Source organism: Geotrypetes seraphini, chromosome 1 (genome assembly GCF_902459505.1).
Source record: "Geotrypetes seraphini chromosome 1, aGeoSer1.1, whole genome shotgun sequence".
NCBI classification, from domain to species: Eukaryota; Metazoa; Chordata; class Amphibia; order Gymnophiona; family Dermophiidae; genus Geotrypetes; species Geotrypetes seraphini.
Window position 1 is genome coordinate 228,718,802 of NC_047084.1, and position 123,526 is coordinate 228,842,327.

Here is a 123,526-nt window from a genome sequence, read left to right on the forward strand (position 1 = left end):
AGAGCATGTAATTTTCTGATATTCATGTGGAATGCAATTGAAAATCTGTCAGCTAAATAAAGTGGAGTACAAGATTGGATTACAAAAGGAGGGGAAGACAGGATGGTTATGAGTAGAGAAGATATTACAGTGCAGGTAAGAGGAGAGCAAGCAGGAGCAACTGCAACAGTAAAGTGAAGGATATGAAAATAGAATTAGGTCATAGCACACACCAACGATCTCAAAAGTATCACTAATATACTGCACTTTCACCTATTTGTGATTTGGAGCAGAAGCCGTCACCAGGTTATCAAGAACTGCAAAATGAAACTGCAAAACACACGGTCTGTGTGTCTGTATATGGTCGTTTGGAGGAGGATGGGCTGGAGAGGGCTTCAATGGCTGGGAGGATGTAGATGGGCTGAAGTAGGTTTTGACAACGATTTCAGCAGTTGGAACCCAAGCACAGTATCGGGTAGAGCTTTGGATTCTTGCCCAGAAATAGCTAACAAGAAAAAATTTAAAAAATTTAAATTGAATCAGGTTGGGCAGACTGGATGGACCATTTGGGTCTTTATCTTCCGTCATCTACTATGTTACTATGATGATTTATGTTACATGAAGGTCTGGGACACCTGAGCTGGGACAGGAGGGATACGAGGGGGAGCATGTCAGCATGTTGAGAATGTACATCATTGATCATAAGGGTTGCTCTGGGAAGAAAGTTATGGAGAGGGAAGAAAGGACAATGCAGGTAGTATAGGCAAGAAGGGAGCAAGCAAGAGCAACAGAAACAGTAAAGTGAAGGATATGTGCATGGAATAAGGTCAGAGCGGATACCAAAGCCCGCAAAGTATCACCAATATACTGCACTCTCACCCATTCCCAACCCAACAGCAGGATCCCGTGCCACAACCTCTCTCCAGCAACTTTCTGTTCCTGTGAAGGTGGGGCGCTGCAGAATGAAGACTTCTGGGGCAGGCTGACAACATCAGGCTCACATTGTAGTCACTGCTGGCTGCCCAAAGATTTAAAATTACAGCGTCCAGGAGGAGGTAGACGGGGGAGTCGGGAAAGCCATAACTGTCTCTTCTGACCTCCAATCATCAATTTATGGGGAGATCATGGCCCCCTATGGCCACCCCCATTCCGACTTCTTTGTGTATGTGTGCACTTTTTATTCTTATTCTCGCTACGTTGAGGATTCTGCTTGTTGAGCACTTCAATAATAGGTGTTATTTGTTTGGCTATTCTTTTCGTGAATTACATTACATGACCCCTGATGCAGGCAGACAAACCAAAACATGGACTGTGCTGGGTCCTTTGATAAATCTGCTTTTTGATTACTCAGGGAGTGTGTGGCACAGGGGTTAGAACTTCAGCCTCAGCAACCTGAGGCTGTGGGTTCAAATCCCTTGCTGCTCCTTGTGAACCTGGGCAAGTCATTTAATCCCATCATTGCCCCAGGTACACTAGATAGAGTTTGAACCCACTGGGACAAAAAGGGAAATACTATAAAGTACCTGAATGTAAACCACTTAGGATATAAGTGGTATATAAATAAATCTTGAAGGCCTCTTGTGTTTCAGGCTTCCTCCAGGACAGGTTGGGAATTCACAGCTCTAGGTTTTTCAAATAATTTTACAGCTCTAGAACAAAATAGCTCAGTATTAACTTGTATAAAGTACGAGTATTAATAATCAATTTTCTCTAATTTTTTTTTCTAAATTATTAACTGCCTTAATAGAAAGAGCACTTTGCTTTGAATCAGGCTAAAAAACTATGATATTGAGTTGAATAAGTGTTAACTAAAGTACTGCAAGGACGGGAGAATATCTGAAAAGGTCATTTTAGCAGATTAATTACAGTGCTAATCATCAAAGCAACATGTTCAAAGGATTTTCTATAGAAACAAAGAAAGGGAAGATCTAAGGTACCCTCCTTCCTGAGGGAGAGCTGAGAACAGTTGAAGACTCTATGGGTAAGAGAATATTGTTTTAATGGGATATTTGATTATTTAAAGCATCAGAAAACAAAACAAAACAGGGAATGTGGATGTATTACATTTTAATTTGTTTATTTTATTAGGTAGTAATTTGTTTAAAGTGTTTGAAATCAATTTATGGAAGGGTGACTTTTTTTCATTCTCACCTTGCTCCCACTCATCCCAGGCATGTCTTTTAATTTATAGTCAGTTGTCCCAATTAAGAGGGAAAAGAGAAATAATTTCACCACTGGGTATTTTAAGGGTTACCACATGGCTCCAGAAAAAAAGAGGATGGATTGGAAGTAAAACCGAGATATCTCAATCTGTCCTTCTTATTTCCATTGCTTTCAATGGAAGTAAAACCCGGATGTCTTATTCCGTACTCTTTTTTTATGGAGCCATATGTTAACACTAGGTATTTTCATCAGAACATGATTTACCCATAGCAACAGATTATTGACAGTGTATTTAGCAGCTGAAGAGCCAAGAGCAGGACCACAGAAGATAAAAACAAATAAGAATGAATGTGTGGTAGTTCTTGAACAATTTTTCAGACTACTCTGTTCATGAGGAGCTTCTTAAACTAAAGGTGAACAAATGAGGCTAGATGGAATAAGAATATAAGAACATAAGATTAGTTTCAGAAAAGGCGGCAAGAACAAGCGGTCAAAGGACCCGGTTTGGATCTCAACAGAAGTAAAGAGGGCAATAAATGACAAAAAAGTATCCTTCCGGCGATGGAAAAAGGACCCAACGGAGGAAAATCACCAGGCGCACAGGAAATGCCAAAAGGAATGCCACCGAGAGGTTAGAAAAGCAAAAGGGAAATATGAAGAGGGGCTGGCCAGGGAGGCGAAAAACTTCAAGGCATTCTTCAGTTACGTAAAGGGGAAGCGACCAGCAAGAGAGGAGGTGGGGCCGTTGGACGATGGGGATAGGAAGGGAGTGATTAAGGAGGATAAACAGGTAGCTGAGAGGTTGAACACGTTCTTCTCGTCGGTTCACGAGAGAAGACACATCTAATATACCGGACTCAGAGGAACTCATGAGCGGGGAACAGGCTGAAAAATTGGAACACATAGAGGTAAGTATGGAGGATGTCCTCAAACAGATAGACAGGTTAAAATGCGGCAAATCGCCGGGCCCGGACGGGATCCACCCAAGGGTTCTGAAGGAACTAAGACAAGAAATAGCGGGCACAATCCAGCATGTTTGCAACCTATCCTTGAAAACTGGAGAGGTACCAGAGGACTGGAAATTGGCGAATGTCACACCTATCTTCAAGAAGGGATCGAGGGGTGACCCCGGGAACTACAGGCCGGTGAGCCTGACTTCAATTACAGGGAAGATGGTGGAAGCTATGATCAAGGACAGTATTTGCGAGCACATCGAGAGAAATGGCCTACTGAGAACAAGCCAGCATGGATTCTGTAAGGGAAGGTCATGCTTAACGAACCTTCTGTACTTCTTCGAGGGAATAAGCAGTCGGGTGGACAATGGGGAACCTATAGACATCATTTACCTCGATTTTCAAAAGGCTTTCGACAAGGTGCCACACGAAAGGCTGCTTAGGAAGCTGTGGAACCACGGGGTTGGAGGGGATGTGCACAGATGGATCAAGCACTGGTTGTCGGGTAGACTGCAAAGGGTCGGAGTGAAGGGCCAATATTCTGACTGGCAGGGAGTCACGAGCGGTGTGCCACAGGGATCGGTGCTGGGGCCGTTACTCTTCAACATATTTATCAATGACCTGGAAAAGGAGGCAAAGTGCGAGGTTATAAAATTTGCAGACGATACCAAACTGTGCGGTAGAGTTAGGTCCAGGGAGGAGTGTGAGGACCTGCAAAGGGACCTGGACAAGCTGGAAGACTGGGCAAACAAATGGCAAATGCGCTTTAACGTGGAAAAATGCAAGGTCATGCATATAGGGAAAAAGAACCCGTTGTTCAACTACAAATTGGGGGGGGGGCATTGTTGGGAGACAGCAGACTTGAGAGAGACTTGGGTGTGCTGGTGGATGCATCACTGAAGCCATCTGCACAGTGCGCAGCAGCCTTGAAAAAAGCCAACAGGATGCTGGGCATCATAAAGAGGGGCATAACAACCAGGACGCGGGAAGTCATCATGCCATTGTATCGAGCGATGGTGCGTCCACATCTGGAATACTGCGTTCAGCATTGGTCGCCGCACCTCAAGAAGGACATGGCGGTACTTGAGAGAGTCCAAAGGAGAGCAACGAAACTGGTAAAGGGGCTGGAACACTGCCCATACGCCGAGAGATTAGATAGGCTGGGGCTCTTCTCTCTGGAAAAAAGGAGGCTCAGGGGAGATATGATAGAGACCTTCAAGATCATGAGGGGCATAGAGAGGGTGGATAGGGACAGATTCTTCAGACTGAAGGGGACAACAAGTACGAGGGGGCATTCGGAGAAACTGAAGGGAGATAGGTTCAAAACAAATGCAAGGAAGTTTTTTTTCACCCAAAGGGTCGTGGACACATGGAATGCGCTACCGGAGGAAGTGATCAGGCAGAGTACGGTACAGGGATTCAAACAGGGATTGGACGGATTCCTGAGGGATAAAGGGATCGTGGGATACTGAGAGAGATGCTGGGATGTAACACAGGTATAGAAAGCTAACCAGGTAATAAGTATAGAAACCCAACAGGTCGTACATGTGCAAGACCGGAGGGTTAGGACTACGATGGGAAGATAGGACTTAAATGAGAAACCAAGGTGGCAAGGGAGCCCCTTCTGGTGATGCAGACAGGTCGTGACCTGTTTGGGCCGCCGCGGGAGCGGACTGCCGGGCAGGATGGACCTATGGTCTGACCCGGCGGAGGCACTGCTTATGTTCTTATGTTCTTACTGGGTCAGACCAATGGTCCATCAAGCCCAGTAGCCCGTTCTCACAGTGGCCAATCCAGGTCATTGCTATATGGCTAAAACCCAAAGAGTAGCAACATTCCATGCTACAAATCCAGGGCAAGCAATGGCTTCCCCATGTCTTTCTCAATAACAGACTATGGACTTTTCCTCCAGGAATTTGTTCAAACCTTTCTTAAAACCAGCTGCGCTATCCGCTGTTCCAGAGCAACGCGTTCCAGAGCTTAATTATTCTCTGAGTGAAAAAAATATTTCCTTCTATTGGTTTTAAAAGCATTTCCCTGCAGTTTCATTGAGTGTGACCTAGTCTTTGTAATTTTGATGCAGTGAAAAATCGATCCACTTATACCCGTTCTACTCTACTCAGGATTTTGTAGACTTCAATCGTACCTCCCCTCAGCCTTCTCTTTTCCAAGCTGAAGAGCCCTAACCTTTGTAGTCTTTCCTCATATGAGAGGAATTCCATCCCCTTTATCATCTTGGCAGCTCCTCTGGATAACCTTTTCACTACTTCTCTAGAGTCTAAAATGGTCCAGGTGGACTGGAAAAGAGCAGATGTGATTCCTCTCCACAAAAGCAGAAGTATGAAAGAGGTTGTGAACCATAGACCAGTAAGTCTGTGTTAAATAAATTAATGGAAACAGAGAACAGTGAAGTTTCTGGAATCCAATAGATTTCACAATCCAAGGCAGCATGGTTTCATTAGAGGCAGGTCTTGCCAGACAAATCTGAATAATTTCTTTGACTGGGTGATCAGAGAGTTGAACTGATGTAAAGTACTAGATGTAGTGTACTTAGATTTTATAAAAGACTTATACACAGGTCTGCAGAGACAACTAATAAATAAACTGAGCACCTTTGATTTGGGCCCTAAACTGACTGGGTTAGAAACTGGCTGAGTGAAAGGTGACAGAGGGTAGTGATAAATAGTACTCACTCTGAGGAAAGGAATGTTATCAGTGGTGTGCTACAAGGTTTGGTTCTTGGGCCAGTTCTTTTTAACATTTTTTGAAAGCAATATTGCTAAGTGGCTATATGGTAAGGTTTGCCTCTTTGCAGATGAGTTAGGCTGAAGCCAGCATTCCTCCCTGGTTGCCTAGCTCCTGAAGGAGCTCTTACTTTTCTCAGCTTTTTGGAAAGCTCCCAGGTGCCTTTGCAAGATCTCTATGAAAATGAGCTCCACACACCACTGCTCAGGCTCTCTCTGCTGGTCCATAACAGGAACTTCACCCTGTCACATTCAGTCATTCCTGTGCCTAGAATTAAATCGACCAAGATAGAGTGCTTACAGTTTATGTTTCAACAATTTTTTTTTATTATTGATGACTGCACAACAGAACATAAACAGGAACTGCATGGTACAGCACTGGCCATCCAAAAGTACAGGAGACATGTAACACTGGCTGAGGCCATCTGAATATTGTGAGTAGGTAGCTTTTCTGTTTTCTGGAAGGAGGATGGAATTAGTTAAGTAAGGGCAGGGGATTATATTGCTGGGGTTATGATGTGTGTGTGTTAAGTTATTGTGAAGAAGGATGAGATGTAAGAATGGATTGGAGGAAGTAGGATGTGAAAGGAGAAGGGATTGGCTGTGAGAGGTAGCCAGTGGTTGGTGAAGCTGTGTGGAGAATTTGATGGGTTGAGGCATTTTGTGCAGGGAGGGTGAAGGATGTGTGTATGAGAGATCCAAGGAAGGAAAATTCAGATGTATGAGGAGGTGCTGAAAAGTTCTCAGTCCAAGAAAAGAATGATCTGAAACAATGTCACAACATAGAATTTTGTTTCTGTAAATTGCCACTTTACAAACTAAGAGGGGATATGATTGAGACTTTCAAAATACTGAAAGGAATCGACAACTAGAGCAGGAAAAAAATTATTTGCAATATCCAATGTGACACGAACAAGAGGACATGGACTGAAGCTAAGGGGGGACAAGTCCAGGACAAATATCAGGAAGTTCTGCTTCACGCAATGAGTGGTAGAGACCTGCAATGCTATCCCAGAGGAGATTATTGTGGAATCCACCATTCTAGGATTTAAAAGCAAACTAGATGCACATCTCCTTACGAGAGGCATAGAGGGATATGGGTGATTAAAATTACACCTGGCTGGACCTCCGCGTGTGTGGATCGCCGGACTTGATGGACCGAAGGTCTGATCTGGAGATAGCAGTTCTTATGTACTTATGTTCTTTTCAGCCACAGTGGCAAAATAACACTCAAAATTTAGGAAGTTGGTTGACTGGGCTGAGGACTTTTCAGCACCCCTTTGTATATCTTAAATTTTGATAAATTTACTATATACTTCTCCATTGTTTCTTATTTGGATCCCTTTTCATGAACTACAGTGGACAGTAATCTGAATGGTAATATAGTTTTATGTTTGATACCTCTGATCCATAGAGTTTCATGGTAAAGGTTTTATGGGGTAGGTCACCAGATCGTTCCCCAACCCAGTGAGAAGATAGGATTTTACCTAAACATCAAAAACACCAAAATCATGACTAACACCAACAAGAAAGTCCACATAAAGATCAACAATGAAGAAGTAGAAGTGGTTGACAGCTTCATTTTCCTTGGGTCCCTCATTGATCACAATGGCGGTTTGACAGCAGAGATTAAGCATCAATTAGCACTGGGGCATGCAGCCATGGTGAGCATGGACCAACTATGAAAGTGCAAGGATATCTCAGTCACCATCAAACAAAGACTGATCACTGCCATTGTGTTCCCAATTGCGACATATGGCTGTGAGACATGAACACTCATGAAAGCAGATAGAAGAATAATTGATGCCTTTGAGCTATGGTGCTGGAAAAGACTTCTATGAATCCTATAGACAGCTAGGATCACCAACAAAGATGTTCTTGATCATATAAACCCAGAGTAGTCCCTGTAAGGCATGATTTGCTCTTCCGTGTCCCTGATGACGTCATCAGAGAAACGGAAGAACAAATGAAGGCAGTAGAGGCCGCGAAGCAGCGTGTTTACAGTGCTGCGGCGGCTGCTGGAGGCAAGAGGTTTGTCGACCGTGGGAAGGGAAGGGGGTGGCGGCGGCGGCAAGGGACTAGGGGCGCTGGCCAGACCGCGAGAAGAGAAAATCGCGTGAGCCACGAAGAGACAGGGAGGAACTAGGAAGAAGGAAGAGGAAGAGGGAAAGGGGCCTGCTTTGGGGTAAGAGTGTGCTTGGAGGCACACAGCTTTGCTTTGGGGGGGAGACAGAAGGGGCACCATGGAGAGACAGGGAGGAACTGGAGCTGGAGAGGGAAAGGGGTCTGCTTTGGGGAAGGGCTGTGCTTGGAGGCAGACAGCTTTGCTTGGGGGGGAGACAGAAGGGGGAACACAGAGAGACAGGGAGGAACTGGAGCGGGAGAGGGAAAGGGGCCTGCTTTGGGGGAGGGGTGTGCTTGGAGGCAGACAGCTTTGCTTGGGGGGGGAGAAAAAATGGGGGGCCACGGAGAGACAGTCAGGGAGGAATTGGAGGGGTAGAGGGAAAGGGGTCTGCTTTGGGGGGGAGGGGTGTGCTGGGAGGCAGACAGCTTTGCTTGGGAGGGGAGACAGAAGGGGGGCCATGGAGACACAGTCAGGGAGGAACGGGAGGGCCAGAGGGAAAGGGGTCTGCTTTGGGGGAGGGGTGTGCTGGGAGGTAGATAGCTTTGCTTGGGGGGGAGAAAAAATGGGGGGCCACGGAGAGACAGTCAGGGAGGAATTGGAGGGGTAGAAAGAAAGGGGTCTGCTTTAGGGGGGAGGGGTGTGCTGGGAGGCAGACAGATTTGCTTGGGAGGGGAGACAGAAGGGGGACCACGGAGACACTGTCAGGGAGGAATTGGAGGGGTAGAGGGAAAGGGGGCTGCTTCGGGGGGGAGGGGTGTGCTCGGAGGCAGACAGCTTTGCTTGGGAGGGGAGACAGAAGGGGGACCACGGAGACACTGTCAGGGAGGAATTGGAGGGGTAGAGGGAAAGGGGGCTGCTTCGGGGGGGAGGGGTGTGCTGGGAGGCAGATCATTTTGCTTAGGGGGAAGACAGAAGGGGGGCTACGGAGAGACAGTTAGGGAGGAACTGGAGGGGGAGAGGGAAAGGGGGCTGCTTTCTAGCACCCGTTAATGTAACGGGCTTAAAGACTAGTAAAAAATAAGAATGTCCCTTCATCATTGACATGCTGTTTTTCTCCCTTGATTAAAGGTACATATGCTATATAACCTATGCTGACTTAACTATATTTTTGCATAGTTGGGTTTAGAAAAGGGTTAGACAAGTCTCTGGAAGACAGATTGATAATCAGTTATTAGTGAGACGTGTAAAGATTATCACATCTTCAATTTAAAAATAAACAACAGGGAAGGAATCAGAAGTATTCTGAGCTAGATATTTGCCCTGTGTGACACCTCCCCCCCCCCCCCCCCCCACTCCCAGTACTCCGACCCTACTCACTGCGTGCACTAAGCAGGGAAGACAATTTTGGCATCCCACCTCTCTTGGGCTGTGTGCAGCTGGATGACCGTAAAAGGGATCTTTTTTTCCATAAAATGATCTGTATTGGCCACTAATCAGAGAAAAGATACTGAGCTCTATGGATCATTAGGTAAATCCAGAAACACATGTTTTCTGTTCTTATGTTATTACTTTGTAATGTTTTGCTTTTATCACTTAATGTCCTGATTCACTACAGTTTTCCTACAATTTGTGTCTCTGAGGAAAAAGCTCAATGAGTCGAAAACTAAATGTACCATTTTGGCAAAACTGACAAACTGATATGCTAATAAAGTTCATTGAGTGTTTCATCCTGACTAAGATAAGTTGCAGTAATTAATGGTAACAATTGTTCATTTGATGCTTTTCACACTTGCTTCTAATTCATATTGTAGTTTTTCTTGCATGGCTTCCCAGGGCTAGAGATGAATGAATTTCTTTCTCATGCTTCAGCTGAGTTTTGTGTTGACAAGGAACATAAGAACATAAGCAGTGCTTCTGCCGGGTCAGACCAGAGGTCCATCATGCCCACAGTCTGCTCACGCGGTAGCCCATCAGGTCCAGGACGTGTATAGTACTCCTCTATCTATACCTTTCTATCCCCTTTTCCTTCAGGAAATTGTCTAATCCCTTCTTGAACCCCAATACCGTACTTTGTCCTATCACACCCTCTTGAAGCACATTCCAGGTATCCACCACCCTTTGGGTAAAGAAGAACCTTCTAGCATTGGTTCTGAATCTGTCCCCTCTTAACTTTTCTGAATGCCCTCTCGTTCTTGTAGTTTTCGAAAGTTTGAAGAATCTGTCCCTCTCCACTTTCTCTATGTCCTTCATGATCTTGTAAGTCTCTGCTTTTCCAGGGAAAAGAGCCCCAGTTTCTCTAATCTATCAGCATATGAAAAGTTTTCCATACCTTTTATCAATCGTGTCGCTCTTTTCTGAACCCTCTCGAGTATCGCCATATCCTTCTTAAGGTACGGTGACCAATATTTGACGCAGTACTCCAGATGCGGGTGCATCATCATCCGATACAACGGCAGGATACTTTTCTTGATAGTACCTAGCATTCTATTCGCCTTCTTAGAGGCCGCTGCGCACTGTGCCAACGGCTTTATTGTCTTGTCCACTATTACCCCCAAGTCCTTTTCTTGGGTACTTTCACCCATTACCAGCCCTCCCATCGTATAGCTGTACCTCGGATTTCTGTTTCCTACATGCAGGACTTTACATTTCTCTACATTAAACTTCATCTGCCATCTTGTCACCCGCTCTCCTAGTTTGTTCAGGTCCCTTTGTAAATCTTCGCAGTCCGCTTTAGTCCTAACTCCACTAAATAGTTTGACGTCGTCTGCAAATTTTATTACTTCGCACTTCGTCCCTGTTTCTAGATCGTTTATAAATACATTGAACAGCAGTGGTCCAAGTACCAACCCCTGCGGAACACCACTCGTGACCCTCCTCCAGTCCGAGTAGTGACCCTTCACTCCTACCCTTTGCTTTCTACCCGCCAACCAATTTTTAATCCATCTGTGTACGTCTCCTTCCACCCCATGGTTCTTCAGTTTCCGTAGTAGGAGTTCATGGGGTACCTTGTCAAAGGCTTTTTGGAAATCTAAGTACACGATGTGTATGGGATCCCCTTTGTCCATCCGTTTGTTTATTTTTTCGAAGAAGTGCAATAAGTTCGTCAGGCACGTTCTTCCCTTGCAGAAGCCATGTTGGCTTTGTTTCATCAGTTTATTCCTTTCTAGATGCTTATCGATGCTGCCTTTTATCAGCGCTTCCGCCATCTTCCCCGGAACCAAAGTCAAACTCACCGGTCTGTAGTTCCCCGGGTCACCTTTTGACCCTTTTTTAAAGATTGGCATAACATTAGCTATCTTCTAATCCTCCGGGATCACGCCTGTTTTCAGGGATATATTACAAATCTGCTGTAGTAGTTCCACTATTTCCTCTTTTAGTTCTTTCAATACCGTCCGGTACCAGAGATTTGTCAGTTTTTAATCTATCTATCTGCTTGTGTATGTCCTCAAGGCTTACCTTGATGGATGTTAGTTTTTCTGCTTGATCTCCTATGAAGATTTTTTCAGGTTCCGGCACATTGGATGTGTCCTCTTTTGTAAATACTGATGAAAAGAACATGTTTAGTCTATCCGCCACTTCTTTTTCCTCCTTCACCACTCCTTTCCTATCTGTTCTAAATGACCATATTATTTTCCTTCTACTTGGTCTTTCAAATCTGTAAATACATAATAGAAACACCTATATAAAATTCAAGGCATAATTGATAGGTCTATATAGATAAAGATGATCATCTTTTAAACAATATTTTGTATTTTCAGCTGTAAAAGGGGCCTTCAACTTGACTTTTTCTTTACAAGTGGGTGCTGAAAAGTTCTCAGCCCAACCAAGAAGAGAATGACGTGGATGTGGTTCAATCATGAACTGAAACAATGTCAAGACATAGAATTTTGTTTCTGAAAATTAACATTTAAAAAAGAGATTAGAACTTGGAATAAGATAACACCCTTTAAAGTACACTGGCAAAATAATGCTCAGAACTTAAGAAGTTGGTTGGTTGGGCTGAGAACTTTTCAGCACCCCGTCATAGATAGACAAAAAAATATTAATTAAAAGAGAAAACATTTTTAAAAATTTGAAGTATCACTTAGAATTGCAAACCACGTGTTTATCTTTTTTTAAATTTGGTATCCCACAATTTACAACAGATTAATGCAGCTTACAAAACAGAATAAATTTAATTAAAATGAGAAATGGCACCATTATCGATAGGAAAGACCTAAACTAAATATTAAAAGCTGACACATATCTATTCCTGCATGGTCCATACACATTAGCAGTTCTTTTCTAAAATATTAGCAGCAATTGACACATTCCTACCTGGACATTTCAATTCTATTTTACACATTCTTTAAATTGCATGCTTGTCCTTTAAATAAATTTAAGATGATCTTGAATTCTTGTCTTTTCGCTATCTGGTTATATTTAAACTTTTAAAAAGATATTTTCCTTGTTACTTCAAGATTTATTTGTTCGACTTTTTTAAAATGATCAGACATCTTGATTTTTCCTCATTATATATTTTATTTAATGGTCAATACCATTGGCTAGAATGGCTAGAGCTCTCCTATCAATCTAATACATACAGATGGTTCAGCATTTAGCATGCGCTAGGCAGCACACCTTTGTAAATAATATAGTTTGCTTATTACCTTCAGCACTTTAGCCGTCATAGCAATTTTCTGTCTGTGTCACCCTCTGTTCTAGCAGAATCAAATGGCTTTGCTGGCATGAGGTTTTAAAAAAAGGTTCATATTCAGCATTGTTTAAGTGGGCTGAAGAGGCTCTTGCCAGCTTATAAAATACTGTACTGAGGTGTAGATTCAATAAATCCAAAGAAAACTACCGACAGAGCAATGCGTAGCTAAACTACTGTGCCTTATAATTGGCCCTGAAGCAGCGGACAAACTAACAATCTGTGAAACGCTGGCCACGTCGGCTCTGGTCCTAGTTCTGGTAATTTGGATGGCTCTGGTCCTGGTTCCGGCAGTTTGATACGGCACAAATAGAAAATAAGAGAGAAAACAGAATACAAGAAAGAAAACTGAATATAAAAGTACCACAGATAAGTTATCTTCTGTTGGCTCTTTTCAAACCCTTAGAGTGGTTTAAAATCAAACACCTGTTGCAGAGGAGATTAACATTTGTATTAAGCATAAGTCATAAGCCACAAGCTATAAAGTAGAAAAAGATTAAAAATGATATAAAATGATTAAAAAAAAAAAAAAGATTAAAAATGTACTAAGCAGGTTTTTGGCCAATGATTGAATTACGGAGTACCCGTGTGGATTTTAACTATGCTGACAATGCGAGTCAATAATACGACATAGCTTAGTACTCCTAAACTCTGAGGCCTTTTCCTGTATTAAGAATATGATTTAGAACAACAGCTAGAAGAGAATTGATTGTAGACCCCATTTGAGTGGATTACATTGCATTGAGGTTATATTGGTTACTTATACCACTCAGTTAGATATAATCCAAAGATAGGTGCCAAAATGATCCGTGCTAAGTTAATATTCTGTAAAGGGTGTTTTGCATGGAACAGGCTTTATAGATATATTACCTTAGGGCACATTTCCCCCCAATTCTATATATCAGTGGTTCCCAAACCTGTCCAGGGGGAACCCCAGCCAGTCAGGTTTTCAAGATATCCCTAATGAATATGCATGAGAGAGATTTGCATACCTGTCACTTCCATTATATGCAAATCTCTCTCATGCATATTCATTAGGGATATCTTGAAAACCTGACTGGCTGGGGGTCCCCCAGGACAGGTTTGGGAACCACTGCTATATATGGTGCTAAAAACTACGCTTGGATATGTGGGCATGCGCCCAAATTCCACCCTCAATTTAATTGTTTAATGAGCCAATCGGTGTCAATAGTTGGGTGCTAACAATCAATTACTGGTGCTGATTAGCAACAATTTGCAATTCTGCATGCTACCATGCCTAAATGTTCAGCGCAGATCCCAGGCTTACGTGCTAATCGATAAATGGTGCCCTCCTCAAAGCAAATAAAACAGGGAAACAGATCTCCACGTCAGACACGAAAAGGCGAACAGCTGTGATATCCAAAGGTCCAGGTGTGCAACTTTAATAATACTAATAATAATTTTATTCTTTTATACCGCCATTACCAGAAGTTCTAGGCGGTTTACACTTTATTTAAAAACTCACCCTAATAGTGCGATGGCTCGACAAGCACGTGTTTCAGCCTGTCCGGCCTGCCTCAGGAGCCTTGTAAATAATTTTCACTAGTGCATAAAGCAGCACACAAGCAACATAACAGCTTCAGAAAACTGTACTTTTAGAAAAATCTTGCTACTGCAGAGAGTAGTATATACCTTAAACTGCGCAGGGGCAGCCTGCATCGTAACTAAACACTTCTGAGAAACGCTCTCCTGGATAATGTCCTCATAAGTACCATCCATACTTCTGGCACTTACGAGGACATTATCCTCATAAGTACCATCCTCAATGGTTCCAGGAGAGCGTTTCTCAGCCGTGTTTAGTTATGATACAGACTGCCCCGCGCAGTTATTTTATATATTACTCTGTGCAGAAGCAAGATTTTTATAAAAGTGTGGTTTTCTGAAGCTGCTATGTTGATTGTGTGATGCTTTATGCACTAGTGAAAGTTATTCACAAAGCTCCTGAGGCAGGTCGGACAGGCCAAAACACGTGTGCCGAGCCATCGCACTATTAGGTTGAGTTTTGAAATAAAGTTGCTCACCTGGACCTTTGGATATCTCTGCTGTTCGTCTTTTCAGCCCTACTCATAGCACCATTTATAGAGTAGAATTCAGATCCAATTTTTGCAGCCACTATAAATAGCACTCGGGTTTACATATTATGACAGGGTAAATCATGAAGTTAAGGAGATCCCTAGTTCTGACCAGGTTTCTAAAGAAACAGCCCCTATCACTAAGAAAATATCAAGACTTAGAAAGCCCACAGTTAGCCCCAGAGTTTACAGTTCAGGGCAACTGAAACCAGATCAGGTAGGGAGGAAAAGAGTTTCCTCAACCCAGCCCCATTCATCCTTTTATGAGGAGTCTGCTAGGGTACAGCAGAAAACGCAAGGAACACCTTCTGTCCTATCTAAGATTAGGAAGGGGGGTAGGGCAGGAAGAATGACCCAACATACTGGGCATCAGGAATCTAGCCATCCCAACAGGCTAATTAGCAGGTGGGAATGCAGAGGAAAGAGAGCTGTACAACACACATGGAGGAAAGGAAGGTAGGCAGGCGGCCAGTGGCATTTCCTAGAAGCGGCCAAGTAAGAAGGGCTGGAGAAGCTAAGACTGAACCAAATCCTCTGAAGCCCAGGGAAGCGAAGGACCTGGTGCAGGTCAGAGGCTATTCTGCTGACATCCAGAGAGAGGACATGTTCTCTTGCTCAGAGGAGGGAGAAGGAGTTTCAGCTGGAGATGAGCTCATGGAGCTTGGGGATAATTTTTCTGTAAAATTAGAGGAAGGGTCCGAGATAAATTGGGAGCCGGATGAATGAGGAAGATAGGTGCCTCAGGAAGGATACTGTAAGTAATTTGTTGGCTTAAGTTACTGCTGATTATTAGATTGGGAGGAGATGGCGAAAGTTAAGTAATGTAAAATACTAGAGAAGTTACTTTTGTTGCTTGTAAAGTGTAGGAAAGTTTAGTGAGGAATTAGCAGTTCTGAGGAAAGCTGCCCTTTCATGTTTAATAGAGGAAGCTGCTGTGGGAGAGGGGATTAAAATCATTTTTTCCAAAGCTGTGCTAGTAATGCCAGAGCTAGCTCAGGCAAAAACCCAGCTAAAATGGCTAGGGAGCCTGAACAGCTTTAAGGCTGGAGATCTGACATAGTGGGTTAGGAGGGAAAGAAGATGGGTCCCTGCCCTGGGTTTAGAAGGGAGGTGGTTCAAGAGTGACAACATGTCTTTTAGTTTTCCATTTCCTGGGTCTTGTAAGGGCCAGAGAATATTTTAAACCTGTCAGAAGGAGAACTTTGGAAGGGATTTGGCCATCTAGACTAGGGTGAATAGGTTCGCTTCCCACTGAGCCTAAGGTATAGCAGGGTCACTGGTGGACTGCACAGGTCTGCAAAAATTTTTTTTTCAAGAGCTGTTTTGGTTATTCTGCGTAATCTTTATGTTTTTTGGTGGATGAATCCGAAAATGACCTCTATTTTGTCATAGGATATCACGTTTCCTGAAAATTTAAGTAACTATGCTAAATAAGGCAATATCTCAAAATAAATGGAAATAGACTTCTAAAATTAAAGTTTTATTACAATTTTTTTCATGAAAATCCTTTTTTGAACTGAAATGAGCTCATCTACACACACTAAACTCGATTCTTCTTCCCTGTGAGGCTCCTCTTGGTATATTTACGCTTGTGAGTAGCATCTGGAATGTCTCTCTGAAGCATCTAACAGTAGTCTGCCATCATTGTAATGCTCCATTTTCCCTGGTATCTCCATTCCATCTCTTTAATGTCTTGATGGAATCGTTCACCTTGTTCCTCATTCACAGCTCCCAAATTTTCAGGAAAGTGGTCAAGGTGGGACTGGAGGAAATGCACTTTCAAACTCATCAGGCAACTTAAAGCTTGAAATGCTTTCAGCATTCGTCCGATGATCTTTTTGTAGTGAGGATCTTTGTTATTGCCTAAAAATTTCTGTAAGACTTCTTTAAATGCAATCCACCCTTCTTTTTGAGGATCCGTCATGGTATTGACAAACTCTTGATCAACTATAAGCCTTCTAATGTCTGGTCCAACAAACACATCTTCTTTCAATTTTGCCTCCGAAAGGCCTGGAAACTTGGTGACCAAATATTTGAAGCAATCTCCATCTCTTGGAAGTGATTTTATGAACTGCTTCATCAATCCCAATTTCATGTGGAGAGGTGGTAGAAGAACTTTATGGGAAGGTGCCAAAGTTTCTCAGAGGATGTTTTTTCCACCGACTGTTAGCACCCTCAGCTGCCAATTCTTCTTGGTCCAGTGATTTTGGCGGTCTCGACTGTCCCATAGACACTGAAAACAAGGGTATTTGGTATACCCAGCTTGTTGGCTGAGCAGCATGCACAAGCCCTTCAAGTCCCCACACACTTGTCAACCATGGTCTTCATATTTAAGTTTATGAAGAACCAATTCCAAGTTCTCGTAGGTTTCCTTCAAGTGTACAGAATAACCTACAGGTATGGAAGTGTAAAAATCACCTTTGTGGAGTAAAACTGCTTTGAGACTTCTTTTTGAAGAATCTATAAAAAGACGCCATTGCTTTGAATCATATTGGATTTTAAATTGACCCATCAGACCTTCGACATCAATGCAATAAACCAACTTGTCTTCCTGGGCGAAGTAAGGAACGAACTCCATTTCATGATGTCTGAACCATAAAGATGACACTCCTGGCAACAATAAATGCCTGCTTTTCAGCCTTGATCTGAGTAACTCAGCGGCATCTTTGGGAAGATTCAAGTCTCTTACCAAATCATTCATCTCCTCCCGAGAAAACAATTATGGTCTTGTATCATCTTTAAAGTAAGAACTTGATTCATCTGGTTCAGATATTACTTCACCTTCATCGGAGCTAGGTATCTCTTCCAAGGTAGCAGGAGACTTGGGTACTGGTATATCTGTGCCATGGGGGATGGGACGAATTGCTGAGTGAAGATTGGGGTATGAAATAGAATGCTTCCATTTGGAATTAAACCCTTTCACATCGCATGAACAAAAGTAACAGTCGTCACTATGGTTCTTTTGCTCTCGCCATACCATAGGAATCCCATAACGGAAAGATTTTTTCTTACCCTTGAACAAGTTTCGGAGGTCCTTAACACACCGTTTGCACACTTTATAAGGCGCCCAAACTTTATCATGATCTCCAATTTTTAGTCCAAAGTATGCGAAGTATACTTTTTCACAAAGTCTGTAATATTCTGCTGTTGCTTCAACATTGTATATTCACCACAGATGAAACAGAAACTGTTTGGCGAATTAATACACTTTCGTGGAGCCATAACATAATGGTTGAAGAATGACGAGCTAACATGAACTGCGATAAAAAAAGTGTGAACAGCCTAGAACCAAGAACCTGATGATGATTCGTGCACAAGTGTGGACTGCAGGAGAGAGCAGCTCTTTGTCTTTATACGAGTCGTCACAGTGCTGGCCATACTCCCCCTGCACTGACTAGAGCTGCTGCTATCTGCCCTGAGTCTCCCTCCCACTGGATTCTTCATTAACCCCTTCTACCATTAAAAGCACAGACTCAGGGCTGAGGCTTACACATACAGCATGCTGCTCAGTATCTCAGTAGTCAGACATGTCACTCAGGGGGGGAAGTGCAGAGATTGTTTACCTGCAAATAACAACAAAGGGCCAGATGAGAACTAGGGAAATGAGGAAATATAATTTTTTCCCCTAAAACTTGCTTAGCTTATGTATATATTGCTGACCATCAGATTTACAGTGCTATATATTTTTTTCCTAACTCGGACAACCCCTTTAAGGTTTTTTGGCATTTTATATCTTAAATGCACTTAAGTGAATTAATTAATAATTTGGACTTTAAATTTGGTTAAAACCCATAATATAAAAAATTGATAAATTTTTAGACAATTTTGCATTTTGTGGCAAATCATGATGTCTAGGAGTTTTTTCAATATTTTATTCAAAATACATAGAAAATTTTCATACATAGAAATTAGATGAAAATAATCAAACAGCTTTCTGGTCGCAGACTTGTGTTATTGATACAATAGAAGGCAGGGAGATTCCTAAAAGAGGAAGGGGGGTTGCTATTGGGGATGCTTAGAAGAGAGCATTACATAAGAGCTCCCAGAGACACTGGAATAAAAGAGGGACTCAAATCCGCTAAGGCGTGGATTCAAACCCTATGGGCCTAGTGGGAACCCAAGGATAGTGGCCCAAACAGCTAGACTAAGAAAACCAGAAGAGAGGATGGCCTAAGGAGGCTGTCATTTTGGGACTTATTTTTGCCAAGAACATTGCTAAATTTGGGACTGGTTGCTGCCGAGTAGACTAATGTGTTTGAGTAACTGCGCTGACCATGCTTATGGACTTTTATTGGCATACCTGGTTTGCTCTAAAAAAAAAAAAAAAGGCAAATAAACCCAGTGTGGAAGTTTGGACTACATTCAGTGTCTGAGTTTTAATATTGCATTCTAGTTCTATCAGGAAATTCCAGGATAACTTGGCCTGGGGGCATTTTGGTCTAGCAGACCGCCAGGCCCGCTCCCCACTACAATATGCATGTAATCTGGGAGTTAGAGAGAGTGTTGCCATGCTATAGAGTGGGATCTTGCTCCTGGACACAGCACCTCTTAGGTGCTTCACAGAGATGTGTCCCACTTAACTATGCAATATGCTTGAGTTTTTTCAATGAAATGCTTAGAGCTCATCCTAGTAGTTAGCACAGCAGTCCCTGAAACTACAGAACCTGGTTTAAGTCCAACTGAAGCAGCTGTACCAACTTCTATAAGTGCATATTTTTCTTTGTACCACAGACCCATCTGTGGGAGCTGTTCTGTGAGATGCCTCTGTAACAACTTTCTGTACAAAGATTGGCATGCAAGTCCTGAGTGAGGATTTTGTCTATGGGTTCATGCATTTGATAGAAAACCTGTGCACTTAGGCATAGTAAGGTATGGATATTGTTGCTTTTTGGCCTAGCTTCTGGATCTAGTCAAGGTGCAAGACCTGCTTATTTGAGTAGTTGTTTCCAGGGAAATATGGAAGCGATGTGATAGAGGTTCATACATGCCTATTTCCAGCATGTAATGCTAATTTGAGAATACTTGTAAACCCTGCAGGTGATGTGCATCATGCAGGACATAATGGAAGCAATCCTTATCCTTCTCTTCCTCTCTCTCTCTTATGCTCTTCACTGTGGGTAGGAAACCTGTTTAGTAGCCTTAGAATCTTTGTCATAGTCAGCGTTGTGTTCCCAGCAGCAGCACAAGCAACCCAGGGTCCTAGCTTCCCGTGCTGGAGTGCTAAGGGAGAGAAAGAACTTCACACACACACACACACACACACATGCAAGGATCATTTGCAATAATCACAAAAGCTTTCTGGAGGCAGAATCTGGTCAGTTTAAAAGCAACTGAATTCTCAGGCCTGTCTCAAAGTATCTCTGCCAGCTTTATGCCTTTTATTAGGATTTAGATCAAAATTACTCAAGCAGTTATCAAACAACATGTCATCTAACACAATATTTAATTTTTGAAAGGGTGACTATGATAAAATGAGGAAATTGGTTAAAAAGAAGCTAAAAGGATCAGTTGCAAAGATTAGGACTGTAAACCAGGCATGGGTGTTATTTAAAAATACCATTGTGGAAGTCCAGACCGGATGTATTCTATGTATCAGCAAAGGTGGAAAGAAGAGGAAACGAGAGCTGGCATGGTTAAAGGGTGAAGTGACAGAGGCTATTAGAGCCAAAAAACATCCTTTAAAGAATGGAAAAACGATCCAAATGAAGAAAATAAGAAGAAACACAAGCACTGCTAAAGCAGTGATAAAGACAGCTAAGAAAGAATATGAAGAGAAACTTGCAAAAGAGGCAAAAACTCATAACTATTTTTTTAGGTACATCAGAAGCACCTGTGGGGGAATCTGTGGGACCGTTGGATGATCGAGCAAAAGGGGTGCTCAGGGGAGGATAAGGCCATAGCGGAGAGACTGAATGAATTCTTTGCTTCAATCTTTACGGAAGAAGATGTAAGAGATCTACCTGAACTAGAAATGGTTTTCAAGGGTGATGATGCGGAGGAACTGAAAGAAATCTCAGTGTATCTGGAAGATGTACTAATCCAAATCAAGAAGTTAAAAAGTGATAAATCGCCTGTACCAGATGGTGATCATTGATTGTAAGCTAAATTATTGTGCACAAATAGGAGCTGTGGTCAGAAGCTGTTTTCACAAACTCAGAATGATTATATCATTAGCAAAGATCCTGGAACCATCATCTTTAAACATATTGATGCATTCTCTTATAATTTAAAAAATAGATTATTGTAACTCCCTATACAAAGGAATATGTCAGAAAGAAATTAGACACCTTCAATTAATTTAAAAAACAGCTATTAAAATCATTACTAACTCAAAGAAATACAATCACGTCATTCCCCTTTTACAGAAAACCCATTGGCTACCAATTCAGCACAGAATAACCTATAAAATAGCCATGTTAATATTCAATACTCTAAAAGCCAAGGAACCAGCCTATATTGATAAATTTCTCATTCCATAGGACTCTAACAGAACATTAAGATCTACTAATCAACATTTTATTTTTAGAAACATAGAAACATAGAAGATGATGGCAGAAAAGGGCTACAGCCCATCAAGTCTGCCCACTCTGCTTACCCACCCCCTGTCTATGCCCTAATGACCCAATTTCCTTATCTTGACCCTCATAGGGATCCCACATGGGTATCCCATTTATTCTTAAAGTCTGGCACGCTGTCTGCCTCGATCACCTGCACTGGAAGCTTGTTCCAATGATCAACCACTCTCTCTGTGAAGAAATACTTTCTGGTGTCGCCATGAAATTTTCCGCCCCTGAGTTTGAGCGGGTGCCCTCTTGTGGCCAAGAGTCCCTTGAGAAAGAAAATATCATCTTCCACTTCGACACGTCCCGTGAGGTACTTAAATGTTTCGATCATGTCTCCCCTCTCCCTATGTTCCTCGAGAGTGTAGAGCTGCAATTTGTTCAGTCTCTCTTCGTACGAGAGACCCTTGAGCCCCGAGATCATCCTGGTGGCCGTCCGCTGAACCGATTCAATTCTGCGCACATCTTTACTGTAATGTGGCCTCCAGAATTACACACAGTACTCCAGATGAGGTCTCACCATGGTCCTGTACAACGGCATTATGACTTCAGGCTTTCGGCTGACGAAACTTCTATTGATACAACCCAATATCTGCCTTGCCTTAGATGAAGCCTTCTCGACTTGATTGGCAGTTTTCATGTCTGCACTGATGATTACTCCTAAATCTCGTTCTGCTGAAGTCCTAGTTAAAGTTTCTCCGTTCAAGAAGTACGTCCTGCATGGATTTCCGCTTCCGAGGTGCATGACCTTACATTTCTTAGCATTGAAGCCTAGCTGCCAGGTTGAGGACCAACTTTCCAATGTAAGCAGGTCCTGCGCCATATAATTCTGTAAACTGCATTCACTTACTATATTACATAGATTGGTATCATCGGCGAATAGTGTTATTTTACCTTGAAGCCCTTGAGTCAGATCCCCTATGAATATGTTGAAAAGGAGTGGACCCAGGACCGAGCCCTGCGGCACTCCACAGGTCACCTCCGATATTTTAGAGAGGGTACCATTAACCATCACCCTCTGAAGTCTGCCACTCAGCCAATCATTGACCCATGCAGTTAGTATCTCTCCTAACCCCATCGATTCCATCTTTCTTAGCAGCCTGCGGTGTGGGACACTGTCAAAAGCTTTACTGAAGTCCAGGTACACGACGTCCAAAGACTCTCCCAAGTCCAACTTTCTTGTTACCCAGTCAAAGAAGCTGATGAGATTGGATTGGCAGGACCTACCCTTGGTGAATCCATGCTGACTGGGATCCCGAATATTCCCTTCATTCAAGATCGTGTCCAATTTGCTTTTAATTAGTGTTTCCATGAGTTTGCACACTATTGATGTGAGACTCACCGGTCTATAATTCGCAGCCTCTGCCCTGCAACCCTTTTTATGCAGAGGAACGACATTAACTAATTTCCAGTCCAGTGGAACTTTCCCCTTTCTTAGGGAGAGATTGAATAGCTCAGCCAATGGTTTCGCCAGGACATCGCTCATTTCTCTGAGCATTCTTGGGTGCAAATTGTCTGGTCCCATGGCTTTGTTCACCTTGAGTTTTGCCAGTTCACTGTAAACTTCACCTGGTGTGAACTCAAAATTCTGAAACGGGTCTTCTGTGCTTTGTGTTGCCTTCAACTGCGGACCGTGTCGCTGTGCCTCACAGGTGAAGACTGAGCAGAAGTATTCATTCAGTAGTTCGGCTTTATCGGAATCTGCTTCCACGTAACTTCCGTCCGGTCTTCTAAGGCGTACTATCCCGCCTGGGTTCCTTTTTCTGTCATTAATATACCTGAAGAAGGATTTTCCCCCTTTTTAATGTTTTTTGCCAGAATTTCTTCCACTCAAAGTTTTGCCTCCCTAACTGCCATTTTGACCGCTGTAGACCTGGTCCTATATTCTACCTTTGCCTCTCTTTTCTCCGTGCGCTTGTAGGTGAGAAACACTTTTTTCTTCTCCTTAATGAGGTGCGAGATCTCCACGGTGAACCATTGGGGTTTATTGTTTCTTTGTCGTTTATTTACTGATTTTATGAAGCGGCTAGTTGCTTCATGTATGGTTGATTTCAGTGTTAACCACTTAGCTTCTACATCATCGGTCTCCACTTGGTCCTGCAGCGTCTGATGGACGAAATCTCCCATGCGTGCGAAGTCTGTGCCCCGGAAATTGAGTACCTTTGTTTTCGTGTTTGATCTAGGGAAGCCTTTCCTAAGGTTGAACCATACTATGTTGTGGTCACTGGAGGATAGCTTATCTCCTACTGAGACCTCTGAGACGCTTTCCCCGTTGGTGAGTACCAGGTCGAGGATCGCCTGGGCCCTAGTGGGCTCCGTTACCATTTGTTTGAGATGTGCTCCCTTTATGGAGGTTAAGAGCCTCCTGCTACCGCTGGTTGTCACTGAAAATGAGTTCCAGTCTGCATCAGGCATATTGAAGTCCAGCTTCTCCTCGTAGAGTGATATTCTCTATGTCTTCAATTAATTCTGCGTCCATGTCTTCCAGTTGTCTTGGGGGTCTGTATACCACACCTAGATACAGGCATTTTTCTCTGCCTCTTGCCAGGTTTACCCAGAGGGATTCCCCGGTGTACTTGACATCTGTGATCCTGGTGGTTTGATGTCCTCTTTAATGTATAGAGCTACCCCCCCTCCTAACCTGCCCTCTCTGTCCTGACAAAGTAGATTGTAGCCCAGTATAGTGGACCACTTCAAACATAAAATCATCACAATCAGAACCACATTCAACAACGCTCTAAACATCATAGAAGAGGTACTAATAAAACCCACAATAGACGAAGCCATCTCAGCAGATAGGATCTGGTCCAACTTCCCAACGACACAATGGTCAGACCTTGAACGACTGTACAAAAAATACAGCAAATCTTCTTGTGATTTGAACAACTGCCCTCCCTATCTACTAGCTACAGCGTCCACTAAATTCAAAGCTTGTCTCACGCTATGGCTGCAAACCACCCTCAGGGAAGGTCAGTTCCCTCCGGAACTTGGCGAAATCATAATCACTCCCATACTAAAAGACCCGAAAGGCCCAATAGACAACCCAACAAATTATAGAACAATCGCTTCTATCCCTCTATACGTCAAACTTATAGAGGGTCTAGTAGCTCAATATCTCGCCAATTACCTAGAAGACCAGCACATTCTGCATCCAACTCAATCTGGATTCAGAGCTAATCACAGTACAGAAACACTACTGGTATCTTTACTAGATATAGCCCGACAGCACCTCAGCAAAGGAAACAAGTTACTAATCATCCAGCTCGATCTTTCAGCAGCATTCGACTTAGTGGACCATACCATACTACTCCAGATACTAGATGCCATAGGAATATCAGGTATAGTTCACAACTGGTTCCAAGGATTCCTTAAAACAAGATCATACAGAGTCAAGTCAAAAGATCTTTTATCCGACCCTTGGACAAACCCCTGCGGAGTACCACAAGGATCCCCTCTATCGCCCATACTATTCAACCTCTTCATAGCTTCCTTAGGCACAGCCCTAGACGCCCTAAATATAACATCTTTCAGCTACGCGGATGACATAACCATCCTCCTCCCCTTCGACATCCAAAACCCCATCTCCAATGGATGCCTGATAATAACACTGGAAACTGTAGAAAAATGGATGATGAACCATAAGCTGAAACTGAATGCGGAGAAAACCAAATTCCTACTACTAGAGAAGGAACAAAAACCATCCCTAACAGAACTGGAAGTAAACGCAATCAAATATCCAATACAGAGCACTCTCAAAATTCTGGGAATTCAATTAGACAGATGCTGCACAATGCAAACACAAATACACAAAATCATACAAAAAGCATTCTTCACCATGCGAAACCTAAGAAAAATAAGAAAATTCTTTACCAAAGAACACTACAAGATCATTATACAATCCCTCACACTTAGTTCCTTAGATTACTGCAACAGCCTCTACCTACCATGCCCAAACAACATGATAAAACAACTACAGACCGTTCAGAACACAGCCATCAGACTCATCTACTCTCTTAGCAAATTTGACCACATCACCCCCGCCTATGTAGACTCTCACTGGCTTCCGATAAAAGCAAGAACCCAATTCAAACTCTATTGCCTACTATTTAAAGTAACCCATGGTACCGCCCCCAGTTACCTAAACAACTGCCTTTACCGCTACCGAACACCCAGATCAAGGATAACTCAGAACCTATTCACCTTCCCCCCTCATAAAGATACCAGACGTAAGAAACTTTACGACAGCCTTCTAGCGACACAGGCAGAGAAAATTGACCCCACCATCACCAATCTGATGATCAATACAACAGACATCAAAGTGTTTTGAAAAGAAATCAAAACATTTCTATTCAAAAAACACGTCCTTACTTACTAATCTCCTCCCTAATCGCACATGCTCTCTCCCCCGTGAATAACACATCAGTCAACTCCTCGAACCTCACCTGCCAAAAATATTAGATTCCCAAATAAGCATCACCCATCGGTATCCAACAATCCTATCCCTTCAAAGTAAGGTAACTTTCTTCTGTTACCCGAATATATTGTTATTCTCCACTGTATCCTGTAATTACTGAATCTAGCTAAGTAATTCTATCGGAAAAATTCCAGATATCCTCTAATTTGTAATTCTCTACCACAACATGTAACTTACTTGTTTCGTTGTTATGTAATTTTCTCAGTAATGTCCAGATCTCTTCTAATTGTAATCCGCTTAGAACCGCAAGGCACAGGCAGAATAGAAATCACTAATGTAATGTAATGTAATATCCCACCCATGTGAGTCCGTGAACCAAGTTTCAGATATTGCCACCACATCTAGGTCGGCATTCCTTATTTCAGCCTCCAATTCTAGAATTTTGTTACCTAAACTGTGTGCATTGACATACATGGCCCTCCATATCTTGTGTTTGCTAAGTTCCTTTGAGGCGTACCCTACCCGAGTCGGTGTGACTCCTAAAGAACTGTTTGCAATGTGGGTACTTACCTTGGATATGGAAGCGGAGTTTCGACTCACCTCGTCTGGATAATTCCTTTCTGCACTAATATGTGAATGGGTACCCTCCCCCGACTTACCTAGTTTAAAGCCCTGTGAAGCAGGCGGGCTAGTCGGTGTCTGAAGACGTTCTTACCCCTACTGGTTAGATGGAGACCGTCTGGTCCCTGAAGTCCTTGTAGCGCTTCCCCATGGTTTAGGAATCCGAAGTTCATATCCCGGCACCATCCCTGTAGCCACTCGTTCGTCCTCAGGATACGTTCATCTCTGGCTCTTCCCTTGCCTCTAACTGGGAGGATCGATGAGAAAACCACCTGCGCTCCTGTCTGCTTCAGCCTCTCACACAGTGCTCCAAAGTCTCTAGTGATGGTCTCCGGTGTGTTCCTGGCAGTGTCGGTTCCTATGTGGACAAGAAGCATAGGAAAGTGGTCTATCCAGACTAGCGGTGACATCTCGTATCCTGGCTCCAGGCAGACAGCAGACCTCCTTAGATTGCATATCCGGTCTGCAAATTGGTCCCTCGGTGCCCCTCAGCATGGAATCCCCGATGACTATTACTCTGCGCTTCTTTGGGGGGAGCCGGTCAGTTGTCCCTGGAGATGGAGCTGTGTGTTGGGCCTACTCCTGTTCCTGCTCCTGTTCCTCATCGGCAGCTCCTTCCTGAAGAATCTGGAATCTGTTCCGCAGGGTGAGTTGAGGGGTTGATGTATAGCTGCCCTGTTTGTATGAAGAAGGAAAAGATGAAGAGATTGAAAGGGGGGGGGGGGGGTGTCTCCTATGTTTGCCCGTGGAGGAGGTCACCAGCTGCCAGGAGTCAGTGCCGCTAGCCATTTCCTATATCCCAATTGTTGGTTTCAAAGCTGATGATTTGGGTGTCTCGAGAATGGACTTGTCATGGGCCTGCTCGGTGATTTGGGACAGCTCCTGGACGACTCCGTCGATGTAGGCCTTGTCCTCTTGGATGCTTCTCAGGTGTATCACCTCCTCCTTGAGGCTCCTTAGTTCCTGCATGAGATCTCCATCCAGCTGCGCGGCCTCCTCTGTCTGTGTAGAGACTGTAGAGTAGCGCTGGGGGATGGTCTCGGTCTGCACAGAGACCTCTGTCCACCGTCCTGGGTCCTCCTCCTTGTGCATGCAGTCCGTGGTCGCTTTCTGGATCCCCATAGCGACTGGAATACTGGTCTTGATTGTAGACTTCGCGCTTCTTGTCCTCCTTGCCATTGCTGAGTTGTAATTGAGGACTGCCTGTCAGTAAGGTAGAAAATTAGGAAAATTAGAAAAATCTGTCTGTGAGCAGGTGTGAGATTTTGAAAGATTAGGGTGTCTGAGAGTTGGAAGATTGGGGTATCTAGTGCTTGAAAGATAAGGGTGTCTGAGAGACTGAGAGTTTGAGATGTCTGAGAGGGTTGCTGTCTGTGAGTTAGTATGAGAGCCTGTACGATTAGGGTGTGTTTGAGAGGTCCTCTTGTTGCCCTAAGGTATCGTTGTCTTGTGTAGTTTGGCTCTTCTTAAGGCTCTTCGCAAAGGCGCTCTCGCTAAGGCTCTCGCCTTCGCCGCGCGCAGTTGGCTTGTCCCCTTTTATGGGGGGAGTTTGGCTGGTGACATCAGGAGTGGGCAGAGTTAGCTCTCGCCTCTTCCCCTGCTAGCACCACCTTCTCTGCTCCTCTCTCTGCTTCTTCCTGCTAGCATACTCTTTGCTCACTGTTCTGCCATGTGCTCAGGACTCTTCTACCATGTGCTCAGGACTAGGCACAGCTCCTACAGTCTCCCTTCAGCTGGCCTTGCACTGTGCCTTCACTAAAGATTATAAACACTCGCCAGACAACAATATTCTCAATAATTGCACCTATGATTTGGAATGCATTGCCAATTTATATCAGAGAAGAACAAAGTCTAGATAAATTCAAAGGAGCCTTAAAATGTTTCCTTTTCAAAGACTCCTTTGAATACTGATTTTTCCTTCTCTACTTACAAGGGATCCAGCTATAAAGAAAACATTCCCCTTTTTCCTTATTGTTTGTACCATTCATGTTCTCTTTCCTATAACTTATTGTAGTTCAACCCTCTTACCTCTAGTTTAATGTATTTGATACTACGAGCTTAATGGTATGTGATTCTATGTATTTTAGAATTTGTCCTTCCCTTTTTTTTATCATTGTAAATCGCCTAGAATTTTGGATAGGCGTTCAATCAAATTTTAAATAAAACTTGGAAACTTGGATATGTCATCAATCAGACCATTTTCATGTTAACATGAACTAATTACCATACAGGAAAAACCTAAACATAGGCACCAGAATCAGATGCAATCAGATGTGATAATATAAGATGGATAAGAGTCATCAGTAGTATATTACATTCAGTGCATATTTGATCCTGGTTACCCACTCTGCGTCTAAAGGCCACATCCTTTCTTAGTTCTCTATTCACAATCTACATTGCCTAATAACCTTTAGCCCCAAAGTTTCGGCAAATGTCCAGAATGTACATTTAAAAGCAAGCAATTTTACTTTTCTTTTCAGAGCACAGAGGAATGAAACTGTAAGCATAGTATTTCATTCTCAGGGACAGTCAAGCATAACATTCCATCACCAAGGATTTGATTCTACAGCAAAATTTCTGTTCTTAGACTAGCATTTCAAAGTACAGGCAGTCCCCAGACTAAGAACAAGTTATGTTTATAAAGCTGTTATTAAGTCAGATTTGTATGTAATTCAGAACTTGTAGATTTTAAGATTCTTGCTGCTTACCTCTGCTCCCAGCTGACAAAAGGGCCAATTGCCAGTGTTCCCTCTAAGGTGCAGCATGCCCAACCACACACTGTTCTTAATGTGGCCATGCATTATTCCTGAACCTTCCGCAGGAGAAGTATAGGAGACTATGCCACTAGAAATACTGTTCAGTGAAATCAAATGAAGCTGCAACCGTGTTCTTAAGTATGAGTCGTACTTAAGTCGGGCATCTGTAATTCAGGGACTGCCTGTATATGGTGGTGGTTGGTGCTTCTGCTGACTGCAGCTTCTCCTCTTTTCCGTGCTCTGTCTCCGGCTCCTTTTTTTCCCTCCTCATCTCCCTTCTCTTCCTCCAGTGGACCTGTCCCTGCAGCAGCAGGTCTGGTGGGTACTGCAGCTAGTGGATGAGCTAGAAGGGTGGGAAGCATAGATCTTGGTTATAGTCATGCTCTATATCAGGGGTGCCCACACTTTTTGGGCTTGCGAGCTACTTTTTAAATAACCAAGTCAAAATGATCTACCAACAATAAAATTTAAAAACCACAAAGCACACTGTACGCATAGAAAATGTTAATTATCATTCCTATTCCAGGGTTTTTCAGAGGTCAAAGCAGATGACAAATATACCCCTCTCCCTTTTTACTAAACCACGATAGCAGTTTTTAGCGCAGGGAGCTACGCTGAATGCCCAGCGCTGCTCTCGACACTCATAGGCTCCCTGCGCTAAAAACCTCTATTGCGGTTTAGTAAAAGGGGACCTTAGTGTAAAATATAGACAGCAGATATAAATTCAGACACATTTTGATCACTAAATTTAAAATAAAATCATTTTTCCTACCTTATCTGGTGATTTCATGAGTCTCTGGTTGCACTTTCTTCTTCTGACTGTGCATACAATCTTTCTTCCCTTCTTTTAGCCTGTATGCTTCCTCTCCTCCAGACCTCATTCCTTCCCCCAACTTTTCCTTCCTCTTCCCTGCCCTTTCTTTCTCTCTGCCTCTCTTTCTTTTTTTTCTGTTTCTTTTCTTTCCTTCTGTCTCCCTGCCTACCCTTTTTCTTTCTTTCTCCCTGCCCTCCCCCAAGCCACTGCCACTGCCATTGCCATCGGAGACCAGGACCCAAACGCCACCAATAACAGGCCCCAAGCTCTCCCTGATTCGGCCAACCAGCATTCCTCTCCCCGACGTCAATTCTGCCATCGGGAAGAGGAAGGCTGATCAGCCCAAGATCGTGATCAACCTATTGGGGGAAATGCTGCCGGGTCCTGCCTTCGCGGAAACAGAAAGTAGGCAGGACCCGGCAGGAAGAAGAACAAATGCTTCACTAACCTGTCTCCCGCATTAGCCCGTAGTGAACGCTTGCTTCAGGGCTCTCAACATGTGCCGGCTTCCCTTCTTCCCCCCCCCCCCGGACATAACTTCCGGTTTCGGAGGGAAGAGAAGAGAAGCCAGCACGCACACGTTAGAGCCCGGAGCATAAGTTCGCTACGGGCTGAAATCTCCAAGCCGGTTTTTTGGGTTTTTTTTAAAATGTTCAGCAGCGGCAGATGACAGCTGGGCAGACCGCCCAGCTAAAAGGCCCTAGGGAGAACACTGGAGAGGAAGGCTGATCGGCCCGTAGATCAGGATGGCAACACGAGTCTATCACGGAGCCCGGGATGGGCTCCGCGATCGACTCACGTTGCCTTCCTGAACTACTGGTCAATCGCGATCGACGTATTGGGCACCCCTGCTCTACATCATCTGTACATTTTGCCATTTCATATTCTATAGTGGGCATTTTATTTTAGGAGTTGACCATGGTACATGGGAGTTAGATACCAACAACTTTTGCCTATTGGTTATACGTTGCCATCTACTGTATACTTTGTGGCACCATAGATGCCACAGAGATGAAAAAGAAGTGGAGATGGCATTTGACACTGCAGTGTTGTCTGCCTGTGCCTGTAGCTTGCATCCATCCCCTCACCCCCCCCCCCCCCACCACACACACATAGTCTGCAAATTATGCCTTGCTATATCTCATGGTACTGGCTTTCTCATTGTGAGACTCCTAATTACTGTGCTGACCTTAACAGAATATCCACAGATGAATATGTGCATAATAATTGATGTCAATTATTGCTCATAATTGCCCATTATTGATACAAATTCAGCCAATTAATTTGTGTGCACACATCGTCCATGAGCGCCAATGTGCAGGTACAACCTTAGCAATCATATACAACATTTAAGGGTTACTCTGTAAAGGACACACTCACCTATGTGTCCTGTATAGAATATATGCAAAACATGCACACCCCCATTAATGTGAGAGCCAGTTACAGAATTCCCTCATATGTGATTTGTTAGAAAGTCCCTTGAGAATACATAGTTTATATTCAAGTTATTGATCTCAATGTGTATAATAGATCAAGAAGACTATGCTAGCTCCATAAACCTCTGGATCAAAATCTTTGATTGTTCTTTAATATTTATTTATATTTTATATATAATGCTTCTATTCGAAGTGGTTTACATTCAGGTACTCATAAGTATGTCTCTCTATCTGTCCCAGCAGGCTCACAGTCTAACTATGATACCTGGGGCAATGGAGGATTAAAGACTTGCCCAGGGTCACAAGGAGCAGCACAGGGCTTGAACCCACAACCTCAGGGGTTCTAACCACTTGTCCACTCCTTTTCCTTCTGTAGAATGTTGATGTTATCTTCACACACTGGTACAATGCTACTAATAATGCACGCCATTAAATAAGAAAAATGATTGATTCAATGAGCTATGAATATATCCAATGAAGCAGAAAATGTGGTGTGATTGAATGCTGAAGGACTGAAGCCAGTTTGAAATCCATTAATCTTTATTTTTGTTGTAGCACCGCAAGAACAGAATGCTGCTAAAAATCAAAGAGGGAAATCGTACCACTGATATTATATCTTAAATGAAACCCCAAACCTGTTTGCTGATGAAACATGATCATCTTCACAAGTTAATTAAAAGTAATTTTAATTGAATCAAATATAAAGAATGGATTGAACCATGAAATGACTAGCGATTCCCGTGCAGCAAATCTGTTGAAGCTCATTCAATTCCTATGGGCTTCATTGCATTTGCTGCAGGGAGTCGCTAATGCAGCTTTGTAAAAGGAGCCCCTGGTTTGCTCTGTTACATGATCCATGTGGGGACAAGTCTTCTCTTTGCGATTTCTGAAGCAAAGGGAAAACAATTGTGTAAGAATTCCTCTTTTTGGGAACCAAGAATAAGATAGCAAGCCATGGACAAGGAGTTCCTTCCAAAAGAAGGAGCTATTCTTTAGGATGCAGGAGCAGAATGGCGTATTCTATAAAGATGCACGCATAAATTCTACTGTGCAGATCTGAAAAGGAGGTGAGCCATAGGAGGGGCACAGGTGGGTCACAGACATTCTAAGAATTTATGTGCACTGTTACAGAATACAAGGTGCCACTGAACATTTCTCAGCTCAACCAACTTGCAAGTTATTCCACACTTTTCTCGACACTTTTTGTTTCAGTGATATGAAATGTGTCAAGAAAAGTGTGGAATAACTTGTAAGTTTCATGGCTCCACATCATTCTTTTCTTGGAGAGCCGAGAACTTTTAGCAGCCTGTCAAAGATCTCCTCTCTGACCAATTTATATGTTATATGTCACTTTAAAAAAAAAAAGTTATTTATAACGAATTCAATTTTACAATCAAGTATAATAATTACAACTTGAATCAAATCAAAGCTTGATAATAGTAAAAGAAGAAATACATATATATATATATATATATATATATATATATCTCAAATATTTAGCCCACAATATTGAGAGAGATCAACAGGAAACATAAATTTGTTATAAAGAAAAAAAAAGTATCATACGAGTAGCAGCAAGATTCTACATATCTTACAGCCGGTACATGCATTCTGTGGCAAGTCACATATCTTTAGTTATAGTTAAAAACCCTTCTTTTGAATCTAAAAATTCTGACAGCTGTTTTGCTCAAAAAGAGAAAATTCTTATTTTGATAAGTAATATAACATTTTGCAGGAAATTTCAACAAAAATACACCTCCCAAGGCTAGGATTCTTGGTCTAAAAGCCAAGAATTCTTTCCTTTTCTGCAAGGGCTTTGCGCATACGCAGATGTCAGTGTGACATCATCATATTGACATGCACACACTTCTGGGCATCCTCCAGCTGTGGCCCACTGTTTAGTGAGCCACAGCTCTGGATAGTTTGTGAGACACTGATCTAGAGAATGGCAAAGGATATTCACTGCCACCAAATATCCATGGCCATTGCCAGCTAAGGCATTTACCCAATAATGGTCAGTGTTGTCTGGATAAATGATTGGGATATCAAGCCCATAAGGTTTAGCATTCTGAAGTCATTATTTATCCATGTAGGGCAATTTATAGATAGAAATCAGCTATGCACATGTATAAATTGCACCTACAAAGTGGCGACCCAAAGAGCATCTGTTAAAGCAGGATCTTTACCCTGCTGTTCTTGTTGCTCTGTTTTAAACCACTTCTTTTACAAAAGGCTAAAGTTCTTTAAACAAATACTCTGAATAATAGCATTTCAGCTAGACATTACCATTGCCAGAGGGCTACAGAAAGCATAGCTGTATTAGTGGCAAATCCTGTACAGTGGCCAGGATCCTCCTTATCTTGCCATGCGCATTTGGATTAAAAAAAAAAAAAAAAAAATCATTTACATATTGTTGGCACACTGCAAACATGTTGAGATGCAAATTCAGTTTTACAGGGAAGAGAAGCAGTACATACAGTATACACTCCTTCATGTAATTGAGTTTTCCTCCATTCAAAGATTAGAGATCCCCTACTATGAAGGAAGTCATGGCATTTTCTAGCGGGAATCTCATTTTAGACATTTTGGAAGCTTAATGCTCTTCTCTTCGTCTTTTCTGTGCTCGAATGTACACTCATACTCTTCCGTGTTGTTTCTGCATGAGGCTGACAGAAAGAACCATAATGGGAATGCATTTTATTCTGACAGTAATTTCCATGCTACTGCTCTATAAATACATCTAAACAAATCAAATTAGCACAGCAATGACAGCTACTGTAGATTGTATATTCACCTGTCTCAAGCAATGAAACCTGCAAGCACAGAACATGATAGCAAACAAGGATCCTTCCCACTGTGCTCTAAATCACTATTTAAACCATTTATACTAAAATTGTTATAGGCTCAGGGAGATATATAGAGGTTTATAAAATACTGAGTGGAGTGGAACGAGTAGACATGAATTGCTCATTTACTCTTTCCAAAAATACAAGGACTGGAGGCATGCAATGAAGCTACTAAGTAGTATATTTAAAACAAACTGGAGAAAATATTTTTTCACTCAACATGTAATTAAACTCTGGAATTCATTGCCAGATAATTTGGTGGAAGCAATTAGCTTACCAGGGTTTTAAAAAAAGGTTTGGATAATTTTCTAAATGAAAAGTACATAAGCTTGTTTATTTCTAGGATAAACAGCATAAAATCTGTTTCATTCTTTTGGGACCTTGCCAGATACTTGTGACCTGGATTGGCTGCTGTTTGAAACAGAATACTGGGAATCTCCTTGGCAGTTTCTTTTTGAAAAGATGTGTTCAGACCTGTGGGGAGGAGGGTGATTTTTACTTGTTGGGGAAGTTGCATGACAATTGCATGCTGAGAGGCTTGAACTAGGGAGCAATCGTTAAGACAGAACATAGGGCTACATTCACTAACCTCCATTAGGGTTCCCGATCCGTGCAGGCCCAACTAATTTACAAAACAAAAAAATGTAAATGAGGGTGATCGAAGGAACGCCCCCCTCCGACCGCACGGATCGCTAGTGTGCGATCCCAACGCATGTGCAGACCATCTGTAGATGGTCTGTGCATGCGTCTAAGAGCCGTCTAGAGACGTGACTTAAAAAAAAAAAAACAACAACTTTTAGCCCAGTGAGCCCGTGGTTTTAACCCGCTTTAAACCCGTGGGTTAAAACCACGGGCTCACAGTGTGGGGAAGGGCAAGAGATTCGGGGCAAGAGCATGGCGGCGAGTCAGGGTGGCAGGCAGGAGAGATTCGGGGCAAGAGCAGGGCGACGAGTTGGGTTAGCAGGCAGGAGAGATTCGGGGCAAAACACAAGATCGGGGCAGGCAGGAGACAGCAGGAGATCAGGGCAGGCAGGAGATCGCGGCTGAGACAGCGCAGGCGATCGGGGCAGAGAGCAGATTGGAGCAGACAGAAGATCTTGGCTGAGATAGGGCAGCAGATCAGGGCAGAGAAGCAGGGCAGAGAGCAGGGTGGCAGAAGGCAGGGCAGTCGGATAGGACCTCAGCGACTGGTCCTCAGCAGTCGCTTCTTGTGTTGATCAGCCAGCCCAGGTGGTTTGCAAGATTTCTGTAGTGAATCGTGTCCCTGCCTACTTTGCATGCCGTTCCCCTCATTTGCATGCATGGATCAGAATCGGATCGGAGGAGAGGTAAGTGAATCGGGCCGGAGTAAGATTGGGTCTCAAAGGGGTCACAAATCAATCGGTACACGATCGGTTTGTTTAGTGAATCTAGCCCATAGTTCGAGCCCCTGAACAAAACCCTCAGCACAATATAATAGGGAAAGAAACATGATACTAGGGACTGATTATGACCATATAGAGCTGATTTGTCTCCCGGACCCTTTAAAAGAAGTTGCTTAAGAAAAGGAAGTGTGAACTTACTGCACCCTTTAAGTGTGTAAAACACTTAACATGTGAATTCACATGAGCTGATATCGCATAGCCATGCTAAAGGTTACTGTGCTGGCTTGAACCTTAGCATGTGTTAATTCATGCATGGGACAGATAGTTCAGTAAGGATGCTTAAATATTTGGCATGCCCAAATATGGCTCTGCCCAAATGTATTTTATAAAGAATATCCTCATACAAAAGAAAAGGGTATTTGTGAAGTGCAGTTAAACCAAGAAATAACAACAACAACAACAATAACAATAAAAAAAACACTTCACACTTTAAAAAAATCAACCTAACTATAAGAACACCTAAGCATATAGCCAATTTTGCACATATCAGTTATAGGTATAAAAACCTCCAGAAAATTGAGACTGCGGGAGAGAGAGTGACTAACTTCCATTGTTTGAGTTTAAAATGGTTCTTAAAAGAAATTTCAAGGCACCAGAATCGTGCCTCTGGTGGTGCCTCTACCATTTCCTAACACCACTGTAGGTATTGTTAATGCCAGAAGAGATGGTAGACACCGGTAGGTACCTCGGGAGGTGCAATTCACATCAAAGGTAGGCACCAGAAATGTAGGCCTAGAAAACCCTGGCCTCCATTTCCGGTGCCTACCTTTGTCAGATGCACAATTCTCTAAGCACTTGATTGGCATGCAATCGGCAGTCGTTTTAAGGCAGCCGCCAACAATAGTGCTGTACTGTTTAGAGAATCCAGGCCTCAACAAATATTGGTTCTAACTGACTATGGCACATGAAATAGCTGGTGACTGGGCTTGCTGCTAAGCACTATGGGGCTAATAATCAAAAAAAAAAAAAAAAAAAAATCTAAAAAGTGGCCTAAATGGGTACTTGGATGATCAAAAAGCCTGATCGTCCAAGTACCCATAATCAAAGTTGGTTTTAGGCATATCTAAAACCAGCTTAGGCCTTTCCCCTGCCTCTAAACGCATAGAGTGAAAAGAGGCATTTTTAGAGGAGGGGAAATGGCGGGAGGTGGGCCGACCTAGACATAGGCGTACAGCAGGTATAACCAAAAGTTTAGGCAGGTTGCCTAGTCGGCACTTATACGTTTTGACTTAGACCAAGTCAAAACAGGTATAAGTGCTGAAAAAGGGGCCGCTGAACTAATGGTGGCTGGCGCAATGAGCTCAGCGGCCTGGCAACCTACCCACCCCCAACGCAAACATCGGGGCAGGAGAGATGCTTCATCTCCCCTGCCGCAATAGCGATACCACCAAGTGCCGCCAAACGCAGCACTTGGGATCGCTAAAGTGGCAGGAGAGATGACCCATCTCTTCCGGTGCAATCCACCCTTCCTCCCGATCCAATTGTGCCAGGAGAGTGCCCAAGCCCTCCTAGCCCTGCCGATTTGCGACCCCCCACCCCCTCCAATTACAATTTTGCCAGGAGGGAGCCCAAGCCCTCCTAGCCACGCGATCCCTCCCTACAAGATCAGGCAGGAGGGAGCCCAACCCCTCCTGCCCAGTGACCACCCCCCACTAAAATCCTGGCAGGAGGGATCCCAGGCCCTCCTACCTCAATGCAATCCCCAATGACCACCCCCCAAACCCCTGATCAGCCTGCCGAAAACCTCCCCCCACCCGCCGACCCGCGAGACCCCCCACCGACCCCTGACCCCCAACACCCCCCATACCTGAAAAATGTTGGCTGGATGGATAGGTCCCAAGCCCGTCCGTCCTGCAGGCCAGCCATCCCTCAAATGGATGGCCTTAGGGCCTGATTGGCCCAGGTGACTCAAACCCCGCCCACAGGTAGGGCCTGAGGTGCCTGGGCCAACCACCCACAGGAGGGGCCTAAGGCTACTGGGCCAATTCTGGTTAGCCCAGGCGCATCAGGCCCCACCTGTGGGTGGGGTTTTATCCGCCTGGGCCAATCAAGCCCTAAGGCCAGCCATTCGAGGGATGGCTGGCCTGCCGGACGGATGGATTTCGGCGGGTGGGGGGATGTTTTTGGCGGGTTGATCAGGGGTTCGGGGGAGCTGTCATGGGGGGTTGCGTCAGGGCAGGAGGGCCTGGGATCCCTCATGCCCGGATCTTAGTGAGGATAGGGGATAGGGTGGTCACCTGGGAAGGAGGGGTTGGGCTCCCTCCTGCCAATCTTGTACGGGGGGGTCATGTGGCCAGGAGGGCTTGGGCTCCCTCCTGGCCCGATCGTAATCGGCAGGGGGAGGGGTTCGCTGATAGCCGGGGCAAGAGGGCTTGGGCTCTCTCTTGCCTCGATCGTAATAGGCAGGGAGGGGGGGTCGCGGATTGGCAGGGCTAGGAGGGCTTGAGCTCTCTTCTGGCCTGATCGTTGTCGGCAGGGCCAGGAGGGCTTGGGCGGGGGGGGGGGAGTGGATTCTGTAACCGGTGTTGTTTTTGACAGACACCGGTTAAAGAATCCAGCTTTTAGGTGAAGGACTGGCTCCTCCTTTGCCTTAAAGCTCTAGTGTTGAGCGTTTGGGACTTAGGCTGTTTTGGGTTGATTATTTGTTGTTAGTTTAGACGTAGTGGTGGTCTGGGCGTAGAGGCAGGCCATTATTAAAAAAAACCCTCCTTTTGGATGTTTTTTTTGATAATGGACATTTTCCCTGCTTCTACTTTCAATGTTTAAGGCCTTAGGCCAAAAGGGGACTTAGACGTTTTTTTTTTTTATTATGCCCCTCAACTTATTTATTTTTAAATATATATATACTGTCTAATAGCTATGGTTTCCAATATCAATCATTCATAAAAGACATTCCATAAAACATATAGACATAAAATCAACAACCATTATCTTCACATCTATATATGGTGGTTATATGCCTAAAGCAGCATGGGAAATCTCTCATCCACATTACATATAGGCATCAAGAAACAGTTGTGTCTTTAATACATAGTTTCAGGTGTCAGTGCTTGAAGTATAATTGTGCTCTTAAAACTAGAGCTGGTTTTAGAAACAATAAAGTGTCAGTCACACCTATTTTTAATAAAATTATTGCACAATAGTGGGGAAATCTATAAATGACACTTAAAATATTACAAATTAATTTGATAATTGAGTGCAATCAATTATCGGCCCTAATTTGTAACAATTTGAATTTACATATGCATATTGTAAATGCTATTCATGCAGAAATTCTTTGGCACGCAACTAAAAAGGGAGGAGCATGAGGAGGTCAGGAGCATTTATACTTTTCCCTACGAATCCACGGTTTCAGTATGCGCGGATTTCGTTATTTGTAATTTTTTTTTTTTTTTTTACAGAAAACCTATTTTCATTTTTGGCTATTTTTAAGCCGTCCAAGCTTCCTCGGAACCTTACCTGGTGGTCTAGCGGTGAAGCGGAGCAGGTGCGATCTTCCTATGCTCCTGCCATGTGCAGAGCCGTCATCAGAATGGCTGCCATTCTGATGACGGGAGCCCACTTCAGCACTATACCACCAGGTAAGTTTCCGGGAATGCAGATTTGGGTTCGCTGCCCTTTATTACCCCCCCCCCAACCCCCCGGCAAGCGCCTCTTATCTGCAACCTCCCACTGCCGCTTCTTCGCTCCCCCAGCCCAACACCGAAGCGGGGAAAGAGGAGACTGAAGCACCCGCACTGGCCCCCCACAACATGTACGGAGGGAGGCGATCGGAGGAGGCAATCAGAGGTGGAGACCGCCAGGTAAGGTCCGGGGGTGGGTCAGAGCCAGCACAAAGTTATTCGTGATTTTTCACACTTCGCGGTCCGGCTCTGCCCCTAACCCCCGCAAATACCGAGGGAGAAGTGTACTAAAGAAACATGCATTTTTATAGAATTCAGCAGATTCATGCCTAATTTAACCTCCCCCCCCTTTTTCTTTACAAAACCATAGTGCGTTTTTTAGCACTGGCAGCGGCAGTAACAGCTCTGCCCCTCATAGGAATTCTAAGGGCTAGATTCACTAACCTGCCCGAACGTGACCAATCCATGTCCGATCCAGGCAGGTCCGATGGATTCACAAACTGGCAATATTCAAATGGGGGTGATCGGAGGAACGCCCTCCCCATCTGCTGACATGGATCACTAGTGTGCGATCCTGATGCATGCGCAAACCATCTGTACATGGTCTGCGTTTGCGTCTAAAACCCGTCTGAGCCGCAACTTTTTTTTTTTTTTAAGTTTTACTTTACTTTTTGTAGCCCAGCGAGCCCATGGTTTTAACCCGCTTTAAACCCGTGGGTTATAACCACGGGCTCGCAATGCAGGGAAGGGCAGGAGAGATTCGGGGCAGCAGGCAGGAGAGATCTGGGGAAGAGCATGGCGGCAATTTGGGAGAGAGCAGGGCGGCGATTCGGGGCACAGCAGGGAGGAGAGATTTGGGGAAGAGCAGGGCAGCGATTCAGGAGAGAGCAGGATGGCAATTCGGGGCAGCAGAGAGCAGGGCTTCGATGAAGCTGAAGAGTCGGAAAGGACGTTTGCGGCTGGTCCCCTGCAGTTGCTTCTTTGGTTGATCAGCCAGCCCAGTCGGATTGCAAAACTTATTTTGTGAATTGCATCTCTGGCTACTTCGCATGCCGTTCCCCTCATTTGCATGTGCGGATCGAATTCGGATCGGCAGAGAGGTATGTGAATCAGGCCAGAGTAAAATCGGGTCGCAAAGGGGTTGCAAACCGATCAGTAATGTAATGTAATGTAATTTATTTCTTATATACCGCTACATCCGTTAGGTTCTAAGTGGTTTACAGAAAATATACACTAAGATTAGAAATAAGAAAGGTACTTGAAAAATTCCCTTACTGTCCCGAAGGCTCACAATCTAACTAAAGTACCTGGAGGGTAATAGAGAAGTGAAAAGTAGAGTTAGAGGAAAAATAAAATAAACATTTTAACAAGACAGCATTGATCTAAATACTTTGTAAGGTAGAAGAGAGGAGAGAAAGGAATAGAAGCAGAAGGGGGAGCCGTTGAACAGTAGAATTCTGGAGAAATTTAAATGATAGAAATAGAACAAAACAAAGACAAAAGGCAAAACAATAGATAAGATTAAAGATAAATCATAAGCTGGAAAGAAAAATAAAATAAAACTTTGTCTTAAATCCACGGTTTCAGCGTCAGTGATGAAGTGGAGCAAGTAAGTTTAGGAGGAGCGATTGACGTTTCCAGAAAGGGCTTCTTCAGGGAAGAGACTTGGCCGACAGTCCCAGGATGCCTATGTCTCCTCCCCTGCGATGTTCTCCCATCCATGCATTCCCTCCCAGACACACTGCCCGTGCCCCAGCCGCTCCAAGGAGGCTGCCCCAGATGAGGCCCACGGTGAATGCAGGATTCTCTCCTCTGCGGGAAAGCCGCCCGGAGCCGACAGTCGATCTTCTTAGCGGATTGCATGGGGGGAAGAGTTCACACTCTTGGTAGGATCGTGTCTGAGTGCTCTCGGTGGTTGTGGCTGGTCTCGTTGCTGCTTAGGTGTAAAAGCAGTACACGATCGGTTTGCATAGTGAATCTAGCCCTAAGAGCATTGGAGCTGTTACCATCACAGCTGGTGCTAAAAACTATGCTACAGTTTTATAAAAAGGGGGTTAGGCATTGGAATTTACACCAGGTTTCAGCTGATGTAAATCCTCTTACTGAAAAGTTGGACGCAGATCTTGTCCTATTTGCTATTCTATAAACATCGCTCAAATCAGAGCACGATTTATAGAATACTGCTCAGCACACATTTTGTTCAGCGCCCAGATTTTGCCACCATTTACTGAACTTAGTCCTAGATTTTTTTGTAAGGTTTCATACTTCAGAACAATCCAAAAAACTCAACTAATACAAACTTCAAAAACATCACCAGATTCCAAAGTGGTTGCAAAACTTAGAGACATAGATAAACGAAGACAGGTAAAGACCATATGACCGGAGGTTGTTATAGGGAAAACACCCTCCAGGGATTCAAAACAAAGTTAGACAAGTTCCTGCTGAACAAGAGCGTACACAGATAAGGCTGGTCTCAGTTAGGGCACTAGTCTCTGACCTAGGGGCTGCCGCAGGAGCGGACTGCTGGGCACAATGGACTACCGGTCTGACCCAGCAGCGGCAATTCTTATGTTCTTATGACCTATCCAGTCTCCTCTGCCTGGTTAAATTGTGCTGATTATTGATCCCAAAATATTTGGATCTACCTGGCCAAATCTGGTGGCTAAAATTTGGAAAACCCGATAGGTTATTTTTCACTTGTGGCATTAAGCATAATGATCAGAGGACAAAAAAAAGTATGTGCTTACTTTTTCTTTAGAAACAACGAAAAAGGAACCAACGAGGTCTGCAGTCAGGGGTACGAAGACAAACCAAAGAAAACTGCAGCTTACTTTTTCTTTGACATTTTCCTATGGAAAAGTACCCCTCCAAAATGTGTATCTACCTTTTGTGCAGGTATTTTTTCCAAGTGAAAATTTTGGGGTCCTTTTAATAAAATGTGGTATAAAGTGGCCTATTTGCATCCATACATGTCATTTCCACATGCTAAGACCATTTTTACCACAGAGATAAAATGGCTGATTGTCCTATTTCCCTTATTAATAGCCATGTGCTAATTTTCCCATTAGTGAGTGGGCATTAGCACATAAGCCCCTACCTCTACCCATTTTGCAGGCAGTAGGGGTTTACAGGCTAAGCATGCACTAATCAGCACATACCAATGTAGCTATGCTAACCAAATAGCGAACACACCCACTCTCCACCCCAGACCCAACCCCAGGCCTAAAAAAATAAATTTTATTTTTAGCACGTTGGCAGCATGCACTAATCCTACACATTACTGTGGTATACCAGATGGTGCCCTGTGGTAAGGTATTTTTTGTTGTGTTAAGCACACAATAGTGCTTACTGCAGCTTGTTAAAGGAGCCCCTATAAATGTAATTTTCTCCTACTAACCTAACTCTGCTTTTGGATATGTATCTAAAATCCTGTGAGTAAATTTTCACACATTGTTTACATGTATGCATAGGTATGTTTACCTGCAGAGAGGGGAGACAATAAAGAAAAGGAACTTTGGCCTAGATTCACTAAACTCACTGTTTTTGGGCAATCCAGGGCCGAGTCTTGCCGGGCGACCGATTCACTAGAGTCCTCATGTAAATTATTTGATCTGACACGCCCCACAGCGACCCCATGGATTGCTGTAGAGCAATCCAGATCATACGCAGACCATCCTCTTTACCTGTAGATGTGGTCCACGCAAGTTCATGCTCTCTGCACAAGCTTGAGGTTAAAACTAAAGGGGGAGGGGTGGCTGCTCTCGCTGACCCCACGAATGGACTTCAGGAATCATTTCAATTTTTTGTGCAGCCAGAATGGAACAGAACACGCTTTGCAGCCAGACTACGGAACAGCCCCGCTTTAAACCAACGGGTTATAACCATGGGCTCGCACTGTGCTTTTTGCACATGGGAGATGTGTTTTAAGACATTCCAAAAATGTTTTATTTTTTTATTTTGATACTGGGATTTCAGGGCAGCAGAGAGCAGGACAGTCGGCAAGGACGTGAGCGACTGGTCCTCAGCAGTCATCTCATTTTGGATCAACAAACCCAATCACTGTTCCTTCTGTTTAGTGAATTGAGGGCTTCCTACTTATCCATGGCATTTCCCCTCATTGGCATGTGCAGATCGGATCGTAGATTGATCGCACAGCTGTTTAGTGAATCAGGTCAGGGAACAATCGGGTTGGGAAACGATCAGTAAGTTTTGTGAATCTAGCCCTTTGTCTGTGGAGGTTGGATTATTGTTCAATCTCTTACTTTTATTCTTCTCTACTCTGATTAATCAGAACTGCACTAAGAATGTAAAAACTGTGAAACGGTCTTTGTCTGCCATCTTCTGGCAAAAATGTATAAATATGTTCTGGTCAATTTCCAAAAACTAGCACAAACTTAGAAAATAAATTCTAGCTGAATGCTAAAATTGCATTTTCACATTATGGGGATGGTGGTGGAAGAGAACAGTTTGTCTTAAAAATAATATATACTGCATATAAAGCTGTGAACACTTTATACAGTACCGTACATTGAGACTTTATATCAATTTTCAAAAAAGAAAATAAAATCAAATAATACATGCAAATCATAAGAACATAAGCAGTGCCTCTGCTGGGTCAGACCAGAGGTCCATCATGCCCAACAGTCCGCTCACGCGGTGGCCCATCAGATCCAGGACCTGTATAGTAATCCTCTATCTGCACCCTTCAGGAAATTGTCTAATCCCTTCTTGAACTCCAATACCGTAATCTGTCCTATCATGCCTTTTGGAAGTGCATTCCAGGTGTCCACCACCCTCTGGGTAAAGAAGAACCTTCTAGCATTGGTTCTGAATCTGTCCCCTCTTAACTTTTCGGATTGCCCTCTCGTTCTTGTAGTTTTCGAAAGTTTGAAGAACCTGTCCCTCTCCACTTTCTCTATGTCCTTCATGATCTTGTAAGTCTCTGCTTTTCCAGGGAAAAGAGCCCCAGTTTCTCTAATCGTTCAGCATATGAAAAGTTTTCCATACCTTTTATCAAACGTATCGCACTTTTCTGAACCCTCTCGAGTATCGCCATATCCTTCTTAAGGTACGGTAACCAATATTTGACGCAGTACTCCAGATGCAGGTGCATCATCACCCGATACAACGGCAGGATAATTTCTTTCGTTCTGGTTTTAATACCTTTCTTGATAGTACCTAGCATTCTATTCACCTTCTTAGAGGTCGCTGCACACTGTGCCGACGGCTTCATTGTCTTGTCCACTATTACCTCCAAGTTCTTTTCTTGGGTACTTTCACCCATTACCAGCCCTCCCGTCGTACAGCTGTACCTCAGGTTTCTGTTTCCTACATGCAAGACTTTACATTTCTCTACATTAAACTTCATCTGCCATCTCGTCACCCACTCTCCTAGTTTGTTCAGGTCCCTTTGTAAATCTTCGCAGTCCGCTTTAGTCCTAACGCCACTAAATAGTTTGGTGTCATCTTCGAATTTTATTATTTCGCACTTCGTCCCTGTTTCTAGATCATTTATAAATACATTGAACAGCAGTGGTCCGAGTACCGACCCCTGCAGAACACCACTCGTGACCCTCCTCCAGTCCGAGTAGTGACCCTTCACTCCCACCCTTTGCTTTCTACCCGCCTCTCATGCATATTCATTGCAGAAATCTTGAAAACCCAACTGGCATCCAAGCAGAACACATCGACCATAAAAATGAATTACAATGCAGCAGAGGTGGATATGATGATATGAGAAGGGTACAAGCATCACAGGACCATCTTTGATCAACCAGATCAGAGAATACATTTTTATACTAAGCAAAACCTGATAAATTCTATCTTCCACTGCAAGATTTGACAAGAAACTGGAAAGAACTGAAACATACTGCAAAGAAGGCAGCAAGTGGCAGATACCTACCTGGCCAAGGGAACTCGTAACCAAGAAAGCCAGCTGTGGAAACCCTTTATGAGGAGTCCATGCAAGATATCAGCCAACTGGACAAAGCTCAGACTTAGACCACCAGTAAGTATGTCTTACACACACACACCTCTCATCTCCCATTCCTTCACTTCTTGTTCTCTAACCCCTGCAATTAGGCCATTCTCAATACCTAGGGCCTCTTCTATCCAACTGCGCTAGCAGTTTTTAGCACAGAGAGCCACACTGAATGGCCCGCACTGCTCCCGACGCTCATAGCTCGGCTCACCGCACTGCAAACTGCTAGCGCAGTTGATAGAAGAGGCCCCTTGTTTATGTGCATAATATAGATCACATATATCAATCACTGGAACTCGGCCTTGCACCTCATGCTATAATAGGTAACTTCCTTTTCCTCATGTGTAGGCTTTTCAGATGTATCCATAGGCATCTTTTTCACTGGCTTGGTGTGGAAATTAACCAAGTGACTCTTGTAAACAGGAAGATTTCCACAAACTTATATATAGACTAGTGTTTAAGCCCGTTACATTAACCCTTTCAGGACCAAGGGACATATTTGTCCCATAACTTTAAAATCCTATAAATTTTGATTGGGATAGTCTACAGTTCTAAATTTGATATGTACGGATTCCATATGATACTGCCTTTATGTAAACAAACTGGTTCCGACATTCATTCATTAGCGTCGTTGCCAGATTGACGAGAAGATTCACTTGCCACACTGTCCATAAGCCAGAAGTGTGATTTTTTAAAATAAAAATAATGATATTTCACAAAAAAAATCAATTTTTTGGCATCTGCAAGCCCTTTTTACCATACAAATGTCGTCAAAACCACAAAAATTGGCCTACGATCCTTATGGTCCTGAAAGGGTTAACGGGTGCTAGAGTATATGCTAGTGTGTAGTATATGTGCTATATGCGGGGAAAAGACCTCAGTATCCAGTGATCAGTTTGTCATATACTTATGACTCTGAAATACATCAATGCTCTGAAAACTCCATTCAATTCTTGTGAATTTTGTCCACACTCTTCCCTGCCCCCTCCCCCCCCAAAAAAAAAAAGTAAAGGCAGTTATCTTATATCATCTTTAAATGTTGAAAAAAATTAAAAAGTCCTCAACCTCTGTGTTGTAAAATCTTCTAATTGTCAAACTTGTGTTATACATATTAATTAAGCAACAATGACTATTGCTTTGCCATCCTTGATTTCTGCTTTTCCTTTTGCCTTTGTGATCCCACAGTTACATCGCTTCATTGTTTGACAATTAGAAGATTTTACAACATAGAAAGTGAAATTGCACCTGCATAGCTTCTCCAATGAACCATTTGGGATGCAGGTAGGCCCCAGGGGAGGATCTGAATTGGCAGAGGAATTTTCAGCGGGACCTGAGTCAGTAGGGAATGCTCAGGAGAGGGCTGAATGAGGGGAGTCTGATCAAGGGGGGAGTGGGTGGGATGGAGAGGAGCACACTCAACAAAGTCAGTAGATACCCAGAAGCATTGTGGGTGCTGACTGATAACACTATGTAACACAATTTTTGTTCCTGGGTAGTAAGTGTAATCTCCTAATTGCTCATGCCTAAAAGTATACAGAAGACAATGTCTGTTATCTCCATAAAGCTTTGCTTTTATGACCAGGATAGTCAAATTTTGCAATTTACCTATTTAAAATGTGAAAACATTGAATTTTCATCTTTTCATACATAAAAAGAAACATATGAAATGAATCTCAATTAACATGTTCTGTATTTATATTGAAGTTATACATAGATGACCACAGAAGATTTAGAAACGAGTAGTTTTTTGAGATTTGCGATTATATTCTAAGTCACTTTCACAAATCAGCCACCAGATGTACAGTAGTCTCCCATCATGTTCTCAATACATTATTCTTGGTAGCGGTGTTTGAAGTCCAGTATATCCTGCTGGAAGTGCTAACCTTGCTCCTATGCTCTTCTTGAATGTCTCAAGATGAACACGAAGGACTGGAGGCACTAAGGACATAGGAGGAGGCCCTCCCTCTTGTTTTTTCCTTAATTGTTTTCTTTTACTTTGTCTAATGTAGTTCTTGCCTTTTATCCTATGCTCTTGTTTGTCTGTGTTTTTAATAGTTTTTATAGTTATAGTTTGGTGACTTAGTGTCACTTCAAACTTTTATTTTAGCTAAAGTTTGTCCTTTGTTTTTACAAATTTGTACACCACCTAGAAGACTGATTGGGCGGTATAAGAAATTTTAAATAAACTTGAAACTAAGGACATAGGAAGGAGACATTGAGGGCACTAAGGACATAGGAGGCACTGAGGGCACTAAGGACATAGGATGGGACACTAAGGACATAGGAAAGCAGCACTGGGGGCACTAAGGACATAGGATGGGACACTATGTACATAGGAAGGGGGCCACGGAGAGGCAAGCAGGCAAGGTGCAGCAGAGAAATACAGGCAGGCAGGGAGCCAGGGAGACAGAGACAGAAAGAAAGACAGACATACAGGGAGCCAGGGAGAGACACAGACAGAAAGACAGACAGATAGACAGGCCCTGATTCTGAAAAGTGCCGTTCCTATTTTAGGCAGCTGTAGGCGTCCAACCAATCAACCAATCGGGATCTACGTTTTTTAAAAAAATGCTCCCCAGGCAGGCCGCCTATATTGAAGGCGCCTCCGGGAGCCTAGGGAGGACCACAAGACGCCTAAGCTCGCCTAAGGGTCTTAGGCGAACCTAGACAGCCCTACACGTCTCCCTAGTAGAGGAAAAGACGCTTAAAATGAAGGCCAGCAAAATGCTGGCCTACATTGTAAGTAGATGCGGCCGTTATACTTATCGCGGCAAGGGATCTCCCTGCCACAATAAGTGTTGCAGCTGCGGCCGCCTGTCCGATCACCGGCAGGAGGATGCCGAACCCCTCCTGCCGGAACACCACCCCCCAAAACTCCCAATCGCCGGCAGGAGGTTGCCCAACCCCTCCTGCCGGAACACCGCCCCCCCCAAACTTGCAATCGCCGGCAGGAGGGTGCCCAACCTCTCCTGCCGGAACGCTGGACCCCCTCCGGACCCTCCATGCTAACGACCTCCCCCCCCATGACTCCTCTAACCTCCCCCCCAACTAACCTCCCCCCAACTAACCTTTAAATGTCGGTCGGCTGCACGGGTCTTGCTGCCGTCCAGCCGACAGGCCCGCCTCATCAAAATGAGATGGGCCCGCCCCTTCCCGGCCCATCCCCGCTAAGTCTAAGGCCTGATTGGCCCAGGTGTCCAAGGAGAGAGAGACAAAGAAAAAAACCCAAGAATAAAAGACATCTGCTCTAGCACCCGTTAATGGAACGGGCTAAAACACTAGTGTATATATATTTGTGAATTGCACTGTTAATGTTTGGAAAATCAAAAAAGAATTTTTTTAAAAAGGTAAAGGGGGTATGATTAAAAAGGTACAAGGGAGGCATGATTAAAGGTACAGGGGGATAATTTAAAAAAGGTAATGGGGGAATATGGGGGGATGATTTAAGCTACTAGGGGGCATGTGGGGAGATGAGAGATGATTTAAGGTACAGGGGAGTACGTGGGGGGATGGTGGCTGCCTGCTTGCCTGTCACTAGGCCACTAGGCTTGCATGCCTGCCTGCCAGTCACTATCCCCGCCCGCCTGTGCCCTGTCCCACTAGACCACCAGAGGGGGGACGACAGGGTACAGAGCCTGGCAGGGAGTGGGGACAGGGTACAGAGCCTGGCAAGGAGAATTTGGTTCAGAATGGGTTTTTTTTTCTTGTTTCCCCTCCTCTAAATCTATGGTGCATTTTATGGTCAGGTGCGTCTTATGGAGCGAAAAATATATGTGTATGAGATTATTGCAACATATTTCATATATGATATATTTTCAAATAACAATAAAATGTTTAATTTTACATATTTTAAAAAATGAAACATTGTAAGAAATTGTAGAACAGAAAATTTTGCCATCATACTTTCTAGAATTTTTTGGCAATGTTCTCATGTCAAGTGAGGTGCCCAAAGTTTGTCTTGATCCCCAGCAGACATGCCGAAATATGCCTTGCAGGCATTGCACATCTTAGCAGATGCTTCGATGGAGTACTTTTTCCCTCTTGTCTTGATAAATCGGCTGCATACATAGCAAAATGCATCTACTGGACGTATGCAATCTCTGGATACCATCTTAAACAATGCAGATTTGTTACCACTTAGGCAGTTGGAACTGAACTGAGCTGGAGGGCTTAAGATCTCTATACTGTACTGTTTATATTGATGGAAAGTTCTAGAAAGTTCTTGAAGTTACTCTAAGAGACCCTTTGACTAAGTCCTATGACCAAAATTTAGCAGGCGCCTACTACTGATTTTCGCCCATGGTAATTCAGAAATTACCATGGGTCAAAAAAGCATAGTTCAGAGGCATGTCTGCTGAGAGGCAGGTTTCCGCCCACTCATGCTGCGGTTACAGAGCTTCTAAAAAGCCTGCTTTTTTTCAGGTGGTAAAGGCTCCTGCACTAACCTATCTGTATGAAGTGCCATGTGCCTTTACCGCAGTGCGCCAGTAAATTGTGGGTATGCATGTGGTAGATCTTTTTTTACCACAGCGGCGAGTACGGCACACCTGTGGTATTGTTTGCTACATGGCAATACCTTACCATGCCTTAGTAAAAGGGCCCCTAAATTTACTCAGCCTGGAATCAATCCGGAATGTTCTTCAAAATGGTAAATTTTAAAATATAAATGTCCTGGTCACAAAAGCAAAGTTTGAGGGTATGATGGCCATTTTCTATATTTACGTGGCATAGGCAATTAAGAAAGAACACATTCCCCAGGAACAAAAAAAAACCTTTTTTTAACATTCAGTGTCAGCACCCACATAGTTAAACAACCAAAATTAGAATGGCTATTTATGTGATCCTATTTTGGCACTTAGCTATGTGGGCACTGGAATTGAATATTTTATAGTTGCAAGTTCCTCCTTGACTCTGCCCTTGGAATGCCCCTCTCTGATCCACTCTAAAAATAGCTTTTCAGAGTCAATATTCAGCAACACTGCCTAGTTAAGTGCTGCAAAATACTGGCACAGATCCACTCATATCAAAAAATGAGGACAATGGTTAAAACTCCATCTACAAGACAAGCAACCCACTGTAAAATCAACTTTACTCAGGTGTTCCTCAACCTCTCAAAGTATCTTCAGACAAAACCTCTGGGCAATAAATTTATATTATCTTCAGGGTAGGAAAAGCCTCAGAAAATGGAACAGCTATAACACTTCAAAGCTCTCCTTTTCTTAATCATTGACTTAAAAATCTCCCTTATTTTTATCTTATTAAATGGAACACCATATAACATGTAGCTTATTGAGAAATGCATAAGGAAAGTTCCCAAAAGCATCACAAGAGCCATAAAAGATGTCACATGTTATTTTATTCAGGTGACAGGGTACTAGGTATCAGCTGGATTAACAAACCCAGGAAGCATCTCCTTTTTGCAGTCCTGCCAAACAACTGAGAGGCAGCCAGCATTTCGTGGCTCTTTAGCTGCTGCATCAGGGAGGGACACCTGAGTAAAACTGATTTTACAGTGGGTTGTTTGTCTTGTAGATTGAATATTGGTGGCCAACCCACACAGTGCAATTTAAATGGGCAGGAGCCTCACTTCGAATATCGATTGATAAATTCTTTGAGCAATGGAATAAACCTGAGCTATAAGTTATTTTAATGAACAGTTAACTCCATATTGCATTTAGAAATTAAGATTGTTTATTGCCCTGCATTTAAATTATATGCTGATTTATAACCATTGATTATTCACTTTAAAAAATGTTCTGTCCAAATGGCAGAACTACAAAATTTCTTGGTAGGGTTGCATGACTTACAATAATGATAGTATTTTGAAAGCTGCAGGTACTAGGGATTTTAATACTGCATCTCAAATCTATGTTGTGCTTTTCGAGGGATCACTTTGTTCTCCCACATGAACCTCAGCTCCTCAACGAGATCTAATCTGCCACTCTTCCGAAGATGACGAAACAATAGTCGCATTTTGTCTGCTGATGTTGGAAGGGTTTTTTTCCAGTAGCTAAGTAGTTCATAGATTTGGTCTGTTAGATGATCAGGACTTTTCAGTTTGATGAGTTGTATTGTGCTCCGACGAATAGGAAGGGACAAAGCAAGCAAAGCTGCATCCTCTTCAGAAAGTTCTTCTGATAACCAGTAAAGCAGATCATCCAACAAGGACTCTGAAAAAATTAGACATTTATACACAGGGGTAATGATCATTAAAATTACTATTAAAGAAAATGTTAAAATAGATGAATATTGCATTGTTCTTCACATTAGCATGATTGGAGTTGGTAAACATCTCAATAATAGCAGATCATAAAGAAAATCTACTTGGGTCAATATTCAAATGATTTGGATAGCTTGGGAAGTAGAATACGGGGAAAAGATATCAGCATAGGTTTCCATTAAATCAAATTATTTTACCACAAGTCATACTATTTTAGTACAGAGCCTTGTTGCATAAAATGGAACTCTGTGCTAAAATACTCATCTTAACAGTAGCCCACTTTGATCACTTCTAACCTTAACAGTGCATTGATCATTTCCCCCCACCTCTACCTTGTTTATGAGGGGGTGCTGAAAGGTTCTCAGCCCCAACCAACCAACTTCCTAAATTCTGAGCGTTATTTTGCCACTGTAGCTGAAAAGAGAGTTATTTTATTTCATTAAGGACTCCTTTTACCAAGGTGCGCTAGCGTTTATAGCGCGCGCACAAGATTAGCGCGCGCTAACTGAAAAATTACCGCCTGCTTAAAACCAGGCAGGAGTGGCTAGCGCGCGTGGCAAAAACCGCTAGCGTACCTTTGTCAAAGGAGCCCTATGTTTTGAAATTGTTTCATATCATTGATTGATAATAATAGTAAATGGAGAAAGAGCAGAAAATCAAACTTAATCATAGAAACTGCTCTTCTACTGCTAAAGAGAGGAAGCAGAATCACTTATACCCTTACAAACTCTCAAGTGGAGAAAAAGGCCTCATTAATACACCAAAGGAGTTAATACCATGCTGTGAATGCCAAACTAGCACAGTCATAGGTCACAAAAAAACTCCACTTATTATGGTAGCATTCAAATCCTCACATAAAGCAGGTTGCAGAGTAATCTATTTAAAGGGACTCCAGGAAGTGATCCACAGAAAACAGCAACTAACAGAAAAAATGGCCACTTATCTCAAGCTGCTCCATAGGTATCAGATCGTATCCTTGAAATTTGAATTTGGATTTGAACCATTTCATTCACCTAGATTTCTTTCTGTTCCTCTGTATCACCACCCTTGAAAACTATTTCTGGTTTAGGTAGATCTCAAAGACCAAAGCAAAGAATTCATTCAGTCTCTCGACTATGGTCTTTTTCTCCCTGAGCACCCCTTTTGCTCCTTGATCATCCAACAGTCACACACATTCCCTCACAGGTTTTCTGCTTCTGAAGTACCTAAAAAATTGTTACTATGAGTTTTTTGCCTCTTTGGCAAGTTTCTCTTCATATTCTTTCTTAGCTTTCTTTATCAATGCTTGCATCTAACTTTCCAGTGCTTATGTTTCTTCTTATTTTCTTCATTTGGATCCTTCTTCCAATCTTAAAAAGATGTTTTATTGGCTCTAATAGCCTCTTTCACTTCACCTTTTATCTATGCCAGCTCTCATTTTCTCTTCTTTCCACCTTTGTTAATGCGAGGAATACATCTGGTCTGGGCTTCCATGATGGTATTTTTAAATAACATAAATGCCTGATTTACATTCTTAACCTTTGCAACTGGTAGAACACATGTGATTGTACAATGTTCATAGCCACAGAGTTAGTTTTACCTGAAGAATTAGTAAAGGCTTTTCTTGCGCTCTGTGGTCGACTGATAATTTTTTCACTCTGCAGAAAAAGAAGCATCCAGTAAAGTATCATTTTAGGACCCAAAAACACAAATATCATTAGCACATTTATTAAACAGCTTTGTCCTTTAGTCATAGCTCTGTTTTATGCAAACTTAATTTACCCCCACCCCCTTTTATGAAGCCGCATTAGGCTTTTTCATTGCCAGCTGTGGCGATATTAGCTCTGATGCTCCTTTAAGCGTCGGAGCCAATACTGCTACAAACAGCTATAAAAAAAGCCTAACATGGCTTTGTAAAAGGGGTGTGTGTGTGTGTTAATTATATCCTATAACTAAATTATATTTGACTCATTATTCAGAAGCACTTAAGAAGTTGTTATTAGCTGATGCATAAGTACTGGTACTTCTGTTTGAATTTTCCACAATAACCATCTCTATAAACATTTCTACAACACTACTATACCAACTCAGCACAGTTCATAGTCAGTGGAGCGCAAGACGCCAGCGCGCTGACAATCCAGCGCTGACAATTCGGCGCAAGACAGAAGCACGTGGGGAAAAAGTAATTTTTAAAGAGCTCTGATGGGGGGTTAGTGTTCGCGTTGCTGTTGGAGGGGGGTTTGGGGGATTGGAATCCTCCATTAGAGCGAAAACGGAACTTTTTCTGATTTTTTTCAGGAAAAGTTCCGTTTTCTCTATAATGTTTCACCCCCCCCCCCCCCGTAATGGCAGCGCGAACACTAACCAATAAAGTGGGGGGGTTGCCACCCCAAACCTCCAGTCGGAGCTCTTTAAAATTATTTTTCCCCCGTGCGCTTCTGTCTTGCGCCGAATTGTCGGCGCGCTGGCGTCTGGTGCGCGATTATCCCGTCATCACTCTGCACTGTATAGGCACAGAAAATAGAGTCTGTGCTGCACGAGGCTTGCGCTGGACATAACAAATAATTTGTAATAATCACAGAAGTATTACAATAAGAACGTTTATTTGAAAGGATTCTAAATTCAGGAATGTAATTCCTAGTTAGTTTGTTGTTTACAACCTAATCAACATTAAGGGGCACTTGTACTAAGCTGTGTTAAGCACTAATGTGGACCTATTGCAGCAAACGTGGGATACGCTAAATAATTCCAAATTAGTTTTGTCATCTGCCTGCACTAACTACATGGCAATTCATTTTTTTTTTTCATATTTTGGGGGAAGAGGAATGTTGGGGGGAGCAGAATATGCTATTCAGCTAGAATGCTAAGGGTCCCGCAGCAACAAGGGGGCATCCGTGGAAAATCAGGGGCGGGAAACTGCACGGGGACACCAGGAAATTATTTTTCACTGAAAGGGTGGTTGATCGCTGGAATAGTCTTCTACTTCAGGTGATTGAGGCCAGCAGCGTGCCTGATATTAAGGCCAAATGGGATAGATACATGGGATCTATTCACAGAGAAAGGTAGGGGAGGGTCATTGGGGTGGGCAGATTGGATGGGCCGTGGCCTTTATCTGCCGTCTATTTCTATGTTTCTAGTGTGCACTAAATAAATAATGCAGTCAACGCAGGAGCCTTTATCGCCTCCAAAATAAGTGGTAAGTGTTTTTATTGACGATGCATTAATGCTAGCAGTACCACGCAACTAAAACAAAATATAATAGAAAAAGGCCAAATTTATGGCCAAGCTAGAAATAGATAAGAGGACAAATGCTGGAGAAGCTATAGATGGTCCCTAAATCTGCATGTGGTTTGAGTTATTAATTGAAGGTGTTTGGTCTCTAATAGAGTTTAACATCTTTAAATTTTAAGAATTTCTTCTTTATTATACCATTAACATGTTGTTCATGGTTAATTTGTAATCCACTCTTACACCTATTACTTTTATCTTTGACTACAAGGTAAGCTCAATCCCTGCCAATTTAGGAACATCTGTGGCTTCTCCATAATTTGGCCTCCTCCCCATAATATTTTGCCTTACAAGGGTTAATTTTCAATCCATTTACTATATCCAGTCATAGATCTTTTTTTTTTTTATATTCTTTATTCATTTTCAAAATTACATTAAGTGTTAAATATATTCATTCAGATTAACATTAACTACATCACTTACAAACAATCATTGATATATTACATAAAAACATATCCCTTCCCTTTTCCCACCCCACCCACCCTTATATTCCATTATCAAGTTTCAAGTTTATTAGGATTTTATATACCGCCTATCAAGGTTATCTAAGCGGTTTTACAATCAGGTACTCAAGCATTTTCCCTCTCTGTCCCGGTGGGCTCACAATCTATCTAACGTACCAGGGGCTATGGAGGACTGAGTGACTTGCCCAGGGTCACAAGGAGCAGCGCGGGGTTTGAACCCACAACCCCAGGGTGCTGAGGCTGTAGATCCAACCACTGCGCCACACACTCCTCCTCATCATATAAAACATGCAATAATAAAATTCCCCCCGCCCTACCATACCGGGAAACAACCAGTCATAGATCTTATCAATCTAACAGTTCAGGAATCCGCACTAGGGTTTCTTATTTGCAAAAGTTTCTGATTATACATTTTACAGTATATATGATTGCTCTGTTCTATGTATGTTGAATTTGTTTGCAATAACAGTGGTACCTTGGTTTGCGAGCATAATTCGTTCCAGAAGCATGCTCGTAATCCAAAGTGCTTATAAATCAAAGCAAAGTTCCCCATAGGCCATAATGGCAACTCAGATGATTCGTTTCACTGACTTAGGGCTCCTTTTATTAAGCTGCGCTAGCATTTATAGCATGCGCTGAAGATTAGCGCGTGCTAACCCCCACGCTATGCAGAAAATACTAACACCATAGAAACATAGAAACATAGAAGATGACGGCAGAAAAGGGCTACAGCCCATCAAGTCTGCCCACTCTGCTTACCCACCCCTGTCTATGCCCTAATGACCCAATTTCCTTATCTTGACCCTCGTAGGGATCCCACATGGGTATCCCATTTTTTCTTAAAGTCTGGCACGCTGTCTGCCTCGATCACCTGCACTGGAAGCTTGTTCCAATGATCAACTACTCTCTCTGTGAAGAAATACTTTCTGGTGTCGTCATGAAATTTTCCGCCCCTGAGTTTGAGCGGGTGCCCTCTTGTGGCCGAGGGTCCCTTGAGAAAGAAAATATCATCTTCTACTTCGACACGTCCCGTGAGGTACTTAAATGTTTCGATCACCAGCTCTATGGAGGCGTTAGCAGGTAGCGTGCAGGGCAATGTAGCGCGCACTAAGCGTGCGCTAAAACCGCTAGTGCAGCTTAGTAAAAAGAGCCCTTAGGTACATCCCTCCGACCCAACCCGACCCTTGAACCGAGCCGAAACCTGACATAACTCCCCGAGTCAAGCCGATACCCGACTCATATCGCTTCTTCTGTCTTCTCCCACTGCTGTCCTCCACTTTCAAACCACACTGAAAATTTTATAGCAGAATATTCTGCCATCTTAGTGAGAAACAAAATTGTCTTACCTTCTAGAGTTTTTTTGTCAATGCTCACATGTGAAGTGAGGGGCCCAAAGTTTGTCTTGATTACCAACAGGCATGCCGAAATATGCCTTGTGGATATACTTTTATTTATTTAAAAATGTGTATACCGCATATTAAGTATGCGGTTTACAAATTACATTCACATTATCTTGAGCTCCCTACGATCGCTAAAAAACCAAACAGGTGTAACACAGGAAGACAGCCTCATCAGACACATTTTTTTTACATCCTCCCCATCACTGGATCACAAAATACCAAGAAAGCATAAGCAGACATTAACAAGTCTTTGCAGATGCTTCTATGGAGTACTTTTCTCCTTTTGTCTTGATAAATTGGCTGCATACATTCCAAAATGCATCTGCCGGATGTTTGTAGCCTCTGGATGCCATCTAAAACAATGCAGATATGTTACCACTTAAGCAGTTGGAACTGAACTGAGCTGATGGGCATAAGGTCTCTATAGTTATACTATGCTACTATTTAAATTGATGGAAAGTTCTTGAAGTTTCTCTAAGGGCCCATTTTACTAAGACCTATGGCCAATATTAGCGCAACAGGTGCCTACCACCTGCAAAAAAAGGGTAAATTTGAAAATATCACTGTCCTGGTCACAAAAGCAAAGTTTGATGGGAATAATAGCCATTTTCTATATTTTTGTGGAACAGGCAATTAAGAAAGAAAACTTATTGCTCAGGAACAAAATATGTTACATAGTGTTATGTTTTAAAATGATGTTCTTTTGATTTCACTTATGTTGGTTCTGTATACTGCCTAGAATTTGCAGATACTGTGGTTTACAAATATTTTATAAACAAATAACTCATAAAAGCGATTGTTTCCAGTGAGTCATGGAAATGTACAAATAATGTTTAAAATCAACAGTTTTCATTTGGATCCAGTTTACTCAGGGAAAGATTAAACAGGATGGATGATCACAAGGGATTCTTTGAAGCATGTACCAAGTCATGAATGGTTGAATGGTTCTATTCTTCTGTTCTGTTAGAGTGAACCATTTCAGAATTGCATCTACTAGGCCAATCTCACTGAATCTGCTAATCATAACATGTTTCATTAAATCAAAAGCTGCTAAGAGATCCAGCTGCATAATAAATATTTTCTTTCCCTTGTCCAGTAAAGATTTTCAATAAAGATTATTTTATTTTCTGAATCAGCAAATCACTTACTTTGGGTAAAGTCAAGGCTAGTTTGCACACTGGTGTTTGGAATGATGGGGAATCATCCACTAAAGAAGGCTGGAAGTAGCTGCTGACAATTGCTTCTCTTGTTAGTTTGTAGAACAGGGCAGTTCCTTTGTACTGAGGTGAAGAATAGTTCCCATATTCATCTACCACCTTGAGTTGAAGATGTAATCTTTGTTTTCTTTGGGAGTGAAAAGTAAGCTTGTAGGTTTTCCCAAAGTCTTTTTCATTATCTATAGAATATCCAACACACACAAAAATATATATATATATATGAATTTTTCTTGTCTTCCTTTATTCTGATAAAGACTAATTTGCATGTGATTACCTGGAAATTTATATTTATTTAATTTTTTAGACCAGAAGTAAACAATATGAGGGTAATTCTATAAAACAGTGGCTAACATTTATGCAGCAGTTACATGCATACATGTTTAAAAAGCAAAGTTGCTTATCTGTAACAGGTGTTCTCCATAGACATCAGGGGAATGCAGCCACACTTGCTGGAGAAGTCCTTTGACTGAGCCTGCATGTGGGAGCTCTCCCCTAGAATTAGTAGAATTAATTTATTTATTTTTTCTACTGAGCTTGTGCAGATTACCTTGCCACTGGGATTCCGCCTTCCAACTGTCAGTTATGTAACTAGCTAATAGAAATAGTGAAAAGAGGGGATGGCGGGCAGGCAAGTGTGGCTGCATTCCCCTGCTGTCTACGGAGAACACTTGTTGCAGGTAAACAACTTTGCTTTCTCCGGAGACAAGCAGGGATAATGCAGCCACACTGCTGGTGAGTCCCTAGCTGAAAAGTGAGATGGGTGGAGGTAAAGGACTATACTGCAAATAAATTTTAAAGCACTGACTGTCCAAACTGTGTATTTTGTACAGAAATGTGATCCACACAATAGTGTTTTGTGAAGGTGTGAACAGAGGACCAAGTTGCTGCTCTGCAGATATCCGCTATTGGAACTGATCTTAAGTTTGCAACTGAAGAAGCTGTAGGACATAGTTAATATGCTCCAACTTGACATGGAGGTGATAACTGAGCTCTAGCACAGCAGAAAGAGATGAAGAGATAGTTCATGTAGATACTGCATTCCCTTGAGTAGCTGAATTAAAGGAGATGAAAAGCTGATTAGTCTTCCGGAGAGTTGCAGTCTTATCCAGATAATAAAGCAATGCTTTCTTGCAATCCAGCGTGTGAAGACTTTGTTCCGCAGTGAGGTGGGGGAAAAAACGATGGTAAAACTATAGACTGTTTAATGTGATAACTAGTTGCAACTTTGGGGAGAAACTTGGGATGAGTGTGGAGCACCTTTGTCGGAAAAAATTTAAGATATGGAGCATAGATGACTAATGCTTGCAACTCGCTACCCCATCTTGCTGAGGCAAGAGCTACCAAAAATGCTGTTTTCCACTTAAGGAAAGGTAATGAAGCAGATCCTAGTGGTTCGAAGGGATCTTTCATCAAATGGTCCAACACCACATTGAGGTTCCAGGGTGAAGGTGGTGTACGAAATGGAGGACGAAGGTTGTAGATCCTCGCAGAAATTGAAATAGTAAAGGATGTTGTGAAACAGGTTTTCCATCTATCCATGAATGGTATGCAGAAATGGCTGATAGATGGAGTCATACTGAATCAGATAAATATAACAAGTAGGTAATTGAGCAGTGAAACAGATCCTTAGCCTGTGAATTTGCTCATGTGGAAAAATACTTTCACTTCAATTGATAAGATTCTCTTGTAGATGGTCTTCTTGCTGCCAGGAGAACTTCTTTTACTGATGAGGATATTGGGAGCTCCGCAAGGATTGTCTGTTCAATTTCCATGCTGTGAGATTGAGGCTGCGAAGATTGGGATATAACAGGTGACCGTTCTGCTGGGAGAGATGAGAGGGGTGATCTCCTAACAGAAGTGGAGCAGCGTCCAGAAGGTCCAGATCTGTCTGGGCCAGCAAGGTGCAATGAGAATCAGCTGGGTTACGTCCCTGATGGTAAATGGTCTTCTGAAGAACTTTGGAGATCAATGGAGTTGGTGGGAAAGGGTGAAATTCCATGGCATGGAAAACACATCTCTGGTGACTGCATGAAGAGCATGTCTTAGGGAGCAATATTGAGTACATTGAGCACTGGTTGCTGAAGCGAACAAATCTATCATGGTAGTACCCCATTGGTGAAAAATGTTGCACACTACCTCTAGGTGCAAAAGTCCACTTGTGAGGATCTAGCTTGCAGCTGAGGGAATCTGCAATGGTATTCATTTTCCCTGGAATGTATACTGCTTGTATGTCTATGGAAAGAGAAAGAGCAAGGTCCATAGGCGGTAAGCTTCTCTGCAAAGGGGACCCTGAGCCTCCTTGTTTGTTCAGGTAGAACATGACCACTTGGTTGTCGGTTTGAATCAAGAGTCGTGTGTTGTGAATCCAAATACTGCACTAATGAATTGCTTCTTGGGTGGTGCTTGAGATGACATTGAAGCAAGCAATTTGAGCAGAATTGCATAGCAGTACATTAGTACAGTATTTGAAAAAAATCCATGATTCCATGGGGTCAGGATTTTAAAGGAACTGAAAATGGTATCCTCAGATAAGATGTTTGTTGAAAAGTGGATGATAATCCTTAATCGATGCTCTAGAGCAGGGGTGTCAAAGTCCCTCCTCGAGGGCCGCAATCCAGTCGGGTTTTCAGGATTTCCCCAATGAATATGCATGAGATCTATTTGCATGCACTGCTTTCAATACATATTCATTGGGGATACCCTGAAAACCCAGCTGGATTGCGGCCCTCGAGGACCGTCTATGACACCTGTGCTCTAGAGACTTGATGATATTGCTTAAAGAAACTAAAGAAGTGATGGAGAAAGAGTTATGTACAAAGGCAGGTTTAATTGAGATGGAGCTTCAACAGAAGATGGAACAAGAGGAGTTTAAGAAGCAGTGTGAGGATTTGCAGAAGTCAATAGTTTTGTTCTGTGATGGTATAAAACAAACTAAGGTAAAAAAGCTGAAGCGGGATGAGAAAGACTATCAAATGGACTGGGTGTATTCCTGAAATAAAAGAATAAATATTGTGGGCCAAAAGAAAAAAGTGATATTTGACAGTTCATCTGGAGAGATGCCAAGGCCATGAGTGATGATTTCAGTGAAGTATCATCAGAAAAGCCTGGAGAAGGAGAAGTCGCAATAAGAGGGAGACGACCCAGGGGATGAGCCCGACAGCTGCAAAGAGGGAGAAACCAGGTTCAATATCACGGCAACGTGCAAACAAGATCAATACAGAATCGACAGTAATAAATTTGACATCCATTCCATTGTCAGAAACTCTGAATTCTCTGTTGAATTTAGGTCTAGGCTTTGTGATATCTCACCCTCCGGATTTTTTTAAGTTAAAAATAGCCTTTCATAAATTGAAAGTATTTTTCAAGCAGGATGAAGATAGCTATGAACAAGGGCAGAATGATGATGATCAAGTCAACAAAGTACTAGGAGAAATGTCAATTTGTAAGAAGAATTCTTCATGGGTCCCTCCAGGGCTAATGGACCTTATGATTCAAATATTCCGAGATCTGGTGTTGTTATCCCTATCTGAGTTGGAGCAGGAATGGTGTTATCATGACTACCCTAGGAATATAGCAAATGATGAAAAATATGGATTACAGCAGCTAATGGAGAATGAGAAGGTGATTGTATTGAAAGCCAATAAAGGAGGTGTGATGGTCCTTATAGATAGGACAGAATATGAAGCGGAAGCTGAATGACAACTTTGAGATATGAGAGCATATAAAAAATTGGATCAGGATCCTACTAAGAATCTGAAGATGCTGATAATTGAGTGGGTGACCAAGTATTATAAGGATGGTGTCATTACCCTGAAGGAATGCCAATTTTTGATTGAGAAATATCAAATGATCCAAGGATTTATTTTGTGCCAAAGATCCATAAAACTTTGCTAAAACCACCTGGAAGACCGATAGTCAATACACATCAAGCGATACTTGAACCTTTATCTAAGTTCATAGATTTTTTTTTCTAAGCAAAGAGACTGTGAAGGTGAAATCTTTTATTAAAGATTCATCTCACTTTTGCATCTGTTTCAAGAAAATAATGTGAACATGGAACATGTGTGGTTGGTGACATTAGATGTCAATTACCTCTACACTCATATTCCCCAAGTTCAGGCATTGGGAATAATAATGGAAGTTCTTCGATGTAGAAACCCCCCAACGTATTCCGACAGAATTTTTGATGAAACTCACAAAATGAGTGATCCATTGTAATTACTTTCAGTATCAAACAGAGTTTTATGAACATATCCAAGAGGTGGCCATGGGGGCTATGTTGGCTCCCTCAGTGGCCACTTTGCATATTGCAAGATTTGAGGAACTGTTTGTTTATGGTTCAGTCCATTTTGCAAAAGTAACGTTTTGGGTCTGTTTTTTGGACAATGTTTTTTTCCTGTGGCAAGGATCAACTTAAGGATTTTCTTAAATATCTCAATCCTGTAGTTGAAGAAAACTAGAGCACCTGAGCAAGGACTTGAATCTGTTCATTTTGACCCTCAAGGAGTTTGAGTAGTGCTTGTTGATGATATTATTATGGAACTGTGGCAAAAGTCAGTATTTTGTGTGCTAATAAAACACTGTTATTTGGACTAAAGAAGTGTTTTGAATTTTAACTTCCAATCCAGCTATTACCTAACTTTCTGCCAACTCTCAAATCCGCTCAGTCTGGCTTATGTACTTGTCAAATCAGGCTGGTCTGTCTAGGCCAGGCCTAACACCCGGTCACAATATTAAACTTGTAATCTGCCAAACAAGTTTAGATTGTGCAGAATAGGGATGCTTTAAAAAAAAAAAAAAAAAAAAAAAAAACGCACTCAAAACAAATAATTATTGTACATAGTAGGGTACCTGATAATCCTATTTTCCCACCACCATCATTCTCTCTTTTCTATTATATGCCAGAGCAGAAATAATTTATTTATGATAAATCTTCATTTAGGGTGTTTTCCATCTGTGTATCCATGGAAAATGGGAGCCTTTTTTAATTAAATCTTAGCACATGCTAAATGCTAAGAAGGCCATAGGTATAAAATGGACTTCTTAGCATTTAGCACATGCTAATTCCATTAGGGTATACTATGCTTTAATAAAAGAGTCCCTAAGGCTGTTATTGTCATTACCTATGGATCAAAATTAGTTCACAAGAGTTTTAACAACATGGATAGTGTTTGTGATTCATCATGTAAGGATGCTAATTTATAGCAAATTATCACTGTATGCATATTGTATTTCATTATCACTTTCCTATGATTCCAAAACTATTGCTGACATTAATATTCTTTACCTGAGGCAGATATGTTCCCACTAAATTTAAAATAAATCTGCTCTCCTTCTTGCATTGGAAATTGTTCGGAAGGCTCTGGAGGTCCATTGTAGCCTTCTGCTCGCAAGTGTGGAATCTCCCAGTTTAGTTCTTTGGAGGGCACCAATTCAACAATTGCTTTTTCCATGTTATCTTTTTTTCGGTAAAATATCACATTCACCATGGTGTTGTGAGCTGCTCGATCCAGAGCCTGAATAAAAAGCACTAAATGTGCACTGTCCATAACTGATGCAAGTCGAACGACAATAAAACTAAAGAAGAAAAGAAATATAAATATGTTAATCACACAATTAAGGGCAATTTTAAAACAAGTTGCTTACATTTATATGCCAACTGTGCACCTAAATGTATTGACATACTGACATTTGTCTGCAAAAATGTCATTTGGGGGCCTAAGTATATGGAGGAAAAAACTTACAAAGGAAACTAAATTAAATTAAAGGAAAGCAATTCACCATTATAAAGATTTTTTAATGTGCAAAAAGAGAATATTTCTCTGGTCAAATGGGATCTGTGCCTGATAGGCTCTAAAAGGATATCTTTTCAACCATCTGACTAAGGTGGACAATCTTTTGCAGTCTAATGATTTTTGTTTGCCAAAACAACCACTTCATTTTTTGAAGGGAAGATCCTGAAAAAATGAGCAGTGAATGGTCTCAGTAATATTCAAGTCTCTACTGATTTTGAAGAGAATGTTCTAGGAGATAGGACTTGGATTGCCTTTCAGGAGGTGGAGGTGTAGCCACCATCATTAAATCCAGCTTCAACCCAAGACTGACACCGTCACACTAGATTCACTAGAGTATCTTACCTTCTCAGCTCACAACAGAGACCTAACCTTTGCCTTGATATACAGAGCAAAAAACTCCAAAAATAAGGTTGCCAAAGAAACTTCAAAAGAGACCAACAATAAGGCAAAAAAAAAGTCCAAAGGTTCCCAGAGTGGATCAGCTGTGATGAAGACAACTATGTGATAATAGCATTAATAAATTATTTTATAAATTTAGTGAAATAGGGTACCCTTAGTGTGAGGGGTCAGCGACGGGAGCAATCCTCCAACGCTTCACACAACAAGATAGAGGCAACCAGGTCCCCACCTGCACACCATCATCGGATACCCAAGTGTGCTTTAAATCAAAATAACACAATCACCATAAACTTAGTGAACAGTGAACATAAGTGAATTCAATCACAGCTACCACTCTGGGAACCCCCCAGCTGACTCCCAATCCTTGAATGAAAAAAATGAAAAAGAAGACTTAGCTTCAATGAATCTTCATCTGTTATCCAGATGAACAAGATACAAGGCAGATGAACGCCACAGAATACCAGGTTGTGTTATTTAGATTTAAAGCACACTTGGGTTTCCGATGATGGTGTGCAGGTGGGGGCCTGGCTGCCTCTACCTTTGTTGTGTGAAGCGTTGGAGGATTGCTCCCGTCGCTGACCCCTCACACTGAGGGTACCCTATTTCACTAAATTTATAAAATAATTTATTAATGCTATTATCACATAGTTGTCTTCATCACAGCTGATCCACTCTGGGAACCTTTGGACCTTTTTTTGCCTTATTGTTGGTCTCTTTTGATATACAGAGCACCACATTGTCCAATGTCCATCTTAGATAACCTGCTAGCCATCCTTAGCAAACTGGTCATCACATACAACTGGGTCACCATACTTGGAAACTTAAACTTTGCAAACTACCCAAACAAGACTGGATCCCTGGCAGACTTCATCACTTCACTATCAGACTTAGGCTTCCAGCAAATGGTCCCCTCGCCATATCATTCAGAGGGCCACAACCTAGACCTAATCTTTATTCAAAAAGATATCCAGCCTATCACAGGAACTCCAGACTATACCAGCAAACCAGTACCCTGGTCTGATCACCACGTGATCACATTCAACCACACCTACACAACAAATCAACCGTCAATCAAAAAGCAAACTCAACATAAGAAGATATACACCAGCAATGCTATCAACTTAGAATATCTCTCCACAGGCCTTTCTAACCTAGTGGGAACATTAAAAACCCAATTCCAAATCTGTTGAGGCGGTTGAGGACTGGTACATTGAGGTAGAAACCATAAATGAAGGGCTAGCCACAGTAAAAAAGGTCAAATACTATCCCCACAAATATTCCTCCCCCTGGTTTACTGATGTCTTAAGAACTAAAAAAAGAGAACTAAGGAAAGCAGAAAGGAAATGGTACAAATCCAGGTTTAACAGTGACAGGTCCAAATGGAAGGAACTGCATGAAGAATATAAAAAAACCACCCTGGAGGCTAAAAAGACATACTACTTCCAACAACTATTAAAGACCCCCAACAGATCAAAAAACCTTTTTTCAGCTAACAAAAAAAATATTCACATCGCAAGAAGACAACCGATGCCTTAACACCCAACTCAACAGTGAAATGCTCTCAGATTACTTTGCTGACAAAGTAGGCAAAATACGATCTCACCTTGACTCAACCATGACTCAGACAAGATAATTAAAACTACAACTGGAAACCTAACTCACTTTGAAACCATCTCTCATGACAACATCACCAAGATACTAGATGCTGTATGCCCTTCTGGCTCCAACCTGGACCCCTGTCTGCCACACCTCCTGGTGGCTGTGAAAGATGTCTTTCTAGGCTCCATTCTTCCTCTCATCAACACCTCTCTAAAAACAGGTGTAGTGCCAGCATACTGAAAGCCAGTGCTTATCATATTGATGTTGTAAAAAAAAACCCAGACTCAACCCTAACGTACCCAACAAATTTAGACCTGTCTCCAACCTACCCTTCGGCTCCAAGATCCCACAAAAAAACAGTGTTGAACCAATTACACTCCTTCATCAATGAACAAAGAACCCTAATCCCCCTTCCAATCAGAATTCGGAAAATTCCATAGTACTTCTGCGGCTCTGAAATTGGAATCCGAAACATTGTGTTACGATGGTTTGCCTCCTTTCTGAATAATAGATCCCAAAGCATACTGCTCAATGATGCACTATCAAAACTGAAACTGATCAAATACGGTGTTCCGCAGGGGGCTCTGCTATCCCCCCCCTATTATTCAATTTCTACATTAGGCCAGTCCTAGACATAGCCCACAAATATCAAATACAAATTCAATCCTTTGCAGACGACATCCAACTATACCTACCATTAGGAGAAAACTGCAATACCCAGATCACGAAACTCCTAAAATTCCTCTCAGAAATAAAAAACTGGATGAGCGCCAACAATTTGCAACTAAATGCCTCCAAAACAGAACTCCTTTGGATCCACAAAGAACACTGCAACCTCGCCCATCCTTCACTATGTTGGGACTCGACCACCTTAACTGCAAAGGACCAAGCATGCAGCCTTGACTCTAACCTGTCACTTTACAACCATACCTCTCAGGTTGTATCTTCCTCATTTTACTACCATCAACTCCGAAAAATAAGGAACTGTTTTTCTGAATCTGACTTCATCCAACTACTCTATGTCTTAGCCCTTTCCTGCATGGACTACTGCAACACCCTATTCAACAGTCTAACGGTAAACAACATATGACGTCTCCAACATGTACAAAATTCAGTAATCGGACTTCTAAAAAACCTTCATGCCCATGACCCTGTCTCCTAAGCTCTATCGTCAGCTCACTGGCTGCCGATGACCAAATGTTGTGTCTTCAAGAGCTTGATGCTAGCATTCAAATCTTTGCATGGCATGGTGCCAGACTACATGATGGCAAAGTTTCCTCCATACGTGCTGAACAAGTCCCTCAGCTCCCAGGATGAAATATGTTTATTTATATACTGCTCTTCGATTAAAACATCAGTGCAGTATACAAGAACACCTCAAAACGCCTCCTGGTCATGCCCTTCAACTGCAAACTGCCAAAAGACATTCCTACTTCCACTTCATACCGAACTACTGGAACCAACTGCCCCCACAGATCATATCCCTTGAAAGACTCCCCAGCTTTAGGACAACAATAAAAACATACCTCTTCACCTAACTCCTCTGTCCAAGACTGATGGATTACAAAGAAGCATATATTAGTACTAGATCCCAGTATGTATCACGTTTTAAAAAAAACCTGGTATTGAAACATCTTCCAGTGTAACTATAACAAATTTAACTTGTAACTTTACATTATGTATATTGGTATTAGATCCCTAATGTGTGTCTAGTTAGGATAAAAACTTGTATTGAAAAACTGGCACTAAGGATAACTATGGCAAACTTTAACCTCTGAACTCTATTTTATGTTTATTGGTATTAAAACCCTAGTATTTATAGAATTAGGACACAACCTTGTATCGTAAAATTGTTCTGTAGCTGTTAACTGCATTTTATGTATGTTTAACCTGTAACCCATTCTGAGCTCCCTGGGGAAAACGGGATAGAAAATGAATTAAATAAATAATACTTTGAAAGAGACTCTGTCTCTGTTGAATCGATATGGTAAATCTTATTGTATGTTTGATAGTTGTCTAAAATATTTGATGATTATTGCATCTATATACTGTTCTTAATGGTTGAACATTCACTTAAGTTTGGGTAATTTTCCTCATTTAGTAGGAAATATTATAACTAACGAATCCCAAGCCTCGGTCTCATGTCAGTGACCGGACTTCTTGTTACCTAAATCATGAGCATTGTATAATGCTGTCTGATGTTCTAAAAAAAACCATACCATTCCTTACATGGTTTATGAGATTTACCAAATCCTGTCATTTATTAAAAAAACAAGTGCCACTCAATTTTTAAGTTCAATCCACTTGGCTCCTCAGAATGCATGTGAAAGATCCACTATAGTAGATCATGTTTTCTGTAGTAGACTATGATTTCTGTAGTAGACCATGTTTTCTATCACCTTTTCTTGGCATCAGTGGCACATGACCCAGAATAAAACATTGGAATTCCTTAGCGCCATGACTATTGTGCTGAAATGCTGAACTAATGTTTCTACTACTCTGTTACAGGTCAGACTGCTGTGATGTTCTCCCATTCTGACCCTGAAGGGTTTAGATCAGGGGTGCCCAAAAGGTCGATCGTGATCAATGAGTAGATCGCAAGGGCAAAGCGAGTCGATCGCGAAGACTTGCTTTGCCTTTGCATTCTCCCTGGTTCCCCAACGGGCCCACAAGCCTCCACCCCCCAACATCAATTCTGATGTCGGAGAGGAAGTTCCGGGCCAGCCAATCGCTACCTGGCTGGCCTGGAACTTCCTCTTCAACATCAGAATTAACATTGGGGGGAAGAGGTTAGTGGGTCCGGCACTTGTGCAGGGGCTGCACAGGCCTGCAAAAGAAAGACAGAGAGAAAGAAAGGGGGGCATGGAGAGAGAAAAAAAATCTAAGAAAGGGGGTCAGGGAGAGAGAAAGAAAGAAGGGAGCAGAAAGAAAGAAGGGAGGGGGCAGGAAGAGAGGAAGAAAAAGTTGGGGAGGGAATGGAGTGTGGCAGGTGGCAGAGGGCAGGCAGGCAGGGAGAGAGGAAGAAAAAATTGGACTCATGGATGGACAGAGAGAGATGTTGGGTGGGGAATGGAATGAAGTCTGGAGGAGAGGAAGCATGCAGAAGGCAGAAAGAAGGGAAGAAATATTGGTTGCACAGTCAGAAGGAAGTGCAACCAGAGACTCATGAAATCACCAAACAACAAAAGTAGGAAAAATGATTTTATTTTCAATTTACTGATCAAAATGTGTCCGTTTTGAGAATTTATATCTTCTATATATTTTGCACTATGGTCCCCTTTTACTAAACCGCAATAGCAGTTTTTAGCGCAGGGAGCCTATGAGCGTCAGGAGCAGCGCGGAGCATTCAGCACAGCTCCCTGCACTAAAAATATGGGCAGGAGGGATCCCAGGCCCTCCTGCCCCAGTGCAGCTACCCCCCCCACACACATCTGGCCCCCTACGCCACCGATTGGCCCCCCAAACACCCCAACCCCCACCTGCCGACCCCCAGACATTAAACCAAAATATTTTGTTCTATAAAGGAAAAATATGTACTCTGTCAGCTGTGCTGTTTATACCTTGCTGTATCAATTATTCATCTACATCTTTCATAATATTACCCCCCTCTTCTACAAAGCTGCGCTAGCGGCTGCTGCACGGCAACAGCCCCGAAGCCCTTTAAATCTCTATGGGCTTCAGGGCTGTTACCGCGTGGCTTTGTAGATGAGATTAGTGTTTTTTAAAGTCTTATCTAAAAGTGTATCTAAGACATATTAGTTATGCTCCCCCCCCCCCCTTATAGTCTTCATAATACAATTATCCCCATCAGCTGAGTGGTTTCTTCACTGCACAGTTCATTCCCTGATGAGTTTTTTTTTTTGTTTTCTTGCAGAATAAAGGTCCACTGCCCTGACGTAGCTGAAAAGAGAAACGCCAGCTAGCTAACATCAGCAAGAAGGACTGGCAAGGACAGCAGGAGCATAGACCACCTGCATTGAATAACGGAGACCCTGTCTAAGCTAAGTGTTTGAGGTTTTTTGATCTATTCAGTATGCTGTGAACAAATGAATGAGATTATTTTTCCACGTATGCATTGAATCTACATTGACCTTGGACAGGATGGGGTTTTGAGCCAATAAGGTAGCTACCCTTTCTAGTGTGGATGTTCAGTTTTACACACTTACAACACATGGGGATCTGAGGCTCTTTCCCCTTTAATTCAGTCATAAGTAAATGTGAAACTTTTTGTTGAAAGAAGAGCATTCTTCATAAATTCTTAAGCAGTGATATATGCATATAAATCAACTTGAGAGGCGTATTTATAGTGACTATTTTGTTCTCTATCATTTCTGTATATGTTTTTGGTAACTAGTGGGGTTCTCCAGGAGTTTGTACTGGGACCACTGATTTTTAAGATATACTGTATATCAATGATCTAGAGATGGGAATAACTAGTGAGATAATTAAATTTGCTGATGATACAAAGTTGTTAAATTGCAGGAGGATTGTGAAAAATTGCAAGAGGACCTTGTGAGACTGGAAGACTTGAGTGTCACAGTGGCAGATGACAGTGGCAGTTTAATGTGAGCAAGTACAAAGTGATGCATGTGGGAAAGAGGAACCCAAACTATAGCTATGTGATGCTGGGTTCTGTGTTAGGAGTCATTGCCAAGGAAAAGGATCTAGGTGCCATTGTTGGGGATATGTTGAAACTCTCAGCTCAATGTGCAGCGGCAGCTAAGAAAGCATATAGACTGTGGGAATTGTCAGGAAAAGAATGGAAAACAAAGATGAAAATGTTATAATGCCATTGTATCGCTCTATGTTAAGGTCTGCACCTTGAATAGTGTGCAATTCTGGTTGCCATATCTCAAAAAAGACGTAGTAGAATTAGAAAAGGTACAGAGAAGGGTGGTGAAAATGATAAAAGGGATGGGACAACTTCCCTCTCAGGAAAGGCTAAAGCAGCTAGGTCTCTTCAGCTTGGAGAAGAGAAGGCTCAGGGGTGATTTAATAGAGGTCTATACAATACTGAGTGGAGTGGAAAGGGTATATGTGAATCATTTGTTCACTCTTTCCTAGAATACTAGGACTGGGGGGCATACAATGAAGCTACTAAGTAGTAGATTTAAAACAAACTGGAGAAATATTTTTATACTCAACGTGTAATTGGACTCTGGAATTCACTGCCAGAGAATATGGTGAAATCAGTTAGCTTAGCGGGGTTTAAAAAAGGTTTGAATAATTTCCTAAAGGAGAAGCCCAAAGGCCATTATTGAGATGGCTTGGGGAAATCAACTGCTTATTCATAGTATAAGCAGCATAAAATTTGTTTACTGCTTGGGATCTTGCAGGTACCTGTGACCTGGATTGGCCACTGTTGGATACTTTGCTTGATGGACCTTTGGTCTGTCCCAGTATGGCAATTCTTATGTTCTTATGTTTAAAATCAGTAGATCTTCTAATGATCTAAAGAAAAAAGCCCTGGTTATTGTCATGCAACAGGCATTATTGTCATAACACAGCTTAATGAATATGTGTCTTACCTGTCTAAATGTTCATCTATTTCAAAAGAAACAAGGCCATTCTGCATATTTCTCACAGCAATGTCTTCTAACACAGCCCACTGATCTTCTTTGGTTCTATAGCCCAGTACTTTGAGGGACTCACTACGATTATGCCCATGTTTTCTTACAGATGCACTCTGTGTCCTGGATGTCCACATAACATGAAAAAGGAGCTAATTAAAAATGTGTGTTAAAATATCAGTATTTACACGTAGATGTAAATATTTCTGAGTACATTTTCAATAAGGACCCTAACTGGCAACTTAAGTTTGTATTTTTCACCTAGCAAGGACCCAAACTAGGATTGCTACGGAAATGATAAATAGTAGTAGCATTAAACTGATATTCAAACAGAGTACACATATAAACTGTGTTTGAAGATTTAGTTGTTAGCATTGAAAAGTACATACTATAAGCCAGGGGTAGGGAACTCCGATCTTCGAGAGCCATATTCCAATCGGGTTTTCAGGATTTCCCCAATGAATGTGCATGAGATCAATTTGCATACACATCTTTCAATGCATATTCATTGGGGCAATCCTGAAAACCCGACTGGAATATAGGTCTCAAGGACCGGAGTTCCCTACCCCTGCTATAAGCCATTAAAATCAAGGCTGTAGGTGTAAATGTGGGGCAGGGGAAGGGCTCCCACTTACATACATAATACTGCAAGTTCTTTAAGTTATGCGCATCCCTGCAATATTTGGACTTCCACTCTTATGTCAGGTCTATGGCTGGTGTAACTGCAGACATGTAGATGCTCGGGTATAGGGTAATGCTAGTATTCTATAATAGCATCTGGGTATCCAGATGACACTGTGGAATAGGATCCTACCATGTGCCCTTGAGGCGCCTAAATAGAGACACCCAGTTGTAGAGCTGACCCCTAATTTTACATCTATAGTTTGTAATCAAAACTTTGAATACGTGTAGAATTTCGTGATTAAATACACATTATGAAAGGTCATTTAAAAATTAAGGTGGCTAGAAATCCAATTATGATTTCAGCCAGTCTACCCATATAACTCTTTTCCCCCCACCTATCTAGTGACAAAGGACTCCATAAAATAAAACCCATGTTCCGAAACATGTGAACTTCTACATTGGAAAAATTTAGTAGATAGTTATTAACCTGGGTGCATACTTTTGCTTTCATTATTGATACATGAAAAAGTATTTACAATGGTTTGTGGGTTGTTGGGTTTTTTTTTTTCCATATAAACCATCCTCCTGTGACCTAATCCTGCTCTGGCGAATGCCTCCATAGCATGCAAACCTCAGCCTACTTATCTGACATTTCTCTGTGGATCCTTCAATAAAAATGATTTTATTGTCCCATTTCAAGAGGCCCTTGGAACTTTTTATCTCTGACAGGTTCTTTGGATCACATACCATCATCTGAAACTTATCCCCCTCTTACAAAACAGTGGAAGCAGTTTTTAGCGCAGGCTAGCGTGTGAATGCTCTACGCTGCTTCTGATGCTCATAGGAACGCTATGAGCATTGGGAGCAGTGCAAAGCATTTAGCACACTGGCCTATGCTAAAACCGCTTTCACATTATTATAAAAGATGGTGTTAACGTGGCCAAACTCACCTTTCCCTTTGAAACCTTCTGCCCTCTTTCCCCGTTCTCTATTTCTATCTCTTCGGTTCGTAGACTCGGAATCATCTTCGACTCCTTTCTGTTTTTCTCTGCACATATTCAATAGACTGCTAAACCCTGTTATTTCCATCTTTATAAGATCACCAAAATTTGTCTTTTCTTTTCTGAGCACACTATCACAACCTTTATATACACTGTCATCATCTCTTATTTAGATTACTGTAATTTGTTTCTCAGAGGTCTCTCACAAACCCCTTCCTTTACAAAGCCATGCTAGCATTTTTAGCGCCGGCCACAGCGGTAACAGCTCGGATGTTCATAGGAATTCTATGATCATCAGAGCTGTTACCATGGTGGTAGGCGCTAAAAAAACTACAGCTGCCTTCTAAAGGAGGGGGAACCATCACTCTTCTCTTCAGCCTGTACAAAATTCTGCTACACAACTTATCTTGCAGCATTTACAGCTTATACAGAATACTGATGCTCTGCTTTTTAATGGAGCCAAATAGCTCCCATTTAGTAATAGCTTCACTGGTTACCAATTTCAAAACATACTGATTTCAAATGGTTGTGCCTTGTTTTTAAAATATGTCACATTAGTCTGCCAGAATATTTATCTAAAAACCCGATTTGGCATGTCAACTCTAGATCATTGAATTTGTCTCAAGAATTTTGCTTCAGCTACCTGGCCTTGAAGAAATATGTCTTTTGACCATAAGAAAAATAACTTTTTCATATGTGGGTCCAGTACATTGGAACTTTTGGTTGGACAAATTTCACAATATACTTTCTTAGCCCGTTTTTTTGTGTTTAACTTGGAAAGAGAGGCAATGAAACTCTTGATATGTACTCAACCTTGAAAACATAAACTGCGCGGAAAGAAGTTCTCTTCAGATGATGAAGTGAAAAACACCACAGTGATTTAACAAAAAAGTGATTTAACAAAAAAAGTCTGCACGTCTTTAAATCGATTTTGAAACACTGCAAAAAAATGTATTCAATTTATTTCAGTTAGCCCTCAAATAATTCAAATTGTGATGCTCAGCTGATGTTAGATATCCCAATTCTTTGACCTTATGGGTTGCTGATGAATTAAATCATCTATGAAAATTTGTCAGCTGACTGTGAACTTCTGTCAAGGAGTACAACTGCTTCCCCTTTGTCTGTCCTGTGTTCCACAATATATGGATAATTACACATATCTTGCAATGCAACCCAACTTTCCTTGTGTCAAATTATGCAATAACTTCCAAACTTGAGTACCAATTTTTCAACCTCTCTTTAATATAGCTTATTTAAATATAAATAAAAGAAGGTCCAGTGGGTCTCAAAAACACTAAATACTTGCTTCCTTATCTAAATATCTATTTAAAATTGCATGCATCTGGTTACTGATGCTGGGTACATACTGCAACTGAAGTTTCCATATGAATTTCTCTAACCCCAAGCAAAATTGAAAAGCATCAATTCCATTGATTGGTATAAATGTCAATCCTCTTGACAATAAAGACTCCTCAACTGTCATTTAGACAAATTCACTATACTGATCTTTTTGTCACTGAGAACCTGTCACTGGTCTGCCTTGTGAAGCACCCCTGCCTTGTCTGTTTTGAGATCTCCATGTGCTATGCCTGCACCTTGAATCCTCCTCCAGGTTGGGGGAGAGGAATATTATCTAATGAATTATCACTTCCATTTGAAATATTAGAACAGTGTGTCGCAAACTGTTCAGGCCAGCGGCCCACTAAATTGGAGGCCACAACTCGAGGGCATCCGGACGAGCATGAACGTCAATATGACGACATCACATACATGCATGATGTACCATATTTTTCGTTCCATAAGACGCACCGGACCATAAGATGCACCCTAGATTTAGAGTATGAAAACAAGAAAAAAACATTCTGAACCAAATTGTGCCCCCAGCCTCCTTCACTCCCTTCCAGGCTGTGCACCCAACCCCACACTCCTTGATAGGCTCTGCACCCAACCCCCACACTCCCTGCCAGGCTCTGCACCCTGTCTCCCCTTCCAGCCAGGTTCTGTACACTGTCTCACCGCCCTGCCCTGTACCCTCTCCCCATCTGCTCCTTGCACAGTCCTATCTTCCTTGAAGTTGCACTAATCCTCTCTTTCATCCCTTCTTCAACCTGTACTTTCAACTCCATCACCCCACTGCCTTCCTGAATCCCTCCATCACCATCCTCTCCTTGTGCTATCCTATTCCTTGTTACGTCCTCTACACAACAGATGCATCCTATCTCCCCATCACTGAACTGACCTGCCCGCACCTTTCATCTTCATGCTGAGCCTGCCCCCTCCAGCACAGTGGAGCAACCACAAGCAGGCACACTCACACAGTGTGCTCCATGCCGCATGCTCATCCGGGCTCTGTTTCCAACAGCTGCGCTCTTCCAGAAAGGTTGGAAAGGGTGGAAAAAGTGTGTCTTATGGATCGAAAGATATGGTAATCACATTGAGATCCACGCATGTGCAGAGTCCCTTCAGACGGAGCCCTGAAAAGAAATGATGTGGAGAGGAGGAGAGGCGCTGGCTTTGGCTGACTGCCTCTCACTGTAGACAAATTAAATGGTAGTACTTTCTCAAAGTATCCAACCAATCTGAAGCCTCAGTGGGCATTTTTTCCTACCTATAACAGTTTGCCTCCTCACACACCCTATCTAAGTACTCTCCAGTTTTCTCTTGCCAACATAATAAGTAAATGGTTTGGGGGATGGGGCAAACAGTGTAACAGCCCTGGGATCCATAGTTCCAAGAGTCCCCTTGGGCTGGGTTGTCCTTTCTCTCCATCTAGCTCTAAAGCCCCCTCACCTGTAAAAATGCAAGGAGGTCACTGGAGGTCACTGGCAAGGCAGTGATTCTCTAGCACTGCCTGTGGCCTCCTCGGCGCTGTTCCACTGCCATGGTCCATACATGTGGAAACAGGAAGTTGCATCAGAGGGGATAGTAAAGGAACAGTGCCAAGGAGGCCACGGACAGCACTAGGGAATCACAGCCCAGCTTGCAACCTCCTTACATTTTAACAGCTATTTTTACCCTTGAAGAGATCTGGAAAATAATAGTGGCACTGGGATAATCTATTACTGCTCAGATGGCTATTGATTCTACTAAAATTGGTAAAGCATTTGGATTCTTACAAGTCTAACTGACTGTAGTACAGAATTTCATTCAAACTCTAAAAATTCAATGAAAGTCTTTAGATGGGGAGAAGGAAAGGACATCCTGGCCCATGGAGGCCCCCTGGAGCAGCTGATTTTTAAAATGGAGGGATGCTGGATAGGAGGGCATTTGGTGTACCGGGGGGGGGGGGGAGAGAGGAAGGGAGGAAGAAAGAAGGGAGAGATGCTGTATGGAAGGGCATTTGGTAGATGGGAAAAATTGGGAGATGAATAATAAAGAGAGGAATTGGAGGGGGGGGGGTCTTTAATTTCTGCCCTGGGCCCCAGCAAGACAAACCCTGTAAGTGAAGCGCAGCCTAACTGTATTATGTAGCATCTCTAGAGTTGAGAGCAGGAGGGCAGAGGGTACCCTTTGGGTTAGAGAAATTTGAACTTCATGTGGGGATGGGGTTGTAGAGGGCTCATATCCCTTTGTAGTTAGGAAATAACTATCTGATGCTTATCAGTGGGGGAAAATAGGAGAATCAGATGGTGCTGACGGGTGTGAGGAAAGGCAGGTGAGCCCCTTTTTACATGGGCAAAATTAGGCATGTTCTTGAAAACATTTATATTGTTACCAATGACAAAACAAGCAGTTATCTAAGTAACTACCTAACTATATAGTCAATTTCTTTTCAAAGTTTTTCTTCTAATGAGCAAAAGAGGAGGTACAGGTAGGTATTAAGATATTATCACATAACTTAGAGGTTTGGTTGGATTCTTATTTAAAGTGGAAAGACCACAGTACTGTAGCTGAGCAGTCCAGAATTCTATGGAGGTTCTTTTACTAAAGGGCAGAGTTAGCACAGGAAAACACACTAAAGCATTTTACAGTATTTTAACGTGTTTATAATTGTTAATTCATGTGTTAAGCAGTTTTTTTAAAAGTATTTTTGGAGGCAACATGCCATGGATGGGGAATGGGCATGGAAGTACTAACAAGCTATCATGTAATAATTAGAGTGCTAAGTGTTCCCTCACTATCTTTTGGCAGGCACTATCCACTAACGGGAACATTAGTACATAACCTGCAAATAAAAAGTCCAAAAAAAGTGCTGCATTAAATTTGGGCTTAGAGTCACTGTGCTAGCTGGCTGGGAGACCTCCAACTGCATTGCGGCCAGTGGGAGGTGCTGCTTCAATACTGTGTTTTCAATCACTAAGGATAAGCAGGTTCCCTGGCGTCATGCAGAGCTAGCTTGTCCCTAACTACTGAAAATATGGTAGTGAAACAGTGCCACCAACTGGCAGGTGGAGGACTCCACTCAGCATAGAAGGAACACTGCCTAGCATGCAGGAAAGTTCCACTTTAGAATGTATTAAGCTCAGATTTCAGTGCACTTAAGTAAAGGGCCCCATGACTAGGGAACTTCACCCATATGTGTCACAAGAGACTTTAACTACTATATAGTGTGTGTGGGGGGGGGGGATTCCTCTTTTAATTAGACCATTTCATTAATTTTTAAATCAATCACCTATTTCAATCATTTGGAATTAACAAATGAACCATTTGAATCCAGTGGGGAAAGTTATTTTGTGCCCTCTGTTTTCCATCCATTGTTAATCATATCTGCTTAGTACTTGATGGGAGATATCTACCACACAAGCAACAACATTCCAAGACAACAAGAGTGGTGTAAAGATCAAATGGAGCCCAAAGGGAGGCATAGGGCACCGAGAGTGGCATCAAGACTCCACTCCACAATGAGAGAGAAAGGTAGCAGAGAGAGAGAAAGGAGGATCGAAGGCATGGAAACGGAGACAGAGAAACAGTGATGTTGGCTGAAAGACCCCTAAAAAAAGAGTCTGTAAAGGACCAAAGCATAACCAATATTAGTCAGAAGGATACAACACATCTAAAGAGTGGTAGTACAGCATCAAGCTTTCTTGGACTGGCACAGAACATCAGCAAAACAGCAGCATAGAACTGAGATTTGCTGGAATGCTGCTGCATAACTCATGAGGAGTGGCAACAGGGTATCACGATTGATTGCAATTCCCCAAAGCAACAAGATTAGCCAGATGAGTCCAAGATTAGCCAGAGGAGCCCAAGAGCATGAGAGGTGAAGACAGTCAAGCTGTATACCTTTGTCCCTTCATGGGAATTTTTAATGAAGAGCCCCCAGAGCTGAGAAAACAAAAAGAGCTTCAAAGACAGATTGGATAAAATTCTATGGAATATGGATAGAGAAAGCAAAGGATGGATTCTTCTTTGCTGTAGTATTTTGTAGTGCAATCTCTCTTAGAATAGAGAGTTACCAGATTTTTGTCTGAAGAAACCCGGACGCATAACCCACCCCATTCCGCCCCTAGCCATGCCCTGCTCCACCTTCAGCCTTGCCCCATTCTGCCTCTAGCCCCTACTGCCGCAAAGCCTTGTCTTTGTTTTCTGACCTCTGGGCCCTGTCTGGAGGGTCTCTGAGCATGCCCTGATGTGTGTGATATCATTCGCGCATGCTCAGAGGCCCTCCAGACGCAGCCAGGAGGTCGGGGCTTTCCAAAATCCAGACAAAGTACCAAGTTTTTTTAAAGTCCATCCGGGCACCCAGACAGTCTTCTAAAAAGAGGACATGCCCGGGTTTTCCCAAATGTCTGGTAACCCTACCCTGGAGTATTTTACTTTCTTTTCTGAACCTGAAGCATGTGTGGCTTTTGACAGTTTAGTAGAAGGAGCAAACAGGACAGATTTTCCTAATGCACTGATAAAAAGAAAATAAGGCATTGGGGGGGTGGGGGGGTGAGGGCTAGCATATCACCAAGACTGGCTAGAAAGTCCAAAACAACACTAGAGGGCCAAAGCAATGGTAACATTGGCCAGATGGTCCCAAAATACCACAAGAGGGTCGAAACAGTATGAGGAAAGATTAAAAAGGTTAGGGTTCTTCAGCTTGGAAAAGAGACAGCTGAGGGGAGATATGATTGAAGTCTACAAAATCCTGAGTGGAGTAGAATGGGTACAAGTGGATCGATTTTTCACTCCGGCAAAAATTACAACGACTAGGGGACACTCAATGAAGTTACAGGGAAATACTTTTAAAACCAATAGGAGGAAAATTTTTTTTCATTCAGAGAATAGTTAAGTTCTGGAATGCATTGACAGAGGTTGTGGTAAGGGTGGATAGCGTAGCTGGTTTTAAGAAGGGTTTGGACAATTTCCTGGAGGAAAAGTCCATAGTCTGTTATTGAGAAAGACATGGGGGAAGCACTGCTTGCCATGAATCGGTAGCAAAAAGTTGCTACTCCTTGGGTTTTGGCCAGGTACTATGGACTTGGGTTGGCCACCATGGGAACGGGCTACTGGGCTAGACAGACCATTGGTCTAACCTAGTAAGGCTATTCTTATGTTCTTAAAGGCCCCAGGAATTTTGAAGGTGGCAAATGCAGCAACAATATTGACCTGCAGGTCCCAAAATAGCGGGACCTGCAGGAGACCGAAATAATAAATGCCGACTTGGACATAGTGGCAATATCCGAAACCTGGTTCACGGACTCTCATGGGTGGGACATGGCTATACCGGGCTACAACTTACTTCGTCAAGACACAGAGGGTAAGTTAGGGGGAGGGGTAGCATTATACCTTAAAGAGGACGTCAAAACGACCAGGATCACAGATGTCAAGTACACCGGGGAATCCCTCTGGGTGAACCTGGCCAGAGGTAGAGAAAAATGCCTGTATCTTGGTGTGGTATATAGACCTCCAAAACAACTGGTAGACAAAGACACGGAACTAATTGAAGACATTGAGAATATCACTCTACGGGGGGATGCTGTTCTGCTAGGGGACTTCAACATGTCTGATGCGGACTGGAACACACTTTCAGCGACAACTAGCAGCAGCAGGAGGCTATTGACGGCCATGAAGGGAGCACGACTTAAACAAATGGTATTGGAGCCCACTAGGGCCCAGGTGATCCTGGACCTGGTACTCACCAACGGGGAAAGCATCTCGGAGGTCTCGGTAGGAGATACGCTAGCCTCCAGTGACCACAACATGGTACGGTTTAACCTTAGGAAAGGTTTCCCTAGATCAAACACAAAAACAAAGGTACTCCACTTCCGAGGCACTGACTTCGAATGCATGGGAGATTTTGTCCATCAGGCACTGCAGAAACAAGCAGAGACGGATGATGTTGAAGCTATGTGGTCAACCCTGAAATCTACCACACATGAAGCAACAAACCTCTACATTAGATCGGTAAACAAACGGCAGAGAAACAATAAACCCCAATGGTTCACTGCTGAGATCTCGTGCCTCGTTAAAGAAAAGAAAAAGGCATTTATTTCCTACAAACATACGGGGGAAGTGGAAGCCAAACTAAAATATACATCCAGGGCTGCAGTGGTCAAAACAGCAGTCAGGGAGGCCAAACTTCGTGTGGAAGAAACTTTAGCGAAGAACCTCAAGAAGGGAGACAAATCCTTCTTCAGGTACATTAGCGACAGGAAAAGAAACACAGACGGGATAGTACACCTAAAAAAACAAGATGGAAAGCACGTGGAATCAGATTCCGAAAAAGCCGAACTTCTGAATGAGTACTTCTGCTCGGTCTTCACCAGCGAGGCACCGGGGCACGGTCCACACTTACAGACGAAGCAAGGTGCGAAAGACCCGTTTTGGAATTTCGAGTTCACACCCGGAGACGTTTACTGAGAACTTACAACACTCAAGGTGAATAAAGCCATGGGTCCGGACAATCTACACCCCAGAGTACTCAGGGAGTTGTGTGATGTCCTGGCGGAACCACTATCCATACTCTTCAATCTCTCACTCAGTACGGGGAGAGTACCCATGGACTGGAAAACGGCTAACGTTGTTCCACTGCACAAAAAAGGTTGCAGAGCAGAGGCTGCGAATTACAGACCGGTGAGTCTAACATCAATAGTGAGTAAACTCATGGAAACACTAATCAAACGTAAAATAGACACATTCCTGAATGAGGAGAATCTACGAGATCCCAGTCAACATGGATTCACCAAGGGTAGGTCCTGTCAATCCAATCTCATTAGCTTCTTTGACTGGGTAACAAGAAAGCTGGACTTGGGAGAATCCCTAGACGTAGTGTACCTAGACTTCAGTAAAGCCTTCGATAGCGTCCCTCACCGTAGGCTGTTGAGCAAGATGAAATCGATGGGGTTGGGAGAAACGCTAACTGCATGGGTCAAGGATTGGCTAAGTGGTAGACTTCAGAGGGTGGTGGTTAACGGTACCCTCTCTAAAATGTCAGAAGTGACGAGTGGAGTACCGCAGGGCTCAGTCTTGGGCCCGCTCCTTTTCAACTTATTCATAGGGGACCTGACTCAGGGGCTTCAAGGTAAAATAACACTATTTGCCGATGACACCAAACTATGTAACATAGTGAGCGGCTCTGATTTACACGATAGTATGACGCATGACCTTTTTTTGTTGGAACGTTGGTCATCTACCTGGCAGCTGGGCTTCAACGCCAAGAAATGCAAGGTCATGCACCTCGGCAGTAGGAATCCGTGCAGAACTTACACCTTAAATGGTGAAACCTTAGCTAGGACTGTAACAGAACGAGATTTGGGAGTTATCATCAGTGCAGATATGAAAGCTGCCAATCAAGTGGAGAAGGCTTCATCTAAGGCAAGACAAATGTTAGGTTGTATCCGCAGAAGTTTCGTCAGCCGGAAGCCTGAGGTCATCATGCCGTTATACAGAACCATGGTGAGACCACATCTGGAATACTGTGTGCAATTCTGGAGGCCACATTACCGTAAAGATGTGCTAAGAGCAGAGTCAGTTCAGCGGATGGCCACCAGGATGGTCTCGGGGCTCAAGGATCTCTCATACGAAGAGAGGCTGAACAAGCTGCGGCTCTACTCTCTCGAGGAACATAGGGAGAGGGGAGACATGATTGAGACATTTAAATACATCTCCGGACATATCGAGGTGGAAGAAGATGTTTCTATGTTTCTAACATTTCCATGAAAACCACAAATCCTCCAAGAATAGGGCAAAGGGAGGGGGGGTTAAGTAATCACAGTTTCTAGGAAAATGAACCTTTTTGAGGAATACCTGATTGGATGCAACCTCGATGAAGTTGCAGAGTAATACTTTTAAAACCTATAGGAGGAAATATTTTTTCACTCAGAGAATAGTTAAGCTCTGGAATGCATTGCCAAAGGATGTGGTAAGAGTAGTAAATGTAGCTGGTTTTAAAAAAGGTTTGGAGAAGTTCCTGAAGGAAAGGTCCATAGTCTGCTGTTGAGACAGACATGGGATGGTAGCATGGAATGCTGTTACTATTTGTTTTTTTTGCCAGGTACTTGTGACTTAGATTGGCCTCTGCGAAGATGAGATACTGGGCTGGATGGATCATTTGTATGACCCAGTAAGGCTATTCTTATGTTCTTAAATATTCATGTACTATCTCCAGGCTTTTACCAAAGAGCTACAAATACAGTCCCATTTCTGGGACAATCAGTTTAAAAGATGTAAAATCAATAAACAAGGAAACAGTGTCATGATTCAGACTCCAAGGCATCAGAGGAAAATTAGCACCAACATCAAGTCAACAAAATCATGCAATTAATATGTTTGACTTTGCTGGAAAACAAAACATTACTCACCGGATTTGTTGCCCTTTGATAGTTTTGGGTGCAGTGGCACTTATAGCCCTTTTATTTTCTGTCTCATCTCCTTGTCTTCTTTTGTCTGGGTTTGGAGGGCAAGGCACAGTTACAGTGAAAGGTTTATGGAATGACTGACTCAAAGGCTGCTGGATGTGCACCATGGGGCTAGTAGATACTACGGACTGATAGATATCATGTTTTACTTTTAGTATTGAAATTATAGATGCATCAATTGGCTGCACCTGCACACAATTTGAGAAAAACACAAAACCAAAACTATTTTATAGGCTTTCTTGGAAGTTTTGCTGAATTCCATAAGTAACTTCATACTTTAATTCTTCTTTGTTAAATCATTTATAGATACAGAAGATTAAAGACCAGATGTATTAAAGTGCACTATTGTGTTAACACACACTAACACCATTAAAACCTGGAATACTGCATCCAGCACTGGTCGCCATACATGAAGAAGGACACAGTATTACTCGAAAGGGTCCAGAGAAGAGCAACTAAAATGGTTAAGGGGCTGGAGAAGTTGCCGTACTGGAAGAGGTTAGAGAAACTAGGCCTCTTCTCCCTTGAAGAGAGGAGACATGATCGAAACATTCAAGATAATGAAGGGAATAGACTTAGTAGATAAAGACAGGATGTTCACCCTCTCCAAGGTAGAGAGAACGAGAGGGCACTCTCTACAGTTAAAAGGCGACAGATTCCGTACAAATGTAAGGAAGTTCTTCTTCACCCAGAGAATGGTGGAACACTGGAACACTCTTCCGGAGGCTGTTATAGGGGAAAACACCCTCCAGGGATTCAAGACAAAGTTAGACAAGTTCCTGCTGAACCAGAACTTACGCAGGTAAGGCTAGTCTCAGTTAGAGCATTAGTCTATGACCTAAGGGCCGCCGCATGAGCAGACTGCTTGGCACGATGGACCACTGGTCTGACCTAGCAGCGGCAATTCTAATGTTCTTATGTTATTAGTAAATAGACCTCACTACATAAAATGAGTACTAAAGTAAATAACATGCATTAATTCATGTAACCATACAATGAGGGGCATTTTCGATAGTGCGTCTAAATCAGACTTTGGACATATCCTGCAAGACGTCCAATTTTTATTTTTTTTTGGGGGGGGAGGGGAGAGAATGACCTATTTGGACATCTTGGCTGTTAGGGTGTCTAACTTTTTAAGCCATTTTCAAATACAACAACATCCATCTTCAAAACATCCTAATCCAGACCATTTGGATGTAAGAGGGGCCAGCAAAGTAATGGATTGGCCACACAGACATCCCAACAGAGCACAGGTGCACCTTAGAAAGCACTGCTGTGAACGTCACATAAAAGGTGTCAGATGACCATAACCCCCTTATAAATTATGGTGAACCCCCTAAAACTCCCCCAAAACCTACTATACCCCAATAGCCCTTATGGCTGCAGGGGGCAACTATATGGCAGTATAGAAGGGTTTGGGTGTGTTTTGATGGGCTCATACTTAATACCATAGATGTTGTGGTTAGAGTGGCTTATGGGCCTGGGTCCTCCTCTTTATGGTTCACTAGGCCACCCATCAGGTAACTCTACATACATGATGCTCTACTCTGCTTCCCCATACCAGATGCTGTTTTCTAGTGCTAGGTATGTACCTTTCTGTTCTTTTTTTTTGTATGGTATAAGGGGGTCAGTAAGCACTGGGGGAGTGTGTGGTGTCTTACCGTGGTGCATGCAGTGGTCATCTAGTCAGTATGGGCATCTTTGTGCCACTTAGACATTTCTAAAACAGGTCTAGCTCCAAACGTCTAAGTTCTGTCCAGGAAGTCTTGCAAAACATTTGATTATTGCTGCAAGACGTCCAAGTCTAACCCGCCCTTGTGCATGCCCAAAGCCCACCCATAACACGCCTCCATCACTCTCATCTCGAGCTCTGGACATACAGAGGCTGAGACATCTTTCTAGACTTCCAGAAAGGAGGTTTTGATTATTGGCAACTGGACGTCCTGATGATTAGGATGTCCAAGTGCTGATTTAGGATGCTTTTTGGATATTTATATTTTTTTGATTGTGAGCCCCAATGCAGCTTTCAATACTGTAAATCACACTCGATTGTTAAATAGGTTATATGAACTAGAAAATCACAAGACACGTCCTATAATGTTTTCAAGGGTTCCTTACAAATAGAGGATACGGAGTTCTGAAAGATGGAATCTACTCTGACTACTGGACCCTGCCATGCGGAGTACCACAAGGATCCCCTATTTCACCTCTACTATGTAACATCTTCATGACCACTCTACTACTACTATTAATTATTTCTATAGTGCTACTAGATGCACACAGCGCTGCACAGATACACTCTTGATACAATTATACTCAATCCTGGGAAATGGCTAGTCTCATATGCAGATGACATTCTTCTGCTAATTCCTGTGGATTTGAATGCAATTAACCTCACTAACAAATTATCCTGAGCCTTAAGTACAGTACAAGAATGGGGAGCAAAATATCTTAAACTACAAGATGCCAAAAAAATCGAACTACTATGGTTTGGACCATAAACACACTTGATTCCATCCTCTGTCACACTGACAAATGGAGTCAATCTCAATATTGAGAAATCCTCCAGGGTTCTGGGAGTCACCCTAGATAGTTCACTGTGTGGCACATAGACAAATCTATTGGGTCAACAAAGAAATTAAAATAAAAGATCAGAAAGCTGAAAGAATGCAAAATTCACAAGTGGCTCCAGACTTCTGCACACCACTTTACTTATCCCAAGCTTTCTTGAATTCAGATATACTTTTTGTCTCCACCACTTTCACCAGGAGGCCATCCCAAGCATTCACCACCCTTTCGGTAAAAAAATGTTTTCTGAGGTTACTGCTGAGTTTATCCTTTTTCACCTTCATCCTACTGTGTTTCTCCGAAAGTGTCTTATATTAATTTTGGGTCCAAAAAATGCACTAGGGCTTACTTTTGGGGATGCCTTATTTTTTTTCAGGTACAACAATTATCTCTGCCTTCCTCTCCTCCACCCCAATTCTTCCTCTTTCCTTTCTCTCCCCCCCCCCCCATGTGCAGCATCTTTCCTCCCCTTTCACCCATCCCCTTGTGCAGCATCTTTCTACTCCTCCTTCCCATCCCCCTGTACAGCAGAACCCCACCTTCCCACTGATGTACCTCCACTCCGAGGCCTCCTAAAGCAGCAGGGGTTGCTAAATCGACAAATCAAAATTTTTCAGCAAATCAGACAGTACTAGTGTCAGGGATGGAGTCAGGGAGTGTCGGGGATATTTGGGAGGGGAGGGGGAACTTTGGGGGGTCGATCTTAACTAGGGCTTATTTTGGAGGTAGGGTTTATATTTAAGAGCATCTTTAAAAATCATGCTAGGGCTTATTTTTGGGATAGGTCTTATTTTCAGGGAAACGGTATGTACTCTCATTACAAGTTTCATTTCAAATGAACATTCACATTTATGCCATGTTGGCATTTAAACATCTCTTTTACCAGGAACCTTAAGGCTGTGCAGTAATTTGGTAACATTAAAAAAAAAAAAAACTGTTAAAGACCCTCTTATTCATTAGAGTTTTTTGCTAGACAGGCACATTTATGGATGATACTATGCATTATTTGCTGGTCATGGGCAGAAAAGAACACCTTGCCTCAGAAAAACAACAGAACAACAACAAGAAAGGCAAGGGGAAGAGTCTGTCCAGCACAAAGGGTCTTTATTTAAAATGTCCCAACAAGGATCCAAGTTTAGGTGCACAAAGTGACGCCTTACTCAGGGGACACTATGTAAAACACAAATAAAACATGTATGCAACATGAGATGCATGAAAGCATAAATATTAAATATGAAAAATGTACAGTGCAAATGACATGCAGACTATTGTACAGCAATAGTTAGCATCATAATACAATACTGAAGTAACTTACATGACAAAATGTAGTGATGATAGGTTTAAAAGTGATATTAAATGATAAGTGCAAAAATATTAAAAAGCATTAAAAAAGGAGGAAATAATAACGACCATGGGACAGAAGAGACTATGTGACAAATGCAGATGAGCTAATAAGCCGGAGAACCAAGGAGATAGATCTGAAACCAATTATAAGTTACATAAGTGAAGCCAAGGGATATATTGTGAGGCATAGTGTGAAAGACACTACAGGGATAACAAGAAAAGCAATAACAAGGTACTAGAAATGTGTGACGAAAGGCACAAGAAATGTGGAAAAGCAGTTACTAAAATCGAATGAGAAATATGATAAATACCTGACGTAAAATCGGCAAAAGAAACACACTGCGAAAAAACAATAAATCCCCGTGAGCACTAAAAAACTGCTAAAACAACAACCTAAAGCAGTGGTTCCCAACCCTGTCCTGGAGGACCACTAGGCCAGTCAGGTTTTCAGGATAGCCCTAATGAATATCCATGGAGCAGATTTGCATTATATGCAGATCTCTCTCATGCATATTCATTAGGGCTATCCTGAAAACCAGATTGGCCTAGTGGTTCTCCAGGACAGGGTTGGGAACCACTGGTCTAGAGCATGAAAACTAAAAACTGTCATGTGGAACAAAATGTTATTGAGGATAAAATCCATCGGTCTTATCTCGCTGTATAGAGTCTACAGGCACTGCGGACTGTAGACAGGAAAAAGGCGCGCAAAAAAGACGGGTCTTTAAAATGAAGAGTATGACGTGGTCATTGGGCGTCATGACATCAACGCGTGGGCGGCGCCTGTTTTTAAAGGGGGAAAAAAAGAAAGCGAGTGTTTGAATAAAGATGATTTAAATAATAATTTAAAAAAATCAACTGCTTATGGTCTCTAAAGGTATGCTAGTGCGCCAAAGTAAATCGACATAGATCAAAAAAGGGAGTTAAATGAAAACTACAATAAAGACCAAGACGGGTAGAAAAGTGCAAAAAAACAAATGCCATGGTATACGCAAAATGCTGAGCAAACATTAGATGTGTAAAAGGAGGATAATCAACCAATAATAAAAAATTAGAGACGTAAAGGAATATAAATAAAAGGGGGAAAGTAAAAATAGGAAACTAAGCAATCAGAAGGTATGAAAAATTCAAATACCAAAGAACCTTGTTGCACTAGTGATAGTGGAACGAAATGAGTCAGGAGATATAAATAAAGCAAAGGCGTGAAGGGGTAAAAACAGGCTAAGAAATAGGAAAACTGAACTGACATGAGTGAAATGGATACTGTCTGGAAATAAGAAAAAAAACCAATCAGTTGTCAGCAGATATATATGAATGATGGAGTCAAAACATATATAAACATAGGATAGTACTAAAGGAAAACAAAGAAGTACTGGAACATTGGACCAGTATTTGATCAAAGATGTTATAAAAACACACTGAAATCTGCATCTGTGTTGAGTCCATTGGGATGTAAAGTATTCAAATCATGGATGATGCGTTGTTCAGTTTGTAACAGTCAATGTCCCCACCTCTGGGGTTTGGATGGATACAAAGAATTTAAGATCATTTACGCATGGTTGAAGGTGTCCCAATGTGTGACAAGTAGCGCAGACTCAATGTCCCTCCTAATATTGCTGCGGTGTTCGATGATCCACGTTTTTATCATCCTCTTTGTCTTCCTTACATAAAGAAGGGGACAAGGGCCCTGTATAAGATAAATGACACTGAAGGAATTACAGTCAGAGGAATGATGTAGAGTGTGTCTGATATTGTTCTTGGGGTCTATGAATGCTGTAATTTCTAAGCAATGTCTGCACACGGAACATTTGCCACATTTCATGTGTCCATGATTGCTAGTAGGATGTCTGGTGGTCCAACATCTTTCTCTTTCCCTTCACCTAATCCTGCAGTCTGGCATCTCTCTCCTCCGCACAGCCTGGAATCTCTCTCCTCTCCCAAGGTCTGGCATCTCTCTCTCCTTCTCTTCTCCTTACCATGGTCCAACATCTTTCTTCTTCCCTTCCTCCCTTCCCAGTCTGGCATCTCTCTCCTCTCCTCGATCCAACATTTATTTATTTATTCAATTTTCTATACCGTTCTTCCAAGGGAGCTCAGAACAGTTTTACATGGATTTATTCAGGTACTCAAGCATTTTTCCTTGGCTATTCTGGTGGGCTCACAATCTATCTAATGGGCAATGGGGAGATTAAGTGACTTGCCCAGGGTCACAAGGAGCAGTGGGGCTTGAACCCACAACCTCAGGGTGCTGAGGCTATAGCTTTAACCACTTTGCCACACACTCCCCTCCCATTTTTCTCCTTCCCTTCCCCTCCCTCTCACTTTCCCGGTCTCCTTTCAAAAAAGAAACCTTTTTTAGGGAAGGCCTCAGCAAGGCAGCCATTCTCACCGGCTGCCAGCGCTGCCTTGAAACTTTCCCTCTGCCACTTAGCTGAAAAACATGAGCTTCCAGCCTTTTCTATTAAATGCAGCAGTAGAGGCTGGAAGTTATTTTTGTGGCTTGATTCAGTATGAAGAATTAAGGAATTATTGGATGAACTATGAAACATTTTTGATATAAGAAGTTTAATGGGCCAATGATGATGTGACTCAAATCCAACTTGGTGGTGACTGGATCTGGTCTGGCGATTGCCATCTGAAGGTCCAAAAGAAAGTATTTTCCGTACCATTTATGTGCTGAACTTTTTAGATGGTCAGAATTGTAAAGTATATTGATCACCTATTTGGGATTTATATATTTTGTATATATTTGTAACCTGTCTACAACTAAGCGGCAGGATAAGAGGATATTTCCCTTCACATGAGTATAGAATGCTTGTAGGTTTCTCCCTAAGTGGTGCCCAACTTAATGAAGATGATTAAAAATAGTATTTATATGCCTGGCCACTTACAGTATGTCTGAACACTTTTGTTAATTTTATAAAAATATCATTTACACAACCGATTTGTTTGTTGTCAGGTAGATGTATGTTTTCTCTCACTTTGCTTTCTAGAGCAATATAAACCATTTTGCTGATTTTTCTTTAGAATTCTATAAGTTTGAATAAGAATTTTACACCTAAGCAATGTCATTATAATTGCTTTAAATCTGGATAGTATTTAGTGTCAAAGCTGTTGACATCATTTCAGACAAAATAATCTTTACAATAATATAGGGCTCATTTTACGAAGGTGCACTAGCATTTTTAGCACACGCTACAATGCCACATGCGTTAACCCCGCGCTACATGGAAAATACTAACGCCAGCTTTATGGAGGCGTTAGCTTCTAGCGCGCGCTAAAACCGCTAGCGCACCTTCGTAAAATGAGCCCATAGTGTATGGTACTGTATTTCCAAAGTAATCCTCCACACTTTTGCTTTTTTTTTGGGGGGGGGAGGGAGGGGGACAATTTCTGGTTAAACAGATGTTTCAAAAATAAATCTTGTTACCTTTAGTTGCACAATTAAAGAAGAACCAAAACATCCTGGCGGAAAAAATAAAGAGATTCTAGGATCCATGCTTAGTTTTACTTCAAATCCTTTCTTTGGAATGGTAAAGCTTTCTTTTTTCAAACATGACACTACGGAAAATACACCAAGTTTGTAAACCTTCACTTCTGCAAAGCTCCCCTGTGTGGAAAAAGAAAGTACAAATGTTTATTAAGCTGTTTATGCTTTTAAACATAAAAAACACGCTTCTGAGGGATCATTGCTAGGGAAAATTAATGCTGACTCAGTAATTATATAACTTGAAGTAAATTAAGAAAAGGAAGTAAAGATTGGGTGGGGGGGGGGGGGAGAGGGGAGGGAAGTCTTCTGTCTGTGGTTAAGACCAGAATCTACTCTTTCTCCTAAATTATTGTGGGTCCCACTGGGAAAGCATAGTTCTTCCTCTACCCAGGAGGGAAATCTAGGCTCCAGGGTGAATGAAACACGCTTATACTTTGAATGTCTTTCACACTATTATTGTTTTCCTTACTAGTCTAGGAACCTCTTTAGACATTTTCTAGCTGAAAGTTCAACTGTCCTCTAAGCACTAGTGTCATTTGGGTAATGTATAGTTAAGAGAATGCTGTGGCCAGCCTTGAACCAGAATATGCTTGTCCAGGGTTTTGCACACAAAGTAACAATAGCTGAGTTAAATATAGTCTCAGCAGTAGCTCAGATAAATGTAGGCTGACTGCTACTGTACATTTTTGATACAACTCAACTTCTCAGCTTTTTCAAGCCAAGTATCCCCTAGATCGAAACATTTTCAACCAAGTAGCCCTGAGCTCTGAGCAGCAGAGATTTTGAAATGGACATTTTTTTGTTACATGGTAAAATAACTAGGCAACATACATAACAAATACAGGTCACTGAAACTAGCATACAGACCAAGGCATACTTGGCATGATCAGTTATATTTCATTCTCATATAAACTGCCCCCTTGACAGGTGCTATGTCATTCTTACAAACTGAGTGAAAATGAAGAATGACACTTAGACAGGGCCTATTTATAAGAACAGGAGACCTCAACAAAAGTTGCCTTTAGTGACCAATACAGTTTCATCTCTTCTCTGGGAAAATGAAACATGAAATCTGATTGGTCACTGTGGGCAAGTTCTCACACACACATCCCACCTACCCTCAGTCACTTTGTTCTCTGTCTCAGACACTCCCCTTCATGTGCTCTCTGCACTTCTCTCTCTGACAGCCCCCAAGTACCCTCTGCCGTTCTCTCTCTCTCTCACACACACTCCATGCACCCTCTGCCCTTCTATCTCTTAGATATGCCCCCCATGTGCCCCTGTCCCTTTCTCTCACACACACACACTCCTCTCTCAAACACACACACACACTCCATGTGCCCTCTACACTTCCCTCTCTCACTCACACACCACATGTGCTCTCTGCCCTTCTTTCTCTGACAACTCCCCCCCCCCCCTTTTTTGCCCTGTGCCCTTCACTCTCTCTCAGACACAACAACATTAACCCTCTGGTGCATGGGTGGAAGGTATAGCTTACTGGTAGAGGTAATAATAATAATAATAACTTTATTTTTCTATACCGCCATATTCAGCTGACTTCTAGGCGGTTCACATCAAGAGAAGTCTGGACATTCAGCAAATTACAAATGCATGAGGGGAAAGTTACAGGAGAAAAGGGTTGTAGGGAAGGGGGGTGGGGGGTAGGAATTGCCTGAAGAATTGCTTAGGGGTTTGAAGGGGGAAAAAGCATATAGAGCGCGGAATGGTCTGTTTAGGTGATGAATTTGTCAAACAGAGCGGTTTTGATAGATTTTCGGAATGCATGGTAGGTTTGTCTGGTTTTAGTTATGTAGTTTCCCAGCCAGGATTGTTGTCGGTTAGCTTGGAACATGAAGGTTCTGTCAAGGTAGGATTTGTATTTGCAGCCAGTAATATTAGGATAGGCAAAGATGTTTTTGTTTCTGGTTGTTCGTTTGGGGTTGTGTAGAGTGATGTGTGTTTACAGGTAGGAAGGTGCTAGGCCCCAGATTTGCTTGAAGCAGATGCTGCCTCTGCCCCCATAGGTTGTGAGATCAAATCCCAGTGTTGCTCCTTGTGACCCTAGGCAAGTCATTCAATCCTCCAGTGCCCACTGCTTTGAATGTCTGCTTTGAATGCCAAAGCCACAAAAAGGTGGTACAGTGCTCCCCCGCGAATTCGCAGTCCACAATTTGCGGTGCCGATCATTCGTGGTATTTTCTACCTGCGAATGAGCGGGCAGGAGAGGGCAGCCGGAGAGGCAGCAGAGGGCAACTGGAGCACCAGCGAGTGAAGGAAATCACTCGCGGTATGCTTTGACCGCCTCTTCCTGTACTAAAGTCAGGCCTTACTAATCAGGAGCTGCTTTGACACACAGCTCCTGATTGGTGAGGCCCAACTTTAGTACAGGAAGAGGCGGTCGGAGCATACCACGAGTGATTTCCTGCTCTCGCCTGCCTCTCCGGCTGCCCTCTCCTGTCTCCCCTGCTAAAAAACGTATTGTGGTTTTTCAACATTCGCAGGGGTTCCTGGAACGGAACCCCCACGAATATCGGAGGAGAACTGTATACAAGTTCTCATTCCTTTTCCCTTCATGCTTCTCTCTCTCAGACACACACACCCATGTGCCCTCTGTCTTTCTCTCTCTCAAACACCCCATATGCCCTCTGCCTCTCTCTCTCAGACACCCCCCATTTGCCCTCTGTCTTCGCTGACACCCCCATGTGTCCTCTGTCTTCGCTGACACATGTGACCTCTGCCCCCTCTCTCAGACACCCCCCATGTGCCCTCTGCCCCCTCTCTCAGATACCCCCATGTGCCCTCTGCCCTTCTCTCTCTCTCTCTCTCACACACACACACACACACACACACACACACACACACATCCAATGTGCCCTCTGCCATTCTCTCAGACACATCTCACCTGCCCTCAGCCACTCTGTCCTTTTCTCTCTGAAAGCTTATTGATTTTGCTGTATCATGAGATTGGGAGTTATAAGATCAACAGGCTCTTCTTGCATCTCAGCAAATATCAGTTACTGCAAAATGTCTAAAGCCCTGTCTGATGTTATGGCAAACTAAAATTATATTAAAAAAATTTTGATATCACCTTGGTAAGGCCAATACACCAACCCAGGACCTTATCATATCAGTACTAACTTTCAGAACTCAAAGAGCAACAACCTTATGCACTGTAAATATTACACCAGGCTTTAAAATATTAATATAGCACCTAGTGAAAAAAACAGAATAATGGGATTGCTGCAAGACATCTATACAGAAACTACATACTAGTAGAATACCACACCCTGGCCACACACACAAGACATATGAAATAAGGGACCACAGATCAGTAATAGAGATGTGAAGGCAAAAATCTTAACTGGAAACCTCAAGAAGCCAGACTCAGCATATACAGCAATATTACAGAAACCGAAACTGAAATGCAATATAATCAAGAGATGTGCATTTGCAATGACTGGAATATACAAATTAACAAATTCAGAATGAAATACTTTCTTCTACCTTTGTTATCTGAGTAGCAGACTGTGGACTTTTCTTCCAGAAACTTGTCCAAAACTTTTTTATGCCCAGCTATGCTAACCACTGTTATAACATCCTCTGGAACTCATTCCATTTAAAACATTCAAAATAAAATTAGCGAAGGCCGTTGGTACAGAGCCTGGTACTTTCTAAAGATCCTATCTCTGACAAGCCTGATTGGTCAGCAAGATTTTAAGAATAAATTCTGGGAATGTTTCTAGGAGTTTTACAGGTCACAGGATAAAGCTATTGCAGACCCTGTGCTCTGGATGTTAAGTAATGTTGAATTTGTCTAGTATGCTGAAGTATTTCTCAATAATTTGATTTTGGATGATCAAAAACAAATTGTTGCTGAATCCAGAAAAAAACCTCTGTGGTTTTATGAAAGTACAATAAAATAAAATAAATAAACTGCAGATAACTTTGCCACCTTTGATGTTAAATGAAATAACTGGAACACACATATTCTACCAGACAGAGAACTTACATGGAAATACTTTTAAAACCAATAGGAGGAAATTTTTTTTTCACTCAGAGAATAGTTAAGCTCTGGAATGCATTGCCATAGGATCTGGTAGCGTAGCTGGTTTTAAGAAAGGTTTGGACAAGTTCCTGTTATTGAGAAAGACAAGGGGGCAGCCACTGCTTGCCCTGTATTGGTAGTATGGAATATTGCTACACCTTGGGTTTTGGCCAGGTACTAGTGACCTGGATTGGCCACCGTGAGAATACGAGAACAGGCTACTGGGCTTGATGGACCATTGGTCTGACCCAGTACACTTCTCCCTCGTTATTTGCGGGGGATACGGGCAGAGCCGGAACACGAATGGCTAAAAACCGCGATTATCCGGCTCTGACCCAACCCACCTCCCTGCCGCCTTCCCGGCCTTACCTGGTGGTCTAGAGGGCTTTCGGGGCAGGAGCGATCTTCCTACACTCCTGCCCTGTGCAGATCACCATGAGGAAATGGCTATAGGGAGTTCCCGACGTAGTCTCGAGAGACTACGGGAACTCACAGCAGCCATTTCCTCATGGCGATCTGCATGGGGCAGGAGCGTAGAAAGATCGCTCCTGCCCCGAAAGCCCTCTAGACCACCAGGTAAGGCTGGGAAGGCGGCAGGGGGATAAAAAATATGGGTTTTTAAATTTTTCCCCCTCCCCAGAAAAAAATTGCGATTTTGTGAAATCGCGAGTGCAGAAACCGCGAATGGGGAGGGGGAAGTGTAGGGCTATTCTTATGTTCTTATGACTTGACTGTTTTTGACAATGGAGACTTATATCTCTAATGTAATTGTAGCAGGTTTCCGTGTAGAAAGAACCGATGTTTCAGCCATCATGATGTGGCTTTCTTCAGAGTATATTGTGAGGTGTGCAGTGTGTCTTCATATATACTGTATAGTGGGTTCATGGACCTGTTTGAGAATAAGGCAGTCTGTGGGTTAAGAAATTTGAATTTTTGGTAGGAAACTTTCCTGCCAAAAATTCAAATTTCTTGATCCATAGACTGCCCTGTTCTCAATCAGGTCCGTGAACCCACTATATATATATATATATATGTATATATATATATATATATATAGACACACTGCATCTCTCACAGCATACCCTGAAGAAAGCCACAGCATGATGGCTGAAATGTCAGTTCTTTTTAAACAGATGCAGCGAGACATGGAAACCTGCTATAATCATGACAACAGCTGCAGAAGTGTAAGAGAAAATCTCTAATGTAGTTAAACTACCATTTATACAACTTGATGATATCCAGTTATTGTGACTGTATATAACCAGTTTTGGTCTAGCTGCATTAATTCAAGGCTTGGTATCTCTAACACTTGACTATAGCAGATCATTATTTTTAGGTTTACCTGGTAATTATATTCCAAAAAATTGCTTGGTTTAAATCTTGGCTGCTAAATACTTCCAGTTCATAAATTCAGAGAAGTAACACCAGTTAAAAATATTGGGTACCTGTAATTTAATGGTTTAATTATGAAACTCCAACAACTGCTTATGGAAGGGTAATTTTTTTTTCTAGTGAAAAGAATCAGAAGGAGGCTAATTGCAGGTGTCCATAAAAGAGCTTTGTATGGCAAAAAAAACCATTTTATAAGAAAAGTAAGTAACGTAAGAGGAAAAGAAGACCGCTTTGGTCTTCAAAAGTAGTAACTGAGAAGGTAAGGAAAAATAGATTAGCTTTCATAAACTACAAAAGATTGTAGAAAGAAGACAGGCAAAAATATCTGGAAATGTAAAGAGATGATGGTAGAGAAGTCAGAAAAGCAAAGATGCAAATGGAAGAAAAATATCAGGCACAATAAAACAGAGGGGCAAGACAAATTTTTAGATGAATTAGTGATAGAAGGAAGTGCATAAGTGGCATTGTAGGACTCAAAGATGAAGGGCAGGAATATGTACAAGCATAGGCGTTAGAACGGGGGAGGTCATGCTTGCCTCCCCAAATATTGCCGGTTGTATAGTAACAGGGCCTGATGGTGATCCTGTGAGGAAAGAAGCATCTCTTATGAGGCTGGGAGCAGCATCTTGCTACTGGTCAGCTTGCCTGCTGGTCAGCTTTCTCTGCTGCATCCCTTTGCCACCATCTACTCCTTCTTCCCCACTGTGTGTCTACCTTTAATATGTTGTAAAAGTACAGCACTGCAGTGCCGCAGGCCCTGGTGTCTTCTCTCCGCCCTCTCTGACAACGTCCTGTTTCCGCTAGGGCTGGCTACAGTGGAGAGAAGACACCAGGGCCGGTGGCAGAGTGGCACTGTACTTTTACAAGACATTAAAGATAGACTTGCAGCGGGAGGGAGGGGTGAAGGCATAGATGGCAGTGAAAGGATGTGCCAGAGAGAGAGAGAGAGACAATCAGCAGGTAGGCTGCCCTAGCAAGGTGCCTCTTCCACTGCAGTGTCCTAGAAATAAGGCACCATCACAACAGATTCGAGGGAGGAGTAGAAGGTAGAGAGGGAGCTTATAGGACTTGGGAGAGGGAATGAGGGAAGGAGAGATGGTGGACTCAAATGAGGGATGGAGGGAGAGATGTGAAGAAATGAGTAAGGGAGGGAGGGAAATGTCAGATCTGAGAGGGAAAGGGAGAGATGGACTTGGGGATGGCAGAGAGGATAGAAGGAGGATAGTGAGAGGTGGCAGAGGGGGCAGAAAGGGGACAAAGAGAGATGGATTTGGAAGAGGACAGAGAGAGCAAGAGAGGGAAAGATGAGTATGGGGGAAGGCAAAGGGGGGAAGGGAGAAATGAATGTGGAGGGGCAAAATGGGGAGAGGGAGAGAAAGATTTGGTGGACAGGGCAAGATGGGGAAAGGGAAAGAGATTCAGGGCAGAGGGCAGAAGGGGGTTTGAGAGATGGATGACTCAAGGAGAGCAGAGGCAGGAGAGGAGAAATGGACAGGGAAGGGTATAGACTGGGAGTCGTTAGGAGGAGGGGAGGAAGGGCAGAAAGGAGACATGATGAACTTGTTGGAGGGAGAGAGAAAAAGAGAGAAAACAAATGCTTGGTTACAAGGATGGACTAAGTAACAAGGAGGGGAGATTCTAGAAATGGTGGATCCATGTGAGAGAGTTGTCAATGAGATGAGTGAGCAGAATGAGTACCGTATTTTCACGCATATAACGCGCACGTTATACGCGTTTTTACCTACCGCGCATACCCCTCGCGCGTTATACGCGTGAGCGCGGTATACAAAAATTTTTTACATAGTTCCCACCCCGCCCGATGCCCGATTCACCCCCCCCAGCAGGACCGCTTGCACCCCCACCCCGAACGACCGCTCGCACGCGCTCCCACCCGCACCCGCATCCACGATCGGAGCAAGAGGGAGCCCAAGCCCTCTTGCCCGGCCGACTCCCCAACTCCCCGACAATATCGGGCCAGGAGGGAGCCCAAACCCTCCTGGCCACGGCGACCCCCTACCCCCACCCCGCACTACATTACGGGCAGGAGGGATCCCAGGCCCTCCTGCCCTCGACGCAAACCCCCCTCCCTCCAATGACCGCCCCCCCCCAAGAACCTCCGACCGCCCCCCCAGCCGACCCGCGACCCCCCTGGCCGACCCCCACGACACCCTCACCCCCCTTCCCCGTACCTTTGGTAGTTGGCCGGACAGACGGGAGCCAAACCCGGTTGTCCGGCAGGCAGCCAACGACGGAATGAGGCCGGATTGGCCCATCCATCCCAAAGCTCCGCCTACTGGTGGGGCCTAAGGCGCGTGGGCCAATCAGAATAGGCCCTGGAGCCTTAGGTCCCACCTGGGGGCGTGGCCTGAGGCACATGGGCCCAACCCGACCATGTGCCTCAGGCCGCGCCCCCAGGTGGGACCTAAGGCTCCAGGGCCTATTCTGATTGGCCCACGCGCATTAGGCCCCACCAGTAGGCGGAGCTTTGGGACGGATGGGCCAATCCGGCCTCATTCCGTCGTTGGCTGCCTGCCGGACAGGCGGGTTTGGCTCCCGTCTGTCCCAACTACACAAAGGTACGGGGAAGGCGGGTGGGGGTGTCGTGGGGGTCGGCCAGGGGGGTCGCGGGTCTTTATAGTGCTCATGCCTAACTCATTGTCTTTATAGTGCTCATGTCTTTATAGTGCTCATGCCTAACTCAGGGTTACCCGTGTGTCCATTTTTGCGTGCGGGTGTGTACACGCGCCGGAATGAGATATTGTCATCACAACAGCCCGATTCAGCCCTTCCCTGCAGCAATCAATACAGATAAGAACATAAGAACATAAGAACATAAGCAGTGCCTCTGCCGGGTCAGACCACAGGTCCATCCTGCCCAGCAGTCCGCTCCCGCGGCGGCCAAAAACAGAATCATCAGAAGGGGCTCCCTTGCCACCTTGGTTTCCCATTTAAGTTCTGCCCTCCTATCGAAGTCCTAGCCCTCCGGTTTTGCACATGCACGACCAGGTTGGTTTACTCAGTACCCCACGATCCCTCTATCCCTCAGGAATCCATCCAATCCCTGCTTGAATCCCTGCACCGTACTCTGCCTGATCACTTCCTCCGGTAGCGCATTCCAAGTGTCCACGACCCTTTGGGTGAAAAAGAACTTCCTTGCATTTGTTTTGAACCTGTCTCCCTTCAGTTTCTCAGAATGCCCCCTCGTATTTGCTGTCCCCTTCAGTCTGAAGAATCTGTCCCTATCCACCCTCTCTATGCCCCTCATGATCTTGAAGGTCTCTATCATATCTCCCCTAAGTCTCCTTTTCTCCAGAGAGAAGAGCCCCAGCCTATCCAGCCTCTCGGCGTATGAGCAGTGTTCCAGCCCTTTTACCATTTTTGTTGCTCTCCTTTGGACTCTCTCAAGTACCGCCATGTCCTTCTTGAGGTGCGGCGACCAATACTGAACGCAGTATTCCAGATGCGGACGCACCATCGCTCGATACAATGGCATGATGACTTCCCGTGTTCTGGTTGTTATGCCCTTCTTTATGATGCCCAGCATCCTGTTGGCTTTTTTCGAGGCTGCTGCGCACTGTGCAGATGGCTTCAGTGATGCATCCACCAGCACACCCAAGTCTCTCTCGAGTCTGCTGTCTCCCAACAATACCCCCCCCCAATTTGTAGTTGAACAACGGGTTCTTTTTCCCTATATGCATGACCTTGCATTTGTCCACGTTGAAGCGCATTTGCCATTTGTTTGCCCAGTCTTCCAGCTTGTCCAGGTCCCTTTGTAGGTCCTCACACTCCTCCCTGGTCCTAACTCTGCCGCACATTTTGGTATCGTCTGCGAATTTTATAACCTCACACTTTGCCTCCTTTTCCAGCTCATTGATAAATATGTTGAAGAGTAACGGCCCCAGCACCGATCCCTGTGGCACACCGCTCGTGACTCCCCGCCAGTCAGAATATTGGCCCTTTACTCCAACCCTCTGCAGTCTACCCGACAGCCAGTGCTTGATCCATCTGTGCACATCCCCTCCCACCCCGTGGCTCCACAGTTTCTTAAGTAGCCTTTCATGTGGCACCTTGTCGAAAGCCTTTTGAAAGTCGAGGTAAATGATGTCTATGGGCTCCCCATTGTCCATCCGACTGCTTATTCCCTCAAAGAAGTACAGAAGGTTCGTTAGGCACGACCTTCCCTTACAGAATCCGTGCTGGCTTGTTCTCAGTAGGCCATTCCTCTCGATGTGCTCGCAAATGCCGTCCTTGATCATAGCTTCCACCATCTTCCCTATTATTGAAGTCAGGCTCACCGGCCTGTAGTTCCCGGGGTCACCCCTCGATCCCTTCTTGAAGATCGGTGTGACATTTGCCAATTTCCAGTCCTCTGGCACCTCACCAGTTTTCAAGGATAGGTTGCAAACATGTTGGATTGTGCCCGCTATTTCCTGTCTTAGTTCTTTCAGCACCCTTGGGTGGATCCCGTCTGGGCCCGGTGATTTGCCGCATTTTAACCTGTCTATCTGTTTGAGGACATCCTCCCTACTTACCTCTATGTGCTCTAATTTTTCAGCCTGTTCCCCACTCATGAGCTCCTCTGAGTCCGGTATATTAGATGTGTCTTCGCTCGTGAAAACTGACGAGAAGAACGTGTTCAACTTCTCAGCTACCTCTTTATCCTCCTTAATCACTCCCTTCCTGTCCCCATCGTCCAACGGCCCTACCTCCTCTCTCGCTGGTCGCTTCCCCTTAACGTAATTGAAGAATGCCTTGAAGTTTTTCGCCTCCTTGGCCAGCCCCTCTTCGTATTTCTCTTTTGCTTTTCTAACCTCCCGGTGGCATTCCTTTTGGCATTTCCTGTGCGCCTGGCGATTTTCCTCTGTTGGGTCCTCTTTCCATCTCCGGAAAGATACTTTTTTGTCCTTTATCACCCTCTTTACTTCTATTGACATCCAAACCGAGTCCTTTGATCGCTTGTTCTTGCAGCCTTTCCTGAAATTGGGGACGTACATTCTCTGTGCTTCCTGCAGGGTGTCCCTAAATAGGGTCCAGGCGCTTCCCACAGTCTCCATCCTAAAGATGTTTCTGAGCTTCCTCCCCACCATTTCCCTCATAGCAGCGTAGTTCCCTTTCTTGAAGTTCAGCGCAGTTGTTGCGGTCCTCCTAACTATGGGTGTCCCTCTTTCTAATGTGAATCTGATCGTGTTGTGATCACTGTTGCCTAGTGGTCCTCCCACTTCTACCCCTCTTGCAGGCCCCCCTAATCCGTTTAGGATGAGGTCAAGAGTAGTACCCCCTCGCGTCGGTTCTTTGACTAGTTGCTCCATGAAGCAGTCCTTCACAGCTTCTACAAATCCTGTCTCCCTAGTGCAGTTGGAGTGACCCGTACTCCAGTCTATCCCTGGGTAGTTGAAGTCCCCCATCACTGTTACACTTCCAGTCCTGCACTCCTGTCTCAATTCCGCTTCCAAGTCGTGTCCGACTCCCTCTGGCGTACCAGGTGGTCGATAGTACAGCCCCAGTTTTATGCTCGCACCCTTGTTTCCCGGTAATTTGACCCACAGCGATTCCAGCCCCTCTGCCTTCGTTGCCATATCCATTCCGACCGAGTGGATAGATTCCTTTATATATAGTGCTATGCCTCCCCCCTTTTTGTGGGTCCTGTCCCTCCTATAGAGCTTGTACCCTGGCAGCGCTATATCCCATTGATTTTCCTCTGTCCACCAGGTTTCTACAATTCCAATTATATCCAGGTCCTCCCCCTTGGCGACGACTTCTAGTTCACCCATCTTGGCCGTGAGGCTTCTTGCATTTGCGTATAAGCACCGCAAGTCCCGTCGTTTTTCTTCCACTTCTGCATTTACCTGGTCCACTTGTCCTTGGATTTCTGGCAGTTTTCCCGCTCTCTGTGTTTCTGCTTTACCCTCAGCCTTTACCCTCTTAGCTTTCAGCTTCCCCACATTCCTGCCACCCCACTTTCCCGCTTTTCCTCAGGGATTTTTAGCCCTACCGGCCCCCTCCTGGGCTGTCATCCCTTGAGCCTCTGTTTGATCCCCCTTACCTTGTGGTGCTTCTATATTACCCTCGGCTTTCGCCCTTATGCCACCCAGTCCCCCTGTGTCCCCATGCCCCTTAGTCTTCTCCCAGCAAGCTCCCTTTACCTGATGATTCCCTCGCTGTCTGATCTGTAGATCTTCCGGTCCCTCTGTTTCCTCCCTGCAGTCAGCCCGTTCAGCATCTGTTCTGGATGCTGTTGTCCGAAGCGTCAACATCAGATCTGCTGTCGGCTTTCCCCCTCTCTTCAGTTTAAAGCCCTCTCGATCTCCTTCCTCAAATTGGTTGCCAGTAGTCTGGTTCCCGCTGTGCTCAGGTGCAGGCCGTCCCGCCGGTAGAGCTTGCTCTTTCCCCAGAAGGACGTCCAGTTCCTCACAAAGCGGAAGCCCTCCTCCTGGCACCATCTCCTCAACCATGCATTCACAGCTTGGAGGTCTGCCTGCCTCTTTGCATCTGCTCTCGGTACAGGCAAGATCTCTGAGAATGCTATCCTCCGGGTACTCCGCTTCAGCTTTCGTCCCAGGACCCTGAACTGGTCAGTCAGTGCGTCCATGCTGAAGTTCCTCCGGCTCACATCGTTTGTTCCGACGTGGATTATTACTGCAGTCTCCTCTGTCTCTGCTCCGTCCAGGATCCTCACGATCCTATCAGTGATGTCTCGTGTCTTGGCCCCTGGGAGACAAGTCACTAGCCGGTCCTCCCTTCCTCCAGCTACGTGACTGTCTACCTCTCTCAAGATCGAGTCTCCCACCACAATAGCAGACTTCCCTTTCCTCGGCAACCTCCTCTGCCTCAGGTCCGTGTCCTCGGTGTAGTGTGGTGTCTCTCCCTCGGGGTCCTGGTGAGTCGCGGTCTCCTCCTCTTGCGTTGTCCCTCCGCTAGGTCCTTCCCCGGTATCGCCTTGTGGATCCTGGGTCTCGTCTACCGACATCCGTCTGTGCTGCTGCTGATCCCGTTCCTCCACCGTCCTATAGGCCTCCTCAATGAATCTCTCGAGGTCCCTCACCTGGTCCACAATGGGGCCTTCTCCGTCCGTGTTCTGGGTAGACCAGCTCGTCTCCTCTGTGGTGCGCAGTTCCTCCAGTCCCTCTAGCTCCTGGACCCTGACCCTCAATCTGCCGACCTCCATCCTCAGGCTTTCCAGTTCCTGACACCGACTGCATATGTACTCCCGCCTTCCCAAAGGGAGGTAGTCGTACATATTGCACTCTGTGCAGTATACTGGAAAGTACCTCTGGGATCCTGGGTCCTCCATCGCTCTTGTGAAGTGCTGGTGTGCTCCTGCTGTGGGTAAGAGAGAGAGTAAGAGAAAAAGAGAAAAGAAGAGAAAAGTGAATTACTGGGCGTTTCTGGCTCCCTCGCAAGGCTCCTTCGCAAAGGCGCTCTCGCTAAGGCGAGCGCCTTTGCTGCTCGCCTTCGCCGCGCGCCGAATGGCTGGGCGCCGTTGGCTCCCTTCTTCTTAAAGGGGAGCCCGGGCGCCGACGCGACCTGTGACGCGGTGGGGGTGGGCGGAGCTACCTCTCGCCGCGACCCCGGTTCCTCCTGCCTGCTCTGCCTTCCTCCCCTGGCTACCTCCTCGTGGCTTCCTCCTCCTGCCCTCCGCCGCTGAAAAAAAACACAAGGCAAAAGAAAGGACCCTGCAACAGGTCTGCTTCGTGCCCCGGCTTCCCTTCTTAAAGGGGAGCCCAGGCGCCGACGCGACCTGTGACGCGGTGGGGGTGGGCGGAGCTACCTCTCGCCGCGACCCCGGTTCCTCCTGCCTGCTCTGCCTTCCTCCCCTGGCTACCTCCTCGTGGCTTCCTCCTCCTGCCCTCCGCCGCTGAAAAAAAAAAACACAAGGCAAAAGAAAGGACCCTGCAACAGGTCTGCTTCGTGCCCCGGCAGTAACTTTCCGTGCCCCTGACACAGCTGAAACCTGAACACAGTAACTCATTTGAGTTCGCTGCACAGTCTCTTCTCGTGGGCTCTTATTAGACTCTCTGCTGTGTCTTCCAGAAGGGAGGATATTTAGTGGGCAAGCCATAAGCTTCTAATAAAAGCATTTATGAGGGGGCGGTCGGAGGTTCTTGGGGGGGGGGCGGTCATTGGAGGGAGGGGGGTTTGCGTCGAGGGCAGGAGGGCCTGGGATCCCTCCTGCCCGTAATGTAGTGCGGGGTGGGGGTAGGGGGTCGCCGTGGCCAGGAGGGTTTGGGCTCCCTTTTGGCCCGATATTGTCGGGGAGTCGGCGGTCCTTCGGGGTGGGGGTGCGAGTGGTCCTGCCGGGGGGGGGGGCAGGGCGGGTAAACGGAGAGTCAGGACAGCGCACGGAGAGTCGGGGAGGGCGAAAGGAGAGTCGGGGTGGCCAGAGGAGAGTCGGGGCGAGCGAAAGGACAGTCGGGCAGCATGCGCGGTATACCCGTGAGCGCGGTATACAAAAGTTTTTGTTCATAAAATCGTGGTTTCTGCGCGCTATACCCGTGTGCGTGTTTTACACGGGTGCGCGTTATCTGCGTGAAAATACGGTACACGAGGGTAGAAATGTGGTAATGGGAAGCAGATAAAAGGGAATAGGAGGATCAGAAATGTGAAAGCTAGGGGATGAGAGAAGGGAATAGAAAGTTGATTAGATAAAAAGTGAAAAGGAATAAAGTAATGTTCCCTCTAAGCTGCATGGCCACACACTTTTTAGTAGCAGGCTGCTTAGCCAGCACATCAGGACATCTGGCCATACTCTTCTGCCTGCTGTGGCTTTGTGAAGAAAGAAGTGCAGCCGGAAAGAAGGAGGAGGTGGCCTGCTTGGATGTCTTAGAGCCAGCCAGAACACAGGTACACACCCTTGGGAGAGGGCATGAACTTGGGACACAGAAGGGAGGGAGGGAGGGAGAGAGGTGCGTGGTGCATTGGGTCACAGTAGGGAGGGAGAGGGGCACATTGGGACATGGGAGGGAGGGCACATCGAGACACATGGGAAGGGTGCATTGAGACACATAAGAAAGGAAGGGAGTGTGAACTTAGGACAAAGGAAGGAAGGAGGGAGGGGTATGAATTTGGGACACAGAATGAAGAGAGGGAATGTGAGAGATGAGAGGGAGAAATGTTGGATGTGGTGATGGAGAGGCAACAGTGGGACAGAGGGAAAGGAATGCAAGAGAGAGAAAAAGAGGAAGAGATATGCCATGGTGCTAGAGAGGGGTGATAGAAAGAGAAATGTTGGTCATGGGGCTGGTGGGCAGGGGCAAACGATGTTGCCCACAGTCCGGGCGATAAGAGAGGGAGTTGGAAAGATGCACCCTGGATCCCTCTCTCTCTCTCTCTTTCCCCACGACCTTTGCAGCAAGGGAGGGAATAAGAGAGAGAGATGATGGACAGTGAGAGAAAGGGAGACGTTGCACATGGGAGTGGAAGATAACAGAAGAATTGCTGTGCAGGGTGAGGAAGGGAAAAAGAGCATGCTTTGTGTAGTTTAATTTTGTGGTTACCATTATGTATATTTTGTGGTTACCATTATGTATATTGTGTATATGAAAAATGAATGAAACAAATGGCATTTACAATTAGTACTATTATTATGGGGGTCTGAGGCAGAGCTTTTGGGTCCCCCAAACAAAAAAACATTTCGCTGCTTATGTGTAGAGGCTGATAAAAATAAGGATGAATTGCTTAATAAATATTTCTATTCTGTGATCACAGCTGAAGCGCCGAGAGCAGGGCCACAGAAAATAAAAATAAATAGGGATGGAGATGTGGTAGAACCTGATTGATTTTCGGAGGAGTGTGTTCACGAGGAGCTCACTAAATTAAAGGTGGATAAAGTGATGAGGGCCTGATGGTGTACATTTGAGGGTACGAAGGGAACTTAGGGGGAAATTCTAAAACCAGCACCTAAGTTAAATGAAAAACATTAATATGAGGGTGTCAGTGAACATGTGGGGAGTGTTTGGGGGGTCTGTACTTTGTCCCTGCAGTGGTTATCTGGTCACTTTGGATACCTTTTGGCCACTTAGACCTGTGTTTAGATTGCCTAAGTCACAACATATAAGTTCCGTTCAGACAACCTAGTAAAACTCAGTGGCGTACCAAGGGGGGGGTGTGGGGGGCGGTCCGCCCCGGGTGCCAAGCCCTGAAGGGGTGCTCCTGGTCCGGTCCAGTTCTCCACCCCCTGCGCCAGGTGTCGCGTCTGGAAACAGCCTGCAGCAAGATCGCAATGCCAGCGATCTTTGCCTGCTTCAGCTGTTTCCTCCGCCACGGTCCCGCCCCTCCTCTGATGTCAGGGGGGCGGGACCGCGGCGGAGGAAACAGCCAAAGCAAGCAAATATCGCTGGCATCGCGCGATCTTGCTGCAGGCTGTTTCCCCAGGGAAATGAAGTGGGGAGGCCAGGGGAATAAGCAGTGCTTCGTGGTGGTGGTGGGGCCGAGCGGTCCTTCGAGGTGGGTGTGGGAGGGCAGCAGGCCTTCAGGGTGGGGCGGGCAGGCAGACCTTGTGGAGGGGGGGGAGACAGGCCTTCAGGGGGACAAGCCTTGGGGGGGGGGACGACAGGCTTTCAAGGGGGACAGGCAGGCCTTCAGGGGGGGGGTGACAGGCCGTCGGGGGGGAGGTGCAGGCCTTAGGGGGGAACAGGCCTTCCAGGGAGGGCACAGGCCTTCAAGGGGGGGATGGGCCTTCAAGGGGGGACAGGCAGGCAGGCCTTCAAGGGGGGGACAGGCCTTCGAGGGGGGTGAAGGCCTTCGGGGGGTGCAGGCCTTAGGGGGGTGCAGGCCTTCTAGGGGGGGGCAGGCCTTCTAGGGGGGGCAGGCCTTAGAGGGGGGTGTAGGCCTTCGGGGGGGGGGTGCAGGCCTTCAAGGGGGGGACAGGCCTTCGGGGGGGGGGCAGGCCTTCAAGGGAACAGGCAGGCCTTCAAGGGGGGGACAGGCCTTCCAGGGAGGGCACAGGCCTTCAAGGGGGGGACGGGCCTTCAAGGGGGGAACAGGCAGGCAGGCCTTCGAGGGGGGTGCAGGCCTTCGGGGGGGGGGGTGCAGGCCTTCAGGGGGGGCAGGCCTTCAAGGGGAACAGGCAGGCCTTCAAGGGGGGGACAGGCCTTCCAGGGAGGGCACAGGCCTTCAAGGGGGGACGGGCCTTCAAGGGGGGGGACAGGCAGGCAGGCCTTCAAGGGGGGGACAGGCCTTCGAGGGGTGTGTAGGCCTTCGGGGGGGTGCAGGCCTTCAGGGAGGGTGCAGGCCTTCAAGGGGGGACAGGCCTTCAGGGGGGGCAGGCCTTCAAGGGGAGCAGGGAGGCAGGCCTTCAAGGGGGGGACAGGCCTTCAGGGGTGGGATGCAGACCTTTAAGGGGGGACAGGCCTTCAGGGGAGGGGGGCCCTGGTGTAGAAGTACACGGAGGGAAGGGGGAGGGGTTCAAAGAGACGTGCATATGCCGGACTTTGGGTGGGAAGAAATAATGGGTCTGAAAATAGAGGAGTGAGAGAGAGATGATGGACATGGGTTTTAGGGAGGGAAGGAACAGAAAGGGAGAGAAGTTGGACACAAGGGATGGTGTGTAGGGGGGGATAGAGATACTGGTTAGGAGGGTAGTTGGGAAAAGAAAGGGAGAGATGGTGGACCCTGGGGTGGTGGGGAAGGAGGGAGAGCTGCTGGATGAAAGGGTAGTTAAGAAAAGGTAGATCTGTGGAGGGAGACAAAAAAAGGAAAGATGCCAGACATCCGGGGGAGGGAAGGGAAACGGAAGGGGAGGACAGAGATGGCAGATGGATGGTTAGCACAGAGAAAGAAGAAAGAAGGAGACCCTGGCAAGCAAGTTATCAGAAGACAACCAGAGCCTTGGACCAACAAGATTTGAAAAATAACCAGACAACAAAAAGGTAGAAAAACGAATTTTATTTTCTGTTTTGTGATTACAATATGTCAGATTTGAAATGTGTATCCTGCCAGAGCTGGTGTTAGACCGCAAACGTGAGCTAGGATTTAACAGAGAGAGGAAAAGTCCTTTTGTTTCTTTATTTTATTTACACCACAGCGCCAGTGTGGTTAGGAGAAGCCAAAGGGGGGGTGAAAAAACTATAAAATAAACCCACCAGGATGTTTGAAATAAACACCCAATTGGGCAGGAAAATCAAATCGATAAACCAATTCAATAGGCTGAATCGAATCGAAATTTTTTTTTTCCTGAATCTGGCAGCACTAGTTTGCGCTACTGTCTTAGACTTTAGGACCTGGGATTGGGGAGAGATGGCATCCTCAGTACTTTATAATGCAAGTGAAATGAGGATTTGGTCAGATTTTTGAAGGGTCTGCACTCTGCAGAAGAAAAATATTGTATAGGCCGGGGACATGAGACAGCAGGAAATGGGAACTTTTCTTCCTTCTATTTTTGTAAATGGAAAGGCTGAGGATGTCAGAGAGTTCAGTTAAAATATGTGCTTTATAAGAAAATATAATAATGTGTTTTATAAAGTTTATAGCATTGCTGGCCTACCCGATGAGGTGTTCCTAGTTGTGGTGGTGGCAGTGTGTCAATGTGTTGAGAGGAAGAGGTGATCTGGGAAATTCTGCTGAGCAAACTCCGGGCCCATTTCCACCCCCCAGTTAGTCCACTCAATTGGTTCACACACTGAGTGGGTCTTTGGGTGTTGTTCCTGGGTAGTTGTTTTGGGATTTCTTCCAGTGGTTTGTCAGTATCTCCTTCTGGTCCAAGGAAGGAAACTTTGTTAACCTTAGCACTGACCTACAGAATATGTTTGTAACAGCGCTGCTTGTGTGGCATTAGTCTATGTAGTGATCGAAAGAAAAAACCAGACCTTTGCACATTTTTGCACTATATGATGGGTGCATGAGGAGATTCACATTTCCTGCACAGCTAAGTCCGTGTGAAGTTACCTTATGCTGTATTTGACATCTAGCAAAGTCTCTGTTTGGAAGGAAAGATCTCAGCTTAAAAATTAAGTGGCCAGAAGTTATGGTAAAAGCAGATAGCGTAGCTGGTTTTAAGAAAGGTTTGGACAAATTCCTGGAGGAAAAGTCCATAGTCTGTTATTAAGACATGGGGTTTCCATCTGCTTGCCCTGGATCGGTAGCATGGAATGTTGCTACTCTTTGGGTTTTGACCAGGTACTAGTGACCTGGATTGGCTTCCATGAGAATTGGTTACTGGGCATGAAGGACCATTGGTCTGACCCAGTTAGGCTATTCTTATGTTATGTTCTCATCTGTAGGGGCCTTTGTTTTCACTTCTTATTTTAATGTATTTTTTTTCTGAGAACTTATCAGTGTTTTTTATAATGGGAACAAAAATGGAAGAGAATTAATGTGTGTGGAATGGGGGGGGATAACTAATTTCTTCAGCTAAATAATTAAATCCACCTCAACCAGACATAGGAGAACTCGCACACCATTCACACACCCTCCAACCAAAAACGTCAAAAGAAAAAAAACTTTGTTCGACAACCTCCCAACATTTGACCCCCAACTCTACAACCTATTGACCTCGACCACAAACTACAAAACCTTCAAAAAAGAAATAAAAACCCTTCTATTCAAAAAACACATAAAACCGAACTAACACAATCAGAACTGTCCCAAGCATCACCTGCAACTACTCCATATGTACTTCTGATGTCATGACAATTCAGATATAATTTATGTTATGTTTGGATTAATGGTTACATATATGAGGTTCAATAAAAGAAAATGTTTCTATTATGACCATTTATTCAGTTTCATGGATATTACAAAAAATATTTTTTTACATGGGGGGTGTGTCAAAAAATTATGGGCCCCGGGTGCCACATACCCTAGGTACGCCACTGGTAAAACTAAAGGGCTTCTTTTACAAAGGTGCACTAGCGTTTTTAATGCATGCACTGGATTGACGCGTGCTATAGCGCACGCAAGCCCAAAATCTACCACCTGCTCAAAAGGAGGTGGTAGCGGCTAGCGTGCGCGGCAATTTAGCGTGCGCTATTCCGTGCGTTAAGGCTCTAGCGCAGCTTTGTAAAAGGAGCCCTAAGTCTAGGTCAGCCAACATCCCGCCCTAACCACTCCTTCAAAAACACCCCTTGCAGCTCTGGGTGCACCTTGAATGTCTAATATAACTGACTGTTTTCTGTCTACTGTAATCTACTGTGTATGTGTTTGTAACCCATTCTGAGCCCACGGGAAGACAGAAAAGAAATCTAAATAAATAAATTAAAGTAAATAAATTAAAAATCTCTCTCTGGATATGTCTAAAAACTCATTTTGATTATCAGCACTTGGACTATATTTACGTAATGAACCTTCTTTAGAAAAATTCAAGCGCTCCCTAAAAAGCTTTCTGTATAAGGACGCTTTCAAAACATAGAAAGCATAACTTACCAAGTACTAAATCTTTCGTCTTTAATGAGTCTTATGAGTAGGTCGCCAAAATATTCTTTATTTTACTTTATATTCTGGTTATGTGCTCCCACCATATGTGTTTTTCCCTAAATGTTTATTTTTCTTTCCTTAAAGATTGTATTTCATCCCCCTTGCATTTTGTACCAGTTTGTATTAGAACGTAAATAATTTGTTTACAATATCTTGTTTTGTCCTCCCCATTTTTATTTTTTATTTTTTTTAATTGTTATACGCATTGAAGTATATGATATTGCGTTGATAACAAATCTTAATAAACTTGAAACTTGACGACCTGTCTTTTAGGAGAGGAAGGAACTTATAACAAACTTTATTAACAAAAGACCATGAAAAACTGTGGAACTCTGAGGAAACCCCAAGTACCCTCAAATGTACACCATCAGGCCCCCATCACTTTATCCACCTTTAATTTAGTGAGCTCCTCATGAACACACTCCTCCGAAAATCAATCAGGTTCTACCACATCTCCATCCCTATTTATTTTTATTTTCTGTGGCCCTGCTCTCGGCGCAGCCCAGCAATGATACCGCTAGGCCCTTCCATTGTTTAACTGACAAGATATTAAGACTCAGTAAAGTGCTGAGAAATATCATTATTCTATGAAACAAAACATCACATATATTTATTATACTGATTAGGAAAACACAGAAATTGATAATGGGTGTGATAGATGGCAGTGAGAATTAAAAGCATGCTAGCTAGGGGAAAAAACTTTCTGATCCTCTATTTTGAATACAGTTCAGGCCACCCAATCTCAGAAAACTTATTTTTCATATTAACATATATACTATATAGACATAATTTAGGTATGTATATTTTGTTTACCAACCTTCTGGTTTCCTTGATATTCTTCCAAGGATACAGGGGTCAAGTAACTTGATTGCAGCTTTTCATCATTTACTTTTACCATGATATCTCGATAATTTCCTTTTAAGTGTGCAGTGAATGGAATTATGATGCTAATAGGAAAGGAAGATCTTACGCCAGGGTCTTCACCTGCAATGCTGATGACATTGCTAACTAGCTCCTCAAAGTCCGACACCACTATAGAGCTCATATCATTAATGATTTGGCATCTTAAATTTTGCAAAGTGTTGAATGGTGCTTTAATGTAGCAAGCTACTTTAGGTTCCTTTTCACCACTGACTTGCACCAGAAATCTGTAGAAGGAAATATATCTTTACTTGGATTCAACCTAAGCATAAATAATAATATAAAATCCATGCTATACCTTTGTTTCTTAACACTACAGAAATGAGATTGTACATATCAACAATTGAATACTTATCAAAAGAAAAATGCACCAATTATTCACAAAATTAGCAAAAGCAATAAATTACTGACAGAGCCAAATTGACATTTGGATTTACATAAGAACATAACAACATAAGCATAAACATAAGCAGTGCCTCTGCTGGGTCAGACAAGGGGTCCATCATGTCCATCACGTGGCGGCCCACCAGGTCCAGGACCTGTATAGTAACCCTCTATCTATACCCTTTTATACCCTTTTCCTTCAGGAAATTGTCCAATCCCTTCTTGAACTCCAATACCGTACCCTGTCCTATCACGCCATCTGGAAGCGCATTCCAGGTGTCCACCACCCATTGGGTGAAGAAGAACTTCCTAAAATTGGTTCTGAATCTGTCCCCTTTTAATTTTTCTGAATGCCCTCTCGTTCTTGTAGTTTTCGAACGCTTGAAGAATCTGTCCCTCTCCACTTTCTCTATGCCCTGTTAGATTTTGTAAGTCTCTATCATATCCCCTCTAAGTTTCCGCTTCTCTAGGGAAAAGAGCCCCAGTTTCTCCAATCTTTCAGCGTATGAAAGGTTTTTCATACATTTTATCAAATGTGTCACTCTCTTCTGAACTCTCTCGAGTATCGCCATATCCTTCTTTAGGTACGGCGACCAATATTGGACGCAGTACTCCAGATGCGAGCGCACCATCGCCCGATACAACGGCAGGATAACTTCTTTTGTTCTGGTTGTAATACCTTTCTTGATTATACCTAGCATTCTATTCGCTTTCTTAGCGGCCGCTGCGCACTGTGCCGACGGTTTCATTGTCTTGTCTACCAGTACCCCCAAGTCCTTCTCTAGACTACTTTCTCCCATTACCAGCCCTCCCATTGTGTGGTTGTAGCTTGGATTTCTGTTTCCTTCATGCAAGACTTAACATTTCTCTACATTGAACTTCATCTGCCATCTCGTTGCCCACTCCACTAGCGTATTCAGGTCCCTTTGTAAATCTTCACAGTCTTCTTTAGTCCTAGCCCCATTAAATAGTTTGGTGTCATCTGCAAATTTTATTACTTTGCACTTCGTCCCTGTTTCTAGATCATTTATAAATACATTGAACAGCAGCAGTCCAAGCACCGACCCCTGTGGAACACCACTCCAGTCCAAGTAGTGGCCCTTCACTCCTACCCTCTACTTCCTACCCGCCAACCAATTCCTGATCCATCTGTGTACGTCTCCTTCTACCCCATGGTACTTCAGTTTCCGAAGTAGGCATTCATGGGGTACCTTGTCAAAGGCTTTTTGAAGTCTAAATATAAGATGTCTATGGGGTTCCCTTTGTCCATCCGTTTGTTAATTTCTTTGAAGAAGTGCAATAAATTCGTCAGGCACGATCTTCCTTTGCAGAAGCCATGTTGGCTTATTATCATAAGTTTATTCCTTTCTAGATGCTCCTCGATGTTTTCTTTTATCAGCACTTCTGCCATTTTCCCCGGAACAGAGGTCAGACTTACCGGTCTGTAGTTATTTCTAAATAGCATGGTATAATTCTAAATATTATCCATCCCTCACCCACACTGAATACTGTACGGATCTTCTGAGGTATAGCAAATAACATGTGGGCCGATATTCAAAGTGAGTTAATTGGTCAAGGACCTCTCCCACCCCTAGTTACTGTAAATCATGCAGAGCAGGTCAGGAACAGATATATTCACCAGCACTTAGCTTATCAGTGCTGCTGAATCTGAGTGCTGGGATGGTCCGATGCTGCAGCTGGGAGTTATGTAGCACTGACCATATTCAGTGTCAACTCACTAACTTTGTCCAGTTGGCTGGAAAGGTACATAACTGAATATCAGCTGTATTGAATAACTTCTATGTGTTACCGTAGATCTGGATATTCAACACCACTACGTAGACAGGACCTGGCACTCATTATCCAAACTTTTTTTAGCTAGTGGCTGCCAATATTTTTAAAAATGATAACTACTCTGGCTGAATATTGACTCCATGATTTCTTAAAAGATTTCCCATAGGAACCTATACTTGTGAAGGTAAATGTTCTAGTGTGTAAGAAAATGAACGTGAGCATGCAAATATGTGGATATGCTCCAGTATCTTAGAAGAACAGGTCTGCATATGTAAATCAGTTGTGAAATCAACAGAACCCCATCTCCAGAAACATACACACAAACTCATGTGAAAGATACATGTAGAAATGTTCCAAAATAAGGAGATTTCCACATGTTTACAATGTAGAATACAGGAGGAAAAGATGTGTCAGTGATAGGAGTGGTACACATGCATCCCTGGGTCATTCACCACCTGCACATCAACAGCCAATGATGGAGATTTGCAAGTGGGTATTTCCACAACACACATATGGAAATTAAATGTGTACAACTCATCACTGCATACATGTGCTCCCCAAAGTGCATGGCATGACATGGGATTTATGGGAATCTCTTTTCAGTCCTGCATACCACAGTGATCTCCAGAGGGATCTCTATAGAGAGCACCAAAATAGCAACCAGGAAAGAGAGGGATTTCTCCAGTGCTGAGAATGGACTCTTGGGCCATCTAGTGCTTTCTAAAGAAGGCACTATTTTATATTACAATAGGCAGCACTTGACCCTACTGCAAAGTGGAGGGTGTGGGTGGAAATCTGGATGGGTCTGACTAGGTAAGTTATAATGTTACCCTTAGAAATGCACACATTCATCTATGCCCAATAGAAGACAATCTAGCATAGGTATGACCTAATGAGGTTAGAAACATGATGGCAGATAAAGACCAAATGGCTCATCTAGTCTGCCCATCCGCAGTAACTATTATCTCTTTCTCTCTCTGAGAGATCCCATGTGCCTATCCTAGGCCCTCTTGAATTCAGACACAATCTCTGTTTCCACCACCTCTTCTGTGAGACTGTTCCATGCATCTACCACCCTTTCCTTAAAAAAGTATTAACTCAGATTACTCCAGAGCCTATCACCTCTTAACTTTATCCTATGCCCTCTCATTGTAGAGTTTCCTTTCAAATGAAAGAGACTCAACTCATGCACATTTATATTACGTAAGTATTTAAATGACTCTATCATATCTCCCCTCTCCCGCCTTTCCTCCAAAGTATCTTTAAGTCTGTCCCCATATGCCTTATCACGAAGACCACACACCATTTAGTAGCCTTCCCTGGACCGACCCTATCCTTTTAATATCTTTTTGAAGGTGCGGCCTCCAGAATTGTACACAATATTCTAAATGAGGTCTCAACAGAGTTTTATACAGAGGCATCAATACCTCCTTTTCCTACTGGTCATAACTCTCCCTATGCATTGTCATGGCAAGAATACTGATCTACCCCTCTCCTCCACAAACATATTGGGGGAAATTCTATAACAGAGCATTATTTTATGCACCCCAATATATCACAAGGAACTCTCATTCTATAAGAGCATCTCAGCACCCCAATTCCATTATAGAACAGTAGCATATTCCCATTGACAAACCTAAAATAATGCATAAACATTTATGCCAGGACAATGACAAGCACAAATGGGCATGTCTAATTGCTGCATATATCTTGTGTAATTTATAGTATTCTTAAGGTTACCAGATGTCTGGGAAAACCCGGACATGTCCTCTTTTTAGATGACCATTCGTGTGCCTAGGAAGATTTCCAAATTCCAGGAGTTTATCCGGGTTTTGGAAGGCCCTGAGCTCAGGGCCATATCTGAAGGGCCTCCAAGCATGCGCGGGGAAGAAGAGACAAAGTTTGGTAGGGGTGGGGAATGGAATGGGGTGGGACTAGGCAAGGGTTGGGGAATGGAATGGGGTGGAGCTAGGAAAGACCAGGGTAAAATGGGGCGGGGCCACACATCCTTTTTTTATAATGGACGAAATCTGGTAACCCTAAATATTCTTTAAGTTGTGCACATAATTTGGAGATACATTCATGCCCCTCCCATTCCCTGTCCAGGTATATGCCCCCTTTCAGTTATACACTATAGCAGTTATAGGATTGCTTTTAAAGTGTCAACTATACACAAAGGTACAACTGTAGTACATAGTTACCATGTAGTCAGAGGCCAAGATATCCCAGGTCCCATATCCACAAAGAACTACATATATGGAATGCCCTCATAAGGAGAAATGGCAGGCTAGCGCACACTCCTCTCAAAGACATAGCACTAGTATCTGTCAGGAATGCATGCACACTGTATAACCAAAGTTTGTACATGATGCAGTGGAGCATAAGGAGCAGCTATGGGAATTAATCCCAGCTCCTTGTTTCTCAGCCTGCTGCTCAAACCATGAGGCTACTCTTCCACAGGTGTGCATCAACTTCCCTATGGTTATTCTTTCAAGCGTCATTACCATAAAGCTGTCAAATGGCACCATAGTTTTCTGCTTTCATTCCAACAGCTACAAGGTCTGTGGGAGCCTCAACTGAACAAATGGAAGAGGAAGAAGAAGAGAAGGAGGAGGAAGATGTCAGGTCATGGCCCCTCCTCCCCCCAGAGGAGAAGGTACCAGTTTTGGGCAGATGAGAGGAATAAAGTTCCATCACTGTGGTGTCTCGGGATCCTCATGAGCTTTTAGACTGGGTGGGTCTGAGAGAAAAAATGGCTGGGCCTGTGCCCCTCCCCCCAGGCCCATTCGTGGCTACACCACTACTGCAAAGTTACCACTAGGGAGCCGAAGCCACCATTTTGAAACAGGGAACAGCTAACACAGGAATACTACAGGATTGCACTTGTCCTTCTGATTATCTACCAAAGAGTTCTCAATAGTAAGAGGTATATACAAAAAGGAACAGAAGAATTTGGTGGAATATGTAAAACTGAATCAGAAGATCAGGGATGGAGACAGGAAAAATGTTTGGAGAGGGTATGTACCAAAGGTTCAAGGAAGAACATGTTTTACCAGCCACCTGCCCACATAAGCTGATTGCTGGGAACATCAGGCTGTTAGTCAAATGATGCTCCTGGGAAGAGTTGATAAAGTACGGTAAGTCTGCGTGGTAATAAAGCACTTTGCATGCATCTACATGATTTACCTTTTATTATTATGTAAAGCGTGTTGTGATGAAATGACCAGGGTAAAACTCCATTATTGCTAACTAATATAACTATTCTCAAAGCACAATTTACTAAATAGAGACCTTAAAAGCTCTAAATCTTGTCTTCCATTCTACATTCAGAGTTTTCTGCAGCCTTGATAAATGGGTAATTGTTGATAGATAAAACCTCTTTAGATGTGAGATGTTACTTACTCTTTTTCAAACCATTGATTTCCCACTTCTTGACAATGATACATGGAAGAACTGACTGCATCCCCATTGCAAATTTCTGAACTGGATATTACCATATGTTTTCCGTTTATTTCCAAAGTAGCATCAGCTCTATTGAGTGTCTCTTTCCTGATGTCATCATTTTGCACTGGTGGACCACCCTCTATTGACTCACAGTCATCATATTTTTTCTGGTTTGAAAACATCTTATTGATGTCAGATTCGTTCTTTATACTTTGTGGTGTACTAGCTTCTTCTATGGTCATTGGGCTGCTTGCTGTTTTAATTTCACTAGGCTGAGCTGGCTTTATCTCGTCACAGTTTTGTTCATCTGTAAGACATTTTTCTGAAACATCTGATATTTCATCGTTTTGGATATCATCACCTTCATCAGTCAATATGTTGGGTAACTGCAGAAAAATTGTATTGTATTTGTTGCTAATATCTTCAAGTTGGTTTTCTGTATTCTGAAGATATAATGATGTATTCCGCAGTACTTCACATATTCTAGTCAGATAATCCACAAGTACTATATATATAAAAAAAATTGAAGAAAAGAAAATCTTAAGACTCATACTCCTGATCTATATAAATAGAAAAGATTCAATGAAATTCAGCAAAGTGGCAAGGGTCATAAATAAGGAGCAAGGAAAGTTTTCAAGAAGAAGGTGCTTCATATTGAGCAACAGATACTTAATGAAGATGCATTTTAAGACATCATAAGGTATCACTGTGTTCAACTAATGTATTGCTTCCCAATGTTAATTTGTTCATCTCTCTCTCCCCAGATGATGGTTCACATGATCGTCCTTGAATTCGCCACAAAGTCACATCCTTCTCTCCTTTTCACAATCCACTCTTCTGACATTCAAGCTCACACCATCCCTTCTTCCTTCAACCAAACAACTCGGGAAGCACCTGCACATCCTCCCCTTGCCTGGTCTCACCTCTCGACCCTCCTTCACCTACCACTAACTTTTCTTCCTTCCCTAAAATTACAGATGAAGAACCCACAAAACTTCTGTCCTCAGCCAAACTTACTACATGCCCCTCATACTCTATTCCTACTTCACCCCATCTCACATACTGTTATCCCTTCCATCTGCCATATCCTCAACAGTGGAACTCCACTGACCCTCCCACTGCGAGCCTGACATACCTCCACTCCAAAAACCTCCAAAACAGCAGCGGCGGCAGCACTCTGTACGGGCTGCTTCGCTGCCTTCCCTGATGGTGGCTTCCCTCTGCCGCATCATTGATGATGTCATCAGTGACACAGCAGATGGAAGCCACGTGGAAGAGGGAAGGCCCCGGCGGGGAAGGCAGTGAAGCAGTCCATTGAGAGTGCTGCTGCCACTGCTGTTTTGGATTCTTATGGAGTGGAGGTATGTCAGGCTCACGGTGGGAGTGTTGGTGGGGTTCCACTGCACAGACGGATGGAAGGGAAGGATAGAAAGACGCTGCAGAGGGAATGACCAGCCCCGGAAGAGAAGGTTACCTCAGGAGCTGCTGCATATGGGAAGGGGGAGAGAAAGGAAAGAGGAAGAATTGGGGTGGAGGAGAGGAAGAGATAGATGATTGACAAATCGGGCAGCAGTAGTGTCAGGGATGGAGTCAGGGAGTGTCAGGGTGGCTTCCGGGGTCAATCTTAACTAGGGCTTATTTTTGGGGTAGGGCTTATATTAGGAGCACCTTTAAAAATCATGCTAGGGCTTATTACACTGCACAACAATTTTTTGGTTAAGTCTTGATTCCTGAAAAGTTTTTGGTGATTATGACAGGTACCAACTTGGTATGCTCAAATATGGTTTTGGTTTTACTGCATCACGTAAGAACTATGAGAAATAGACATTTTTATGTTTACTGACAATAAAATATATAGTCAAGTTTACGTTTCGCACAAGCGACTAAATGAAACAGAATTAAAAGTGTTTTGCTCCCGAGTTTCTTTTATATTCAGTGTCTGGTGCATCACGTTGTAGCATCCAACAATAGTCGGCAAGCATTGACGGATTCCAATTGCCCTGGTATCGTTTCTCCATCGTAGCTATGTCTTGATGAAACCTTTCACCGTGCTCGTCACTCACAGCACCGAGATTTGCGGGGAAGAAGTCCAAGTGTGAATGGAGGAAATGAATCTTGAGTGACATATTGCACTTCATTCTCTTGTATGCTTTGAGAAGTTTGTCTACCAGCTGAATGTAGTTTGGGGCTCTGTAATTGCCCAGAAAATTGTCAACAACGTCTTTCAAGGCTTTCCAGCCAATTTTTTCCGGCCCAACTAACAGATCTTCAAATCGCTTGTCACTCATAACATGTCTGATCTGGGGGCCAACAAAAATACCCTCTTTGATCTTGGCATCAGTTATTCTTGGGAACATCTGTCTTAAATAACGAAAACCTTCCCCTTCCTTGTTCATTGCTTTCACAAAATTCTTCATGAGTCCCAGTTTAATGTGAAGAGGAGGCAAAAATATCTTTGTCGGGTCAACAAGCGATTCATGTGCTACATTTTTCTGTCCTGGAACTAACTTTTTACGGAGTGGCCAGTTCTTTCTAGAATAGTGCGACTCTCTGTCTCGGCTGTCCCATTCGCAGATGAAACAGCAGTACTTTGTATAGCCAAGCTGCAGTCCTAGTAACAGAGCAACGACTTTGAGGTCTCCAAAGATATTCCAGTTATACCTGGTATACTGGACATACTTTAGTAACATTTCCATATTCTCATATGTTTCTTTCATATGTGCTGCATAGCCAACAGGTACTGAAGGATAAACGTTGCCATTGTGCAACAGAACAGCTTTCAGGCTTAACATTGACGAATCAATGAAAAGACGCCACTCTTCCGGGTTGTGATCACAACCAAAGACCGAGAACAATCCTTCAATGTCACAACAGAAACAGAGACTGTCGACTTGTGCAAAAAATTTGGTTATATCATGATGCCGGTCTCGAAACACAGAAATTTTCGTACCTGGTGATAGCAAACACCATTCCTGCAGTCTCGAACCTAGCAGCTCAGCTTTTGCTTTTGACAGACCCAAATCTCTGACCAAATCGTTCAATTCGGACTGTGTTATCAGATGTGGATCGCCTGATGAGGATGGTTCAAAATCCGGGTCAATGTCACTGTTAGAACCCTGCACTGCAGTTTCTTCATCTGGTTCGTCTAAGGTCCAATCCTCTGGTGGTTTCGGAACTGGAAGACTGTCATCATGTGGCATGGGTCACATTGCTGAAGGCAGATTAGGATATTCAATTGACTTCTTGTTTTTGGCAGAGAAACCAGACACATTAGTCAAACAGAAATAACAGTCCGTCACATGGTCTTTCTGTTCTCGCCATATCATCGGAACAGCAAATGGCATCGTCTTTCGAGTACCTCTGAGCCAGGCTCTCAGACTAACAGCACATGTCGCACAGCAAATGTGAGGCGCCCATTGCTTGTCTTGATCACCTATTTTGCAGCCAAAATACAGATGATAGGCTTTCTTTACAAGGGCAGTCATCGAACGTCTCTGAGGCGTAAGTGTATATTCCCCACAGATATAGCAGAATGTGTCGCGGCTGTTACGACACCGACGAGACATATTGCCCGACACCAAAACGTCTATAGCATCAAGCTTACTTACTGTTATATTGCTACAGCTACTATACTACTATACTTTACTATACTGATACTATATACACACACGGACTATCTATATTAACCAAATGAGCAGGATCGGTGTATGGAAGCCACCATTATAGCATGGTGAGACAGCGCAAGCTCGTTCAGACCTGCCCAGACATGCCCAGGATGTCATCTTCCATAAAACAGCTTCCAACCTGGCTAGATTTTATGCATGGACATACCCAGGCGGCACAAACCGTTGTTGATAAGACACTTATGGGAGAAAAAATTGTTTGCATCCAAATATAAGAAAAAATCACGACAAAATTGAAGATTTCTCTGAAATGGTACGTGATGGGTAATTTTTGATGTAATATTCATGATCAGCACCCAAAATTCTATAAGAAACACCCAGCAGTGTTCAGGAAGCAAAAACTTTGTTGTGCAGTGTTATTAGAGTAGGTCTTATTTTCGGTGAAACACAGTAGTACTCTTAACACATTTGAGAGCGAATTCTACCAAAAAAGAGTGGTGAAGAATCTGGGCCCTCTTGAATCTGGGAGTAAAACTGAGCAAGTACAGGATGCCAATGTCAGCAGCTAAGGGACATTGTCACTGACTGCTGAGCTTGGCTGAGGGGAAGTTCTGGGTGCCTTCAGAGGATATCTCCAACTGGCAGGACTTAGTGTTCCCCAGTAGCAAGGGTATGAAATTATAAAGCTGAGCTGGGGGTTGATATGCGGGGGAGGGGGCAGAGAGGAAATGCATCACACTTGCCATTTTGTTGGTTGGCCCACCCAAAATTTATACTACTGCAGTTGACACACAAGCTGTCAGAAGATATGGTCAAGACTAGTATCGCTGATGATTGAAAAATATGTTTCAAAAGTTTCTGATAGATCAAACCATGAACACTAGGCTAGAGGAATAATCACCTCTTCCTTCTAAGAATTAGCAATAGGGAAGGATTCTGCTGGCACTTCCAGCTGTCCCATATTAGCCACTATTAGAAACCAGACGCTAGACTCAGTATACAGCTGGTCTTAAAAATGATGGCACTTCCTATTGTTATAAGTTTTTAATTAGTTTAATCTGACAACTAATTTTATATAATTTCAAAGCAACAATACACCATAAAAGGGATTAATTTTAAAATATTAACAATTTCCTAGTAGCAAAAATACTGTATAATTAAATTGACTAAATTAATTTTGGTATGCCAATTGAATCTAAGGACACTATACTAAAATAAATTATATGCACCACATGTACTGTATGTAAATTCTTATTTCCTTACCTTGACTTGAAGTTAATTGCCTATAGTGGTCCTGAAGAGATGTCAGTAGCTGAGAACTTGCTTGCATGGTGTTTGTTGTGTGTTTCAGCTGCTGATGAAGAGCATTTCTAAGCTCTTGGTTCAAATAAATCAGGTCAAGTACAGATTTCCTAATGTCTTCATCATCCTGACACTCAGATATATCTACATAGTGTTTCACAACCTGGATTTTCTGCCACATTTGTTCCAGTACCAGGTTCAGTTTACCATCCTCAAATGTGACACATTCTGTACTTTCCATTGTAACAATAGTATTAATACATGTAAAAAAGAAACCAGCTTTCTCCGTTTCAGGACTCTTCAAGAATACTTTGCCAGCCTAGGCTCCAAAAAAGTACTATTTATGTGTTGTTCAACTGAACAAATTAGAAATGTTTCCTAGTTCAGCTGGAAAAGTAATGTACCTGACTGAAGTTATTTAGGTTGCTATTGACAGATTACAGTTACTAGGGTGATAAGAAGGTGTGTCCTGTTCAGACCTGAACGGAAAGGAACAAACAAAACCAAACAAGTCTTTCAGTGAATGTTTGTGTGCTAATTCCTTTTAACACTAACAGGAAAACAAAACAGGACTTTAATTTACAGTTTAGTTCATAAATGTTTATGCTATGTTTAACGTATAGCGGAAAGAGTCTGAAGCGAGTCTCTTTCATTTGAAAGGAAACTCTGAAAGGAGAGGGCATAGGATGAAGTTAAGAGGTGATAGGCTCAGGAGTAATTTAAGGAATAATTTTTTTTGTTTACAGAAAGAGTGGTAGATGTGTGGAACAATCTCCCGGAAGAGGTGGCGGAGATAAAGAATGTGTCTGAATTCAAGAAAGCATGGGACAGGCACGTGGGATCTCTTAGGGAGAGGAGAAAATAGTGGATGCTGCGGATGGGCAGACTGGATGGGCCATTTGGCCTTTATCTGCCATCATGTTTCTAAAATCTTTTTACTTGCCTCTGATTGCAGGAAGAAGGCAGGGACCTAATCTGTGATCTCACAATGTGCTTGGGCAAGTCCTTAACCTCCAAGTATTTCTTTCCAGCTTATTTCTAGCAGCTACCCTTGTCGGTCATACTAGTGATGTCATTACCACAAATTGACATCAGCAAATAAACGCTGACTTAACAGCCACCTCAACTCTACCTCTTTACTGACTACTGATTGCAGGAAGAAGAGAGGGAGCTATCACGCCATACTAGAGAAGAAGAATATAGGAATAGCCTTACTGGGTCAGACCAATGGTCCATCAAGCCTAGTAGTCCATTCTCACGGTGGCCAATCCAGGTCACTAGTACCTGGTCAAAACCGAAGGAGTTGCAACATTCCATGCTACCAATCCAGGGCAAGCAGTGGCTTCCCCCATGTCTTTTTCAATAACAAACTATGACTTTTCCTCCAGGCACCTTTCTTAAAACCAGCTACGCTATCTGCTCTTACCACAACCTCTGGCAACGCATTCCAGAGCTTAACTATTCTCTGAGTGAAAAAATATTTCCTCCTATTGGTTTTAAAAGTATTTCCCTGTGACCTTATAGTATTGCTTCCTTTTCTTATCTTGGCGCATCATCTCTGGATGTCAACTTCCACAAATAAATGTGGACTCAGAGATGGAACCCAGTTTTGAACTGCCCCCATTAATGTGTGAGAACAAATGTAATTTTGACTTGGAAGATAATATCAGAGTGTACTCAGAATTACCTGTCCATTCATGCAGTGGGGTCAACAGTGAAGCAAGCAGACCTGAAAGAGCACAGGGTATAAATAAAGTGAACCTTATTTCCAGATGCAGGCCCAGTTATTTTTGGAATTAAGCAGAAAACATACAGCTTACAGGATACAGCTCTAGGTCAAGACTGCATCTGGGATGTTATTGCTAAACTGCTTATTCTACCACAGAAGAAAAATATCTATATTATTTAGTGCTTTTTAAGCTTGAGAACTCTTTGTAAGCCTGCTAGGATTGTGATGCCTTCATTTGGGATTTTCCTCTCCCTGGAGAGCTTTAAGAGCAAAAGCTACCTGCCAAATATGAGAAATTCTCTCATTCCATCCCCATCTCCATTTCATGTCTATGATCTTAAGGTTCCAGTCCTTTGCAATAATGATGATAATAGTATTAATAATATTAAAAATCACTGATCACAGCTTATCTTACCAGGTACCTCAGCACTAAATATCAACCCCACAGTCTAAAGCCCTGTGTCTAGCAGGTCACTTCTGTTCCTTAAAATCCCTTGTTATCTCTGCATAGAAGATATTTCAAACTGATTCAAGAGTAGAATTTCAAACATAATAATAATAATTTTTTTTTTTTTTGTA

At 43.4% G+C, this 123,526-nt stretch overlaps 1 protein-coding gene across 1 annotated transcript; it reads right to left on the minus strand.

The window, feature by feature from the left end:
- Positions 1-50,832: 50,832 nt before the first annotated feature.
- On the minus strand, positions 50,833-121,589 carry DTHD1 (death domain containing 1). The gene is made up of 10 exons (XM_033947761.1): positions 121,180-121,589; positions 116,252-116,798; positions 110,568-110,898; positions 89,845-90,024; positions 82,449-82,693; positions 71,054-71,218; positions 63,020-63,309; positions 57,664-57,911; positions 52,964-53,021; positions 50,833-51,334 (listed from the first exon to the last, which is right to left on the minus strand). Exons 1-10 carry the CDS (start codon positions 121,457-121,459, stop codon positions 51,012-51,014), a joined length of 2,667 nt encoding a protein of 888 aa, XP_033803652.1. The 5' UTR covers positions 121,460-121,589; the 3' UTR covers positions 50,833-51,011.
- Between the last annotated feature and the right edge of the window lie 1,937 nt (positions 121,590-123,526).

Coding starts and splice junctions, on each gene's coding strand:
- DTHD1 (XM_033947761.1), bottom strand. CDS start 121,459: ATGGAAAGTACAGAATGTGTCACATTTGAGGATGGTAAACTGAACCTG. Junction 116,799..121,179: donor GCAATTAACTTCAAGTCAAG/GTAAGGAAATAA, acceptor TTATATATATAG/TACTTGTGGATTATCTGACT. Junction 63,310..71,053: donor ATAGATGAACATTTAGACAG/GTAAGACACATA, acceptor TTTCTTCTTTAG/TTTTATTGTCGTTCGACTTG.